Consider the following 144,179-nt stretch of genomic DNA (forward strand, 5'->3'; position numbering starts at 1 on the left):
TCTACAATCTGGATAAATAAAAGTGGGCAGAAAAGCCTTAAAACATACTTTTCTGAGAAGACTGAATCCTTATTTAGCTCTCTATCTGATGTAAATCATTACAATGTATGATTAGTAAATATGTCATCATTACATTGAAAACCAAATCAGCCAGTTGGGACTTTAGGTCTAATATGTCCAAGACTCTTAAAGTGTCAAATTAAGCTCATATCTCCTGGATATTTAGTACAAGTGACGTGTGCAGCTGTACAGACACCCGATTACTTTTATGGGACCTGCGGGTTTCCCCTTTTCCACTCCTACTAGAAGCCTGAGGCCACAAAAAAATGTCAGGATAATGAGTGGGATGTCCTCTGCAGAGTATGAACCTGGAAGCGCACAGCAGAGAGACATTGGTGGCCAAAAAGACACACCACAATGAGTATTTGTCATCTGCCCAATGCTATTACATAGGGAGCTTGTTAATGCCTTTTGATAGCAATAAAGTTAAACTAGAACTAAAGGCAAAACTTTTTTTTCATTTTAGATGTGGTAAGGGAGGGTTCTAACTCATTAGTTTTTTTTTAATGCCATGTGATTTCCGTTCACTTCCTATCCCATAGCCAAAACAGGAAGTGAGAAGAAATCCCTCAAAAGAGAGGGAATCCTGGGTTGTCACCAGAACTAGTGTCCCCATTGGAATATTTCCCCTCTATTCTTGTTTAGTTAACAGCCCAACATTTAGGATTTTCCTTCACTTTCCCTTTAAGTGAAAAACAGGGTCACAGATAGCAATGAAAACGTGGCACCTCCACCCTATTGCAAAATTAGTAAAAAAAAAATAGTTTTGCATTTAGTTATACTTTAACTGAAGACAAAAACAAAAAATGTGGTTTAAAAATGAAAATAGTAATAAAATAAATTTAAAAAATAACCTCCACCACCCTGTACACATATGAACACAAACGCGCACATAGAGCGCACACATGTATGTAAACAATAAATGATTATGTATCACCACCATCCCAAAGTCAAATAAAAATAATATAAGGTCTCTCATTTATAGTTAATTCTAAACTGATGAGCTGTAAAGGCATTTAAAGCGTTGACTACTGATAATTTTGAGCACCTCAATTTTTAGACGTTTCATGGGCACTTGTAGTTTTAAAGCTTGACATACAGTATTGGGTATCTATTTACTCAAAACAACATCATCTTTCATTTTGTACAAAAAAATGGGGGTTATATTGTGTTTGTCTGCACCAAAGGACATTTATTCATCTTTTCTTGTCAAATTTGTTTATTGATTTTGAAAATATAAACATTGGTACAATTAACAAAATATTGATTACATTAATTGGTAGCATTAGTTGAATTTACATTTCAGATCTTAGTATTTCTTGTAGTTACAAGCAATTAAAGACTTAAGTAGGCTATATGTTATTTGAAAGACTAAGGTGTTACAATCAATTTTAACAATTATATAATCAAGAGCAACAAAAAATGAAAAAGTTGTTAATCTTTTAACTTTTAGAGTAATGTGTAATGAAGAAATAATATTAATTACTACGAGATTCAGTTACTTATAATAGGACATTAGAGCTTACTAACTATTATTGTATTATAATTGAACATTATAAAAGTGAATGTTTCGCTACCATTTTGTTATGTAAAAATAAATAGGAGAAGACAGGATAGAATAAGAAGAAAAGAACAGACCAACAGGAAAGAAAAGATAAGAAGAAAAAAAAAGTCGGGATAAGTAGAGGTTTCCGGGGATTTCTTAGTAACAATATATACATAGTATCTATTCAGCAGTTATTCAAAACAAATTATATAGTTACCAAGGTCTTAGTAAAGAAGTGTCAAAATTAGGAGAAAGAAAGTGGGTCACCCAAGGATTCCATATTTTCTCAAATTTATGTATGTAGAAAGCATTAATGATGAGGACTTCCACGCTTTGGCGATGGTCTGTTTTGCGGCTGTGGTAATTTGTAGAAGGAGTTTAAATTGGGTATTGGAGATTTGGGTAGGCTTCATCATCTGGGATGATAGTTTTCTTGAATAATTTAAAGATCATTCGAAATATTTCTCTCCAATCATTTTTTGCTATATGGCAATCCCAAAAGATATGAAAATGCGTTCCTGGATCACCACAGCTGGGAAAGCAAAGTGGAGAGTATTGTGAAACATATTTCGCAATCCTAACAGGGACCAGATACCAATGCATAAGTACTTTATAGTTCGCCTCTAAGGCTACTACATTATGAGAAGATAATTTGGTATTGGCTCAGACTTTATCCCATTTGGATGAGTCCATGTGAAAACCAAGATCATTCTCCCATTTTTCCACATAGGAGGGTGTTTTTGTATCAGGCAAAGTATTCAGGTGACTATACAACATTGACACAAGCCCCTTTGAGTGGGGTCATTTTTACAAATATGTTCAAATGCGTATGTTCAAATGTCACATAGATTATCTCTACCTTGTATAAATGACATAAAAAAATTTTGATCTGTAGATAACGAAAGAGTTCTGAATCTGGAAATTGATGGGTTTCACATATTTCAGGAAATGTTTTAAGTGAAGTGGTCGTTATCAGGTCACAGAGTTGTGTTAAGTCAGCAGAAATCCATTTTTTAAAAGTTTTAGGAGATGAATGAGCCGGGTAGAAAAGTGGATTTCTAATAAATGATACAAGGTATATGCAGAGATTGTAGTCTTTTGATTACTTTGAATCTATCCCATATAGCAATTGTATGTTTGGTAATCCTATTTTTTATTATTTTATAGTCAGAAGATATAGACCATATTAGATTTGGTATGGAGATCGGATCACAGTCGACTGATTCAATCGCTACCCAGAGAGGGACCTCGCGTTTCGTGTGATATTTAGGAATATGTGCTATTTGTGCTGCATGGAAATAATCAGTAAAATTAGGGAAACCTAATCCTCCTTTAAGTTTAGAAAGATGAAGAGTGTGGGTAGATAAGCAAGATTTAAGGCAGCTCCATATGAATGCTTGTGTTTTACGTTGTAGGTTCCTAAGGAAGGTTGCTGGGATAGGAATGGGTAATATGCGAAAAAGATATAACATTTTAGGTAGTACAATCATTTTTATTACATTTATTTTACCAATCCATGATATTGGCAAAGAGGACCATTGTTTAAGAAAATTAGTAATTTTTCGTAGTAGTGGAGGATAGTTAGCAGAGAAGATATCAGATAGATTGGGGGTAAGAGTAATACCTAGATATGTGAGGTGAGATGTTGACCATGTAAAAGGGAGAGATTTTTGAGCTTGTTGTAGTGTTTGCGGGAGTAAAGAGATGTTTAAAGCTGTTGATTTTTGTGAGTTTATAATTAGTCCAGAAATTTGGGCAAAGTGATCTAGTTTGCTTATAAGATTGGGAGCAGAAATAAAAATTAATATATCATCAGCAAATAGACATAATTTATGTTGATGGCCTGCTAAATCTATGCCCTTGATTGAGGGGTCTGTACGGATAGCCTGGGCAAGAGGTTCAATGAGTAAGGCAAATAAGAGTGGGGAGAAAGGACAACCCTGATGTGTTCCTCTATTTATGTCAAACATTTCTGATTTGTAATCTGCATATTTAACATATGCCTTGGGATTATTATAAAGTGAAGTGACCCAGCTTAGAAAATGAGGGCCAAAGCCCCATTTTTGTAGAGCAAAATTTAAGTAGGGCCACGTCACTGTATCAAATGCTTTTTTGATATCTATTGACAGGAGACACAGAGGTATTCGCCTTGTTTTAGCTGCTTGAATCAATAATGATGCTCTACAGACATTATCTGCTGCTTGCCGTAAAGGGATGAAACCTACTTGATCTTTGCTTATTAATGAACCAATTATATTATTGAGATGAGACGCCATTACTTTCGCTAATAGTTTTATATCTAGGTTTAATAAGGATATAGGTCTAAAGTTAGTACAAGATGAGTTATCAGACTGAGGTTTAGGGATCATTGAAATTATTGCTGTTAAAGTTTCTGGTCGGAAGGATTATTTGTTAAGTAGGAAATTAAAAGCTTTTTTCAGCATGAGTAAGAATATGCAAAATTTTTTTATAGTAGAGGGCTGAGAATCGGTCAGGGCCTGGTCATTTATTTAACTTAAGGGATTTAATTGCTATTTTGATTTCTATAGGTTCAATAGGACTTTCAAGGTTATCGCATTGAACTTGAGAAATGGTCGGAAGTTTAGCTTGTGAAAAAAATGATTCTGCTGAGCATTGGACGAAGGATCCTTCTTTTTTGTATAAAGAAGTAAGATGTTTATGAAAGATGTGTAAGATCTTTACTGGGTTACTAGTGTATTTATCATGGGGTATTTTTAGGCAAATTGGCTTATAGGAGTTATTTAATTTTTTAAGCGCGCGTGCAAGAAGGGTGCTAGGTTTATTAGCTTTAAAGTAGAATTTATATTTAGATTTACGTATTCATTGAATTCTTTTTCTAGTTTTTGCTGTAGTTGTAGTTTTTTTCTTTTTTAAGGTATGATGCTTGTCATAAGCAGACCCCTCTAAAAAACGGAAAATTGTATCAAATACTTACCGTAATTTTCCTTTCCTGATGCCAAACCATGGCAGCATACTAGTGATAGAGCTCCGCCTCTTGACCACTCTCTTAGGACCAGTGAATAGCATAAATGAAGGCATGGTTAGCCGCCACCCCATTTTTTGTAACAAGCCACATACCGGAATGCACATGGGTGGGCTCATATGCTGCCATAGTTTGGCATCAGGAAAGGAAAATTACGGTAAGTATTTGATACAATTTTCCGTTTTCCTGACGCCAACATGGCAGCATACTAGTGATAAATAACTGGCTGATAGGGTGGGATATATTTGTCAAACCAATCTTCTAATTAGGATGAGACAGAGGACTGAATAGTCCTTCCTACAAAGTCCCCTGATGACAAGGCCCCCGCATCTATTCCGTCAAGTTTGGGTAGGAATGTTGGAGCGACCATGATACCCCTGTACAGATGCGCACCATAGATTCTCTTAAATGTGTTGCCTATCAGGCTTTAACCGCTTTGATAGAGTGCTCCACCACCACTGATGGAGGCTCGCGACCTATAGTCTTATATACACAACCCAAGCCTGCTAGGATCCAGGCAGTAACCTCTTTCCCTTGATGATTCCCAGCTGGAATGACAAAAGGGGTTTATTTAGATGACTTGAAAGGGACAATTGTGGATAGATACTCCTTTAACCACTTGACGACCGCCTCACGCCGATTTACGTCGGCAAGGTGGCACGGACAGGCAAAATCACGTACATATACGTGATTTGCCTTCCGCGGGTGGGGGGTCCGATCGGACCCCCCCCCCGGTGCCCGAGGCGGTCGTCTTTTGTCCCACGGCGATCGGAGATGAGGGGGAGGCCATCCGTTCGTGGCCCCCCCTCGCGATCGCCGCCGGCCAATCACATCATTCCTTTGCTGCTGTATGCTAAACAGCAGCAAAGGAAATGATGTCATCTCTCCTCGGCTCGGTAATTTCCGTTCCGGCCCGAGGAGAGAAGACAGGTATGTGAGTGCACAACACTACACACACACAGTAGAACATGCCAGGCACACAAAACACCCCGATCCCCCCCCGATCGCCCCCCGATCCCCCCCCAATCACCCCCCCCCTGTCACAAACTGACACCAGCAGTTTTTTTGTTTTTTTGTTTTTTTTTTCTGATTACTGCATTGGTGTCAGTTTGTGACAGTTACAGTGTTGGGACAGTGAGTACTACCCCCCTGTAGGTCTAGGATACCCCCCTAACCCCCCCTAATAAAGTTTTAACCCCTTGATCACCCCCTGTCACCAGTGTCGCTAAGCGATCATTTTTCTGATCGCTGTATTAGTGTCGCTGGTGACGCTAGTTAGGGACCTAAATATTTAGGTTCGCCGTCAGCGTTTTATAGTGACAGGGACCCCCATATACTACCGAATAAATGTTTTAACCCCTTGATGGCCCCCTAGTTAACCCTTTCACCACTGATCACCGTATAACTGTTACGGGTGACGCTGGTTAGTTTGTTTATTTTTTATAGTGTCAGGGCACCCGCCGTTTATTACCGAATAAAGGTTTAGCCCCCTGATCGCCCGGCGGTGATATGCGTCGCCCCAGGCAGCGTCAGATTAGCGCCAGTACCGCTAACACCCACGCACGCAGCATACGCCTCCCTTAGTGGTATAGTATCTGATCGGATCAATATCTGATCCGATCAGATCTATACTAGCGTCCCCAGCAGTTTAGGGTTCCCAAAAACGCAGTGTTAGCGGGATCAGCCCAGATACCTGCTAGCACCTGCGTTTTGCCCCTCCGCCCGGCCCAGCCCAAGTGCAGTATCGATCGATCACTGTCACTTACAAAACACTAAACGCATAACTGCAGCGTTCGCAGAGTCAGGCCTGATCCCTGCGATCGCTAACAGTTTTTTTGGTAGCATTTTGGTGAACTGGCAAGCACCAGCCCCAGGCAGCGTCAGGTTAGCGCCAGTAGCGCTAACACCCACGCACGCACCGTACAGCTCCCTTGGTGGTATAGTATCTGATCGGATCAATATCTGATCCGATCAGATCTATACTAGCGTCCCCAGCAGTTTAGGGTTCCCAAAAATGCAGTGTTAGCCGGATCAGCCCAGATACCTGCTAGCACCTGCGTTTTGCCCCTCCGCCCGGCCCAGCCCAGCCCACCCAAGTGAAGTATCGATCGATCACTGACACTTACAAAACACTAAATGCATAACTGCAGCGTTCGCAGAGTCAGGCCTGATCCCTGTGATCGCTAACAGTTTTTTTGGTAGTATTTTGGTGAACTGGCAAGCACCAGCCCCAAGCAGCGTCAGATTAGCGCCAGTACCGCTAACACCCAGGCACGCACCGTACACCTCCCTAAGTGGTATAGTATCTGAACGGATCAATATCTGATCCGATCAGATCTATACTGGCGTCCCCAGCAGTTTAGGGTTCCCAAAAACGCAGTGTTAGCGGGATCACCCCAGATACCTGCTAGCACCTGCATTTTGCCCCTCCGCCCGGCCCAGCCCACCCAAGTGCAGTATCGATCGATCACTGTCACTTACAAAACACTTAACGCATAACTGCAGCATTCGCAGAGTCAGGCCTGATCCCTGCGATCGCTAACAGTTTTTTTGGTAGCTTTTTATTGAACTGGCAAGCGCCAGCGGCCTAGTACACCCCGGTCGTAGTCAAACCAGCACTGCAGTAACACTTGGTGACGTGGCGAGTCCCATAAGTGCAGTTCAAGCTGGTGAGGTGGCAAGCACAAGTAGTGTCCCGCTACCACCAAGAAGACAAACACAGGCCCGTCGTGCCCATAGTGCCCTTCCTGCTGCATTCGCCAATCCTAATTGGGAACCCACCGCTTCTGCAGCGCCCGTACTTCCCCCATTCACATCCCCAACCAAATGCAGTCGGCTGCATGAGAGGCATTTTCTTTATGTCCTCCCGAGTACCCCTACCCAACGAACCCCCAAAAAAGATGTTGTGTCTGCAGCAAGCGCGGATATAGGCGTGACACCCTCTATTATTGTCCCTCCTGTCCTGACAATCCTGGTCTTTGCATTGGTGAATGTTTTGAACGCTACCATTCATTAGTTGAGTATTAGCGTAGGGTACAGCATTGCACAGACTAGGCACACTTTCACAGGGTCTCCCAGGATGCCATCGCATTTTGAGAGACCCGAACCTGGAATCGGTTACCGTTATAAAAGTTAGTTACAAAAAAAGTGTAAAAAAAAAAAAATATATATATATAAAATAAAAAAAAAAATAGTTGTCGTTTTATTGTTCTCTCTCTCTATTCTCTCTCTCTTGTTCTGCTCTTTTTTTACTGTATTCTATTCTGCAATGTTTTATTGTTATTATGTTTTATCATGTTTGCTTTTCAGGTATGCAATTTTTTATACTTTACCGTTTACTGTGCTTTATTGTTAACCATTTTTTTGTCTTCAGGTACGCCATTCACGACTTTGAATGGTTATACCAGAATGATGCCTGCAGGTTTAGGTATCATCTTGGTATCATTCTTTTCAGCCAGCGGTCGGCTTTCATGTAAAAGCAATCCTAGTGGCTAATTAGCCTCTAGACTGCTTTTACAAGCCGTGGGAGGGAATGCCCCCCCCCCCACCGTCTTCCGTGTTTTTCTCTGGCTCTCCTGTCTCAACAGGGAACCTGAGAATGCAGCCGGTGATTCAGCCAGCTGACCATAGAGCTGATCAGAGACCAGAGTGGCTCCAAACATCTCTATGGCCTAAGAAACCGGAAGCTACGAGCATTTTATGACTTAGATTTCGCCGGATGTAAATAGCGCCATTGGGAAATTGGGGAAGCATTTTATCACACCGATCTTGGTGTCATCAGATGCTTTGAGGGCAGAGGAGAGAGTCTAATAGACCCCAATTTTTTCAAAAAAGAGTACCTGTCACTACCTACTGCTATCATAGGGGATATTTACATTCCCCAAGATAACAATAAAAATGATTAAAAAAAAAAAAAAATGAAAGGAACAGTTTAAAAATAAGATAAAAAAGCAAAAAAATAATAAAGAAAAAAAAAAAAAAAGCACCCCTGTCGCCCCCTGCTCTCGTGCTAAGGCGAACGCAAGCGGCGGTCTGTCGTCAAACGTAAACAGCAATTGCACCATGCATGTGAGGTATCGCCGCGAAGGTCAGATCGAGGGCAGTAATTTTTGCAGTAGACCTCCTCTGTAAATCTAAAGTGGTAACCTGTAAAGGCTTTTAAAGGCTTTTAAAAATGTATTTATTTTGTTGCCACTGCACGTTTGTGCGCAATTTTAAAGCATGTCATGTTTGGTATCCATGTACTCGGCCTAAGATCATCTTTTTTATTTCATCAAACATTTGGGCAATATAGTGTGTTTTAGTGCATTAAAATTTAAAAAAGTGTGTTTTTTCCCCAAAAAATGCGTTTGAAAAATTGCTGCGCAAATACTGTGTGAAAAAAAAAATGAAACACCCACCATTTTAATCTGTAGGGCATTTGCTTTAAAAAAATATATAATGTTTGGGGGTTCAAAGTAATTTTTTTGCAAAAAAAAATAACTTTTTCATGTAAACAATGAGTGTCAGAAAGGGCTTTGTCTTCAAGTGGTTAGAAAAGTTGGTGATGTGTGACATAAGCTTCTAAATGTTGTGCATAAAATGCCAAGACAGTTCAAAACCCCCCCAAATGACCCCATTTTGGAAAGCAGACACCCCAAGCTATTTGCTGAGAGGCATGTCGAGTCCATGGAATATTTTATATTGCGACACAAGTTGCGGGAAAGAGACAAATTTTTTTTTTTTTTTTTGCACAAAGTTGTCACTAAATGATATATTGCTCAAACATGCCATGGGAATATGTGAAATTACACCCCAAAATACATTCTGCTGCTTCTCCTGAGTACTGGGATACCACATGTGTGAGACTTTTTGGGAGCCTAGCCGCGTACGGGACCCCGAAAACCAAGCACCGCCTTCAGGCTTTCTAAGGGCGTGAATTTTTGATTTCACTCTTCACTGCCTATCACAGTTTCGGAGGCCATGGAAAGCCCAGGTGGCACAAAACCCCCCCAAATGACCCCATTTTGGAAAGTAGACACCCAAAGCTATTTGCTGAGAGGTATAGTGAGTATTTTGCAGACCTCACTTTTTGTCACAAAGTTTTGAAAATTGAAAAAAGAAAAAAAAAAAGTTTTTTCTTGTCTTTCTTCATTTTCAAAAACAAATGAGAGCTGCAAAATACTCACCATGCCTCTCAGCAAATAGCTTGGGGTGTCTACTTTCCAAAATGGGGTCATTTGGGGGGGTTTTGTGCCACCTGGGCATTCCATGGCCTCCGAAACTGTGATAGGCAGTGAAGAGTGAAATCAAACATTTTCACCCTTAGAAATCCTGAAGGCGGTGCTTGGTTTTCGGGGCCCCGTACGCGGCTAGGCTCCCAAAAAGTCCCACACATGTGGTATCCCCATACTCAGGAGAAGCAGCTAAATGTATTTTGGGGTGCAATTCCACATATGCCCATGGCCTGTGTGAGCAATATATCATTTAGTGACAACTTTGTGCAAAAAAAAAAAAAGTGTCACTTTCCCGCAACTTGTGTCAAAATATACAATATTCCATGGACTCAATATGCCTCTCAGCAAATAGCTTGGGGTGTCTACTTTCCAAAATGGGGTCATTTGGGGGGGTTTTGTGCCACCTGGGCATTCCATGGCCTCCGAAACTGTGATAGGCAGTGAAGAGTGAAATCAAAAATTTACACCCTTAGAAATCCTGAAGGCGGTGCTTGGTTTTCGGGGCCCCGTACGCGGCTAAGCTCCCAAAAAGTCCCACACATGTGGTATCCCCATACTCAGGAGAAGCAGCTGAATGTATTTTGGGGTGCAATTCCACATAGGCCCATGGCCTGTGTGAGCAATATATCATTTAGTGACAACTTTTTGTAAATATTTTTTTTTTTTTGTCATTATTCAATCACTTGGGACAAAAAAAATAAATATTCAATGGGTTCAACATGCCTCTCAGCAATTTCCTTGGGGTGTCTACTTTCCAAAATGGGGTCATTTGGGGGGGTTTTGTACTGCCCTGCCATTTTAGCACCTCAAGAAATGACATAGGCAGTCATAAACTAAAAGCTGTGTAAATTACAGAAAATGTACCCTAGTTTGTAGACGCTATAACTTTTGCGCAAACCAATAAATATATGCTTATTGACATTTTTTTTACCAAAGACATGTGGCCAAATACATTTTGTCCTAAATGTATGACTAAAATTTAGTTTATTGGATTTTTTTTATAACAAAAAGTAGAAAATATCATTTTTTTTCAAAATTTTCGGTCTTTTTCCGTTTATAGCGCAAAAAATAAAAACTGCAGAGGTGATCAAATACCATCAAAAGAAAGCTCTATTTGCGGGAAGAAAAGGACGCAAATTTCGTTTGGGTACAGCATTGCATGACCGCGCAATTAGCAGTTAAAGTGACGCAGTGCCAAATTGGAAAAAGACCTCTGGTCCTTAGGCAGCATAATGGTCCGGGGCTCAAGTGGTTAAAGTTCTGAAGAGGAACAGTATGTGTGACTTTGTGTGATGTTCTGGAAAGTTAGGCAATGTCCAGCTGTCTGTTAAATAGCAGTCTGTTGCTACCTTTGATGCAGGATGATCTACAAGATCCAACTCTACTCTTTCTGGAAAGAATATATATATATATATATATATATATATATATATATATATATATATATATATATATATATATATATATATATATACATATATTTTTTTTTTTTACTTTGAAGCTCCAAGAGCTTTAATCTCTGATAACCTTCTGCTTAAAGTTCTTGCAATTGATACTGCCTTGTAAGTGATGTGAAAATAAAATGTAGCGCATAAAAGGTGCAAAAAGTCTTCAATCAAGAAAACAACTAAAATAAAATGAACAAATGTCCACAAATATTGAAAATAACAGTGAAAAAACTTATAAGTCTCTCAATGTAGGTGAAAAAAATCCAATGAGTGAAAATGAAAAACAAATGACATGGAGTGTCCCACTGGAAATAGTACATGGATGTAAAACGACAGATGTTATGACACGGGTAAATCATCAGATCATCCCCAAGTTGTATCTCACAACTGCATGTGACTTAGTAAAGTTGGTGTGTAAGAAACTCTTACCAGATACATTGGACTCCCTTGTCAGCGACAGGGAGTCACTCGAGCGGGTTGCCTCTCAGGGCCTGAAAGCGGACGTCACGGCTCTGCGAACCATCTGGGTCAAACTCTGCGTGGATCTCCCGGGGCCACCAGGTGGGTCCTCTCAAAGGATGGCCAAGGTGCGAATCAGAAGGAACAGTGCGTCACGTGAGAAAGCTGGAATGAAGGCTGGTTGGATCTCTCAGTGGATATGTGGAGAAAAAATAAACAGGCTCCACATAGTGTAGATGAACAAAAAGTGGGATTTTTATTGCTAAAAACGCCATAATACAATAAAATGTGATCACAGGGTGTAAAAACAAAGATGGGCAACAAGAAGGATGCTGAAAGCGTCCAATGCGTTTCGATCAAATGGATCGTCTACTGGGGCATGATGGCCTGAACTGAACACTGCTCTGTTGGAACAAACGGTTAAACTGATATGAGATCCAGCAACTACAATAGATCTTTCTTCCTTGGTGACCGACTCTTGACGACTGTCCTCAAAAGTTGTGCAAACTTAAGGATTCTTGGCCCATTCAAATGTGTTATTACCAATATAGCCCACACTCACAGCTATGTGAGGATAGGCTAAGGCCTGGAGGAAGTATAGAACAGCTGACACTGGCAGGGCAGTAGGATCAACGTCTTGCCCTACCAAGAAAACTTGTTCCAGAATTAGACCTAGATAAGTAAGTAAGTAGAATGTCTTCTCACACACAACAAAGTAGAGATCATGCTGGAGTGAAACTGGAGCAACCGGAGTTGCCCATCCTCCCCCTTTAGTGTCCCTGCTTGCAGCCCCAATCTGCGTATGTTATAGAGGGGAAATGTCTTCTATATCCTGAAATAAATGGCCAGGGAAAACCGAGGGCCTCCTGGACAATATGGAGGACTGGCTATGACAACTATGTTATCCCTTGACAGCCTCAAGGGGAATCTCATTTACGGGAAATGTTGGGGAAAAATATATAGGTTAGATTGTAGTCCCAGGGAGAGACCAGAGCATCTGCCCCTTGCGCCTTGGGGTACAGACAAAATTAGACCAAAGTCTGTGATTACTGTGGGAAACGAGGAGGTTTGTCTGTAGTAGGCCCCACCTGTGGACCAGCTCAGAGAAGACCTGGGTCGTAGACCCACTCGTTGTGCTCTGGGAAACTTGTATTTGTTCAAAAGAAACCGCTGGGAGGTAAACTGCTTCCGAAATTTTTCTGGTGATCTTCTGCCCCAGGCGTTAAGGGTTTCACCTCTCTCAATAGCATATTGCTGTGAGTTTCATCCTGGAGCTAAATATAGGTGACTGCTGCCCTGTTGTTAAACTGCAAGGAGATTGGTCCTCCTTGACTATGTGTAGTAAGGCCAAAGTGCTAAAAGGGCTGTTTGAACCCCCAGCGCTTTCAAGGTTATCCTCCTTGGCTGGGAATCTCTGCTTGCCTTGACCGAAAGTCCTTCGCAGTGCATGTTCCCGGCTGTCTTGCAGACATGATTCATAGCCATTCTCCAGTCTGACGGTCCTAACAGACCAAGACTTCCTTAAGCCTTTCCATCACCGCGGACTGCTACTCATACTAAGTAATACCTATTAACTGTGTTCTATCCTGTTTCCTCCCTTGCACTAGAAATTCTAGTTGAAATTTGTGCAGGTGTCCATGCACCCCAGGAATCAACTATTACATAATAAGGGTCCCCCATAAGAAGGTTGGGACTTTAGAGGCAACTGGGTATCATAGAAAAACAATTGATTTAAAATTAAATATATTTTATGTTAATGTTTGATCAATAATAAAAAGTCAGTGCATCAGATTATTGCAACTGACTCATTAATAACAACAATGACAAAAAAAGGGATAACAAAATATAAAGTAGCAACAATTATAGTCTCCTAAAAGAATACAAATATCAATGTACAAACACAGTTTGATCTCCTCTTGGAAGAGAGAAAGAAAGCCCGACGCATTTCAGGAAATGATCCTTTCTTCAGGGGCTTGTTATATGTAGAAACAGGTCCTTACATTGTTCAAACCTGATGATTCGTATCTAAACTGTTGTTTTTTAGTGTTGGTAATGTTGTTTCATCAATAATACTACTACTTCGTTTAGCTTATTAAAAATCGTTAACAGTGCTCATGATTAACTAATAAACACCTTTATAGCTATTGAAAATGACATGCTAAGCACTGTGAATGGCTTAGATCCTTGTGTCAATTTGTATAGCCATTAGTTGACTAAAAATTGAATTTCTAGAACTATGTGGGAGTTGCTGGCCATAAACGAGGCTTCTGGAACCTAACATTTTACCGAAGGTGATGTAGAGAACTATTTAACATTTCTTATTAAGCATGAAAGCATCTTTATACATCACCTTGAACTGCAAATCAATGAGAGGAGTGCTAGCGATTCATAAGAATAAGACATCATAAGTGTTCAATTATTGCTATGTCCATGAGAATGTATGCCCTTAGAATTAGAGTCTTCTCAGGTAATATTACAGCGTGCACTAAATGCTTCCAGGGAATGAATGGATGGACATGAAGCTAAGTATTGCAGTTTGATTTATACAGAGTCCAGGTCCAATTGCCAATGTTAAATCCATTAAAGCTCTTCTTAAATCTGCTTTAATGTACTTCTTTGCACACAACTGAGTTTAAACATATCTGTTTACATAGATTGTCATCAAAGATTGAATAGGCTTATTATTAATAACACCTTCAGGAAAAAAAATCCAACACTAGAGGCCTCACTTTTATGAAAATCAAATATTTACTGCTTGTAAAATGATTTTTAGTGGTTTAAATTAGGAGAAAATCCCGATAACTGTTATGCAAAAACACAGATTAAATACATTTTAAGGTGGACAAAAATAAAATATTCTATATTGAATATACTGTATATATATCAATCGATCTACCAATTGACTTCTATAAACCTGCACTGTCAGATTTTTGCAGCTCAATCAGCTCTGCCGACTATACCTGGCAGCAGTGGCAGCCTGCCCATTAGGGGCGCAGCCCCCCTAATCCATGCGCTCGGTTCCTAATCTACATGCAGGGCGCCGGACGCATGGATTTCAATGGGGTTTTTTTTTTTTTTTTTTGAAGCACGTGATTAGAGCCTGAGGCTCGCATTGGCTTCAAAAAAGGGTGGGCTCAGGGCATAGAGCACTGCACCCTGAGCCTGCCCAGTTGTGTGACAATAGCAAATTAATACTCACTATTGTCTTCTGATTCTCCTCCTGGCCAATCAAGAAGTGGGTCTTAAGACCCAATTGGCGGAGAGGAGAAGCAATCATATTGGCCACCGAGAGAAAGAGGAGGGAAGCCGTCGAGGAGGAATCCACTGAGTAGGAAGCCGCCGTGAAGCCGGAGACACGGGGTGAAGCCGCCGAGGTGGAAGCAGCCGTCAAGGAGGCGGAGATGGCAGGAAGGAGCCAAAGCTGCCCGTTACTTAGATGGGATAAGTTCAGGGCTTGTGGGGGGTCGAGCGAGCGATGGGGAGGTGGGGGGTTTGGCTGAGCGACCGACTGACCGGGGGGGTGGCAGCGGGTGTCTTGTTTGCCCCCCTGCCAAAATATACAGCACCAGCCACCACTGCCTGATAGCACTGATCAGAGGAAGTCTCCCCTCAGTCAAAATCAGCTCAGCGTGAGAATTCCTAAATCCACATCCAGTGTGTGAGTAGGGGGATTTGAGTCAACCTGCTGGTTAAAAAAAAAAAAGAATCATCTATGAGTCGCCTTAGTTACTGACTAGAGTAGGGGTCTCCAAACTTCCCAAACAAAGGAGCAAGTTACTGTTCTTCGGACTTTAGGGGGGCCAGACTATTACCAGTAGGTGTAGACAGAAGCCTTTACGTTTATTCCCAATTCCATCATACAGACCTGACAGTGGGGGTTTCACCCACAATCCGGTGGCCGCGGCCACGGGGATTGTGTGTGAAATTGACAGGCAGGCTCCTGTCAGTTTCACTGACAGGAGCCCCCCCCTTCATGCAGCTACTCCCGGCCATGCTCTCCTGGCTATGCTTGCCCATCTGCAGGCCCGGGAGCGACATGGTGGGTGCCGGCGGCTGGAGGGGGAAGGGGAAGGAGACGTGTGTCTGCTCTCCTCCCCTCTCCATGTCCCTGGCTAGCTTAGCCGGGAAGTAATGTTTTGCTATGCGATCTAAATTGCAAAACATTCATTGGAGTCTTTTAGACCCTGCATGTCTCATTAAAGAGAACCTGGCACCTAAAAAACATCGCATAGAGAACTTTTTTTCCCTTTGTGATGAAAAAAAAAAAAGTAAAATAAACCCCCCCCAAAAAAAATTTTGAGCCCTCCACCCCCACATTTACGTACATTTGAACGTAAAGGCATGCGTCGGGGCCACTACGCGTGAAAAAGTTGATTGCGATACACATGTTACATATCGCTGCGCACGCTGGAGTGAAAGCAAAAATTCCAACACAAGACCTTCTCCGTAACACTAAACTGATACCTAAAGGGGGCTTTTGATGCGTCACCTATAGAAAATATAGGGTACTAAAGTTTGTCGCCTTACAGAGCAGGGCTACTCGCACGGAGCTCTCCCGAGAGTGGCATCAGCGGCGCCCGTCCCAGTGAGAGAGGGAGGCGCCGACACCCGGGATTGAGCGGCGGTGCTGGAGAGTCCCTGGAAGGAGTGAGCAGCAGAGGATCCTGTTCGTAGCGCTGGAGGGGTGAGTAGGCTGCTGTCTTGCATACCCACCCACAGCGCACTATAGCACAAAGGTCCTGTAGAAAAGTCATCTATTGCTGCAGATCCGGTGGGGAATAAGAACTCACACAGACCCAGGACATAGTCTATTATTGTGTTGAGAACAGCAGCACCCTGTCGGAATGACAAGGAAGAGGGGGATGGAGGATGGGCCAGCTCAAGAAGGGACAGGGGCTCTTGGAACTCGCGGCACCAAGGAGAAGGGGAACCAAGTGGCGCCAAGTTGGAGCGCTATGCGCACACCCCAAACCAAACCCCCAAAAAGGCCAGCAGCACAGGGGGAGGTCAGCATCAAGCTGGCCACCCTGGGAGGAGAAGTCAGACCCAAGAAAACGGGACTTTGGTAGCTATGCCACCAGCGGGTCCAGCAGCAGGCTGGGCCCCGGGAAAGCAACAGGCCTAGGGCCTGGAGGGGGCGATAGGAGGAGGTCAGGGTGGCCCGGTAAATGAGAGGGAGCCATCCCTAAATGATATTTTTTTGGCTGTCAATACTTGCAAGCAATCAATCAATGACAACTTAAGGGCATTAGAGATGAATTGCTTGCCGTTAAGGGAGAAGTGCACGCAGTTTGTATCCGGACAACAGCTCTTGAGGAGAGGTTTAGCCAAATGGAAGATGACGTGCATCCATTAAAACAAGAAGTAGCACTTATGAAAATCCAATTGAAGGACTGTTTGCAGAAAATGGACAATATGGAGAACAGATTGCGCAGAGAAAATCTGAGGGTACTTGGGCTCCCAGAGGGCTGTGAGGGGAATAATCCCATCCAATTTATGGAAGACTGGTTGAAGGAGAAATTTGGCAAGGACTCATTTTCAAACACCTTTGCTATTGAGCGCGCACATAGGATAGACCCCAGGGTCCCAGCTCTAGGAGGCCACCCCAGGCCCCTTATTTTTAAACTTTTATGTTTCCGGGACAAGGTCACCATTTTACAGAAAGCAAAAGAGTTAAGGAACATCCAGCATAATGGAGCCAGGATTTCAATGTATCCAGACTTTTCCCCCGAGCTACAGAGACAGAGGTGGAGGTACACAATCAGGGAAGAATGGTAGGGAGTGTGGATACGGGTGGATGTGAGTTGGTTCAGATTGCTAGAAATTAAGGGATTGAAAAAAGGTAGGGTGATATATAGTATTCACAAAAGGGGGCAGTTTGGATTAACAGGAGACCAAAGTATTGCAAAGGCACCAGACCCAACGGCTCATGAGTATTGAAAGAAGGTGTAATAAAACCCCGGATATGAAAAAACGGGTTAATATATGCTCATGTAATGTGAGGGAGATAAAGGATAGCCTTAAAAAACAAGTAATTTTTTCAATAGCCAAGAAGGGGAATGTCAAAATACTCTGCCTGCAGGAGACCCATCTGGTAAAAGATACCATTAAAACTTTAGGTAATAAACAATTTCGGACATAGTTTCATTCTACTCACTCATCCTATTCAAGAGGAGTGAGTGTTTTGATAAGTACAGATCTGGCCTTCTCCTGCAGTCAGAGTAAAGTGGATGAACATGGAAGGTACATTTTTCTCTCTTTTTTAATAGAAAACAAAAGATATATACTGGCCAATGTCTATATCCCTCCCCCATTTAGTATGGTAATACTGGAAGATCTAGCCAGGTTCATAGTGGATTCTCCCGGGACCCCGGTAATAGTAATGGGGGATTTTAACATGACGATGAATAAGAGCATAGATAGGTTCCCACCAAAATGTAAAACTGGAGAGGTCACCAGGAGCCCCCTCTTGCAATATTGTGATGAAATAGGGCTGGTGGATATCTGGAGGAGGAGGCATCCGGGAGAGAGGCAGTATTCATGCCACTCCAGTACCCATGCCACCTTATCCAGAATCGACCTTGTTTTGGGTAACAAGGAAGCACTAAATGTAGTGGAGGAAATAGCCTACGAGCCAAGAGGTGTCTCGGATCATACGCCAGTTATTACTACTGTAAAGGTAGGGGAGCAATGCAATAGAGGTAGCTGGAAGATTAACCCCTTCTGGCTCGAACTTATAGGAGAGGAGGAGAAAATTATAGAGGGATTGTCAGAGTTCATTAATATAAACTTTGGATCGGCCCCATTGGGGGTAGTATGGGATTCTCTGAAGGCTTACCTCCGGGGAGCCCTAATTCAGAAAATTGTATATATTAAAAAAGAGTCACAAGCAGAGGAACTAGGAGCCAAAGAAAATGTAAGATTGGCGGAGGCGCAGTTCGTAGAAACACCATCCCAAGCTATCTACGAGTGTTGGGTGGGGAGACAGGAAGAGTACAGTAGAGTACTCCGGGAGAAGATGGAAAAGATTAGATCTTTTCAGAGGCGGAGCTTTTTTGGAGAAGGAGAGCGAGTCTGGAAAGCTCTGTCCCTGATAATTAAGGCAAATGGCCCCTCGAGTGCTATACCAGCAATTGAGGGGAGGGAAGGAGAAATAAAAAAACTACCCCCGAAATATTAGGCAAATTCAGGACATACTTTGATTAGCTATACAGTTCTTCCAAAACAAACGTGGAGGGGGAAATGCAGGGCTTCTTTGAGGGGCTGAGGATAACTCCAGTAACAAGTGAGGACCGGGAAATGTTGGATGCCCCATTGACTCTTAAAGAACTGCAAAGGGCAGTGGGAGACATGGCGAGCCAAAAGTCACCGGGCCCGGATGGTCTGCCCATAGAAATATTTAAAAAATATGGGGAGGTACTATTACCCTTACTCTTGGAGGTATTCAATGGAGCCAGAGAGGATAAGACTTTGCCTTCCTCTATGTCAGAAGCTATAGTAATAACTTTGCTGAAAGAACCCAATAGACATGACTTCATATAGGCCCATCTCGCTTTTATGTTCGGACGTGAAGATCTTGGCAAAAGTACTGGCCGCAAGGCTGAATAAGATAATTTCCAAACTAAAACATGTAGATCAGACCGGGTTTATCCCAGATAGATCTACAAGTACGAACATAAGACGAGTATACCTTAACATGCAAATACCTATAGAAAATAGCGGCAAGAGAGCGGTTCACTCACTAGACGCAGCCAAAGCTTTCGATTCTCTGGAATGGCACTACTTGTGGAAGGTGTTGGTGGAAAACCAGTTTGGCTCTGGGTTCGTCCAGTGGCTAAGTTTATTGTACAATAATCCAAGGGCCAAGGTTAAAATTAATGGACAGTGCTCAGAGTGGTTCCAGTTGAGCAGGGGTACGAGACAGGGGTGCCCTTTGTCCCCCCTGCTCTTTGCTCTGGCAATTAAGCCCTTGGCTGTTGCTTTGAGGATGGCACAGGGTGTACAGGGGTTTAAAAGAAAGAGAGGAGTGGACAAAGTGGCCTTGTACGCCGATGATATTCTGCTGTTTCTGGCAGACACGCAGGACTCACTGGAATCAGCAATGGGGATAGTTGAGGAGTTTGGTGTTTTCTCCGGGCTATTGGTCAACTGGGAGAAATCAGTGATCTTACCTCTAGATCCCCTGAACAAACCCCTCCCTCACTAAGCATCCCAAGTCCAAGTAGTCAGACAAATGAAATACCTGGGGATTAATATATCTAGTGATCCAGGACAGTACATATCCGGAAACCTAGTTCCACTTATGAAAAAGCTGAAGCAGAAATGCCGAGTGTGGAGACGCCTGCCCCTCTCGGTTGCCGGGCGCTGCAACCTGATCAAAATGGTCTGGTTACCCCAAATCTTATACGTTCTGCAGAACTCTCCTGTTTGGATTCCCAAGCACTGGTTTAAAAAAATAGACAGCGTGTTCAGAGAACTTAGTTGGAAAAACGGGGTGGCTAGGATCGGTTTGTGGACGTTGCGGCAATCAGAGGTGAAGGGCGGTCTGGCGGTACCAGATACATGAGGCTATTTTTTAGCAGCCCAACTGCAACAGGTGGGAGGCAGTAATAGGCTAAGGGATGAAGGAGCAGGGGTCAGTATCCTGTTGAATGACACTGGACATGATACAATTGCAGAGGGATTGGAGGCAGATTCATTTCGCACCAAATGCCCCACTACCCAGATGATGGTTAAGGTCTGGGTACAAGTCAAAAAAATTCTGGGATACACTGGCTTCGCTGAATTTTCCCCACTCTGGGATAATAACAGCCTTAACGAGCTTAAAAAGATGGGACGCTTTGAGGACTGGGACCGCCAGGGTATTCACTACTTGGCATAGGTGTACACTGCAGGGAGGTTAAAATCTTTTCGGGAGCTGGTAGAGGAGTACGCAATCTCCAACAGGTCATTTTACAGATATTTGCAAATCAGGCATGCCCTGGAGGCACAATTCGGGAAGGAAGCGCCAGTGTGGTGCGAAATGGCCTCTTTGAGAAAGCCGATTGACGCAAGCTCCTCGAGGGGACTGATCTCTGACATGTATGGATGCCTGAAGGCATCAGCTCAGGAAGGTATGGTGGAAAACAAAAATAGGATTAAATGGGAGAAAGATGTGGGAGCATTGTCTGACGATCAATGGGAGTATGTCTTGTCGCTAGGGCCCAGGGTCACTCTCTCTCCCTCACAGGTGATGTCTCACTTTTATTTATCTTATAGGGCATATTATACACCCCTGAAATTATTCGAGTAGGGTAAGAGACTTGACTCAAAGTGCCAAAGATGTGGAGGGGGGTATGGAGATTTGATCCACATGTTTTGGCGATGTCCCAAATTATATAGATATTGGAAAGGGGTGGTGGAAAAAATAAACTTAGTGTTTGGGACGTCGCTGGGCTGGAGGCGAGAGAGTGCTTGCTGGGATTGACGGAGGACAAAGTGACCTCAAAGGACATACAGACAGCAAGGGTCAGATGCCTGTTTCAGGGAAGAAGGCTTATTGCACAGCACTGGCAGAGAAGGGAGGCACCGACGGTGCCAGAATGGGAGAATGCAGTAAGGGAGGTGATCTGTAGGGAAAAGTATATATATAAGAAGAGGGGTAATTATAAGAAATTTGAAAAAATATGGAAAGTATGGCTGGACCAGGACAAGGTCAGAACAGAAGGGGAGGTGGGGTGAGGATAGTATGGGGTGGATTTCGTTCAAAGATGTATGGTATGGTGAATGGCGGGAGGTTGGTAGGGGGTGGGGTGAGGGAGTAAATGGGGGGAAAAAAGAAGAAACCCTTTTTGAAGTTTACTGCATACGGGTATTTTGAACTGGTACACATTGGAATGATAAGAATGTACGGATAAAAGGACGATATTAATGTGTCCCTGTTTGTGGTGATGTTCCTTTTCTTTTTATTCTTTTTTCTCTTTTTGTAATGTAAAATTTTTTCAAATAAAAAGATTTAAAAAAAAAAAAAAAAAGTTTGTCGCCATTTCATGGGCGCACACACACTTAAGGTTTAACATGTTGCACTGCGTAGAAGGGTGAAAATTGTGCTAGAGGCAGGAGGGTTTTAAGTAGATTTTCCGCTAATTCAGTCAGGTTTGAACCCTACAGACCCTCCACCATGCCGACAATACAGAGGTTGTTTCTCCGATTGCGATTCTCAGCATCTTCTGCTTTGTATACAAGGGCTTTAATTTTAGTGTGCAGCATTCGCAGGTCAGTAGTATGGCCCTTCACTGTGTCTTCCACATGACTTATGCGCTGTTCTGCTGTATAGATTCTGGAGCACATTTTGTCCATGTCCTGCCTGAATAACCCCACATCAAGCTGCACCGCATCTACTTTAGTGGTTAGGGAGGTTACAAAGGCATGACAGTTTGTGATGGCAGCCAGGACCTCCGCAAGACTAGTTATAGGCGGCAAGGGCTGCTCCTGGATCTCCGCCTGGGACTCCATGGTCATGGATGGGCACCTACCTGGCCCCACACGGTCCCTGCAGACCGGGACGGATTCCTCCGGCACGGGGGGGAAAGTATACTTCTTACCCCATCCTCTCGATGCCCGGGATGAGTAGCGTCTCATGGAAATGTCCACTGCCTCTGCGGGTGCACTCTGGCTGTCAGGAGGAGGGAGGAAAGCCTATGAGCCTTGGCAGAGATTGCAGGCAGTCTAGAGGCCCTTCCAGGAGGGGGTGGATTGCAACACAGACGGGGAGGCTAGGAGAACTCACCAGGGCTGCCGCTGGGTGGAGCAAGATGGCCACCGTTCCAGGAAGTAGGCCGGAGCCGCAGCCTGTCCCCAGGGAGATACAGGGCACAGATGCACAGCAATAGCGGCCTAAGGTAGTCCGGAGGTTAATCCAGCAAAGGAGCAAGCAGGGAGGCCCGAAAAACTTGCCTGGGCCACCGCCGGGTGGAGCAAGACGGCCGCCGCTTCGGAGACTAGGCTGAAGCCGGGGCCTTTCCTAGGGCCAGTGCTGATCCGGGCGGCTTCACCGTATCGGTCCCGGGCGGCGTTCTAAAGATCTGACAGGCTCCAGAGGCAGCTTGGAGAGCAGGATAAATCCCCTAATGCAGTGGATGGTATCCGATGAACAGGATGCAAGTAGGATGGCTAATCAGGAGTATTGGGCTGTGGAGCTCACACAATCTGTGACCTACTCCATTGCTCTCCAGGCCACGCCCCAAGGTTTAACATGTTGGGTATCTATTTACTCGATGCAACCTCGTCTTTTATATTTTGCCAAAAATTTGGGTAGTTTATTGCATTTGTTTGCCCTAAAATTCACTTTAGTGTGTTTCTTTACTGAAATTGTTTGTTTACTGAAATTGTCTTTTTTGTTTTGTATGTCCCGACTTTTCTATGCTGTGTTATTTAAATGTCCCCACTTTTCTGTACATTTTTCTCTACCCCCCCTCCTCTTTTAACATACCGTGCATTAATTTTATTTTTTTCGTTGATTTTGCTTCTTCCTTTTGTGCTTCCCTGCTTTTCCCCACTCCTGTTTTATCCCACTGTGTCTTGTTTTCTTGTCTTGTTTTCCTTGATAAGAGTAGATAAAATGTCCACACATTCCTATGACTGCCACCATTATCATACTCCAACCCTGACCCCACTTAACATTACCTACAATTAACGAGACCACACTTGAGTTGGAGTATAACTGGCCACAGCAGCCTTTTTTTTCACTAATATTAAATATATATAACATTTTAACCATAACAAAAACCCCCACATATCAGTTGCTCCCCCAGTGGTCTTTGATGGCACTTCCCAACATAACTCAGCATAACCCAGCTCGGAGACAAACCCATTACCTGCAGTTTCAACATTACCATCTTCCAGTCAACCGTGTTAACCAAATACACCAGGGGGACCATACCACCGATGAGTCCCCCACACTTGCATCTCATAGGTTATCTGGCCACCATCAAAGACCACCACCGCCAGTTTTCTACTGCCATGACATGTCCTGCTGCACCACACCTGAAATAAAGAAAAATTAACACACCAAAACAGGGAGGGCGGCTGGAAACTGCTCCTGCTAAACAATCCCCTGCAGTGTTGCCCTGGTCACCCCCCCTAACCCCTTAAATAAACTAAACCCCTCCTATTCATACCTTTCCTCCAATCCACTACTCCCCCCACCTCTGCACTATTTTCTTTAACCCCTTGCTGTTGCCCTTATCAATCCTGTCATGCCGGCCCTCTGCTGGCTCTTTGCAATCCCCTCGCTCCAGGCCTCTCTTTATGCTCACACTAACCAATTTTTTTTATTCTAGAAATTATGAGAATCCGTTAGGACTTCTGTCAGGCTTTTATTTCTTTCTGTCACTTCCATCCTGTAAAAGCAAGGACAGCAAGTATGAGGAGAATGTACATAGCTCGGTGTTGGTCAGACAGGAAGGAGGGACTTCTGCAAAATAGGAGAACCATAATAGCATTCTGAATGATTTCTCTGGCTAATCTACGCCCCTGAATGTGAGCAGTTGTGGGTTGTTTTGATGAGGGAAAGGATGGCCTCCCAGACCTACTGGTCCAGTCTAGACTATACTCAGGTTCCAGAGTCCATATAATTTGCCATGTCTAATAATCTAATAGGTTCCTCTCCCTGTTCTGAGCCTCATGGCAGAAGCTAGGGCTGCTATGGTTAAAATGTACGTTTTCTAGAGAAAAGCTAATCCTCTAGAAAACGTAAAATATAGAAACATTAGCTACTTAAGAATAGATTTTAAAAAATCTGTATAAATAGTTAGTGATTGTAAAGTCTTGTTTTTTTTAAGTTAAAAATAACAAACGTGTTATATTTACCTGCTCCATGCAGTGATTTTGCACAGAGCAGCCCAGATCTTCCTCTTCTCGGGTCCCTCTTCGGTGCTCCTGGCCCCTCCCTCCTGTTGAGTGCCCCCACAGCAAGCCGCTTGCTATGGGGGCACCCAAGCCGAGTCACAGCTCCCTGTGTCCATTCAGACACAGAGCCGCGGTCCGGCCCTGCCCCCTTGTTCTCCTCATTGGTTACCTGACTTTAATTGACAGCAGTGGAAGCCAACGGTGCCACGCTGCTGTCTCAGACAATAAGGAGGGTAGTCCCGGGCAGCTGAGATACTCCTGCAACATCGCTGGATAGAGATGGGGCTCAGGTAAGTATAAGGGGGGCTTAGGCACGCAGAAGGCTTTTTATCTTAATGCATAGGATACATTAAGATAAAAAACCTTCTGCCTTTACAACCACTTTAAATTATTAAAATGGCATCTATAGAGTTAAAGTACTGATATTCAGAAGTGTCTCCCGGAATCATCATCAAATCCTAAGAACAACTTTATATGAAAAATTGTATTCTCTGACTACTGACATATTAATCTGCCATTACCTGTTAAGCTGGTAAGGCTAGAAGGTCTAATTTTTCCATAGGAAAACCTACGTTATGCTTGTGACATGACAGGACAGGTAAACCTGTATTGTTCCAAGATGCCAGCATTCACAAGTGTTAGCATCCTGTTCAGACTATTTTTTAATGCTTTTTATAATTTTATTTAATAAAATTTTCATGTTTAGATGCCATTTAATACTATTTATAAACAATATGTAAACTGTAAATGCAGTTCTACTTAATATCAATTTCCATTGCTTGCAAAAATGTGGTGGCCTAATACCAGGGTCTACTGAAGCTTGATAGAATTACCTATAGGCAAGCACAGTATTCTCAAGGGTGATATTAGGATTATAAGCTATGCAAAAACTGTGCCATGCATTAAGCAATGACATATTCAAAATCACAAGAGCAGCTGAAATTCTCAAAGGAATAGCCAACAATGTTACAGCCATATTTTGTCTTTTTATTAAGTTATAATGCATACAGGAACCTTTAAGTTGAATGCACTGTAAGTACATATTTTATTCTAATGAGAAACTCAACGTTTTAGAAACTCAACCAATAATAGATCGTTAGTAGAAGGAGTGAAATAAAACTAGGCTGGAATGTTTTACAAGTGCCTCTACCAGGATTTTAAAGAACATACACAAATAAGGGAGTACAATTAATTCATATGGGTCTATTGCAGGGGTGGACAGGCCTGGGTGGTTTGATAATAAATTGGTCTGTGATGTCACCATTGGAAGGCTTAAATTAAACATGCATGTGACTACCCTGGGGAGAGATTTTTGTTCTAAGCTTAGGACTAGCGATGAGTCAGCCCTAGGTTTGTCAAATTTCAAAGCAGTTCAGATGTCGAACCCAAACCCCATCAAAATCAATGGGAGCCAAATCAAATCAAAAATGCCCATTTTCTGGTCTAATTGGCAAGGGGGTGTCAAAAATAGTATTGACAGGTACCATTGCAAAAAAAAGTTTAAAAAACTCAATTCGGTGAGTAGCAGTGATTTTTTTTTAAATGCTTATAGTGAGACTTTAAAATGCCCAAATCCTTTAAATAACATGCCTGTGGATGTCCTTATTCTGCGTGTGAAGGGGCCCAGTTCTGTAATGTACAGAAAGTGCTGCTGTAGCACTGATATTTACAAAGGAAAAAGGTGTTTTGAATTGCTGGAAAATGTCATTGACAGTTTCTTTGTTAAAAAAAAAAAAACAGCACACAGAACTCTCTGCTATGTATTTTGGAGAACAGTTGCAGGGTTGGGGGCAAAAGCCATCTCTCTCTGTGGGACAAAAGCAGTCTTTCTCTCGGTGGGATTGCAAAAACAGTCTCTCTCTCTCTCTGGGAGCAAAAGCAGTCTTTTTCTCTCTCTGTGGGGGCAAAAAAAAGTCTCTCTCTGTGGGGGCAAAATCAATCTCTCTCTTCCTCTCTCTGTGGGGGCAAAACTAGTCTCTGTCTCTCTGCAAAATCAGTCTCTCTGTGGGGGCAAAAGAAGTCTCTTTCTCTCTCTCTGTGGGGGCAAAAGAAGTCTCTCTCTCTCTCTCTCTGGGGGCAAAATCAATCTCTCTCTCTCCCTCTCTCTGTGGGGCAAAAGTAGACTCTATCTCTCTCTCTCTGGGCAAAAGCAGTCTCTTTCTTTCTCTCTGTGTGGGGACAAAAGAAGTCTCTTTCTCTCTCTCTGTTGGGGCAAAAGAAGTATCTCTCTCTCTCTCTCTCTCTCTCTCTCTCTCTGGGGGCAAAATCAATCTCTCTCTCTCTCTCCCTCTCTCTGTGGGGCAGAAGTAGACTCTATCTCTCTCTCTGGGCAAAAGCAGTCTCTTTCTCTCTCTCTCTGTGTGGGGACAAAAGAAGTCTCTTTCTCTCCCTTCTCTCTCTCTCTCTCTCCCCCCCACCCTCCCTCTCTCTCTCTCTCTCTGCAAAAGTAGTCTCTCTCTCCCTGTGGGGGCAAAAGCAGTCTCTCTCTCTCTGGGAGCAAAAGCAGTCTCTTTCTCTCTCTCTGGGGGTAAAAGAAGTCTCTCTCTCTCTCTCTCTCTCTCTCTCTCTCTCTCTCTCTCTCTCTCTCTCTCTCTCTGGGAGCAAAAGCAGTCTCTTTCTCTCTCTGTGGGGACAAAAAAGTCTCTCTCTTTGTGTGGGGGCAAAATCAGTCTCTCTCTCTCTCTCTCTCTCTCTCTCTCTCTCTCTGCAAAATCAATCTCTCTCCCCCTCTCTCTGTGGGGGCAAAAGTAGTCTCTCTCTTTGTCTCTCTGCAAAATCAGTCTCTTTTTCTCTCTCTCTGTGGGGGCAAAAGAAGTCTCTTTCTCTCTCTGTGGGGGCAAAAGAAGTCTCTCTCTCTCTCTCTCTCTGTGGGGGCAAACATAGTCTCTCTCTCTCTCTCTGGGGGCAAAATAAGTCTCTCTCTCTCCCCCCTCTCTCTCTCTCTGGGGACAAAAACAGTCTCTCTCTCTCTCTCTCTCTCTCTCTCTCTCTCTCTCTTCTCTCTCTGGGCAAAAGCAGTCTCTTTCTCTCTCTCTGTGGGGGCAAAAGAAGTCCCCCTCTCTCTCTGTGAGGGCAAAATCAGTCTCTCTCACCCTCTCTCTGTGGGGCAAAAGTAGACTCTCTCTCTCCCTCTCGCTCTCTCGGAAAAAGCAGTCTCTTTCTCTCTCTCTGTGTGGGGACAAAAGAAGCCTCTTTCTCTCCCCCCTCTCTCTCTCTCTCTCTCCCTCACCCTCCCTCTCTCTCTCTCTCTCTGCAAAAGTAGTCTCTCTCTCTCTCCCTGTGGGGGCAAAAGCAGTCTCTCTCTCTCTCTCTCACTCTCTCTCTCTCTCTTGCTCTCTCTTTCTCTATCTGAGGGCAAAAGCCTTCTCTCTCTCTCTCTCTCTCTCTCTCTCTGGGATTGCAAAAGCATTCTCTCTGTCTCTCTATGTGGGGGCAAAAGAAGTCTCTCTCTCTCTCTCTGTGAGGGCAAAAGAAGCCCCCCCTCTCTCTCTCTGCAAAAGTAGTCTCTCTTTCTCTCTGTGGGGGCAAAAGCACTCTCTCTCTCTCTCTCTCTCTCTCTCTCTCTCGCTCTTTTTCAAATTCAAATTTAAATTCAAATTCAAATAAGCTTTATTGGCAGGACTACGTACATGTTAGCATTGGAAAAGCAGTTGAGTTTCTATAAGAAAAAGAAGGGGGGAGGGGTAATATAGAGGGGAATTGGCATAAGTCCATGTAAAGGATTTTTAAATCCTCATTCTTTCATGTCCCTCTCAATCTGTGACACACTGTCACATATTGGGCAGCTATTTTTACTGTTGACTTCTGTTCTCCTAGTAGAAATTGGAGTTTTCTCTTCTCTGAGATGAGAGTGGAGAGCCTCTGGAAGTGAGTGTCCCTCACCGATGGGTACTTTGGGCAATGTAGCAGGAAGTGGTTCTCATCCTCCAGGACCCCCTGGTCACATTGCTGGCACAGTCTACTCTCCCCGGGCTTGTAGGTCTGTCTGTGCCATTTTAATTCGATTTCCAGGCTGTGGGCACTCAGTCTGTACAGGCTCAGGGTCTGTCTGTCTTTGGGGTCTTGTAGCACCTCCAGGTACGGGGACAGTTTGTAGTCTCTCTGCAATGACTGTTCAACAGTTAGTTTTTTGGAGTTTGTTAGCTCATTTCTCCATTCTCCAACATGTTTTTCCTTGGAGTCATTCATTATGTTTTTTTATTTGAGATTTTGTCAGGCCGCATTGTTGAGAGTTTGGGATAGACAAGGTGTTGATGAGTTGTTGCAGGCCACACGGCTTGGGCTGGTCCTTACTGTTCAGTAAGGCTTTATGGTGGTATGAGTTGGACTGCTGTTTTGTAGGTGGTCTCAGTATGATAGCGCCCTCTTCTGTACTGCAAGAAGTAAGGGAAATCTGCCCAACTCAGACCGGCAAGCACTGTTGGAGGTGCTCCGATGGACTTGGAGGAGGTGCTTGCAGAATTCCAGATGGAATATTTCTATCGGGCTGGGGTCCCATTTGGATTGGTCTGGGTAGGTGACAGGACCCAAAACCTCACTGCCATAAAGAAGAAACCGCTACTGCTGAGGAAGTCCCGGTGAGGACGATACGCGTGCGGGAGCATCCCAGGACGTCACTGCAGCCACCTTATTTACAGAGGTCTTATTAAGACTGTACCTTTTAAATCATTCATCCCAGCACTAGGGTTATAGTGCTTTTTATGTGAGTACCTGTTTTTACAATAAAAGGATATTGTTTTTTAGCCATACAGAGTGCACTATATATTTCTTTACTTTACATGTTACCATGGCTGAAAAATAAGAGCAACAGAGTACGCTTCTTTTAATTGATGTGGCAACCTACTTCATTGATCTACCCATTCAAGCCTCCATTCATGACCACTGTGAGTGGTGAAAGCTTTATCTGACCCTTCTGTTAGTTCAGGGGTCCATTGATTGAGGTGAGCGGTGGCTTACTGGTGGTGGAATCACGGATTTTTTGTTGCACTATATGAATATTTGAGAGCACCCTCATCACCGTAGAGGAGACTACTTTTTGTTTACTCTTCACTATCCATCTCAAAGGGACTTTCATTATATATGCCACGAGCAATGTGATAGTCTGCTGATTTTACTTGTAGCGCTGCACTGTTATTTTTATAGTATTTGTAAAAGGTTTTATATGTTTACTTTTAGTATCCAGGTAAAACAAAGTGTAGCGCTAAAGTGAAAATAAACCATAGACATACAAATTATAAAAATAAATGAAATATGTATCGGGTGTCTTGAATAAGTATTAAATGTCCATCAGCAGACTAATGGTTATAGTCCATATGTAATAAGGACCCTTGTGGTCACCAAAAAAATGTGCAAAATACCATCACCAACATAAAAATTTTGTTAGGCTGTTCTTATCCAAAAAATATAACTTAAGTCTTGTTAGATGAAACGCGTCGGGAGGACTCCACTGCCGCCTTCATTTTATGTACAAGCGCTTTTTTATCTTCTTAAATGTAAGTGTATTTCTTTTTTATTAAAAATACTGTGTTTAAGGAATCACACTATGTGGCCCCTTTTTTATTCCTTATGGGCCATATGATGGGATGCTTAACGATTTATGTGGAGAAGATACTTCCAAGAAGTCTCCTGGGATCCTTTCACCTCCAGGTTGCCAAGGTCTTCCCCCCATTGCCGGTGGGCAATACAAGCTGGTTTGACCCTTACAGTATATGCTGATTTGGGTCCAAACCCTCCGGTAAGGCTCCACCTTTACTGGCTGTGGGAATTGCACATGTATTCATGAGGACACTGTGGTGTAGTCTACTGAATTTGTTTCCTACTTGTCAACTATCAAGATTCAGTTTATATGTTTGGTGGACAAAATAGAAGCCAGCTGCGTACTGTTTATTATATTTTTTGGATAAGAACAGCCTAACAAAATTTTTATGTTGGTGATGGTATTTTGCACATTTTTTTGGTGACCACAAGGGTCCTTATTACATATGGACTATAACCATTAGTCTGCTGATGGACATTTAATACTTATTCAAGACACCCGATACATATTTCATTTATTTTTATAATTTGTATGTCTATGGTTTATTTTCACTTTAGCGCTACACTTTGTTTTACCTGTCTATTTAGCAAATATTCTATTTGTTGTGTTAGCGGCTCACACTCTAGAGCAAGCGCAATTATATCACTGGTGAGTTTTACTTTTAGTATCCAGCTGCTGCTATTTCGGGTTAGGGTATTGTTTTTGCGCTGACTGATTTTTCATTTTTCCATCAAATATTCTGAGCCAGACCCTCACTGGTGGTTTTAGGTGGTACAGCTGTCCCCTGATGGCATAGAAGGCTCTACATGCCTTGTCTTTTAGTGCCTTTATGGCTGGCTTGAAACTTCCTGATTTGTTGATTTCTAAGCCCAGGTATGTGTAGCTGTTAGTTTAATCAAGAGTGCAGTTGTTTAATGTAAAGGAAAGACTCTTTGCTTGTTTAGTATTTTTCTTTGGGAACACTATGATTTTTGTTTTATTTGAGTTGATTGGTAGTGCCCATGTGACACTGTATTTCTCCAGCACTTCCAGGCTGTCTTGTAGGCCTTTCTCTGTTGTTGACAGACGTAGGGGGTCATCCGCATACAGCAGGAACTTCACCTCAGTGTAATGTAGAGTCAGTCCTGGTGCTGGGGAGGATTCTAGAGCTGCAGCCAGTTCATTGATGTAGATGTTGAAGAGGGTTGGACTTAGGCTGCAGCCCTGTCTGACTCCTCGGGCCTGCTGGAAGTATTCCGTTCTTTTCCCATTCTCTCTCTCTCTCTGGGGGCAAAAGTAGTCTCTCTCTCTCTTCCCCCTCCCCCCTCTCTCTCTCTCTCTGTGGGGGGCAAAAGCAATCTCTCTCTCTCTCTCTCTCTCTCTCTGTAAGGGGAAAAGCAGTTTCTCTCTGTGGGATTGCAAAAGCAGTCTCCCTATGTGGGATTGCAAAAGCAGTTTCTCTCTCTCTCTGGGTGCAAAAGCAGTCTCTCTCTCTCTCTCTCTCTCTCTCTCTCTCTCTCTCGGCAAAAACAGTCTCTTTCTCTCTCAAGGGGCAAAAGAAGTCTCTCTCTCTCTGGGGGAGGGGCAAAATCAGTCTCTCTCTCTCTCTCTCTCTCTCTCTCTCTGGGTGCAAAAGTAGTCTATCTCACTCTCTCTTCCTCTCTCTCTCTCTGTGGGATTGCAAAAGCAGTCTCTCTCTCTCTCTCTCTCGGCAAAAACAGTCTCTTTCTCTCTCAAGGGGCAAAAGAAGTCTCTCTCTCTCTGGGGGGGGCAAAATCAGTGTCTCTCTCTCTCTCTGGGTGCAAAAGTAGTCTATCTCACTCTCTCTTCCTCTCTCTCTCTCTGTGGGATTGCAAAAGCAGTCTCTCTCTCTCTCTCTCTCTCTCTCGGCAAAAACAGTCTCTTTCTCTCTCAAGGGGCAAAAGAAGTCTCTCTCTCTCGGGGGGGGCAAAATCAGTCTCTCTCTCTCTCTCTCTCCCTCTCTCTCTCTCTCTGGGTGCAAAAGTAGTCTATCTCACTCTCTCTTCCTCTCTCTCTCTCTCTGTGGGATTGCAAAAGCAGTCTCTCTCTCTCTCGCTCTCTCTCTCTCTCTCTCTCGACAAAAGCAGTCTCTATCTGTGGGATTGCAAAAGCAGTCTCTTTCTCTCTCTCTGTGGGAGCAAAAGAAGTCTCTCTCTCTCTGTGGGGGTAAAATCTCTCTCTCTCTCTCTCTCTCTCTGGGCAAAAGCAGTCTTTATCTCTCTCTCTCTCTCTCTGCAAAAGCAGTCTCTCTCTGTGGGATTGCGAAAGCAGTCTCTCTCTCTCTCTGGGGGCAAAAGCAGTCTCTCTCTCTCTCTCTCTCTCTCGGCAAAAACAGTCTCTTTCTCTCTCAAGGGGCAAAAGAAGTCTCTCTCTCTCTGGGGGGGGGGCAAAATCAGTCTCTCTCTCTCTCTCTGGGTGCAAAAGTAGTCTCACTCTCTCTTCCTCTCTCTCTCTCTCTCTCTCTCTCTCTCTCTCTCTCTGGGGCAAAAGCAGTCTCTCTCTCTGTAGGGGAAAAGCAGTCTCTCTCTGTGGGATTGCAAAAGCAGTCTCTCTCTGTGAGATTGCAAAAGCAGTCTCTCTCTGTGAGATTGCAAAAGCAGTCTCTCTCTCTCTCTCTGGGGCAAAAGCAGTCTCTTTCTCTCTCTCTGTGGGGGCAAAAGAAGTCTCTCTCTCTCTGGGGGTAAAATCTCTCTCTCTCTCTCTCTCTGGGCAAAACAGTCTTTATCTCTCCTTCTCTCTCTCTCTGTGGGGGCAAAAGAAGCCTCTCTCTCTCTCTGGGTGCAAAAGTAGTCTCTCTCTCACACTCTCTGCCTCTCTCTCTCTCTGGGGCAAAAGTAATCTCTCTCTGTGGGGGCAAATGCAGTCTCTCTCTCTCTGTAAGGGGAAAAGCAGTCTCTCTCTGTGGGATTGAAAAAGCAGTCTCTCTCTCTCTCTCTCTGGACAAAAGCAGTCTCTCTCTTTCTCTCTGGACAAAAGCAGTCTCTCTCTGTGGGATTGCAAAAGCAGTCTTTCTCTCTCTGGGGGCAAAAGCAGTCTCTCTCTCTCTCTCTCTCTGGGGGCAGAAGCAGTCTCTTTCTCTCTGTGGGGGCAAAAGAAGTCTCTCTCTGTGGGGCAAAAGTAGTCTCTATCTCTCTCTCTCTCTCTCTCTCTCGGCAAAAGCAGTCTCTCTCTCTCTGAGGGGGCAAAAGAAGCCTCTCTCTCTCTCTGGGTGCAAAAGTAGTCTCTCTCACTCTCTCTTCCTCTCTCTCTCTCTCTGTGGGGGCAAATGCAGTCTCTCTCTCTCTCTCTTTCTGGGGACAAAAGCAGTCTTTCTCTCTCTCTTTCTCTGTGGGGGCAAAAGCAGTCTCTCTCTCTTTCAGGGCAAAAGCAGTCTCCCTCTCTCTCTCTGTGGGGGCAAAAGCAGTTTCTCTCTCTCTCTCTGTGGGGCAAAAGCAGTCTCTCTCTCTCTGTGGGGGCAAAATCAGTCCCTCTCTCTCTCTTTCATGAGGGTAAACGTCCCTCCTTCACATTTTCAATTCATTTTCATTCGTTCACGAAAATGAAAATGATTTTCATCATAGTTTCCGTCAGTGGGTGAAAACATGATGTACTTTTGGTTTCATTTTCATCACTGTAATAAGACCACTGACAAAAATTTTGACAAAAATGTTTTTGATGACAAAATAACACTGCTGTATGTTTCATTAAGCCTGCAACACACCCCAATAACCAAACCATATATTAATATATGACGCTGATAGGAACTGATTTCAAGAGAGAATTTTTAGTTTACAGAGAGTACTAGAGGCAACTAAAATGTTACAAAAGACTGAAGGACAACTATCACTTATTACAAACTTAACATTAGCATACAAATGAGATAGCAGTTCTTCTTTATTACAAATGAATACCAAAGATCAAATATTTTTATAATGCTTACCCAAAATAAAATAAATCAATACAGTGCACTATACAGTGGAACCTTGGATTACGAGCATAATCCATTCCAGGAGAATGCTTGTAATCCAAAGCACTCGCAAAGAGAGTTTCCCCATAGAAGTCAATGGAAACAAAGATAATTTATTCCGCATTGACTTCTATTGCATGCAATACCGCATGTGGCCAGAGATGGGGGGCACTGAAGAGCCTCTGAAATACTCGGGGACAGCTCGGCTGAACACGGAAACCTTCGGAAAGGTTTGGAAACACTAGGGAACGGAGTATTTCCGAGTGGTTCCAAGTATTTCTGAGTGGTTCCGAGTATTTCCGAACGGCTCCGAATGGCTCCGAACCATTACGAGTGTCAATGGGGCCCCCGCACCTCTCACCAAATGCGGTATTGCACACCTCATTAGCTTGAATTCTGCTCGTTTTGCAAGACAACACTCTCAAACCGAGTCAGAATTTTTAAAAAAAGTTGTTCGTCTTTCAAAATGCTCATTAACTGCGTTACTCGTTAACCAAGGTTCCACTGTAACATATATATATATTTTTTGCAATATTTTGACTACGCTTACTCTTACGCTTGACTAAGTTTACCCTTTTATTACTGTCAGAAACCATGCATGAGACCGAGACAGAGGTAAAGTTAATCACACTTGTTTAATAATAATAAAAGGGTAAACAGAGTAAGCGTAGTCAATACATAGCCAGAGTTCAGTAACCAGATCGGGTAGTCAGCCAATGCCAATGTCAGAGAGCCAGAGATCAACGTAGTAGTACAGCAAGCAGGATCGGGCGGGAGCCAGAAGGGACGTCAGCCGAGCAAGTCTTCAACAGGAACGCAGGAGAAGTCTCTGAGATGTGACCAAAGGCGAAGGCAGAGATGAAGTGAGCTGGACGGCTTTAAGTAGGCAGGACTTACGAGCAGATCATCAAGAGCTGAGTCACTGTGAAGAGAAAGGAGCTGGCAATTAGCCGACAGCTGAGCGGCCAGCTCCGAGAAGGAAGGGCTGAGCCCAGCCCTGACAGGAAATTGAAGTCACGAATTGTGAGATTTCATGGGTTTGCTTGGTGTTTTGGGGAAAAGGTTCAGTTCTTGTTCTCGTGGGCAACTACTCTATTTGCAGGATTCATTAGTCTATTCATTTGGAAGTTACAAGAAAGATTAGTTTGGCTTGGGCACTATGTGCTGTGCTCCCCTGTATTAAGAGATAGCATGAGCACAGGTGAAGACAGAACAAGATCAGAGTAGCCAAGAGCAAAGGGGTGCCAAGACCTTATAGTTAACCATAGGCATGCGCCAGGGTTTTTTCACTGTCACAATGTGTGACAACTCCAGTTTGGCACCCCTGCTAATTAATAGCGCTGCCAGTGGGACTATTTTTCAGTTGAATGCCAAATTCCTGTGAGAACTTCAGCCACTGGCTGTGGAGTAAGCAGGCAGGTAGCCACATTTTCTGATACTGTCTCTGTAGTTCCAGCTACAGTGTCCCTGACAGCTTAATATCACTTCGCCTCCCGCTGTCAGAGATTCTATAGCTGGGACTTTAGAGGCAGCATGGAATAATTCCTGCCTGCTTACTGCACAGCTGGTGGCTGTAGTCCTCACAGGAGTTAGTGGTTACCAGAGCCCACCATCCTATGCTTCGTGTTGCCACAAAAACAGCTTACAATGGGAAAACTGTGTCTCTCCTTGGGTACTCGTTGGTCTGGCTGAGTCAGGGCTTTCGCAGCTCCAGTACAGGTGGGCAGAACAGGAAGAGATGATCATAGTGCAGCCCTGATCATGCTTCCTTCCCAGCACACTCCCATACCTCCCAACTGTCCCTGATTTCGAGGGACTGCCCCTGATTTGGAGTAATGTCCCTCTTTCCTCCTCATTTGTCCCTCATTTTGGTCTGATCTATATAGTTGTATATAAATGCACTTTTTATCTTTCAAAAAGTATTTCCCAGTGCTAAACCTTTCATCCAAATTCTAAATTGCTGCATTTGTACATTTTAAAATTCAATAAAAAGAAATAGTAGTGATAAAAAAATCTCTTGTGGATTTAATTAACCTTTTTTTTGGTTAATTCTCCTTTAAGGGGGTGTGACAGGGGGTGTGTCATATGCCTACATACGTTTGGTAGTAGGTGTCCCTCATTCCCATCTCAAAATGTTGGGAGGTATGCACTCCAGAGCTCTCACTGGGGCAGACTGAAGAGCTCAGAGGACAGATAGCAGCCTGCATTTTCTCCACATATGAGTCCCAACCTCCTCTGCCTTTTACACTATGCTGAGCGGTGCTGTAAACCTGCCCTGCACCTTGCAGGGCAGGTTTACTTAAAGAAAATTGACATTCTGGAACAGGTTAGGAATTACTGGGACTTCTGTTACATAGATGTATTCAACATACACATTATATCTTATTAAAATCATTATTTTTTAATAAAATATAATGTGTATGTTGAACACATCTATGTAACAGAAGTCCCAGTAATTCTCAACCTAGCAGAAAATCTGAGCATAAACATCGAGCAATGGAATTCCATAAGACCCCTTTCACACTGGGGCGGTTTTCAGGGACTTTAGCACTAGAAATAGCCTCTGCTAAGCGCCTGAAAACCACCTCCCATTCATTCAAGTGTGACTCTTCACACTGGGGTGGTGCGCTTGTGGGACGTTCCCAAAAAGTCCTGCAAGCAACATCTTTGGGGTGAGTTGGGAGCGCTGTATTTAGCGCTCCCAAAATGCCCTGCCCATTTCAATGATTGGGCAGCGCTTCGGAAGCGCCACAACATGGGAGTTTTTAACCCCTTCTTTGGGGTTAAAAGCGGCCGAAAAGCGTTGCTAAAACGAGCTGCGCTTTACCACAAACGCGGTGAAAAGGGGTCTTATACATTCCAACTTCAGGAAAGTAAAAAAGTCCATCCTTGCAGTGTGAGAGTGTGGGGGGAAATAGCCTCTTTCACTTACCTAATTTCAAGCTCTCTTTCTTCATCCAAAGCCTTGACATCACATACCACACATTAACCCTGTATGGTATGATGTGGAGGCTGGAGAATGACCACAGCCAGTAATTTACATAGAAGCTCAGGGGGACAAGTCACAGCAGTGGAGGGAGCCTGCTGAAGCAAGGAATAAGGTAAAGCTGGGTACACACAGATTGAGATTTGTCCAGTTCAGCAGGGACTGGCTAAATTGCAATGTGTAGCTCTCCGTGTAAGACAGAAGCTGTTCATTAGATCAGCTTCTCTTGGACGGGACTGCTGGAAACATTGTTCAATCAGCAGCTTGCAGCCAATCGGCAGAAGCACTAATTAGTGTATTCTGACGGTGAAGAGTCCCCGCTGTCAGAATACGATGTCCCTGCAGGGGGGATTCCTGCATCCACATCGCTTGTTTAGATGCAAGAACCTGTCAGCTAGCGATCTGAACAAAAAAACCTGTGCATGAGTACAAACTTAAAGCGGTTGTAAACCGCAGCAGTAAAAAAATAAAAATAAACTTTCCCCTGTAAGGCAATTGCATAATGTGCTAGTATGCTTTGCATACTGGCACATTATGAAATATTTACCTTAGAATGAAACCCTCTGACAAGGCTTACATTTTCCCCTTGCCTTCCTTCCAGGTTCGCGGGCTCCGGCTGTATGAGTGGCCAGAACCGCGATGATGTCATTCCTGCACATGCGGAGAGCATTTGAGAGGTGTTGAATCGCCTCCACACAACCTGCTTTAACCCCTTGAACTCCACGTTGCAGGCTGCTTGCAGAGTACCGCCTTTCACTTGAATGGGTCACGGTCAGTGGGTGCTACACCTGCTGAAAGCAACAGGGGTATAATTGCAGCTGCGGGATGTGAACATGCCCAGTCGCTGCCTCTACAGCTAAAAGATGGTAGTAATTGAATGGCAGTAAAAGCGCGGCTCAACAGCAGGGTTTTACTGCACCTCAACCACTAGTGTGAACAGATAAATGATTTGATAAATTTAAAAAAATCAAGTTTCTTTTTTATTTTTCATTGATAAGTGTTTATTTAATTAAAACATGTTTTAATACATTTTAAAATGTTTGTTTACATTTATTTATCAAAGTGTGTGCATACATTATATATATATATATATATATATATATATATATATATATATATATATATACACACATCCATCCATATGCACGCATGCATGTGTGTGTGTTTGAGCCTTGTGGTGCACACCCCAATTCAATAGGCTGCGCACACCTATGTAGCTAACAAACCTCAAAGTTAAGTGTGGTTGAAAAATGCTTAATACTACTTAATGTCTTACAGCTATACCCAAAAGCAAATTCTATTCTTGAAAAACCTTTCTATATATCCTTTTATTACTTCTTGAAAGTCTGGTACCAACTGCATCCTGCTCTATTTGGCCTTTTAAGAGGTGCTCAGTAAAGTCATCAATAACACTTCAATTCTATGTCAATGTGACTGTTGCCTCACCATCAGTTATTGGCCCTTCAAAACAAGAACAAATCAAACTTCTTGGTGCTTTTTGCACAGCAAATGGAAACCTCACGAATCAACCCACAGCAGTATTTTATTACAAACAGACCTGCAGCTTAATTCATCCAACTTTTGCAATACCAATTAAGCAAGTAGCCTGCAAGTATCTGACGTAATACAGTACTTTAAATTCTGAAACATTTCAGTGTTAAGCCTCGTACACACGATCGGATTTTCCGACGGGAAATGTTCGATGACAGGCTGTTGGCGGAAAATGCGACCATGTGTATGCTCCATCGGACAATTGTTGTCGGATTTTCCATGGACAAATGTTGGCTAGTAGGTTTTCAAATTTTCCGCGGACAAATGTCTGTTTTCGGATTTTCGTGAGCGTGTGTACATAAGTCCGTTGGATCGTGTGTATGAGGCTTTAAACTGCTTTCTGATTCTTTAGTCTAACAAACAGCTCCCGATCTTATGCCTAAATCAAAGCTGTACATATACAGGGGTAGATAATTTGTTGATTGCAACAACAAATAGAGCAATGCCTATTCCCATAACTATCTCTGATGCCCTGTACACACGGTCGGACATTGAACGGACATTCCGACAACAAAATCCATGGATTTTTTCCGACGGATGTTGGCTCAAACTTGTCTTGCATACACACGGTCACACAAAGTTGTCAGAAAATCCGATCGTTCTGAACGCAGTGACGTAAAACACGTACGTCGGGACTATAAACGGGGCAATAGCCAATAGCTTTCATCTCTTAATTTATTCTGAGCATGCATGGCACTTTGTGCATCGGAATTGTGTACACACGATCAGAATTTCCGACAGTGGATTTTGTTGTCGGAAAATTTTATAGCAAGCTCTCAAACTTTGTGTGGCAGAAATTCCGATGGAAAATGTGTGATGGAGCCCACACACGGTCGGAATTTCCGACAACAGGGTCCTATCACACATTTTCCGTCGAAAAATCCTACCGTGTGTACGGGGCATTATGCTGCACTAGTTCCCTTTTTAAATCTTTTTCTTTTTTTATTTCTAATGCCCTGTACACACGGTCGTATTTTTCGATGGAGAAAGTGCGATCGGATTGTGTTGTCGGAAATTCCGATCGTGTGTGGGCTCCATCGGACTTTTTCCGTCGGAAGTTTGAGAGCAGGGTATAAAATTTTCCGACAACAAAACCCGATCCTTTAAATTACGATCGTGTGTAGACAAATCCGACGGACAAAGTGCCACGCATGCTCAGAATAAATTAAGAGACGAAAGCTATTGGCTATTGCCCCGTTTATAGTCCCGACGTACGTCTTTTACATCACCACGTTAGGAACGATCAGATTTTCCGACAACTTTGTGTGACCGTGTGTATGCAAGACAAGTTTGAGCCAACATCCGTCGGAAAAATCCGGAATGTCCGATCAATGTCCGATCGTGTGCACAGGGCATAAGACACTTGCCATAAACAAAAAAATGTATGCAACTGCTGACTTTAAAATTTTACTTTCCTGGCTATTACCCAGTACTTTTACTATTTTCAGCGGAACTGATCAACACAAGTATGTTGATCAGGAGTTCTGACTGAAAATGTTACAGTAGAGGGCGGCCAGGCACTTAGCCAGGAAGATGGCGAACAGTATAGGGAGTGCTATGGTAAAATTAAAAAGGATAACTTGAGCTCTTAGACCATAACTGCATATGGAAAAAGTCAGAGAAAAGTCTAAAATGTCTGGTGTGTATAGTTCATACACAGATCCTTATAGCTTGTGAGGATAAGTTTTCCCTGAATCCAGCACACCTTTATACAGCACCTCCAAGAGACTGAAGAGATCTCTATAATGGCAGATAGAATATAGCAGAGTGCACAATCTAAGTGTAGTGGGTACTGTACATTTATTAAAAAATGACAAATGGCAACTCACAAAAAATCTAAAAAATATGCTTATCATCAATCATAGCTCCAGGTCTCAGCAAAGGGAAGGCATCAGGGCATGGCACAGGCCACAGGACTGGAAAATGTAAAACGTGTAACATCTGAGAAGAACGCCAGGGGCGCAAATCTAAGTGCAGCACAATGGGTAATGTGAATATAGAACCACCAGGGGCGGACTGACCATTCGGGCACTGCCCGAGGGCCCTTTGCCACTAAGGGGCTCCATCAGGGTTTCCAGCCTCAATAAAACCAGGTACAGTATGTAAAAATCTGTGTTTTTTTTTAAATCCCAAGATTATAGCTGCCCTGCCTCTCCAGTGCCTTTTCAGTGTGTGTATGTGAATTCTGTGTGTGTATACTGTGTGTGTATTGTGTGTCTGTGTGTGTATACTGTGTGGCCCCATAATCTATTGCCCGGGGGCCCCATAATCTCCTATTGCCCGGGGACCCCATAATCTTCTCCTATTGCCCGGGGGCCCCATGAGTTGTCAATCCGCCCCTGAGAACCACAATGTGCAAAAAAAAAAATGCTAAACCACAATGTGTTCCTCTGCAGTGTTGTGATGAATAACTAATCCAAAAAACAATATGAAATGTGTCCTAATTAAAGTCCAAATTATTTACACAGCCTGTGCTTCCAAATGAGATGTGCCACACAATCCTCCACAATTCCACCAGTGTTCCAGGGATTCACCACTCCCAGTGGATGGAAAACTCACCATAAATACATGCCTCTCTTTTTATTAGACAGGCATATATCACTCTAAAATAAAGGTACTGCAGACTCCAAACTGTATATACTTCGCCTCTCCTCAATCATACTTGGTACATTGCTATTCACATATATGGAATGCAGAAAGTTATATCCTAATAGCGAAGTATGTTTTAGTTAAAAATATTTTATTTAAAAGAATCCTACAAAGCAAGATAAAATATATGGACATATCACAATGTAAAAGGTAACAGTCCCGCTAGGGGTCTCACCACACAGGTCGGAGCTCGCTTCACGTCACTTTCAGTTTGGGGCTAAGCTACGCCCCAATGCATTTCATCATATCCAACTTTCTCAAGGATATGCTTAGTGGTGAACCAGAAGTGATGTCAAACAGGCTCCATTACAGGAAACCAGTCAAAAGAGAAATATAGGGCCTGCTACTGCTCACCATCCCTATAATGGCAGATAAAATATAACAGAGTGTACAATCTAAGTGTAGTGGATATCATACATTTATTAAAAAATTACAAATGACAACTTTCATAAAATCACTAAAAATATGCTTATCACCGATTGTAGGTCCAGGTCTCAGCAAAGGCAAGGCATCGGGGTATACACACAGGATTGACAAATGTAGAATGTGTAACAGCTGAGAAGAACACCAGGGGGCACCAATCTAAGTACAGCATAATAGGTAATGCGCAATACAAATGGCAACTCACCAAATGGAAAGTGCCTGTCATGTAAGATAGTGGTGATAGTAGATCTGTTTAGCCACTGTCTAATTCCAAATCCAAAGCACACCACAGCTATTCAGGTTGTATACTGTGTTCAGAGAGCCAGGAAACAGGAAGAAGGAAGCAGAGACCTCTAAACGTGTAACCATGTCCCTTTGACATCACTTCTGGTCTGGCTGCAGCCCACTGTGCCTCTGCTTATTGCTTCCTGATTGCCTGGATACTGTATACAAACTGGATAGCAGCAGTGTGCTTTGGATTTTGACCTAGACAGTGGCTAAACCTATTATCCCCACCATCCTAGGACTAGGAGACACCTTGTATAAATGAAACTTTGGGGGACTCACAAACGAGCAAAGAGAAAAGATAGCTGTGGTTGATGTGTATATGATAGCAGCAATATAGTGCTCCTCACTGTAGAGACTACTAATAAGGAGGTCATGTAATGGAGATACTGTATTCTGCACTGTAAATACACTCTTCAGGAAGTCAGGTTTTGGACTGTAATGATATGCCAATGTTCTTCAGTAAACCATTGAAAAACATCTTGAGTGGATATTCTTTATTTCAGGTAACAGGCCTCAGGATGGGGATATGTGAGTAGGCGGGTCTCAGGACAGGATGAGTGACACAATATGGAAAAATATTTCCTAAAGACAGACAGTGTCAGTGCCCTATCCGGTAGAGAAGCAGGATGGGACCTGGGCCAGCTTGGCACAAACAGCCACCCAATCCAGGGTTCCAACAAGCAGTCTGATTTCTTACTTTGAGGAGGCTTTCTTATTTTTTCTCTCCAATTTTTAGAAATAGACATTCGGTGGTTTCAAATACTCCTTATTTTGGAACCCTTTCATCAGAGTGATATTCTTAAAGGCCAAACTGATGTCAAAGAAATAGATATGCAGTCAAATAAACAATGCACAAATAGCAGTTATGTTTGTTGTTTTATCTGCTCTTTCTCATTACAGTAGCTGTGCAGAGTGTCTAAATATGAAAGTTATGTTGGCTATACTCTAGTAGAACTTCATTCAAAATGTTTTATTTGAAGAACATATGTTTGATTTTCTATTCTACAAGATCAAAAGAGCAGGATGGAGAAGTTCTCTCAAAAAAACTAATTTCCAACCGTACATGCGGTTTTCGTTTGGTAAAGTCCAATAGTTCCAAAATTGAATGTTAAAAACAGACGAAATTTTAAACTACTTTCAAATGGCATTCATCAAGTCGGCTGAGAATTTTCATACAATTTTCATACAAATTTTCATACGAATATTTATACGTACATTTGTTCAAATTAACTAATGTATGGGGCGTGGCCGAGAGATGGCAGAGTGAGGACGCACACCTCGGAGCTCTGTGCGGGGAAGCCCTGAGAAAGATCAGCAAACCGTGACAGTGAGAGCCAGACTTCATGCCAGGGGACCGCAAACACCCGCTGGACTTGGGGGTTCAGAAAGGATTGGAAATAACACACTATTTCCTCAGGCAGCACACAGCTTCATCCCCCGCCGCGCCTGCCAAGATGGTGCCGCCGCGTGTGCCTCCGACGAGCGCCGCCGTCTCATCCAAGAAGGGCACCCAGCCAGGACTCAATGCTAGAGGAGACCGAGCCGCTTCGGATGACAGGTCAGCCTCCCCCATACTGTCCCCTGTGATCCCCATTACTGACATTCCACCCAGCTGCAGCCACACAAGGGAGCCAGGTGACGCTGTGGAGGGCTCTCTTAGAGACATTGTGTCTGGCCTACCTACAAAGCAGGACCTGCAGGAAATGGCGGCAACCGTAGTAAATGCACTTTCCAGGGAACTGCATGACTTGCGCCAACAGGTGGACACAGTGGAAGAGAGGGTCACTGTGCTGGAGTCCTCTGCATCCACCTCTGATGCCCGCATTACCGCCATAGAACAGGAGCAGCGTGGCTTTCGCCGCCATCTTGTTGACATTCAACTGAAGCTAGACGACGGCGAGAACAGGAGCAGACGCAACAATTTGCGCCTCCGTGGCATCCCTGAAGCCACCATGGGGTCAGACCTACGTGCAACTGTTGCAGCTATCCTAAATCAGGTGCTCGGAAAACCGCCTGCTGCAGAGCTAGAGCTGGACAGGGTCCACTGAATTCCAGGACCCAGGACACCCCCTGCTGACTCTCAGGATCCTGATGCCACAGACCTTCCACGAGATGTCCTTTGCAGAGTACACTTTTTTACTATAAAAGAGGAGATCATGCGCCTGGCATGGGAACGTGGCCCAATTGACTTTGATGGAGCATTGATCAGGATCTATCCGGACGTCTCCAGGCAGACAAGAGCAATGCGAGGCCTTTTGAGACCACTGCTGGAGGTAATCCGGTCGGCTGAGGCGACGTATCGCTGGGGACACCCCTTCCATCTCATCGTGCGGAGGCGAGGAGCAGAATTCTACCTACGCTCACCGGACCAACTCCCAGACTTGTTCAGCTTCCTTGCCAAGCCGGCTGTAAGTGTCCCCAACTGGTTTGACTACCTGTTATCCTTGGAGGCCCTGGGCCCACCTTTGCCCAGGCCGCAACGAGTCCGTAGACCGCGCTCGCGTGCCACTAGCCGAGAGACTGTCAGACCTCACCCGAGGTCTTCCGAAGCTTAACCTTCCATCTCATCCCAAGGACTGGTAAGACAAGATGAACGCTCACACTACATCACCTCCCCGGGTACCCTAAGAACTCTAGTTCCTCCCCTACAGGAGGCCGGGGAAACCGTTTCGATAGACAACACCCCAGGCCTGAGTTGACTGCCATACATAACACACTCTCAGGATTCGTGTCCCCAAGATGTGCCTTTGAACCCCTCTGGGGAACGACAGATTGTCGACTGACTCTTGCTAGCCTACTCGGGGAGGTGATGGGTCAATTCAGTCTACTAGTAATCCGGGCCTGCTTGCCTGCACGCCGCTGCTCCCATATGGACCCACCACTGGTGGCCGGCTGGGGGGGGGCGGATGGAGTGGGGGGGACGGTAAGCGGGCTGTTAATCCCGACACTTCAAGATGTTAATCTTTAGACAGGTGGGTTCCACAACCTTAGATGCTAGCCCTGGAGGCCCGGTCTGTCTCCCTTGGTCCCCCCCCTCCCCAATAGTTTATTGGTTAATTGGACGCGCTGTCGGCCACCCGGGGTTCCCCTAGGACCCTTTCCACCCCTTAGCTCCCTCTGGGAGGATATGCAGGTAACTACGCAGTGGGAGGGGGAGGAGGGGGTAGCTTTATGGTTTCATGGTTTAGTAATGTATAACAACCCTGGGGATGTGACAACTGCAGGCAACGTGCTCTACCTGTTATGCTCTGTTATGACTCTAACAACGGTTTATTTCATTATGTTACCATCTTATTGTTTTACATTTATAATATTGGTTTTGACTCCGCCCTTCAGGGCTCACTTCGGTACTCCTTGATACAAAGGTAAAGGACCATGCCGGCAATATCATGTGATTGCACTGGTGATGGGGTCCAGAGTGGCTTCCGCGGGCCTCCCGGAGGCGCGGTCACTAAGTGGTCGCGGCGGAGGGTGTCCGGCAGCAACGCTGTACGTGCCCTCCAGCAAAAGTTATGTTTAGCTATGTTTAGCTGTGTTAGCTCTCGTATTAGGAATAACATGACTTTTAGAGGCGCTATCCCCCCACATCTCCACATTCTATGTTCACTCAGACTTCTGCCTAAATTCTACTTATTTTCGAGTAGATCTCGACGCACCTTCCACCCCCACACTAGGGCGGACCCCTGATTGGACGCTTTTAGTGTGCAACAGGGACCCATAGTTAGTCTACGACAGGAATCACTCACCCTCCTCACCCCATCCCTTCTCCCCTCCCCCTTTTTCACCTTACTACTCTCTTCTACCTGTTCTACTTTCCTCTTTCTCTGGCCTCTGCCTGAAGGGGGTTCTCTTTGTGGGAGTTTCCCATACATATACGGCCAACCATTTCCCTGCCAGAAGACACGATGAGTCACCTTAAGATCACCTCTCTAAACGTGCGGGGCCTCAATATACCGGAAAAGCGCTTGCAGCTACTGGCTGACCTGCGTAGGGGCAAAACACATGTAGCTTTTCTGCAGGAGACGCACTTCCGTGCAGGTTCTATACCTAGGCTGACTAATGGGGCCTTTCCTGTAGCATACCATAGTGTCTCTCCAATTTCCAAGTCAAAAGGGGTCAGCATCATCCTGGCTGGGTCGGTTCCTTGGGTATTTGAGGCACAGCGGACAGACGAGCAGGGCCGCTATCTTCTTCTAAAGGGAAGGGTGTCTGATGTGCAGGTCACATTCGCAAATGTTTATTTCCCCAATGTGAATCACCCTCAGTTTCTGCGCAGGCTCCTCTCTAAGCTCTTGGAGTTCTCAGAGGGGATGCTGATCTTTGGCGGAGACCTTAATTTTGCCATGGACCCGGCATTAGACGTCTCACGAGGAGCCTCACACATGTCCTACTCTCGTCTGAGGCGTCTCAAGATGGACCTTCACACCCTACACCTAGTCGACCCGTGGCGGTTGCTTCACAACCAAGACAGAGATTATACATTCTACTCCCAAGTGCACCACACCTACTCACAGTTAGACTATCTGCTGCTGTCACATAAGGATCTTGACAAGGTGGTCTCAACGTCCATAGATGTCATATCCTTCTCTGACCATGCACCGGTTCACCTGACTCTTCAATTGGGATCAATGAATAGGTCTGCCCCATCCTGGCGATTGAATGAAGCACTGCTTCAATCAGAGGAAACCCGCGCGGAGATACTGAACGCATTGCGGGAGTACTTCGCGGTCAATGAGGGGTCGGTCCCCAACCCCCTTGTGGTCTGGGAAGCCCACAAGACGGTTGTGAGAGGTGCACTGATCAAAATAGGATCCCGCCTCAAACAAGATAGACTGAAACGTACAGAGGAACTCCTAGTATCAATTCGCAAACTAGAGAAAATACATAAAGCTAGTCTTGCCCGCGCAACCCTCCGGGATCTACAGAAGGCCCGTGAGGAACTCTGTACTCTGTTGTTCCATAAGACCAAACAGAAACTGGCGTGGGCGCGACGTACTATGTTCGAGTTCTCGAACAAACCCGGCTCACTCCTGGCCAGAGCCCTGCAGGGCCCTCACACGAAAACATATATCCCACACATACAGTCATCCTCAGGGCGGAAGCTAAATACCTCCTCAGACATAGCAGAGGAGTTCCGCTCCTTCTATACAGGCCTCTATAACTTAGAAAGAACGGAACCTAGGGACTCCCCTTTGGAGGGCAGGCAGTCCCCCCAAACGTATGTAGCTGCCTCAGGCATGCCATCATTACCAGAGGATGTGAGGGAGCAGTTGGAGGAACCCCAGACGGTTGAAGAACTGGGCGTGGCTCTGGCCTCCTCGAAACCGAAAAAGGCCCCTGGCCCTGATGGTCTAACCCCAGTGTACTACAAAACCTTCTTTGATATACTGTCGAAACCTTTGGTCTCTGCTCTTAACACCCTTACGGAAGGGAATGCCTTCCCAATAGACACCCTAAGGGCATATATCTCCCTTATTCCGAAAGAGGGTAAAGACCCATCACTTTGTGGGAGCTACCGTCCAATTGCAAATGAATTCGGACCTTAAACTCTTTGCCAAGATTTTAGCTAATAGGTTGCTTCCCCACATACCGAATCTGATTCACAGAGACCAGGCAGGCTTTGTGCCGTTACGTGAACCCAGAGACAACACAATTCGAGTCATCAATCTGATACATGCGGCAAAGACCACCAAAAAGGCCCTTCTGCTGCTGTCAACCGACGCGGAGAAGGCCTTCGATCGCGTCAACTGGTCCTTTATCCGGGCAACTCTAGAGCACATAGGTCTTCGCTCATCCATGTTACAATGGATACTCTCCTTGTATACCCACCCCACTGCGTCGGTTAGGGTGAACGAGACGAGATCGAACTTCTTTGATATCCGAAATGGTACCCTACAGGGTTGCCCCCTCCTCCCTCTGATCTTTATCCTGTCCCTGAAACCCTTGTTGTGCACAATAAGGGCGAACTCTGACATTGTAGGCTACCCGAAACCCTCAGGTTCCCATAAGGTGGCCGCCTTTGCGGATGACCTCATCTTCTTTCTAACGGAACCACTTTCTTCTCTCCCCAATCTGCTACAATCCCTTCAAGAATACGGTACTCTCTCCTCGTTTCAGATCAATTTAACCAAATCCTCCATCCTCAACATAACGGTAGACACAGGAATTGCCCAACGTATACGCTCGACCTTTCAACTGAAATGGGCAACCAAGCTAAACGTTACTTGGGAGTTGACATCACGTCCGACCCAGCAGAATTGTACTCGGCCAATTTTGACCCATTACTTTTACGCCTTAAAACTGACCTACTACACTGGCACTCCCTGACGTGGTTCGGCAGATGCAGTGCCCTGAAGATGACTCTGCTGCCAAGGGTGCTACACCTGCTTCAGGCACTCCCCATCCGACTGCCTCCAGCGTTCTTCAAACGAATTGACTCCATGTTCCGGGCATTTGTCTGGTCCCACCGCAAACCACGAGTCCCACTCCAACTTCTTCATCTGGCGAAAAGTAGGGGTGGGGTGGGCTTGCCGGACATTAAGGCCTACTACAGAGCAGTCCACCTAACTAGGCTGGTGGATTGGCACTGCCATGCAGAGGCGAAACTCTGGGTTGCAATGGAGGAGGAGGACTCCGGGGGATTGGCCAGGAGTTGGCCCTGGATTACAACACCACTACCCAAGGGTATCATTGAACATCCCACTCTTGGCAGTACCTTAACGGTGGCCAGAGATGCTTTTCGGCGCTCATCTGTATCCCCGCAGCCGTCCCCCATGGTGCCGATTCTGGGTAATCCGGAGTTCCTACCTGGATTGCAGAGCCCTCAATTTAAGCGACTCGCAACGAGCACCAGGCTGTGCTTACATGATTTCATGGAACCCAATGGCCAACTTTCCCTAAATGTTGGGACATTGGTGACAGACCCCCCCCTAGATTTCTGGAGCAGCTTACAGCTGCGGAATTTTCTACGCAGCTATCTACGGAAACCAGGCATTACCCGCAAACTAACTGAACTGGAGCTCATTTGCCATTGTGGGGAACCGATACGACACTGCCTTTCACTGATATACTCATCCCTAACCCAACCAGAGGAAGGATACGTACCCCCGTTTCTCACTAAATGGGAGGAGGAACTGGGAATCCAATTCACCGATGTACAGAGACAAAAAATTCTCTATTTTGCCCAGAAATCCTCCATTGCGACTAGGGTGCAAGAAACTTGTTACAAAATCATGACACGCTGGTACAGGGTCCCTGCCATTCTACATCGCTTCTTCCCTCAGGTGCCCAGCCTCTGCTGGCGCTGTGGTGCTGAGGAGGGAACGATGTTGCACATCTTCTGGTCATGTTCCAAACTTGCCCCTTTCTGGCTAGGGGTGGCCCGCACAATCGGACACCTCACAGGTGTCTCCCTGGAGGGGAACCCTGCAGCCTGTCTGCTCCATCTGTCAGAACGACCCATTCAAAAATATAAGACCTCTCTCACCATCCAACTTCTGAATGCCGCAAAGGCATGCATTCCCTTGTGCTGGAAATCGGAGAGACCACCGGCGAAATCCCTGTGGTTTACTAAAGTAAATGAATTAAGGGACATGGAAGATCTTACAGCTACCCTACACAATAGGGAGGAGACCTTCAGGGAAACCTGGAGACCCTGGCAGCACTTTATATACACGGAAGCATATCTACAGGAAATGGCGCAATCCAGCTAACTGAATGAACCGTTCTACACCTCAGGCAGGGGTCAATACACCTCATATCTCATATTTCATATTCTCATATCTCCTACATTCTTTCTCTCTAATATCTTAACCTCCCGCTTCGACTCCCCTTCCTGTTCCCTCTCCCCTCCTTGCCTTCCCCCTCCCCCTTATCCTGGTCACATTCCTCATTTCCCCCCGGGGGTATTAGTCTCTATATAACGCATTCTCATACATGGGTTTCTCTATGGCCAGATACAAAAAAAATCCTAAAATCATCTACCTTCTCATGTGGTCCCATGTCTGGGCTTCATAGCCATTCAGCTCCCTACCCTATTATTTTTATTATCTTTAAGAGAAAACATTATCTATCACTGAGTGACGCAATCTAACACTTAAGGGAGTCAGTATCGAATCAAGCAACGAAGATCCTAGAGCACCTCCGAGGTCCCATACTTTGGCAGTAGTGATATACCGGGGTATAATCCCCACAAACTATGACTGTGGTGCAAATGTCAGTTATCATATATTTTGACCCTATTGTTTCTGATATCTTTGGGTATAAAGTTACTCTTGTATTTTGTACGCTTGGTTCTGACACTGTAATATAAATGAATATGTAACTGGTTGTACCCACTCAGTGTGAAAATAAAGGAATTAAAAAAAAAAAAAAAAAATTAACTAATGTATGACCAGCTTTAGACTTCAGCACTTCAGTGACAGATCTGGTCTGACATGACCCTTTCTTTGCTATCTCATAATACAATTGAGTACTGTCTGCGATACTTTTTTTATTTGCACTAACATAGACTTTTTCAGAACAAGCTTTTGGGGTATGTCCCCTTCTTAAAGGTCCAAGCAGTACTGATTCACAAATTTTTAAGCAGAATGTTAAAAAAAAAAAAAAAACATCTCTGAGAGAAAGGAGAGAGAAAAAAATGAGAAAAACAAACACATACAAATCAATGGTAATAAAGATAGCAGCAGAGTTAGTGAGGTAAGACAGAGGGAGAGCTATAGAATGGAGGGGGGATGATAGTCACAGAAGGGGTTGTAAAACTTTAGTATAATGGGTAAGGAAACCAATATCTAAATTCAGGCCATTATTTTTTGTGTCAAAAAGAAGTATCATTCTTAGTTCAAACGTTTTCCTTTCCTGGATAGTTCTGAAGTTCCCTTTAAGAACTAAAACATTGAGGTCTTCTATAGTCTGAGAAGTGATGTCCCACAGGTGTGCCATAAACCGTCTTCTTTATGTTCCTTGATGGTATGTCTGTGCAGTACACATCATGGATGACAAGCTTCACACGTCGATATACAGAAAACCTACTGACCGATGCAGCTATCTTCACAGTTTTCACCCCCAACACACTAAACGGGCCATCATACACAGCCAGGCCATCAGATACCACCGAATTTGTTCAGACCCAGAAGACAGAGATAAACATCAGAATCAGTACTGCTTGGACCTTGAAGAAGGGGACATACCCCGAAAGCTTGTCCTGAAAAATTGTATGTTAGTGCAAATAAAAAATTATCACGAACAGTACTCAATTTTCTCTGTCACAATTGCACTAATACGGCTACAATCACATCAAGTCATAATACAATGTAATGTAACACAAGTCTATGTGAGGACACGTGTGATGAGGAGAGTGACTGTTACTCAGCTCTGCAGACAAAGGGTGCAGCATTTATAATAATATCTGTATAAATGATATAGGGTCTGGGATTAAAAGTACCATTTTAATCTTTACAGATGACACTAAGTTATGCAGTGGAATACCATCCTTACAGGATGTCTCCAACTTACAAGCCAACCTCAATGCACTGTTTTATTGGGCAACTATGTGGCAAATGAGGTTTAATGTTGATAAATGTAAAGTTTTGCACTTGGAGACTAAGAACATGAATGCATCATACATACTAGGGGGAGTACAACTGGAGGAATCCATAGTGGAGAAGGATCTGGGGGTTTTGGTAGATCATAAGCTTAATAAAAGCATGCTGCGGTTTCCAAAGCGAGCAAAGTCCTTTCTTGTATTAAGAGAGGTATGGACTCCAGAAAGAGAGATATAATTTTGCCCCTGTACAAATCATCAGTAATATGCAGTTCAGTTTTGGGCAACAGCTCTCAAAAAAGATATCGGGGAACTGGAGAAAGTGCAGAGCAGGGCAACCAAACTGATAAGAGGCATGAAGGAGCTCAGCTATGAGGAAAGGTTAGAGGAACTGAATTTATTCTCCCTAGAGAAGAGGAGATTAGGGGGGATATGATCAACATGTAAAAATACATAAGGGGTCCATATAGTGAACCTTGTGTTGAATTATTCACTTTAAGGTCATCACAGAGGACTAGGGGGCACTCTTTACGTGTAGAGGAAAAGAGATTTCATCTGTGAATATGGAAAGGTTTCTTCACAGTAAGAGCTGTGAAAATGTGGAATAGACTTCCTCCAGAGTTGGTTCTGGCCAGAACTACCTCTGGATTCTTTCCTAAATTTACATAATATAACTGGTTACTAGCATTTATAGGTAAAGTTGATCCAGGGAAAATCCGATTGCCTCTCGGGGGATCAGGAAGGAATTTCTTCCCCTGCGGTAGCAAATTGGATCATGCTTTGCTGGGGTTTTTCGTCTTCCTCTGGATAAACTGTGGGTATGGGATTGTGTATACAAGATTGTAATTTTTTTTTCTTTTTTGGTTGAACTAGATGGATTTGTGTCTTTTTTCAACCTGACTAACTATGTAACTATAACATTTTCACAGAAATAAAGGTTATTTAAGGTATTTGCAAGCAAAATCAGTCACATATGTATAACATGCTGGGATACAAAACTATAAAGAGATAAAAAAGGTGCGAGACCTAAATTGATCTGTTGAAGCACTTGGGAAATTCAAACAACAGATTCCCAGTATAACATACAGCCCCATATCTAATGCCCAATCTAACCACTACGTATATTTCTTTCACCTGGAAAGTAAACAAGCCCTACAAAGAAAATACATCGTAGTCACTTGATAGCCCCATGAGTTTACAAACAATATAAAATAAGGCATTGAAATGGCTTTTTCTCTTTATAATGGCTCCTTAAAACCATTTAAGCTAAAATATTTAGGAATATTTCTTGTAAAAGCCATTAAATATCAAGAAAAAGCACAGAATGGGAATGAGCTGTTTACTTCCTCAACATGAATTTTCCATTCACAGTACATGCTCTTCTAAGACACTAGTGCCAAGTCAATTTAGCGTATTTTTCTGTGTCAATTACTCTTACACACTGCTGATTTCACCTCGTGACTTTGGCTTTGCATCTTTAGAGCCCCCTTTTTTTTGTTCCTTTTACATAATCTAAGAGGTTTAATTTGTACTATTTGTAGCAATGTGTGTAAACAAATATAAAAATGTATTTAGACATCTAACACAATGATTTCTTTAGAATTCATCATGTGTACAAACCACAGGATTAATGTATTTTGTGCAGACTGAATAAAAATGAAATCATTAAGTAAGACTCATGACATTTGTGAGTACTTTAGCAAAGATCTGAGGTTGTAAAGCTAGAGTTCATGCAATTAATCTAATATTCATATGTGACCTTCTTTCCTCCAATAAATGTGTTCCTTTACAGAGGTAACTGACAAGGAAATGATAATGGCTCCGTTAGCAGCAATGTACTATATACAGTATTTGTTCATACAGTTCAAACAAAACGTATGACATCTATTGTGTTTTTATTTTTAGATACTGTATATGCAGGACAAATGTGCAGACAGGAGGGCTCATGATTGCCAGAACTTAGTATTTACACAGCAATTTCACAGAGCTGTGAACAACCTTTGTATTTAGCTTATTTTACAGAGTGTAGGCTGCCAGCAATGTGATGCTTAAAGCTGAACTCCAGGCACAAAAACCTTCATTTAATAAATTCCTCAATAGTCAATTGTCATAAAGGTTATAAATTTGTTTTGTGTGCCCCAAATACCTTATAGGAAAAAAACAGATATTACCATGTAAAAGCAGGAGTGACATCATCGCTGTGCTCCTATTACAGCCCATTACAAGCAGCTTGCAGAAAACTACAGAAATAACAAAGCTCACCAAGATTTAAGTAGGAATACACATACTAATTGCATTTAGACAATATTTGCTTATCCAAGAGTTTCATTTTAACAGGTTTTCTGAGTGAATAAAAGAGAACTCAATCAGTTTTAGTTGTCACAATTACATAGATAGTTACATAGTAGGTGAGGTTGAAAAAAGACACAAGTCCATCAAGTCCAACCTATGTGTGTGTGATTAAATGACAGTATTACATTGCATATCCCTGTACGTTGCGGTCGTTCAGGTGCTTATCTAATATAGTTACATATTAGGTGAGGTTCAAAAAAAGACACAAGTCCAGCTTGTAGATTTTTAAAGTATAACAATAAATATGTTTTGGATGGAATGTTGTAAGGCTGAGCTTCCATACCTGTAGTTGGAATAAGTAAGCTTTGTGACAGTATTTAAATCAGAATTAAAGTGTTACTAAACGCAAAACAGTAAAATCAGTCTGTACTGTATATGCAGTAAAGCATGCTTGCAATACTCACTGTGAAACCTGAGGAGTTAATCCTCTGCATTGTGTAAAAAGGCTGTGTAGCACCCTGGTATTAGGCAGGTTGCTTACAAATTTAGTTATGCTAGGTGGTAACTAGCCTGGCTAATTGGTAGTTGTGTCCACTGACCTATTTTGCCCTAAGCCTGAATCTGGTGCATTTTTCTCTTCTGTCAAAAGGTGACACTGCTGCCTTTCGCATTAGAATGACAAGACCACAGTGAGTTCAGATTATGAATAGACATCATTTCTCAGCCAATCAGAGTAGTTACTTTGCATACTGGGATCGTCTATTTAAGGGGAATGAGTTCAGGTGATCAGTGTTCTTTTAGCCCCAGGCTGAGGCCTGGGAGTTGTGTGTAAAGCAGCAGCTGAAGGTTAGGCCTGAAGCCTGAGGCCTAGCCACGTGTGTAGAGGCCCAGCCCGAGGGGAGCCTGATCATTGCAGAGATTCTGCTGGAGGGGGAACCGAGTGTTGCTAGAGGTGAAGGAGAAGCAGTTGCCACATGAGACGACCACTCCTGTTACCAGAGGCAAGTGAGAACCAGAGGTCAAAAATAAAGGGAACACAGTCGCTAGTAAGGGACAACTACTCCTGTTATTAGAGGCCAGGTTTGTGAAATCTGAAGAAGTACTAGAGCAGCCGTTTTCACTAGCCGGGGACGGTGAACAGTTGGGAAAGCTTCAGTATTCAAGTCAGGGACCCAGCGGGTGAGCGTGGGTGACACTTGAAAAGAATTCAGCGGCTTAGCTGAGAGCCAAGCCAGAGACCCAGCAGGTAGCGTGGGTGACACTTGGAGTGTACAGCAGGTTAGCTGTGGAAGAGCTCAGGGGATCCAGCGGGTGGCTGGAATCTGAAGGTCTGGTGAGAAGGCTGGGAGCTCAGTGAGAAAATGTACAGTAAGTGTCTGTGAGATATGAGTGAAGATCTGCAACTGAGGACACTGTGAATTAAGTGTACGGATCTGCATTAAAGTTGGAGAGTTCAGTTGCCATAGAAGACAGCAGTTCTAGAAATACAGTGTTGCAACCAGCTTAAAGTGGTTGTAAACCCTTACAATCCACTTTTTACTACAGGTAAGCCTATAATAAGGCTTACCTGTAGCTACTCCAGATATCCCCTAAACCTGCATGGTTTAGGAGATATCCCCTGTAATTGGCATGTGCGTCATCAGCACATGTGCACTGAAGCAATGGCTCGTTTGTGCCGTTGCTTTAGCTAGTGTACCATTACCGTTTACCTCATTGCGGCTTCGGCCAATCACAGCGCCGGAGCCAGTGATACCCAGAAGTAACTCCAGGAGCGATGTCGCCGGTCAGAGTTGTGTACTGGGACCACTACGAGGGCTTCGATCTAAGGTGAGTATTTCATAATGAACTAGTATGCTATACATACTAGCTCATTATGCCTTTGTCTTGCAGGGGTTTTTTTTTGTTTTGTTTTTTTGTGGGTTTACAACCACTTTAAAGGCCCTCAACCTATATAGCTGTCTTCCTATTTTGTCTTGGACACTGACAGTTGCTATTGCATCTGCCTAATCCTCTCTCCCCCAGTTCTTGTTAAGAGACAATAAATCTCTTTTGTTCGCATTCAAAAAGTGACTGGCGCCCAATTATTCTATTTTGCATTACACCCACTATGCCAAGTAATCCACTCTACAAAGAATAATGTCAGTTCTCCCTGACTCAGGAGGTCACCATTAGGCCTCTAGGGGTTGGGGCCATTGCTACAGCTGTTTAACCACCTCAATACAGGGCATTTTCGCCCCCTTCCTGCCCAAGCCATTTTTCAGCTTTCAGCGCTGTCGCACTTTGAATGACAATTGCGCGGTCATACAACACTGTACCCAAATGAAATTGTTATTGTTTTTTCCCCACAAATAGAGCTTTCTTTTAGTAGTATTTCATCACCTCTGCGTTTTTTATTTTTTGCGCTATAAACAAAAGAAGAGTGACAAGTTTAAAAAAAAACACAATAATTTTGACCTTTTGCGATAATAAATATCCAATTTTTTTTTCTTTAAAACAAATTTTTTCTCAGTTTAGGCCGATATGTATTCTTGTACATATTTTTGGTAAAAAAAAATCGCAATAAGCATATATAGATTGGTTTGCGCAAAAGTTATAGCGTCTACAAAATAGGGGATAGTTTTATAACATTTTTATTTTTTTTTTATTTTTTTACTGGTAATGGCGGCGATCTGCGATTTTTATCGTGACTGCGATATTGCGGCGGACACATCGGACACTTTTGACACATACTTGGGACCATTCACATTTATACAGCGATCTGTGCTATAAAAATGCATTGATTACTGTATAAATGTGACAGGCAGTAAAGGGGTTAACACTAGGTGGTGATCGAGGGGTTAACTGTGTTGCTAGGGGAGTGATTCTAACTGTAGGGGGCGGGGACTCACTAGGGGAGGAGACAGATCGGTGTTCCGCTGTACTGGGAACACATCATCGGTCTCCTCTCCTCTGACAGGACCGTGGATCTGTGTGTTTACACACACAGATCCATGGTCCTGCTGTGTTACCGGTAATCGCGGGTGCCCGGCGGACATCGCGGCCGCCGGGCACGCGCACCGGGTGCCTAGTGACACGGCGGGCGCGCGCGATCGCCGGCGGCGGCGCGCGCGCGCCCCCTGGTGGCCTAGAAAAGCGAGGACGTCATATGACGTCCGCCCGCAACGAGAGCTGCGGTCGGGAAGCAGTTAAACCCTTCTTCTCTGATTTTCCCCTTCTTCCACAGTCCCCAATTCATCTGCTAAGACAGAGCCTTTGGAGTCACTCTGCACATGCTCACTTCGGTGTGTATTGTTAGAGAGTTTATGTTTTTCTTGGGAGGGTGCATGTGAACAGCATGGGGCCAATCAGCACTGTCCAGATAGAGGGTCAATGGTCCTGCAGTCTCATAGGGCAGTCAGAGGAGAATGAAAACTCCTCCTTCCAAGCTTTAACCAGACACTGTTAGAAGTCACAAGACTGTTATATACTGCTGATGAGAAAAAGTATTTAGCAACTTATATTTGCTAAAATAATTGCATATCCATGTTCTGTGTACTGTGGGAGACCAGAAGTAGTGAACGCAGGGTCCTGGGTTTAGTAACACTTTAAACTGCTACAAAAAATAACAAAAAAAAAAAAAAAAAACATACTAGCACATTATAACAGACTTACCTCTCAAAGGAAGACCTCCGGAAAATGAGTAATGAGTAAATGAGTAAATGGAGGAGAGCAAAAAGAGGGGAGAAGAGGGGAGTCCATAAGTCAACAAGAGCAGAAAAGCAGGAAGGAAAACTACGGTATCTCTCTAGAAAATCCCTATAGTATAAATCCAAAACTTACAGACAACAACAATGACCTGGTTGTATGGCACTGACAGGAAAGGCAGCAGAATAAATCCTTTACTGTACACGAGAATGTGTTGCTGGTACATTATGCGCAGGTGGCTCCTTGAAGCCTCACCGCACTTGACCATGTTGAGCTATATTGGTTATTTAGAAGTCTGGCTTCGGCAGTATTCTGCCAGAATAGATTCACTTACTGGTAGCACTGGATAACTGTAGCAAGTGTAGCACCCTCACTGTTGCTAAAGTAGGTAAATTTAGTTTGGCTCCTCTGTGGGCAGAAGAGCATGGGTTAATTTTGTTTAGGAGGCTGTGCGGTGCTTCGAAGGCTGTGGCTCTTTTACCTCCCTCTGTCTACTGGAACTCACTGGATAGTTCTAGAACTTAGTGGATGGATGGACAGAGGCTGGAGCCTGATAATCTATGAAGTTTCCACTAATCCTTGGGGAGGCAGGGGGACCAGGAGGTTGGGAAAACAATCCATAAATACTCAGGAGCTCAGCAGTCTGGGAGCAGAGCCTGGGGACCAGTCATCTGGAGGAGACGACCCCCCTTGTGCTGGGGGCTTTGCCCCTGGAGCAGAAGAAAGAGCAAGAGACAGAGATAAGTGGAAAGCTTCAAATCTTCAAGTCAGCCCAATCTCAGCTAGGCTTAGCTACAGACAACAAGCCAAGCCAGGAACAGCCTGTCCAGCAGAGATGCCAGTGCAGCAGCTTTCTGGATTTGAGTGACCACTTAAAGGGGACTGAGTGAGTACAAACTACACCCAAAGCTACAGAGAGAACAGTGAAGTGCAATGCCTCACATGTTTGGGAAGAGGGGGAAGCTTAGGTGCAGAGCAAGTCAGCCCGGAGCACCCCATTATATCTCTACTTTGGGCCTAGAGCAGCCAGGTGCCATGCAATACAGCCAGGGGCTGTCTCTTCAATGTACATATGTTTTTGGTACTTTGCTGCTTTACTATTGCTGCATTATCACTTCTACTGTTGCAGCTCAGTTCTACTGTACCAATTAGAGTAGCCAGAGACATTAGCAAGCTGTTTGGAGTTTAGCAGTTTCTCAAGTTCTGGGTATCCCATATACCCCAATGCCTTTTCAAAGTTCATCCTTCTCAAATAAACACTAAACAAACCCAGAACCCCATAGACTGTTTCTAGAGCCATTTGGAGAGTGTGTAAAATTCCTGCTGCCTGGCTGTGGGTGCTGTGTGGCGGAAAAGGCCCAAAATCCAGCGACTCTTTCTGGTATCACAGTGTTAACTGTCAAATGTAATATGGACATTGGAGGTCACTGAGACGTTCTATACACACATTCACTTTTGTTGATGTTGCAAAGAATATGTCACCAGCACACCAAGGATCTCCAAAAAGGGTTCAACCTTTTTGACAAGGCATGAATTCATTGGTGGGAGTAGCAGCCACAACAGATAGGGAGACACTAGAGAGGTTTTAATTTAGAAATCAAAAACTGAGTATATTAAATCACTGAAAAAAAATTTAAAAAGCTGTTTAGTCCATACACACTTTGGAATGTGTTTTGGTAAGCTGTAGTTTCACATGAAGACAGCAGGCACATTGATATATTTTTTAAAAATGTAATTGTTTTATTTCATAGTAAAAATGCAAAAATATTGTACTGACTCCATGCACTAGGCCACATTTTGAACAGGAACCATACCACCCAGCTTAAAAAAAAGAAAAAAAACTAGCAGAGTGTATTCAGTTTGTGGAAAAAAAACTCCCTAATATTATAGCAAGTTTGTGCACAGTCTTTAAACTCTCCCAATAAGGTGCTTTGTAAACATGACCCAAACCAGATCACTTTTTATTTTGAAGTGGGACCCGAGAGGAGGTAAGTATAACATGTTTGTTATTTTTAACTAAAAAAAACCCCAAGACTTTAGTACCACTTTAGGCTGCGTTGGTTTTTCACTGTTGGGGCAGTAAGGATGTGGAACTCTCTTTCACAATCAGTGGTGTCAGCAGGAAGAATGAATAGCTTTAAAAGACTCTTGGACATGCATCTTAGCGAAAAAAAACAATATATGGTGATATGGGAAATGATTTTCTACGCGCACACACCAACACAGGTTGAACTGGATGGACTGTCATCTTTATTTAACCTTACCAACAATGTAACTATTTCAAAGAATAAGCCTCCAAAAATTGTTGTACTTATGGTCACAATATTTAAACACTTTCTCTGGGCTGCTTTGTCAACAGGACCCACACCAGGCATTTTTAAATAAAAAATCCACACTCGGATATATTTCACTGTACAAATCCCCCAAATTATTGTAGTAAGTATATGTACAGTATTAAGACACTTTGACCATGCCACTTTTTTAACAGAACCCATGCCAGCCATTTTTAATTCAAGAAATCAACATTAGAGAATACAGTCAGGTCCATAAATATTGGGACAGCAACACAATTCTAATCTTCTTGGCTCTATACACCACCACAATGGATTTGAAATGAAACAAACAAGATGTGCTTTAACTACAGACTTTCAGCTTTAATTTGAGGGTATTTACATCCAAATCAAGTGAACGGTGTAGGAATTACAACAGTTTGTATATGTGCCTCCCACTTTTTAAGGGACCAAAAGTAATGGGACAGAATAACAATCATCCATCAAACTTTCACTTTTTAATACTTGGTTGCAAATCCTTTGCAGTCAATTACAGCCTGAAGTCTGCTTGGACCTTGAAGAAGGGGACATACCCCGAAAGCTTGTCCTGAAAAATTGTATGTTAGTGCAAATAAAAAAAGTATCACGGACAGTACTCAATTTTCTCAGCCTGAAGTCTGGAACGCAGAGACATCACCAGACGCTGGGTTTCATCCCTGGTGATGCTCTGCCAGGCCTCTACTGCAACTGTCTTCAGTTCCTGCTTGTTCTTGGGGCATTTTCCCTTCCGTTTTGTCTTCAGCAAGTGAAATGCATGCTCAGTCGGATTCAGGTCAGGTGATTGACTTGGCCATTGCATAACATTCCACTTCTTGCCCTTAAAAAACTCCTTGGTTTCGCATTATGCTTCAGGTCATTGTTCATCTGCACTGTGAAGTGCCGTCCAATGAGTTCTGAAGCATTTTGCTGAATATGAGCAGATAATATTGCCAGAAACACTTCAGAATTCATCCTGCTGCTTTTGACAGCAGTCACATCATCAATAAATACAAGAGAACCAGTTCCATTAGCAGCCATACATGCCCACGCCATGACACTACCACCACCATGCTTCACTGATGAGGTGGTATGCTTTGGATCATGAGCAGTTCCTTTCCTTCTCCATACTCTTCTCTTCCCATCACTCTGGTACAAGTTGATCTTGGTCTCATCTGTCCATGGGATGTTGTTCCAGAACTGTGAAGGCTTTTTTAGATGTTTACCAAAATAAAGAAAAGTATGTGGCGCTAATCAATCCTTATTTACCAATATCCAAATACAGAGAAAATCACAGACTACTGCAACAAAAAATATATAAAAGCTTCCTCTTACACGTGAAATGTGCATATATGATGATAGTATCTATAAAAATGTAAAAAAAAACTGTATATATAAAGTGCTTTTTTACAAAGGTGTATCTCCTGTTGCAATTTTTTCAAAACTAACATATAAAATGACACAATGTGCAAAAAATACAAACTGCATGTATGCGACAGAAGATGTGACTAAAACCCCACATCCACCTAAAGGCAAAACGTGACCTCTAAAGTGACAGTTTGTGCAATAATGTCCAGATATGCATTACTCCATGCAATAAATCTTAGTGTCCGCACAACAAAACAGTCTATGGAAGAGTGCAAGGAATAGAGTGACTTGTGATAGATTCTTCCACTTCAGTCCCGATATACGAACAGTTGTTTCCCCCAGCTTCTCATCTTAAGTAGCGGCCCCCAGCGGGCCGAGTCAGGCAGCAATGCACAAATAGATGGTACACTTGCGGGGAGTATGGATCTCCTCAAACGATCCCACTTCCCGGAACAATATCCGTGGAGCTGGTTCTCTGCACCCGATCACCGCCGCTCACCATAGTCCCACGATGGTAGTGGGGAAGAGAAGAATAGGCTCCATAGTGTAGTATTTCCAATAATTTTATTTAAAAAATTATAGCAACTTACATATAAGCACACAGCAAGCAGTGGAAACATAAGGCTTCCGGGTTCGGCCGTACCCAGGAAGCGTCGGCACCTGGCTCCTCCTACTCTGACGCGTTGCGTCACACCACGTGACTTTCTCAAAGGGAAAGGATTCCTTAGTGGGATCGTTTAAGGAGTGGGATCGTTTGAGGAGAAGTGGGATCGTTTGAGGAGATCCATACTCCCCGCAAGTGTACCATCTATTTGTGCATTGCTGCCTGACTCGGCCCGCTGGGGGCCGCTACTTAAGGTGAGAGGCTGGGGGAAACAATTGTTCGTATATCGGGACTGAAGTAGAAGAATCTATCACAAGTCACTCTATTCCTTGCACTCTTCAATAGACTGTTTTGTTGTGCGGACACTAAGATTTATTGCACGGAGTAGTGCATATCTGGACATTATTGCACAAACTGTCACTTTAGAGGTCACGTTTTGCCTTTAGGTGGATGTGGGGTTTTAGTCACATCTTCTGTCGCATACATGCAGTTTGTATTTTTTGCACATTGTGTCATTTTTTATGTTAGTTTTGAAAAAATTGCAACAGGAGATACACCTTTGTTAAAAAGCACTTTATATATAATTTTAAGCATGAGGAATTTTATTTGAATTATATTTTGGGTATATGATCGTTTCATTGGATGTAAGGCCAAGGAGTGAATTATATTCTCAGCTGCACATTTTGAATTTAGAGTGTTGCACAAAGTGTCATTTGTATTATTGCAACAGGAGTTGCATTTTTGCACAAAGCACTTTTATTTTATTTTATTTTATTTGGATGTACATCAACACGAGGAATCACATCACAACAATTATGATGCACTGGTTGCCATAGGGTATTGTGGTTTTATATGCACACTCGCACTTTAAAGAAGAAGTCACTATTTATTTATTTATAGTATTGCAGTACTTTGTGTTTTTTTTCACAGTTGGAATTGAATATAAGATACTATCATCATATATGCACATTTCACGTGTAAGAGGAAGCTTTTATATATTTTTTGTTGCAGTAGTCTGTGATTTTCTCTGTATTTGGATATTGGTAAATAAGGATTGATTAGCGTCACATACTTTTCTTTATTTTGGTATACACTTTTCAGGGTGTGTGAGTACACTCATCTATATTGGCAGCTTGTCAAACGTTACCACTTGTATTTGAACTTTCATTTAAGTATATTGTGGTTTTGCGCACTAGTTCCTATTATATTTCTTTTTTAGATGTTGTTTGGCAAACTCTAATCTGGCCTTCCTGTTTTTGAGGCTCACCAATGGTTTACATCTTGTGGTGAACCCTCTGTATTCACTCTGGTGAAGTCTTCTCTTGATTGTTGACTTTGACACACATACACCTACCTCCTGGAGAGTGTTCTTGATCTGGCCAACTGTTGTGAAGGGTGTTTTCTTCACCAGGGAAAGAATTCTTCGGTCATCCACCACAGTTGTTTTCCGTGGTCTTCTGGGTCTTTTGGTGTTGCTGAGCTCACCGGTGCATTCTTTCTTTTTATAGTGACAGTTCTTTGGATCTCATATTGAGAGTTGTCAGCAACAGATTCCAAATGCAAATAGCACACTTGAAATGAACTCTGGACCTTTTATCTGCTCCTTGTAAATGGGATAATGAGAGAATAACACACACCTGGCCAACAACAACTGTTGTAATTCCTACACCGTTCACCTGATTTGGATGTAAATACCCTCAAATTAAAGCTCAAAGTCTACAGTTAAGGGACATCTTGTTTGTTTCATTTCAAATCCATTGTGGTGGTGTATAGAGCCAAAAAGATTAGAATTGTGTTGATGTCCCAATATTTATGGACCTGACTGTATTTATTTCATAACAAAACTTCCAAAAAAATCATTTCTTGTGCACTCATAACAGACCATACAACAAAATACTATTAACCAGAAAAATATGTACATATAACAAAAAAAAACCTGGAGTATAACCCTAGAAAAAGGTTGCTTATTAATGCACATATTATAACTGCATACCATAGTATTACTCAAATAAAAACAAATAAAAAATATCTCAAGTAAAAATAATATGGCTGGTTAGATATCTAGTACATGAAATTGAAATCAAATATAATATCCTCTCTCTACTTGTAGAAATATTGTTTAATTGTTTGCCCAGTTGCACTTAAATCCACCCATTGATTAGATGACATAGGGTGTGCATGTTAATATAGTGTGACCATAGATCAGATCAGACAAACTCTACCCAGACATTGGAGGAATTCTTTTGTAAACACATAAAATCCTCCCGTATTTAAATCCTTCACATAAACTTGATATATAGTACAATCTTCTTGAAGTGGAACTTTACCCCTACCAACTTGATAAAAAAACATGTTCTTTAGCAAGGAACATACATTCCACATTAATAATTATGTTACCAAAATTAGTGTGTGCTGTAAATTGCCTTCAGCATTGCTCCTGTTTCTTTTTGCCATAGGCTATCATTTTGCTGAAGCCCAGAGCCCTTGAGCAGCAGTAAATCTAATGGCTGTCAGCAAATCAGCCTCTTGTGGCTTTGATTTTCGGCACAATGCCAGAAATAGAGAGCAACTGAGCATGTGCAGAGCAGGGGAGACAGCGTATTATTGAATTTTAAACAATATACTCACTTATAATTAATGTTTTACAAGCTATACCTGCAAAAGGGACAAGCCTGAAGTGATCTAGCAGGACTTCATTTTCTCTCTAAAGTTCCACTTTAAGAAAATCATAAATAAATCCTCTCCCTTCTGCGTATTGCTTGTAGAAAATGCCCTGTCAAAGAATATGAGGTGGTAGGTTTCAAGGCTCCTCACGTATACAAATATAGGACCTAATTTAAATGTATTAGTTTGACTGTTCAACAGTCATTCCATGTCCCCAAATCTGGGATCCTTATCCACTATGTGGAAACTGGTAAGTAGTATTTAAAATATCTATGTCCATGGCCCAGATATATGCAAATCCTCTGACCTCATATGTTGCTCAAGAGAGTGTCAAATAGTAGTATGTTCTACAAATTTGTCACATAAGCAGATACCAAATATCACAAAGCCATACTGACTTAGCAATTGGACACTGCTTCCCCAAGACAGGGGATCCTCATCCACTATGTGGAAATGAATCAATATTTTTTGGGATGTCCAAATCTATAATTCACTAATTAGTTAAAAAATGAAGCAACCCTTGTAAACTGCATTAACCTCCAGACTAATATTGAGATACATGTTGCAAATGATCATGAGCTCCAAAGTTCCGATTTAAAAGCACATATGGTCTATTACAGTCAGGCACACACATTAAAGTCAGAGGTGCAACCAAATCAAACCCTGAATTGCATGTACAGTATATGCAATTCAGTATATGTTCCAATCAGGATCACATATTAAAGGTACAGCCTTTGTTGGAAGTTCCAGAAAACAGTATCTGAAAAAAGGTAAGCTTTTTTCAAGTTATGTTTTTTTAAGTTTTGTTATGTCAATGGGGACATGTAATAAATATAAAGTGGGTATTATGCCAATTTTGGTGCAAACACCCTTTTTTCAGAAATGCCAGACGTCTAACAAATAAAATGGAAGAGCTGGAATTTCTTTTAACTACGGAGAATTTAGATTTTGCTAATGGGTTTCTGGCAGAGTTGCCAACTGTTAGTAAATCCACGGACAGTTTGTGAAATCTGTGATTTTTACATCTGTACGTAAATGTCCATTACGGACATGCAGATTGCATATCCATAATGGACATTCACAGACAGATGTAAAAATCATGGATTTTAAAAACTGTCCCTGAATTTACTTACAATTAGCAACCCTGGTTTCTGGGAGTATCAGAAACTTGGTTGGATAGCTCACAAGACTGGACTTCCAATATCCAGGGCTACACTTTATTTTAGAGGGACAGGATCGGTAGAAGAGATAAAGGGGAATACCTGTATGTCAAAAGAGATCTGTCCATGAGAATATGAGAGCTGATATCACTAATGCAAGTTGTGATGTTACAGAGGCATTGTGGCTGAATCTTTAAATCAGTGCATTAAATACTAAATAAATTGTGGAAGTATATTATAGGTTGCCTAACAAAGGATGATGAAGAGATTCAGCTCCTCTCACATGTTGAAAAGGCTGGGAAAAGGGCAATGTTATTATTATGGGTTACTTCACTTATCCTGATATTGATTTGGACATTGAAACTGCATACTCAACAAAGGCCTGCTATTTCTTGAACTTGCTAAATGGCAATTTCCTGGCTCAGATGATGAAAGCCCCTACAAAATATAATGTTCTTTTGGATCTATACATTAAAAAAAAAACTATTATAGATGTGCAAATTAGGGACACATTGGGGGGAGATTTACTAATACTGGTCCACACAGAAGCTGTACATAGTAACCAATCAGCTTCTAACTTCAGCTTGTTCAATCAAGCTTTGACAATAGAAACTAGAAGCAGATTGGGTACTATGCACAGTTGCACCAGATTCTGTGTTCACCACTTTTAGTAACCCCCCCCCATTGGGTAATAGTGATTATAGTGTAATTATTTTGCAAAGTTACAAAAAAAATGGCATATTGGCATGACAAGAACACTAAATTGTAAAAAGGGTAACTTCAATAAGCTGAGCACCTTACTGCATGACAATTTGTGGGACCAAATATTCCTAACAAATAACACAGAGAACAAGTGGACGGAGTTATTTTTACATTGAAAGAGGGGTCTGGCACATAAAAAAAAACAGGATTGGCCCCTTTAAGCCTGCTGGCCACAGTTTAGAGACAAGAAAGTGCATTTCTGGTAACTAGTTGGTATGAGTGCAATGGCCAGAAAAGCTTACCTCTTTCTTAAAACGTGAATGAGTTAGATTCAGGTTGAACTCGTGAATGACCCAAACCCAAAGCTCATCCCTAGTCTTCAACCATGCCTCTAATATGTCCATAGTTGCTGACTATGTCCTGTAGCATACCCTCTGTCTCTGACCATCTCCTGTAGTATCTCCACAGTCTCTGACCATTTTCTGTAGCATTCCAAACACTAAACAGGTATGTGTGGTTCTTTAATCATTTAATTGGCTTCACTTGAGGACCCCTATATCAAGTAACTTGACCAGTAAGTTGCTCAGACTGAACCACACTTTGCATAAATAAGATAAATAAATGTTGCAAACGTAACAAATGGTGCCACTCACAGTTTACCACATAGCAAACAAAGAACTACACTAACCTAAAGCACATGTGTAGATTAGGAGTACTCACTTTATCCTTAGTTAGGTTCTGAAAGCATTATAATTTGTAGGATTGTAACAGAAGGTACAATCATAACAAACATGAACAATTTGTATTAAAACCCACTCAGGGGCAGAAGCTGCCAGTTGGACAGCTCATATTTCTTATTTACTTAGTTATTTTGGAACTGGGGTTCCACTAGCTAAATGCCTTTAGCTACCTGTATCCTTTCCGTTTTAATGCGGGACATAAAATCTGAGGGTGTGAAAATGCCAGTCTGTGTGGTCTCTAGTTCCAAGCACCACTCTCTCTCTAAACCCCTGCACACTTACTTATGCAGATTAGATGAGAAGGTCCCCATGCTCCAGCTGCATCAGATGCTCATTCTTTGGTCAGTTATCTGCTGGTTGCTAATCTGTGGACTGCTTAATTGCTATAGACAATCATCGCTGCAACAGAGATAATCAAGTATGAATTGTTGCCGGACGATTAAAGTTTCTATGTCACTACGAATTGACTCATTCATTCACTAGCTGATCTTTAAAATAATGGCTGAAGTTCCCTATTAAATAATTAAGTAAAATATATTGAATGCGTAATCAAAGAGGTATATAAAAAGCCTACCAAAGGTCAGAAAATATACAATATGCGTTCAAAGTACACCATGACTTACAGAGTTAAATAAGCTTAGCTCCAATTTAGAAATGAAATGCTTTTGTGGTGTTACATTTCATCCTGTAATTGGATTTCCATGCATCTGTGAGCTTGATTCATTTATTTTCCTACAATTAAAATATAAAAAATAATATTAAGTTCTTGTGAAACAGCATGGTAGTCAATTGGTAAATGGTTGAATTGACTAATAGCCTGCATTTCACTGTTAAACTTAAAAACAGTTTAGTTCAAAAAGAATTTACCTTTCACGCTCGGCTAAGCCAATTAATATTCCATGTGTGTCCACTTTCCAATAATAAGGGAAAATTAATCTTCAGACTTCAAAGGGATCAACCCTCAAAGATTTTAGTGACATATCTCTGCACACTTGATTAACATTACTAGTTGAAAAAAGTCCCAGTGAGCTTGATCATTTGTAACACACGTGTGTGACATAAAGATATTACTGCAGCGATAGAGCCTTCATGATTTGCTGTGTGTAAACACTACACTGCTGCACCACCTAGTGGAATAACCTTGATTCTTTAGCAGCAACTACCCTGATTTCCCATTTAAAAGTCATTTTTCCAGAAAAAATATCGCCTCCAAGTGCACTCTCTGCATTGCCAAGCTTTGAGAAAACTTTAGTGCAAGGTCTTACTTCTCTCAATTCCTAAGAAAGTGACATAAGCTGCATCATGTCCATTTTCCAACTGAGTTCTAGGGGGGATATTTTCCATCATTATCCCCAATTGAGCAGGGGCATTGCTATAATAAGAAAATGAACTGCCCTGGCATCCTTATCAGTGTGCATCACTCTTTTCCAGTCTATCAAAAAATATAAAAACTCCTATCATATGGGGATGCCTAAAACTGAATTGCAAACTGCGTGAAGGCTTTCTGTGACTGTTTGATCCATAAATCCTGTGTACCTATAAGTTATTAACAGAAATGCATGCATTATATTTCCTTATTTACTGTAGTAAATATTGTTCTGTCCACCAGATGTCTTGCTGATTATTTGTATCTTATTTGTACCTGTGTTGTTAAATTTACATGCAAAATATGTAATTTACTTAAGACAATCATATGTGGTGTGCAGGCTCCATCTAGCGTTCCTTTTTGGTATTGCTGCAGTTCTGTTTAATTGTTTATTGTATGTGTAAATAAGGAAGTTGTCAGCAAGCAGGGAATTCTGGGTAGAATCTTGGCAGGAAGTGAACCATCCACCATTCTTTTCAACACATTGCAGGAAGCAAGTCATGTCTTTTGCAATCTATCGCCATCGCCCCTTAGAGAACTTAAAAAGTAAGTTTTTACTATCACATCTTGTATTGTACACCGTTGTTTCTGCAATGTATGCTGTATTGTATGCAATATTATACTTATTGAAGTCTATTTCTATTATTTGTAGTTTCACCTGGCTTGTTCTAATAAAATTGTCCTTTTAAAACACTAAATATTATCACAATACTAAGATGTAGCACAGACTCATTTCCCAATGCCTTGGCCATGCACAGATTCTGCTCTGGGCTACAGTACTGAATGGAAGAGGTGCCATCTAATTGCCATATTGTAGCGAATATTTTGAATTGTCTCAGTGAGGATGATTTATTAAAACTGAAGCGTGCAAAATATGGTACAGCTCTGAATAGAAAACAGCTTCCAGGTTTTGTTGGTCAAAGCTTAATTGAACAAGCTGAAGTTAAAAGCTGATTGGCTACCATGCATAGCTGCACCGGATTCTGAATGCATCAGTTTTAGTAAATCTCCATTATTATCTCAACTTAACCCAGCCAGAATTTTTTATTTTACTTTGGATAGAGCAGGCAATATTTGAGCTTCTGTAAGATTTTTATTCCAGTCTATGTCCTCATTAGAGAGATTTTCCTTCCCTTCCTGTTAGGACAAGAAGTGAAGAAATCTCTCTATTAGAGACACAAAACAATAGTCCGTTTTCAGTAGAGTGGGGGAGCATTAAAACTTCCTACAATGTTTTTATTGCTGTCCACACCTTCCTGCTCTGGTGACAACCGCGTTATCCATTTTTGTTACAGGCTTCACAGAAAGAGGAAGTGAGGAAAACCCTACCTAATGGGGTCACATACAAACCTAAAAAAGTGAATTTGGATCTCTTTTCCACATTATCAAAAACTCAACGGTGGCTGTCTGACCTACTGCATAGTGATCAAGCCAAGTTTGCGTGGAGGTGTCTCTGGAATCAATTTGCTCTGCAAGCATTTGTTCAGAGATAATTCCGAGCTGACATTCTGAATTTGTGTTTCATTTGATAAACTGTTCTCCATGTATGCACTATAGGGGTCTGAGTAGCCATTGCACCATGGTGTACCAGCCTGTAAGCCAGATTATTATTTCCTTGTAGGTTTGTTACCATACTGTAGGACCACAGTATTTCATGGGATATTTATTTTAATATAGTTTATATATATATTTTACATAAGAAAGGAAAAAAACACAGTTAACATACAAATGTATGATCAAGCCCATTAGTGCCCTAAGTATATTTAGAGATCTACCCATGTAAACTAACGTGGGTTACCGTGAAAAATCTTAAGAGTATTAGGAAAGAGAGAATAAAAAAAAAAAGGGGCGACTTGTGCCTGTCGACAGAACTTCCAATAATATGTTAGGAAAAATGTTTTTTTTTGTCACATTGGAGAGTTTTAAAATAATAAGGTTGCAAAATCAAGTTTTTCCATAAAAAATATCTAGGGAAACCATACGTCTTGAAAATCAGAAAATCGGTCCTGCAGCTACGTCGATCTAATTCAGTTATCCAATCTATTATTGAAGGAGTGTCTTGAGATTTCCAATGTCTCGGAATTATCGCTCTGGCAGCCACTAAAAAGAAACAGAAAATCTCCTTCTTAATTTTTGAGGCAGATTCTAGGAACATAGATAGCATTGCTATTTGGGGAGCTTGGGGTACTGTCTCTGAGGCAAAAGCGCTGTATATTTTAAAAAGGCTGTCCCAAAAAGGGCGCAAGGTGGGGCAACTCCAAGAGATATGTTGCATGGTGCCTACATGAGATAGGCATATCCAACATTGGTCTGATGTAATTGGGAATATTTTATGTAATATTCAAGGACAGCGATACCATCTCGTGATAACTTTGTAATTCCATTCCTGTATTTTACTCGCAACCTGAAGATTTATGGGTCCACGTACAGGATTTATGAACTTCTTCCTCCGTAAAAGTGACTTCTAGCTCTCTCTCCCATTCCACAAAGTAGGAAGGTTTGTCAGGAAAAATCTCAGATAGAAAATAGTTATAAAGGAGAGAAACTGTATGTGTAGGGGGATCAGGTTGTGTACATAGAGAATCAAAAACAATAAGGGGACGATGGAAGTGGCCTCTTGTTTTTAATGTGTTATAAAAAATTACGAAGTTGGAAGTACAATAGCCACCTACTTGAGTGACAGGGCAAAAAATCGTTCAATTGCGTCAGAGGTTTCAGGCCAGTTGAATCAATAACATCAATCATTAGGAAGTGGGTTTTGGAAGAAGCCAAAGAGGGAGGAGGCTTTGATCGCAACCCTGGGGGGAATTCTGGGTTGCCTGTAAGTGGCGTTAATGGATAAAAGAAGATAAAGGAATGTTGAGTAGGTGGTCCCAAATTTGAAGGGTTGCTAGAACACATGAAGGTATAGAGTTTACCTGAGGACGTAAAGATGGCAATATCCATGGCAAAGACACAAGAGGGTAAGGAGACAGTGATTCCTCAGTTTGTACCCATAATTTTCTCGAAGAGTTATGGAACCAGTCTAATACTCGAGCTATGTAAACAACTTCGTAATAATGGCCCATATGGGGCAGGCTCACTCCTCCCAGATGTTTGGGCTGGTTAAGATGTCATAACTGTTTCTGGCATGAGAATCAGCCTAAATATAATGCATAAATAAAGATTTTAGAGAACTAAAGAAGGAACGTGGGGGGTTTATTGGTACAGTTTGAAAAATATATAGAATAGGGGGCGAAATATCAATTTTCAGGAGAGCCATCCTTCCAAACCATGAATGATTGAAAACCCGTCAGTCCTTCACCTGGCTATTTACAAATGACAGTAAAGGTTTATACTTTAAATCATAGAGAGATTCAAGGTTAGATGGAATTTGAATACCTAAGTATATAATAGCTTTAGTTTTCCAAATAAAAGGGAGAGTCCAGCAGCATTGAATGTATATCATTGTCTTTGTGAATATTTTGTAAAGTTTCCCCCTGTTGCTGATGACACTAATCCTCTGCCTCTCACCTTGCAGCAACAGTCAGCCTGACGTGCACATTTCTTCGTTTGACCACTGGACTGTATGCCAGGTCTGCAAGAGGCAGCTCAGCAGCTAACTGGGTGGGCTAACAACACTGCTGTGAATTACAAGGCAATAGTTTAGCATGGTTAGCCTAAAACTGGGAGTTCTGCTACTGGCAAGATCTCCAGGTAAGAAACTTTAGAACAGACTCACAAAAAAATATTTGCTACAGAAACATGTATACAGTGAGGCATGATGGCAAACATATTGAAAAATAGTTTTTACCATTTTAACCATAATAGGTAGTTTGCTGGAGCTTGCATGCTTTGATATTTGCAAAGGGGTGTACAGGCACATCTTTTCAAGTTTTAACAAACGATAACGAACGTGCAGAATCTGAAAACCAAAAGATCCGATATAAACAAATGCTTTATTTTCGTTTTCGTTGCAACAACAGTTCGATATGGATAGGAGATTTGACATGACGCTGACAATAGTGATCTGTGTCCATTGAACCTGTGGTCGAATGTGCCTAACCTTAGCTCTATTCGTCCAAGATTATTCTACATAGAGAGAAAAGATTCAACATAGAGAGAAAAGATTCGACATTATAGAGACAATAGCAAAAAAGGTCTATTGTGCCTTACCTAACTCTATTAGTCCAAGATTACTCGACATAGAGAGAAAAGATTCGACATGAAGATTCGACGAAGCAGTCGCCGCGAGCAGACATTTATGGTCAAATGCTCCGCCCATAGGCTATAGAAGATTTCTATTGTTGGTTGACTAGTATTAATAATTAATAAATACAATTATTACTAGTGTCATACAACATTAGAATTCTACTATAGCTTGTAAGCAGAACATTCGACCGGAAATGTACAATTGCGGCGTCGTACAGTTTAGCTGCTCCGTCGAATCTTCTTAGAACATTCGACAGACACCATAATCCTTCAATGACAGATTTGACCTTAATTATTTCGGATTTTCAGACGAATGCATTTTTTAATGAAACAAAATAAATAAAAACGAATTTCGGGAGTAACTAAATAAATTTATTTTTTCGGACGAAAACAAAATTCCGAAACAAAATATTTCAGTGTGCACATGTCTAGTATTTACTAAAGGCAAATCCACTTTGCACTCCAAGTGCACTTGGAGTGCAAAGTGGATTTGCCTTTAGTAAATAACCCCCACAGTGCTCTAAAATTTGCCCCAATCAGGCCATTTTAGGGACTCAAAGCAATTAACTCATGGATCTGAAAAGGATGCTTATTTTTTGCATGAATGCATTACATACATTAACAACAAAAACATTGTGTGTGTCTAGCAGACCCATACCACAACATAATAGTTAGCTGAAGAAGAGATTGTCACCTCATGTATCAAATAAGTTACGTTTGCATTATTGAAGAAAATGGCCAAAAAAAAGGCCATTGAGAATCTAGGAGACAGCTAAAAGAAACATGAGCAGTAAATTAAATGAAATATGAGTTCAGTTTATAATAAAAAAAAATATTTAAAACATGTTTAGACATTCTTTGGCATATCAATGGCCCCCCTACCCGCAAAGTACTCTAGATACTTTTGGCGTACTTCGCGGGCGCTTTGGGGGGGCAAGCCAGGATGGCCAGGTTCAAGAGTCATTAGAGTTGTTGGATCTGGTAAGCCGGCCTCAGTCCCAACTGAGGCCACATAGCTTGCTGCATTTTTGTGCAAAAAGTTATGTAAAATGCAGCAGCATAGAATTATGTGATTGAGTTTATATTCCGCCATATTTATAGCTGTGAGGAATAGGCTGAACCGGCTGGCCATTATTCCAAAGGCATTCTCCACCACTCTTCTGGCTCTGGCCAGCTGGATCTGGTAAGCCAGCCTCAGTCCCAACTGAGGCCACATAGCTTGCTGCATTTTTGTGCAAAAAGTTATGTAAAATGCAGCAGCATAGAATTATGTGTTTGAGTTTATATTCCGCCATATTTATAGCTGTGAGGAATAGGCGGAACCGGCTGGCCATTATTCCAAAGGCATTCTCCACCACTCTTGTGGCTCTGGCCAGCCGGTAATTAAAAACCCTCTGGTCCGGGGTGAGGGTGCTCATCGGGAATGGCCACAGAATATGGTCCCCCAGCGCAAATGCTTCATCCACTATGAAAAAAAAATGGGAGTCCCGCCACATTATCTTCCGGAGATGGCAACTCCAAGCTGCCATTCTGGAGCCGTCTGTAAAACTCTGTCTGGGAGATGACTCCACTATCCGACATCCAGCCATTTTTCCCTATGTCCACATACAAAAACTTGTATGTCGCCGACACCACCGCCAACAACACTATACTACTATACCCCTTATAATTATAATAGTATGACTCCGAGTTGGGGGGTGGGACTATGCGGACGTGTTTCTCATCTATTACCCCACCGCAGTTGGGGAAGTCCCACTGCTGGGCAAACTGGGAGGCCACAGTCTGCCATTCCTTTGGGTCTGAAGGAAACTGTGGAGTCAAACAAGAAAAAAAAAATTGTACTTTTGCACATAACAGTGCAAGCAGATTAGACACAAACATTCTTGGCCAACATAAGTATAACATTTATTGAAATGAGTATTTAAAGAAAAAAGTATATTAAGGTCCACTTATCAGATTCCTCACCCCCTCTGATGACCCATTGTAAACATTTTGGGGGGGAGAGATGTTTTGGACAGGTCTCCACTTCATTGAGAGATGAATGCATAAAAAATGTGTATTACTTTGGCCAGCCCCTCCTTACTTACACTATTGGCAGCCCAAGAAGTGTCATAATACAAAATTATGAATACACACTGTGCAAATTGAAGCATATTTTTACATTCTGCAATTACCTATCAAGATAATAGGAGAACAAAACTTTATACAGTACCATTTGAAAGTATTCAGGCAGGCCCTTGCACTACATGCTTTGGTGAATTCATCTATAAATATTACCACAAAAGAGGTAGGTATAGTGTGTATGGGTTTGGCAAAGTCAGCAGATAGAGTATTGTTATCGGCTAACTTAGCGGTTGGGGGGGAGGGAGGGTTACAAATGAGTTTGGGCCCCCCCAAAAAAGCCTGCCTGAATTTAGGGCCAACAATAACATTTGGACACATTTTAGGGGGTGTTTAGGGTAAGCACTAAAATGTAGCTGACAAAATACATTGTTAAGTGACTAGGCTAGGTGTGTATGGGCCCAGGATAGCATGCTGGGGAGGTTAGTGAAGGCAAATATGCATAAAGGACAAAAAAAGGAGCATCAAAAGCTTACTGCATGCACGAGGACATTCACAACATATTACAATCATGGTAATTAGGGAATGATGAAATAAATACAATACATTAGCAAACATTAAATACATAGAATGTGATGTTAAAGGATAAAACTTACCTTAATATAGTCCTTCTGCAGGACCTGAATAATGGCAGAACAGGTCTCTGGAATAATGATTCCCAGAGCCTGGGGAAAGATTCTAGTTGTGAACTTAATATCCTGGAGACTTCCCCAACGCCAAGTACCGCAAGGTGGCGACATGCTTCTGCTCGGGAGTGATGTCTTGCCGCATGCAGGTGTCCTGCTTCATAACATAAGAGGACAAAGCCAACAGACGGTGAAAAACAGGGTCCTTCATCTGGAGATAATTCCTGAAATCCTGGATCTCCCGCAACAAAGGCATGTGAGAGAATTGGTCACGCTGGAGCAACCAATTCTTCATCTATTGAACTCTTCCTCGCCCTGTTCATGGACTGGACTTGGGTCAAAGCAAGAACTCCAACACCAAGCCCAAGCACAGCAGCACAAACTCTACGACAAGTACGTACCTGCAACATGGCTTGAAAACAGTCGGCTGCTCAGAACGAACTGACAGAACGCACTGAAAATCAGAAAGGACCTGAGAAGAAAGATCTGAAAATCAGAAATGAGCGGACCAGAATGCACTGAAAAACAGAAGCAAACTATTAAATAGAACGCACTGAAAGACAGGAACGAACTGATAACATGCACTGAAGAACAGATACGAACCCACAAGCACAAACTGAAAAGCAGAAACGAACTGAACAGCACAAGGCTGAAAAGCGCAAATTGTCTCTCACCAAACTTCTACTAACACAAGATAAACACGAGATTAGCAGAAGGAGCCCAAAGGGTGGCGCGCTGGCTATTGAACTTCCTTTTTATAGTCCCGTCATACGTGTTGTACGTCACCGCGTGCTTGTTGTTCGGAATTTCCGAAAACATTTGTGTGACCGTGTGTATGCAAAACAAGTTTGAGCCAACATCCTTCGGAAAAAAATCCACGGTTTTGTTGTCGGAAAATCCGATAGTGTTTACTGTCATAAGAAATAGCATACGGTAAGCATTGTGATATGCTTTAAAGCCTGTGACAGGTACATGAGAGTAGTACAAAGCAAAGAGGACTTTGGGTCTACTAGACAACTGGGAATAAGGGTGCAAATAATTTTCAGTCAATTATACTGCTGATCACCAGGGAAAAATTGGGAAAATTACATTATTATCAGTTAACACATCTTGACCTACTGTATCTTATTTTAACCCACTCGACACTGAATATTAATAGGCAAATAATTTATCACTGCACTACTAGAGTGCCATTGAGCATATGGATATTTATAGTGGCACTAGGGCCAAGGGTGTGTGTACACAAGACTCACATACTGACCATATTATGGTGCAAACAACCTAATTTGTATTCTTCAAAGTAAATGATGTCTGTGTTCAAATTAAATCATGTTGTTAGCAACATCCTATTAATTTCTAAGGTCAGATTTTTGAAAAATTAAGTTGTATCTAGCAGTTGTGTGACATTCATTTTCAGTTGTGTAGTCATTTTTTTAAATTTATAATGTAAGAAATATAGTTTATTTTGTGTTCTTTATATTAACCTTTTTAGACTGTAAACTCTTATGAGCAGGGCCCTCCTAATCCCTCTTGTATTTTATTGTATTGTAACTGTACTGTCTCCATTTATATTGTTAAGTGCTGTGCAAACTGATGGCTCTATTTAATCCTGTATAATAATATAATAATAATAATTATTATTATTAGTAATAATTAGTTAAATGGGCGATGTTGGATGTGGAGGAAGATGATCACAGAGGAAAGGAGAATGGGCTTGGATAAAAACTGAGGAATTGATGAATAACATTTACTACTTATCTTGGGGCAAAGTTATTGCAGCTTGATTGGTGACCATCCTGAGAGCTCCTGTTGTGCACCAGAAACATTAGAAGTTCACCACAAATGGCTGGACTAAGATCCTAATTGGTTTATGTCTATGAGTTGCTTAAAGCACACCTATAAGTTTCAACATCACCTACCGTATAAAAGCACGCTGACTTTTCTCTTGTATACTGTAAAGTGCTTTTAGATTCTGCAAGCAAGTACTGCTGTGTCAATGTATTTGGAGTGGCACAGTAATGTGAATATGTCTGAGGAGCAGATTTTCAATATACTGTGTCATCCTGCTTACAACCATTAATGATAACAAAAAATCAATACAATGGGGTGGTGATCAACAACTACTATGAGCTTAGAGAGTGCACAGCCTGGATCACTGCCAGGTGCAAGAAGAGGCACCAGTGGAGAATTTTAACAGTGATTACAACAGTGCACAGCGTACAGCACAGAGCCATGTAGAGAAGGAGTCACAATAGAAACATAGTTACATAGTGGGTAAGGTTGAATAAAGACATCTGTCCATCCAGTTCAATCTGTGTGGGTGTGTGTATGCATTTATGTCTGTAACACTTCCCATATCCCTCTATATTGATTATGCTAAGATGCCTTTCTAAAAGTTTTTTGAAATTGTCAACACTTCCCGCTGACACCACCAATTGTGAAAGGGAGTTTCACATCCTTATCGATCTAATGTTCCTTAGGCAGTTTAAGGTACAACCCCTTCTCATCCAACTTCATTAAGTGACCACATGTCCTCTTGAGCAATCTGAGACTGAACAGTTTTCTCCCTATGCTAGAATCACCATTTAGATATTAGATATTACCACAGGGGGGATTTGCAGCACTGGGGGCTATATGGCTATTCCGAAGGCATCTCTGCTGGGGGGTTTAAACGTTTAGTCTCTTAGAGGGATAATAATCAGGAGACAAGGTGGAGGAGAAGGGTGGAGAAGTCCAAGTTATGGTGAGTCCATGTATCCTGGGTGGTAACCACAGGAAAGAGGGACAGAGGGACAGGGGTCCTTGTGTAAACTTGAAATGCATCCAGCAGTAGAGCAGTAGAAATCTCTGTAGGTAAACACAAGAAGAGAGGAGAGAAGCACCAATCTGAGTGTAGTAATATGACAAAGATAGGTTTACTTAAGGTAATGCACTCACTAGACAGAAGATGATTCTAGGCACATAAGTAGTGTGTCCTCCAGATCATGGCAGAGATCCATGGCAGCAGCTGAAGAGCATGGTCCTTTCATACTCGGTGGCGCCTGTGGTGTCTGGTGTCCCGTGCTGGATGGAGAGGGAGCAGGAGGAAGTTGTAGAAGAAGTCTCTGTGTGGGAGGCTGGATCCGTGCACGCGTTCAGAGCATGCATGCTCCTTCATCGGGCAGTGCTGTGGGCCATCTTGGATGTTGTTAGAGCTGGCAGGGCGGGCCAATAGGATCGGCAGACCGCCCCCCACCTCTCCCTGCAATAGAAATACCATGGGCAGCCGGACAGGGGAGCAAATGCCATACATAATAAGCGGGTCATAGTGTAAGGGTCAACAATGGGGCAATAAAATTATGAATATTAAAACAGAATGGATAAGTAAAGAAAAAACATTTAGATCACTTAAATGCAGGTAAATGGGAATGAGTTGTAAAAATAAATAAATAAATAAATATATATATATATATAGATATATATATATATATCTATATATATATATATATATATATATAGATATATATATATATATATATATATTCATATATATATGTGTATATATATCTATATATATATATATATATAGATATATTTATATATCTATATATATTTATATAGATATACATATACATATATGTCGCACACTACATTGGAGATACTTACTTAAAAGCGGTTCTATGTGAGGGATAGAGCCATTGGAAAAATATGTAAAACAGAGAAAGAATGCATGCTATTATTATGTGGAAAACCGAATGTTAAAATAATGTTAAAAATAATAATAATAATGATGATCATCAGAGTGTGAGGTAATGGGTGAAGTAAGAGGACATGTATACACATGCATACCTACACATGCGCATGCACACACATGCACACATGTACATATTCATATACAGTATATACACACCCTTCTATGCTTTCAAAGCACGTATGTGGTAATGCAGATATAGGGGACACTATCAACCTCCCCGCATACACATATTGATATATGCAAGCGGGCAAATAGCAGGAGGTGATGTTGATTAACCACTTCAATACCAGGCACTTAGACACCTTCCCACCCAGGCCAATTTTCACCTTTCAGTGTTGTCGCAATTTGAATGACAATTGCGCGGTCATGCTATACTGTACCCAAACAAATTTTTTATCATTTTGTTCCCACAAATAGAGCTTTCTTTTGGTGGTATTTGATCACCTCTGCGGTTTTTATTTTTTGCGCAACAAATAAAAAAAGACCGAAAATTTCGAAAAAAACAAGTTTTTCTTTGTTTCTGTTAAAACTTTTTTGTAAATAAGTACGTTTTCTCCTTCAATGATGGGCACTGATATGGCTGCACTGATACGGCGGCACTGATGGGCACCGATGAGGTGGCACCAATGAGGTGGCACTGATGAGGTGGCACTAACGGGCACTGATGATGGGCACTGATAGGCGGCACTGATGGGCACTGATAGGTGGCACTGATGGGCACTGATAGGTGGCACTGGTATGCGGCACTGATGGGCACTCATAGGTGGCACCGATGGGCACTCACAGGCGGCACTGATGGGCACTTGTAGGTGACATTGATTGGTACATATAGGTGGCACTGATGGGTACTTATGGGTGGCACTGATGTGTGGCACTTATGGGCACTGATAGCTGGGCACTGATGGGCACAGATGGGCACTGACAGGTGGCACCAATGGGCAATGACAGGTGGCACCGATGGGCAATGACAGGTGGCACTGATAAAACATTGCTGGGCAACTGCCTGTCTCTCCCCCTGGATGGCCTTTACAATTGATGACCCAGACACAGCTTTATTCACCGTTCTTTTATTCAGTTGTTTTTTGGATTCTAAGGTTTTTACGTTTTCTTTTCTTCTCACACTGCCATACCGGGCTCTTTGCCCCCCCGGAGCAATGTGACAGGACTATTCACCCTTTTTCCCAACCACTATGCTCATGGGTTGCTACCACATAATGTCCTCATTCTCACCACGGAGGTCAGAAGCAGACTTGACTTACTACAATTACCATACTGCACCGCGATAGCAAAAGCCTTCTAGTACCTGGGCGTGACCTTCCGGGTAGCACACTAGTTTCCGGCACCTCATACACCTGTCATCATCGCCGCGCCGGATGCTGAGGTTTGCTGACGACCCGCTTTCAACACCGGACACGGGTCACTACCTACCAGACACCATCGGCCTTCACGCCCGGCTCATCGCAAGACTCCTACAGATCTGCAGCCACTCCTCTGCTCCGGACTTCCGACGGCAGGGATTAATGCGACTCGAACAGACGCTCCTCGGCTTGACAACACCCTGCTGATCACCAGTGGAACTCTTACATCGCATACTGCACGCCCTTTTGCACAAGAACGGAACTCAGATGACGATACCGGCGCACAATCTTACAAGAACACACCAGGCTCGCTGATGCAATTGAACCCTCCGGGCTGGAAACACCTACCGTCCAAGCCAGACAACCTACCCCGACGGGAGATATGGAGGTCTGACTTTCCCACACCACTCAGGTGCTCTGCTCTGACGCCCGCAGCCCCTTTCCGAGACTCTGCTGATGGCTCTGCAGGACACCGAAACTCTTTTGCATGCACCCCCTGCACGTTACTTAATGTGCATTTTACCTCTACATTAACTTTTCTTTTTCTTTTTAAGAATTAAGTTTTTGTTATGTTTTGCTCATGGGTAAGTTAATACCTCAGGTTATCTATTACAAACTGTTTGTAATGTTATTACACAGCCTACAGCAATACAGGGTACTTGGCATTGACTACAGTACATTCGGGTCTGTCTGACTTCTACCCCACCATGCACCACAAATGGCCCACTCAGGTGGCCTTGCACCCAGGCTCTCCTATTACACCCCTGAAGGAACATTGAGATAGGCCCTACTATCTACGGTCACCTATATAGGAGACCGAACTGGAAGACAGGACTTAAGTGTCCTACCGATGGAAGCACTATTACTAAAGTGGTTGTCACGATTCCCAGACGTGCGTTCTCGGTACCAATATATATACATGGACGCACTCCTCGCTCATAGACCCCTGCCTTGACCCTACTCTACCTCCTAACTGGACCTTACACGCTCCGCCGAGATCTTGACATACATCAATCACCACCTTACTTAAACTCCACTGGTCACAGGATGGCAGGCTACACCTGTCTCCATACCTTAACAACCCGTTAACCCATTTGTGCCAGATCTTCACCAACCCCCACACAGTTGCGGTGAGGTTCGCCAATCCGGACTCCACGGATTGGAGACCATCAGTGCTCTGTACCTGTCCGAATACATTATCCCTACGAGACAGCAGACTCTACCGATCCCTCTGCTGCCTCTTCGGTTTCTCCCCTGTGCCACATTTGAAACGATTTAAGCTACTGTTGAAACTCTGAATAGCGCACCACCTCACCATTTAATTCCTCAGTGTATACCCACCCCTACCCTGACGGAGGCCATGGATCACACTGCCAGGCACAAGCTCCTCTACACTCCACACTCACATTGCACTCTGTGAACATAAGGGGCCTTAACACACCCGAAAAACGGTCTCTCCTACTCACCTCTTTGCAAAAATCCAACACCCACATCGCGCTCATCCAAGAAACACACTTTAGATCCGATGCAGTCCCCAAACTGCAAAACAAACACTTCCCAACTGTATATCACGCAACCAATAATGAAGCCAAATCGAAAGGAGTATGCATCCTCATATCAAAAAACTGTCCATTCGTTGTCACTGATGTGCATCGAGACCCTTTGGGGAGATTCTTGTTCCTCAGGGGCTCTCTGCACAACAAGACCTTAACCATTGCTAACCTATACGCTCCAAACTCCCGACAAGTACCGTTCTTCCGCCGTACACTACAACTCCTCACGACTTTTAGCACAGGCAGCTTTATAGTAGGGGGCGATTTCAACGTCCCTCTCGATCCCTCTCTCGACACATCCAACGGCACCTCATCCTCTACCTATAGGGCTTTACGTGCGATCAAAGCACAATTCAGAGACCTATTACTACACGATGCCTAGCGCACACTTCATCCCACAGTTAAGGACTTTACCTTCTTCTCCCCACCACACTCCAAATATTCCAGAATAGATTATTTCTTCATCTCTCAATCCGATCTTCCTGTACTTCACAAGTCCTCAATTGAACCGATGATACTTGCAGATCATAACCCGATCTCTATAACCCTACACGTTCCTAATAAAACTGCCCGCTCTCCCATATGGCGCCTAGACAACTCCCTACTCACAGACACTGAAATTTCCCACAAGATTTCCGAACATTTAAATAACTATTTCTCAGAAAACGGTCGGGACGACACTGCTCCAGAAATAGTCTGGGCTGCACACAAATGTGTTATAAGAGGCACATTCTTGTCACAGGCCGCGCACAGAAACAGACTAAGGAAAGCAAAACTGGAGAACCTAACCACACGTATTTCCGCTTTAGAACGTAAACACAAGGCATCTCTAGCTCTAGAAGCGCTGTCTGAACTGACACAACTACGAACCGAACTCCTAGACGAATTACACAACAACATCAAGAGGAAATACATGCTTACACAAAAATGCTTTTACGAATACAGCAACAAATCAGGGAAGATGCTGGCTAGAGCAATACAAGCGAAAAAAGCAGCCCACACCATACACTCCATCGTAGACCCCTCGGGTAAAACTATGGTAAAATCTGATGACATAGCGGAGCAATTCGTGCGCTACTACACCAATCTGTACAACATTCGCACCCCCCAATCATCCTTCACTCTGACAGACCGGAACGAGGCAATACATAACTTCTTATCACAATGCGCACCCTCGCCCATCCGGACCGAAGACTCCACATCTCTTGACGTCCCCTTAACGGCGGAAGAGATAACTCTTGCACTAAAACAGATGAAACCGGGCAAAAGCCCCGGTCCAGATGGGCTGACGGTCGGGTATTACAAATCATTCCCTGATATACTATTGCCTCACCTGGTCACGGCCTTTAACAACCTCTCCCCTACCAATACGGCCCCCACAGATCTCTTAGAGGCTCACATCACCCTTATCCCCAAACCAGGGAAAGATGACAAATTGGTCTCTAATTACCGCCCCATTTCTCTACTTAACGTAGACGTTAAGCTATACGCCAAAGCCATAGCAAATCGCCTTCTACCCCGATCCCAAATTTAATCACCACAGACCAAGTCGGTTTTGTCCCCGGCAGAGAAGCTAAAGACAATACTACCAAAGCTTTAAACATACACCATTGGCTGACTTCCACTAGTACTAAGGGCTTCTTTCTATCGTTGGATGCGGAGAAGGAGTTCGACAGGGTGGCATAGGATTTTATGGAGGCTACCCTACATTTCGTAGGCCTCCCGGCGAGACTCATCAATATGATTATGGTCCTCTACGCATCTCCCACAGCCAAAGTCCGAGTGAACGGCGGACTGTCGGGCGCCTTCTCCGTGTCCAACGGTACTAGACAGGGATGCCCATTATCCCCCTTGATCTTTGTACTAACAATGGAACCCATGCTGCGCAAAATCAGAGAAAACCCTGACATCAAAGGCGTCCAAATCAATCAAACACACTACAAAGTAGCCGCCTACGCGGATGATATTCTCCTCTTCCTTACAGAACCGACCACTACCATCCCGAATCTACTCAAAGATTTTGCCCTCTTTAAATTCTTATCAAACCTACAAATAAACTTCTCCAAATCCAAGGCACTCAACATCTCACTAACACAAGAGACGGTCACACAATGCAAACATAATTTTCCTTTTGGATGGGAAACGCAAGCCATAAAATACCTTGGCATTAACATACCCACAGCTTTATCAGATTTATTTAGGCTTAACTTTCTGCCGATCCTACAAACCATCGAGGGTGACCTCCAGAGATGGCAGGCTGGACCATTCTCATGGTTTGGAAGGATTGCCATCTTAAAAATGAACGTTCTACCTAGATTGCTCTACCTTCTGCAAACCATACCAATATTACTCCCGCACTCCTTCTTTGCCTCGTACAAAAAGATTTGTAGAAAATTCATCTGGCTATCCAAACAGCCTAGATTGAATTGGCACAAACTGACAACCTCCAAATTACAAGGAGGATTGCAAGTTCCTGACCTACAAACCTACTATCGGGTCTGCCATCTAGTTAGAATTGTAGATTGGCACGTACACGGCAAAGAAAAAGACTGGGTGCAGTTGGAAAATGCTTTTACCAAAACCCCTTTGAAACTCCTCCCCTGGATCAACCCAAAATTCGTCCTGCAAACCGCCACTGCGAATCCCCTAATCAACTCCACCCTAATCAACTTCACGAAATCATGCAAAATTCTCAAGTTCCAACCCACGTCGGGACCAATGACACCTATCGAAGATAACCCGGAATTTACACCGGGAGTCCACATAATCCACTCAACCAAGGAACCACATAGACCCCGGCTTCTAGCGCAACAGCTATGCCACCAAGGAACCCTATTACCATACTCAGAGCTGATCACTAAATTTCCAGAATATCACATCCCCTTCTACAACTATCTACAAATCCGTCACTTCCTGCACAGCCTCCAACACAAAGACAACATTCATAGGGAACTTACACCCTTCGAACAGCTCTGCTCCGGAAACGAACCTCAAAGACACCTCATCTCGACCATTCACACACTTTTCTCCACCCATCCAAACATCACAAATGTTACACTGCTAAGTCAATGGGAAACTGACCTGAACACAACCTTAACCACAGACGATTGGAGAAATGTGCTCTACCATATTCACAAAGGTTCTGGCAACGTAGCGACACAAGAATGCAGGTTCAAAATCTACTCAAAATGGTACAGAACTCCCGATAAAATTAACAAATTTCTACCTACAATATCCCCAAATTGCTGGAGATGTAACACAGCCCGAGGTTCCCTTCTTCACATATGGTGGGAATGCCCACTCATTCAATCCTATTGGGCTGCGATTCACAGCCTAATCACTCAGATCACAACATACACCCCTGACTACACCCCAGCGCAATACTTACTCCATCATACTTCGATCCCCCAACATGTATACAAGAAGTCACTAATTCTCCATCTTATTAATGCAGCAAACCTATGCATCCCTGTACATTGGAGAAGCACATCACCCCCCTCGATCCCAGAGTGGATCTGGAGAGTGGACAAGATAGCTGACATAGAGAATCTCATACACCAAACCTCCGACTCACCATCCAAATACACTGATACATGGGCATGTTGGACCCATTTCAGGAAATCACATCCCACAGGCACGCAAACTAACCCACCTACCATTACCTCAGGAGATGACACCAGCCAGATAGCCCGCTAATACACTAACCAATAATTATATCGTCCTGATCCTCCGTCCTACCACCCCCCTTTCTCTGCCTCACGTCAGCTCAGGCATACGGCATAGCCTATTCCCTTTTATACGCCACCCATATTGACATTTTGGTAACTCGCACTCTACACGATGCACATTACCGACATGCCCCAATATTAAGAAAATTTCTGTACCTACACTGGGCACAGTTAGTACCCTATAGGGGTGCCCAGGATTGTGGGTAGCACTATTACCGTCGGTCCAGATCTGCTACAATAACAATACCTTATACCACGCTAGTAACTGAAAACTACCTTACAACCTCTTGCGATTACTATAGAATCCACCTCACACCTGGTATACTCACTACACGTAACCAGAGAATCCCATGTAAAACAATGGAAATGTTCTTGCTCTCTCTCATTTGTACCCTTATAACATGCAATATACTTGCCAACACACTATTACTGTAGACCTCTGTAAATCTGTTTGGAAAATTTTCATTCACTTGGTACTGTATAGTTTACCCTTGTTATGAAACTTTATGTAGATCGTGGAATACTCCTTCTGTGTAAATCCACCAATGTACTGCCTTTGTACTTTATGAAAATCCAATAAAGTGTTTAAAAAAAAAAAAAAAAAAAAAACATTGCTGGGCAGATCTGGGCATTGCTGGGCAGATCAGTGACATAATGGTGCCAATCAGTTCCCATTTGTGGGCACTGATTGGCACAGATTGGGCACATGTGGGGTACATACCTGGCCATCCATGTTGCCCCTTCCCTGGTGGTCCTAGTGGCGATCCCTGGTGGTCCAGTGTGGTGATCTGAGGGGGGCTGCGCTGATAAACAATCAGCTCAGACCACCCCCTGCCAGGAGAGCCGCCGATCGGCTCTCCTCTATTCGCGTCTGTCAGACGCGAGTGAGGAAGAGCCGATCAACGGCTCTTCCCATTGACAGCGTGATCATCCGTGATTGGACACGGCTGATCACGTGGTAAAGAGCCTCCGCCAGAGGCTCTTTACCAAGATCGGTGGAGCGGTGTGTCAGGCTGACACACCGCTCCACCGATCGCCGCGATGCGCGCCCCCGGGGGGGCGCTGCGGCATGTTATCCTGCTGGACATCATATGACGTCCAGTCAGGATAACAGAACCACTTCCCGGACGTCAATCCGCTATAGGGTGGGCGGGAAGTGGTTAAATAAGGACAGATTGAGTGTGTGTATATAAACATAATGTGGGTAAGCCTTGGATGGGCATATATATAGTTGTGTTCATAGGTTTACAGACCCTGGCAGTATTTATGATTTCTTGCCCATTTTTCAGAGAATATGAATGATAACACATTCAAGCTGCCATTGATGTTAAAGGGGGCAATACACGGTATTAAGAAATGGGGTATGTAAACTTTTGATCAGGGTCATTTGGGTACTTTCTGTTGTCATTATGATTTAACAAGAGAAACACAGTTGATTGATAATAAATGGCTTCAGCCAAACACTAACCATGAGTGAAAGAAAAGTTTTTCAGTTATCATTCATATTCTCTAAAAAATGGCCAAGAAATCATAGATTCTGCCAGGGTATGTAAACTTATGAGCACAACTGTATACATGTCCATCCAAGGCTTACATGTAAATAGAAAGAGATAGTATAATAGAGGGGTGGCATATAGTACAAAATGCATCTCTAGATCTTCGTTCATACCACCCGACGTGAGTATGTCCAGGGTGTAGATCCAAAATGTTTCCCTTTCACAGAGATGCTTAAAGCGCTCAGCCAAATACAGAGTCTTGGGTACCAATTCAATGACCCAGATTCGAAGTCCAGCAGTGGAAATCTGGTGAAATTCCTTAAAATGTTTTGGGATAGTAAGGTGACTTTCTTTCTCAACTGATCGTCTGTGTTCTCCAAACCTTTTGTGCAAGGTCTGGATGGTGTGTCCTATATACAATAAGCCGCAGGGACAGGATACACAGTATATCACAAATTCAGAGGAGCAATTAAGAAACTCACTGAGGGGGTACGTTTTTCCTTTTGGGGTAAAGGATTTTTGGCCGCGTGTTACAAACTTGCAAGTTAGGCATTTTAAATGCCTACACTGGTTGGTACATGCCTTTAATAGATAGGAAGGTGAGGGTCGGTGTAGGTTTGGTTTTGGTAGGTTTGAGTTTGCTCGGTGCGATACGGCTTTTTATATTTCTGGTTTTTTTATATGTGATTGTGAGTACATTGGAGAGAGATGGCTGCAGGAAGAGGTCCTCCAACAGTATTCCCCAATGTTTGTGGAAGATTCTTTCCATTGTTTTATGCTGAGCGTGGAATTTGGTGATGAACCTAGTAGTTAGAGGTTGGGTAGGAGCAGTGGATTGGAAATGAGAGGGCTTGTCCCGGCTAGTGGTGGGAGAATCATCTAGAACAGTGTTTCTCAACTCCAGTCCTCAAGGCGCACCAACAGGTCATGTTTTCAGGCCCTCCATTATTTTGCACAGGTGATTTGATCAGTTTCATTGCCTTGGCAATTACCACAGCCCTTTCATCAGAGGGAAATCCTGAAAACATGACCTGTTGGGGCGCCTTGAGGACTGGAGTTGAGAAACACTGATCTAGAAAACCCATGAAGGCCTTTTCTACTATGGGTAACGGATATTCTTTATCATGGAATTTGGATTTAAGGAGGTTTCCTTGGATGGTATAATCTGTATTGCGGGTGCAATTGCATTTGAGGCGACTGAACTGTTTGATATCCACCTCGGGTGGTGACAACTACGGAAATGAAGGTAAGAATTTCCTGCAGTGGGTTTAACATAGTTTTTAGCATAGATGGTGCTATCAGTATGACAAAGTTCTAGGTCAAGGAAGGCCAGATTATCGAGGCTACAGACGGAAGTGAAGGAGAACCCCAGGTCATTGGCATTGCAGTGGGACACAAATTGTTCTACCAAAGACTTAGGTCCATCCCAGATAACAATTATGTTGTCCATGTAGCGACTAAAGAAAATAATGTGTTTGGAATAGGGATTGTTGTTCCAAATTAAAAGGTCTTCCCTCAGTCCCATAGCCAGGTTGGCGTAACTGGGTGCAAAAATGGTGCCCAGAGCCATATCCTGGGTCTGTAGGTTTAATTTGGTGTCAAAGGAAAAAAGTTATGGGTCAAACAGAAAAGTGTGGAATCCAAAATAAATTTAGCCTGTTTGAGATTGATGAGTGGATCCTGTGTTAAGAAGTGTTATACTGCCCTTAGACCAACATCATGGGGAATGGATGTGTAAAGGGAATTTATGTCTAGGGAGACTCAAAGATAGGTGGGTTCCCAACTATAGGTGTGGAGGGTGTTCAATAGGCGGATGCCGTCATGTATGTAGGTAGGTAGATTTTGAGCAAGGGGCTGTAGGAAGTGGTCAATATAAATGGAAAAATAACTGGCGACACTCTCCATGGCGGCCACAATTGGGCGTCCGGGGGGTTCTAAAGGTCTTTGTGTGGTGGAAATATGGGGTGTTCTCAAGGTCGGGGTGTGGTAATATTCTGTGGACAAAAAGGATGCCTCAGCTTTGTTAATACCTTCACTGAGAGCCTGTTTGACTAGTATTGGGCTTCTGCACTAAACTGGGAAAGTGGGTCACTGGGGAGGCGGATATAGGTATTGTGGTAAGATAAGAGTCTGTAGGCTTCACTAAGATAAGTGTCCCTATTTTGTATAATGATTCCGCCTGCCTTGTCCGCTGGTTTGATGATGATGCGGAGTGAGGTTATGGGTATGCGGATGAAGGGTAGTAGATTTGCACATGCGTTTTATATCAAAATATACTACTTGGTAGAAGCTTTGTATGAAGGGACTCTAGGATTAAATATAGATTTGGGCCGCAATGTAGTGTGTTGTGCCGGGGGGGGGGGGGGGGGGAGTGGGAAGATGCTGTGTAAGGAAAGTGACATATGTGTCCTCATCATGATTGTAAAGATCTTCCAATATGGCTAGGCAGGACTTTTCAATGGCGATGTTTAATATGGAATTATCTGTATTTGTGTCCTCCTCAGGATCATTTGCGACGTTGTTTTTAGCGGACTGGATGTTATAGAAGAGTTTGACTGTTACATTTCTGACAAATTTATTTAAATCCACAAATAAAGTGAAGGGATAGGTAGTGGGGGAAAAATGAAGGCCATTGTTGAGTAAGGAAGTTTCTTCTGGAGTTAGGAGATGGGAGGAGAGGTTTAAAATCTTAAAAGTTTGGCCACTTTGTCTTCGGGTTTTGTGTCTTCTTCTTCCCCCTCATCTGCCTCTTCTTGTTTTCTTTTTAGGAACGGTTGGGGGGTTAGGACTAAAAAAGAATGGTTAGGGCTAGTGATTGTGTTGGGTTCTGTGCTCAGTGGTAGGTGGTGGTAGGTAATAGGTGGCCTGTTAGTGGATATGCAGCCCATGTCAGAATTGGGGGCTGCAAGATTAATGATGCATGTCTGCAGGCACCGCAGTGGAGGTATGGGTAGAAGGCAGATTGGGCTCTGGATCTGGGGGGCTTGTTTGCATTTCCTATGCCTCTTGGGTTTAGGGGGTAGGGGGTTAGTTGTGTTCTCGATAAGTTGGTCTAAATTTGGATTGGTAGATGATCATCCATCTGATTTATGTGTGTGAGATGGCTTGGATACAATCTGTGAAGTGTGGTTGGGACGGGATCTGGTATGGTGGTATGGTATACTGTGGGGTAAGTAGTGGATAGGGTGGGGGAGGGGCAATGTAGATGGGAAATGGGAATTGGGTAGGGACAAGCATTGGAGATATGGGTTTGGGGTTGCTGGGATTCCATTGAAAGACTTTTTGATTGGTGTAGTCATCTACATCTTTTCTAGTTTTGTTAAGTTTAAATCTTATGAGTTCATCTTATCTTTTTTGGTTTTCTTTTTGAGCATATGTAGCCACTTGATATATGTTTTTATATACAGTATCTCACAAAAGTGAGTACACCCCTCACATTTTTGTAAATATTTTATTATATCTTTTCATGTGACAACACTGAAGAAATGACACTTTGCTACAATGTAAAGTAGTGAGTGTACAGCTTGTATTACAGTGTAAATTTGCTGTCCCCTCAAAATAACTCAACACACAGCCATTAATGTCGAAACTGCTGGCAACAAAAGTGAGTATTCCCCTAAGTGAAAATGTCCAAATTGGGCCCAAAGTGTCAATATTTTGTGTGGCCACCATTATTTTCCAGCACTGCCTTAACCCTCTTGGGTATGGAGTTCACCGATCACAGGTTGCCACTGGAGTCCTCTTCCACTCCTCCATGATGACATCACGGAGCTGATGGATGTTAGAGACCTTGCGCTCCTCCACCTTGCATTTGAGGATGCCCCACAGATGCTCAATAGGGTTTAGTCTGGAGACATGCTTGGCCAGTCCATCACCTTTACCCTCAGCTTCTTTAGCAAAGCAGTGGTCGTCTTAGAGGTGTTTGGGGTCGTTATCATGTTGGAATACTGCCCTGCGGCCCAGTCTCTGAAGGGAGGGATAATGCTCTGCTTCAGTATGTCACAGTATATGTTAGCATTCATGGTTCCCTCAATGAACTGTAGCTCCCCAGTGTTGGCAGCACTCATGCAGCCCCAGACCATGACACTCCCACCACTATGCTTGACTGTAGGCAAGACACACTTGTTTTTGTACTCCTCACCTGGTTTCCGCCACACACGCTTGACACCATCTGAACCAAATAAGTTTATCTTGGTCTCATTAGACCACAGGACATGGGTGCAGTAATCCATGTCCTTAGTCTGCTTGTCTTCAGCAAACTGTTTGCAGGCTTTCTTGTGTATCTTTAGAAGAGGCTTCCTTCTGGGACGGCAACCTTGCAGACCAATTTGATGCAGTGTGCGGCTTATGGTCTGAGCACTGACAGGCTGACCCCCCCACCCCTTCAACCTCTGCAGCAATGCTGGCAGCGTTCATACTTCTATTTCCCAAAGGCAACCTCTGGATTTGACGCTGAGCACGTGCACTCAACCTCTTTGTTCAACCATGGCAAGGCCTGTTCTTAAGGGAAACCTGTCCTGTTAAACCGCCATATGGTCTTAGCCACCATGCTGCAGCTCAGTTTCAGGGTCTTGGCAATCATCTTATAGCCTAGGCCATCTTTATGTAGAGCAACAATTCTTTTTTTCAGACCCTCAGAGAGTTCATTGCCACGAGGTGCCATGTTGAACTTCCAGTGACCAGTATGAGAGAGTGAGAGCGATAACACCAAATTTAACACACCTGCTCACCATTCATACCTGAGACCTTGTAACACTAAGGAGTCACATGACACTGGGAAGGGAAAATGGTTAATTGGACCCAATTTGGACATTTTCACTTAGGGGTGTACTCACTTTTTTTTGCCAGCAGTTTAGACATTAATGGCTGTGTGTTGAGTTATTTTGAGGGGACAGCAAATTTACACTGTTATACAAGCTGTACACTCACTACTTTACATTGTAGCATTTGTCATTTCTTCAGGTATGTCACATGAAAAGATATAATAAAATATTTACAAAAATGTGAAGGGTGTACTCACTTTTGTGAGATACTGTATATATATTTTTCAATTTTTTACAACTCATTCCCATTTACCTGCATTTAAGTGATCTGATTGCTTTTTCTTTATTAAACTATTCTGTTTTAATATTCATAATTTTTTTTGCCCCATTGTTGATTCTTACACTATGACCCGCTTATTATGTATGGCACTTGCTCCCCTGTCCGTCCGGCTACCCATGGTATGTCTATTGTGGGGAGAGAGGGGGGCGGTCTGCCGATCCTATTGGCCCACCCGCCCTGCCAGCTCTACTTAACAACATCCAAGATGGCCGACGGCACTGCCTGATAAAGGAGCACGCATGCTCCAAACGCGTGCATGGATCCAGTCTCCCACACAGAGACTTCCTGCCTACAGATTCCTCCTGTGCCCTCTCCATCCCACCCAGGACACCAGAAACCACTGGCGCCGCCAGGTACGATAGGACCGCGCTCTTCAGCTGCCACCACGGATCTCTAACATGATCTGGAGAACACACTACTTATGTGCCTGGAATAATCTTCTGTCTAGTGAGTGGATTACCTTAAATAAACATGTCTTTGTCATATTACTACACTCGGATCAGCTTTGCTTTCCTCTCTTCTTATATTTATATATTGCGAACATCTCTCCTCTTAAGTGTCTCTTCTACATGGAAAACATGCCTAATGTGTGTAACCTTTGCTCATAACTGAGGTGATCCAGCCTCCTTATTAGTTTAGTTGCCCTTCTCTGGACTCCCTTCCGATTCTAGCACATCCTTCCTGAGGACTGGTGACCAGAACTGGATAGCATACCCAAGATGCATCCGGGTTTTGTAAAGGGTGTAGAATTATAGATTTGCCTCTTGAGTATATCCCTTATTCAATGAATACTAATAGTCTGCTGTGTGTGTCATCAACTAGGACCCCAGATCCTTTTCTATCCTCGATTCCCCCAGGGGTTCTCCTCCTAGTGTGTAGCCTGCAATCATATTTTTACCCCCAAATGCATCACTTTACATTGTCCTACATTAAGCCTCATTTGCCATTTAGTTGCCCACCCCATATAACATAGAACAATGCAGTTGACAGCGCATATCCAGCAGCACAGAACCAGGGAGAGACTAAGCTAACGTAAAGTGTGAGGTAGTGCAATTGTTAGTGTTTATCTTGCAGCACAGAACCAGAAAATAAAGGAGCAATATGGAAGCAAAACTCTGCAGATGAGAGCACAAAACCACCTGCAACACAGAGCCAAGGCAAAAAGGGAGGGAGTGAAACAGTGCAGACCATAGCTTATAACCTGCAGCACATAGCTAATGGAGAAAAAGCCTCAGTGAAAACATCCCTCAACTGCAGCACAAAGTCAAGGAGGGAAAGAGCCACAATGAAGGCTTGGAAGAGTGTAAATCACAGTACGTGACCTGCAGAATACAGCTAGAGTGAGAAGGAGCCACAGTGAAGGAATGGAACTGTATAGGTGACAGCTTATAGCCCGCAGAACAGAGCCAGAGGGAGAAGGAGCCACAGTAAAGTAGTGGAACAGTGCAGATGACAGTCCCACATCCAAAAGCATTAGGAGTGATGGTGAAGAGACAGAACAATCCAGATGACAGCTCACAGCTGCAAATACAGAGCATGTTACTCTCTGTGTCTGGGCCCTGAGCTGTAGGTGGTAGCCATTTATATTTAATGGCCGTCTGTGATGGCTATCCTTTTACACTGGCTAAGATTATCATGCAATGGTGGAACTGCTCACCTTTTGCTCCTTACAATTCATTTACTCCGTTTTGACTACATTAAGTTACAATTAGATGCGCTATGCCATTCGATTTAATAGACCGCCTTTTTTCCCATATCAACTCTGTGTTTTATTGTCTGCAAGGTCAAGTCCTTTCTTAGAATGGGGAATTCATAAAGCATTTAGCACATTTCTCCAAGTACATTGTTTAGTTGAGCTTATTAAACAGCAATCCTGCACCTCCCAGAACAGAGTATGATGTAAGAGATGAATATCCAACATAAAGCTATACAGGTGAGGTATTGTGACATTCAGTACAGCAAGGACATTCCCATAAAGCCATATCATAAAATGGTGTAGCTTGCTAATAACGAATAGTAAGAAATTCCTCAAACGCTGAATTTACTTTTATTGACATACATGCATCTCTACGTTTGTCATTCTTTTGATCACTGAAGTTGAAAGTCAATTTGGTCTATTTCCTTAACCAAGTAAATGAAACACTATTTCTTTGTTCTAAGCATTCATATTCTTTTATCCTCTTCTTATCTGCAGATTATTTTTTTATGTTTTTAACATTGTTCCATATTCACAGCAGCCTTTCAAGGGCAGAATCACTGTCAGATGAAGCTATTTCCATTGCAGCAAAATAATAGAAAACTCTGTTTTGCTACACATTAAAAATTATCTATCTCCCTTTCAAAATCAAACAATCTATATTTCAACTGATTTGTTTTATTTTTATCGCTTTTGCATATGCAGCACTTTGTTCCCCTTCGAGGTTCTTTCTGCTTTAATGAGCCATTATCACCGTAGCTAAAACATGTCTGAAAAATCTCGGTATTTCTCCATTAAAATTGGTTTGGAGAAGAAAACCTAAGGGGAACAGCAAACTGCAAAGATAAAAAAAGAAGAAAAAAGAAAATCTCTTCTAATAAAAAAAAGATTGGTTTGCGGCATGTTCAATATTTTGTCTGGTATACACATAGTCTAGGCAGTACGGAAGAGAAAAAAAAACCCTACAATGTAATACTAGGAAATGAGTGTTAAACTGAGTTTCTTTTTAATTTGAGTTTTCTTGGTATCACACATATTATTCAACACAGCAAAGAACAACTGGGAACCGAACAGGGATAAATAATACGACAGATGAGTGAAATATACATGAGATTCTATGCATGAAACAAATTGAGGTTTAGAACTGTGACCTAATTTCATTGAACAAAAATTTGTGAAGCAGAGAGCATGTCATGATGTGCTGCTAAGCAGGAGTTATTGGGATGATTAGCAGAAATATACAACGAGGGTGGGCAAATGTGTAAAAAAAGAGGCCTAACTAGCTTACATTACTGAGCAAATTTAATTAGTCTGATGGAAATAAGACATCTATTACAGATAAGCTGGAGAGATTCCAGAACTGACAGTAAAGTGAGTTTAAAATGGCTCATTTCTTTCCATAATAAAAATCATCAGTCATTCTTTATTTAACCCATGCAGATCATTGATTTTCACACTTTTTTAGCTCATGGTTAAGATGAGCTCTCATCATTGAAGGCTTATTATTTTAATGGCTACATATTTAATCATTGATGTGGTGTTTACTAGAAAAGGTGTGCCCATTCATTAGATAGATAGATAGATAGATAGATAGATAGATAGATAGATAGATAGATAGATAGATAGATAGATAGATAGATAGATAGATAGATAGATAGATAGATAGATAGATAGACAGATAGCAGTGGCGGCAGGTGGTGTTTTTTTTTATTTTGGGGGGGTGGGTTGAATGGTTGCCACCCGAGCGGCACCCTCCTCCCCCCCCCCCCCGCTGTTTTCCGGTCGGTCCGGCACTTACCCCATGGGCACTTACCCCTGCTGGTGGGTAGCAAGCAGCCTGGTGCAGCTGCTTCGTGTCCTCTTCTCCATAGCGGCTTCCAGCTCCCCCCCCCCCTCCTCCTAGGCATCCAATAGGATTAAACAAACCAAAAAGTAAAGTTGCGCTACTAAAAATAACAAAAAACAAAAATAATAGCAGCCAGCATCAACAGTGTAGCGAACTGTGCAATGAAATACAAATAAATGTATGAATGCAGCGCTGATAAGTGATATATGAAACAAAATAACAGCATGTCACCCAAATGTGGTGTGAAACTGGTAATGGTTTGATGGTAAAACACAAGCAAGTGCGTACCAAAAATAACCTGTTGTATGGAAAATCAATCTATAATATTTGTAAAAAAAAGTAGTGTCAATAGTGAAAAAATGTTCCTTAATAAATGGAGAAAAAATTCCATGGCAGAAAGGGATGTGTGTGAATGATGCCTTTTCAACCAATGGGTGCAGCGAAACAATTTTCTTCATGCGGTCTAGGCCCACATACAGCTGTAATAGTAAAATAAATGGGTACGCTTACCAGAAAAGGTGGACACACTCACCTTATGGCGGTGTGTCAATCAGGCATTTGGATCAATCGATCCTATGGGTGCTTGATAGGAGACACTGATGGTATGGAGATGCACTTCAATGGCCTCATCTGAAGCAACAATGGATGGATGGTGATGCTCAGGTCTCCAGCAGATTTATATGCTTGCATTGACATAAAGTGGTCGGCTGGATGGAGTCTGCAAACTCCACAGTGCAGGATATCAAATCATAAAGGAGAGAAGAAAAAGTCTGAAAAGGTGGGAAAAGGTTTATTAGAAAACGCCAGGAAAAAAAGAAATATACAATCACCTGAACAGGTGAGTACAGATAGTGATCACATATATTGTATAAAACTCGTATGGCGACAAGGCACAAAGGGTTGCTGAGCCTTTGTGCCTTGTCACCACACGATATATACACAAATATTCATTTGTGTTGTCACACACCAGGGTAGAATTGGCGCGCACTCTCTGCGAACCGAGCCCAACCTATATTGAAGCCTATTAGAGCCTCAGGTGTCCTGAAAGGGCCGGACGCATGGATGGGGGGACGGTGATGGACAGGGAGGGTTGCACCCGTGCGGCTTAACCGACGGGCTGCCCCAGATAGATAGATAGATAGCTGACTGGTTTTCTATCAGATTTTGCACTCTCCAGTTTCAATAAATAACCCCCTCTGTGTTCATGTAGAAAATGAATCTAATATATAATTATTATCAGCTTCTGCACTTGCAGCGTTCTAATCAGAAAAGTGGCAGGGTCGGCATCCTTTTAGACATCATTTCCCTTTGAGAGTATCTCACCAAAAATGAAATTTTTGTTGCTCAAAACCTGACTTGAATCTTAGTGCAGGTTAAAGTTAAAATGGCTGGGGCCCCCTTAGTCTGCTTGTAAAGTGGCACTTCTGTCCCATGTATAGAACATGCTACAGCAAAAATGTAATTTCTAAAGAAAAAAATCCGAATCAAATCACATTTAAATTGACACGCGGTTGTAATTAACGGCACCCAACTATTAAAAAAAAAAAAAAAGAAAAGTTTGGAGTCACACACCCCGCGCCAAAGATTTTAAAAAAATAGCGTGGGAGGGATGAGTGAGCGCCCCCCGTCCTGAACCATACCCCCACCCCAAAGCACCTTGTCCTCATGTTGATGGGGACAAGGGTCTCTTCCCCACAACCCTGGGCTGTGGTCGTGGGGGTCTGTTGGCAGGGGGCTTATCAAAATCTGGAAGTCCCCTTTAAGAAGGGGGACCCCAGATCCCGGCCCCCCCATGTGAATGAGTACCCATTCACCCAAAAAGTGATAAAAACACAGGGAGCGTTTTTGACAATTCCTTTACTAAAAAACAAAAAATAAAAAAACAGTGTCCCCCGATGTAAATACATCGGCAATCACACCGCCCTCCGCACCCAAAAAGAAAATGAAAAAATGCTCTGCCTTCATTGACGGCTGACTGCCGAATGCTTCCTCCCCTGTTTGACAGTTCTTATATAGGTAAGGGCAGGGCCACTTGGCGATATCTCAGGGTGGCACCTCCCCCCTTGTGATGTCATGGACCAGTGCATGCTAGTTCATTGATGTCACAAAGCACCCCCCCATGTTGAGGGCATGTGGCCTGGTATGGTTCAGGAGGGGGACACTCACTCTTCCCCCTTTTCCTGCTCAGATAAGGGTCTGGTATGGATTTGGGGGGGCCCACAGTGTTTTCTTCTGGCCTGGGGTTCCCCTTTAAATCCATACCTGACCCGAATGTATTTTTTTACCGGCAAATTTTTTTTTTTAATTCAGCTGTCAATGGGCTTCCCTGATGACTCATCGGTTGTTAAGGATGCTGCAGCCAGCTTCCCGGCTCCGCTCCTTAACAACCAGCTTTTACTGCACCCTGATTGGGCAAAGCTTTGCCCAATCAGGGCGCAGAATGCACTGTGTAGCGCGCAGTGCATTGCAGGGCGTTCGGCAGGGCGAACACCCTGCAAATTCAGGTGTTCTCTGAATAGGGAGAAAAGCCAAGCATTAATTCGGGCCGAACCGTTCTCCCAACACTAACCAGGACACCTTACTTAGATTAAAGAGTCCCTACCTTCTTTGAATTTGACACTTCCAGGAGTGTTGAATGACTGTGTCCCCAGCTACATGCTGGTACCTTCCCATTACTGCTTAAGAGGATGTATGAGACATGAACCACAGGAGTGGTTAATATACTTACTTCTTCTCTTGCAGGGAACCGGTCTTTTGATTTGTTAACACGCCCGACAGGGTATATTTAAAGTTATATCAATCGCAAAGCAGATCTTTAGAAACTCTCTTTTCATGTACAACTTCATCCAGTAATAATTTTTTTAGTAAGTGTTTGCCGATGTAAAGTATTACTAAAATTATATGTAAAGACTTTATAAACAGGATAGATTGATTTTTCTGGATTTTTTTTTACTTCAAAGTGAGTATGTTTAACCACTTCAGCCCTGGAAGAATTTACCCCCTTCCTGACCAAAGGACTTTTTGCGATTCGGCACTGCGTCGCTTTAACTGACAATTGCACGGTCGTGCAACGTTGTACCCAAACAAAATTGATGTCCTTTTTTTCCCACAAATAGAGCTTTCTTTTGGTGGTATTTGATCGCCTCTGCGGTTTTTATTTTTTGCGCTATAAACAAAAAGGAAAAAAACGCATTATTTTTTACTTTTTGCTATAATAAATACCCCTCAAAAATATATTAAAAAACTATTTTTTTCCTCAGTTTAGGCTGATATGTTTTCTTCTACATATTTTTGGTTAAAAAAATTGCAATAAGCGTATATTGATTGGTCTGCGCAAAAATTATAGCGTCTACAAAATAGAGGATAGATTTATAGCATTTTTTAAAATGTATTTATTTATTTTTTACTAGTAATGGCAGCGATCTGCAATTTTTATCATGACTGCGACATTATGGCGGACACATCGGACAATTTTGACACATTTTTGGAACCATTGGCATTAATACAGTGATCAGTGCGATTAAAAATGCATTGATTACTGTAAAAATGTCACTGGCAGTGAAGGGGTTAACACTAGGGGAGCGGTGAAGGGGTTAACTATGTTCCCTGGGAGGTGATTCTAACTGAAGGGGGAGGGACTAACTACAGGAAGTGATAGATTGTTGTTCCTAGTTAATAGGAACACACGATCTGTCACTCCTGTCAGAACAGAACAGGGAAGTGTATGTTTACACACACTCGTCCCTGTTCTGTGTCTCCAGCTCACAATTGCTCGTGACCGGCGGTCATCGCGACCGTCAGCCAGGAGCATCGGCACCCCTGCTGTCCAGCGAGCTCGCGCCTGCTATCCGGACCCTGCGAGCCCACATATAGTTACGTGGTTTTGCTTAGGGGAGCCAACCTGCCGCAGTAAAACTGCGGCGGCTGGTCCGGAAGCGGTTAAAAATTGCCTGGGTCAACTTTAAAAAACTAGGTAAAATCGCATCTTATTCAGAATCAGTATTTAACATAAGCATCAAACTTAGGGGCATTTCTCCCCTTTTGGGTGGAGCTCCGCTTTAAGTTGTTAATTCTCTTTATCAGATACACACAGAGCACATTATTGAAATCAGAATATACTTTTTAGGCTGCTTCAAATACGTGATTTTTTGCATATATGACAAATAACGCACATGTATTACTGTTAATCTTGCACATATTTCATTTTATTCTCAACCCTCATTATAGTTGATGTACAATATTAACCATTTTTTAAACAAGAAATTCATTGTTCAAAAACAGTTTAAATAAGTAAGAGAAGATCTCCAAGCTTTAAAAAAATATACTCCAGTATCTCTAGATTAAAAAGAACTCAATTTTTCATGGGTCATGCCTGGAATGTTATTATTTTATCTAAATTACTAGGCCGAAGGGGCATCAGTGTTCCAGAAGCTTGCATTGCAATTTCTTCCAGTTAGCCATTAAAATGTATCACTTTGATAATGATATTCCTTTTTTAAACAACAATCTCCTCTCTTTTGGGTTTGCCTAGTGGATATTATATCAAAAATGATATACATATTCTGCTATCAGCTGATCTAATGAAACATGTTAATAAAATTATAGTTACAGTATAACAAGTGAGAAATAAATAGAAAAACAACACGTAAAACAGCAAATAAAATGGTGAAAGATGACCTCTTGCATGACCTCAAGCATGACCTCTTCAGTAATTGTTTGACCATACTTGAGAATAGGTCACTTCTTTTTATTTGTGGTTAAAGGTGCACTACAGTCAAAACCCAAAAATCTTGAAGCATGTTTCCACTGGTCCTGTTAGGTAATCTAGGTAATGTTGGATACAATGGTAAACTCAGACCAAACTCAGCCATACATGGATCGTAATTCGGCCGGTTCAGCAGAGAATGGACGAATTTTGATTATTGTATTGGCACCGAGGTTGTACAAAAGTCTATTTGCCAATTGACTTTTGAACATCCGCCCTTGCAGATCTTACCCACTCGATCAGTGCTGCAGGTTAGGGATGAGCCGAACACCCCCCTGTTCGGTTTGCACCAGAACATGTGAACAGGAAAAAAGTTCACTCGAACACGCGAACACCGTTAAAGTCTATGGGACACGAACATGAATAATCAAAAGTGCTAATTTTAAAGGCTTATATGCAAGTTATTGTCATAAAAAGTGGTTGGGGACCCGGGTCCTGCCCCAGGGGACATGGATCAATGCAAAAAAAAGTTTTAAAAACGGCCGTTTTTTCAGGAGCAGTGATTTTAATAATGCTTAAAGTCAAACAATAAAAGTGTTACATCCCTTTAAATTTTGTACCTGGGGGGTGTCTATAGTATGCCTGTAAAGGGGCGCATGTTTCCCGTGTTTAGAACAGTCTGACAGCAAAATTACATTTCGAAGGAAAAAACCCATTTAAAATTACCCGCGGCTATTGCATTGCCGACAATACACATAGAAGTTCATTGATAAAAACGGCATGGGAATTCCCCACAGGGAAACCCCAAACCAAAATTTAAAAAAAAATGACGTGGGAGTCCCCCTAAATTCGATACCAGGCCCTTCAGGTCTGGTATGGATATTAAGGGGAACCCCGGCCAAAATCAAAAAAAAAAAAAATGACGTGGGGTTCCCCCTAAATTCCATACCAGACCCTTCAGGTCTGGTATGGATTTTAAGGGGAACCCCGCGCCAAAAAAAAAAACGTTGTGGGGTCCCCCCAAAAATCCATACCAGACCCTTATCCGAGCACGCAACCTGGCAGGCCGCAGGAAAAGAGGGGGGGACGAGAGTGCGCCCCCCCCTCCTGAACCGTACCAGGCCACATGCCCTCAACATTGGGAGGGTGCTTTGGGGTAGCCCCCAAAACACCTTGTCCCCATGTTGATGAGGACAAGGGCCTCATCCCCACAACCCTGGCCGGTGGTTGTGGGGGTCTGCGGGCGGGGGGCTTATCGGAATCTGGAAGCCCCCTTTAACAAGGGGACCCCCAGATCCCGGCCCCCCCCCCGTGTGAAATGGTAAGGGGGTACTTACCCCTACCATTTCACTAAAAAACTGTCAAAAATGTTAAAAATGACAAGAGACAGTTTTTGACAATTCCTTTATTTAAATGCTTCTTCTTTCTTCTATCTTCCTTCATCTTCTTCTTCTTCTGGTTCTTCTGGCTCTTCTGGTTCTTCCTCCGGCGTTCTCATCCAGCATCTCCTCCGCGGCGTCTTCTATCTTCTTCTCCTCGGGCCGCTCCGCACCCATGGCATGGGGGGAGGCTCCCGCTTTCTCTTCATCTTCTTCTTCATCCTCTTCTCTTCTTCCTTCTTCTCTTCTTCTCTTCTTCATTTTCTTCTCCGGGCCGCTCCGCACCCATGCTGGCATGGAGGGAGGCTCCCGCTGTGTGACGGCATCTCCTCGTCTGACGGTTCTTAAATAACGGGGGTGGGGCCACCCGGTGACCCCGCCCCCTCTGACGCACGGTGACTTGACGGGACTTCCCTGTGACGTCACGGGGAATGCCACAGGGAAGTCCCGTCATGTCCCGTGCGTCAGAGGGGGCGGGGTCACCGCCTCTTTTCCTGCGGCCTGCCAGGTTGCGTGCTCGAATAAGGGTCTGGTATGGATTTTTGGGGGGACCCCACGCCGTTTTTTTTTTTTTTTGGCGCGGGGTTCCCCTTAAAACCCATACCAGACCTGAAGGGTCTGGTATGGAATTTAGGGGGAACCCCACGTCATTTTTTTTTTTTAATTTTGGCCGGGGTTCCCCTTAATATCCATACCAGACCTGAAGGGCCTGGTATCGAATTTAGGGGGACTCCCACGTCATTTTTTTTTTTTAATTTTGGTTTGGGGTTTCCTTGTGGGGAATTCCCATGTCGTTTTTATCAATGAACTTCTATGTGTATTGTCGGCAATGCAATAGCCGCGGGTAGTTTTAAATGGGTTTTTTCCTTCGAAATGTCATTTTGCTGTCAGACTGTTCTAAACACGGGAAACATGCGCCCCTTTACAGGCATACTATAGACACCCCCCAGGTACGAAATTTAAAGGGATATTACACTTTTATTGTTTGACTTTAAGCATTATTAAAATCACTGCTCCTGAAAAAACGGCCGTTTTTAAAACTTTTTTTTGCATTGATCCATGTCCCCTGGGGCAGGACCCGGGTCCCCAAACACTTTTTATGACAATAACTTGCATATAAGCCTTTAAAATTAGCACTTTTGATTTCTCCCATAGACTTTTAAAGGGTGTTCTTCGGCATTCGAATTTGCTGCGAACACCCCAAATTGTTCGCTGTTCGGCGAACTTGCGAACAGCCAGTGTTCGAGTCGAACATGAGTTTGACTCGAACTCGAAGCTCATCCCTACTGCAGGCTATAGCCAAGCCATCAGAATACAATAGCTCCCTGGGGAGGATTCCTCCAGTGTGTGAATGGGGGAATAGCGTCAGTTTTTTTTTTTTTGTACAACCCGCTGGTTGAATTTAAAAAATTGACCCATCTACAGTCAGGTCCATAAATATTGGGACATCGACATAATTCCAATCTTTTTGGTTCTATACACCACCACAATGGATTTGAAATGAAACGAACAAGATGTGCTTTAACTGCAGAGTTTCATCTTTAATTTGAGGGTATATACATCCAAATCAGGTGAACGGTGTAGGAATTACAACAGTTTGTATATGTGCCTCCCACTTTTTAAGGGACCAAAAGAAATGGGACAATTGGCTGCTCAGCTGTTCCATGGTCAGGTGTGTGTTATTCCCTTATTATCCCATTTACAAGGAGCAGTTAAAAGGTCCAGAGTTCATTTCAAGTGTGCTATTTGCATTTGGAATCTGTTGCTGTCAACTCTCAATATGAGATCCAAAGAGCTGTCACTATCAGTGATGCAAGCCATCATTAGGCTGAAAAAACAAAACAAACCCATCAGAGAGATAGCAAAAACATTAGGTGTGGCCAAATCAACTGTTTGGAACATCCTTAAAAAGAAAGAACGCACTGGTGAGCTCAGCAATACCAAAAGACCTGGAAGACCACGGAAAACAACTGTGGTGGATGACCGAAGAATTCTTTACCTGATGAAGAAAACACCCTTCACAACAGTTGGCCAGATCAAGAACACTCTCCAGGAAGTAGGTGTATGTGTGTCAAAGTCAACAATCAAGAGAATACTTCACCAGAGTGAATACAGAGGGTTCACCACAAGATGTAAACCATTGGTGAGCTTTAAAAACAGGAAGTCCAGATTAGAGTTTGCCGAACAACATCTAAAAAAGCCTTCACAGTTCTGGAACAACATCATATGGACAGATGAGACCAAGATCAACTTGTACCAGAGTGATGGGAAGAGAAGAGTATGGAGAAGGAAAGGAACTGCTCATGATCCAAAGCATACCACCTCATCAGTGAAGCATGGTGGTGGTAGTGTCATGGCGTGGGCATGTATGGCTGCCAATGGAACTGGTTCTCTTGTATTTATTGATTATGTGACTGCTGACAAAAGCAGCAGGATGAATTCTGAAGTGTTTCGGGCAATATTATCAGCTCATATTAAGCAAAATGTTTCAGAACTCATTGGATGGCGCTTCACAGTGCAGATGGACAATGACCCGAAGCATACTGCAAAAGCAACCAAAGAGTTTTTTAAGAGAAAGAAGTGGAATGTTATGCAATGGCCAAGTCAATCACCTGACCTGAATCCGATTGAGCATGCATTTCACTTGCTGAAGACAAAACTGAAGGGAAAATGGCCCAAAAACAAGCAGGAACCGAAGACAGTTGCAGTAGAGGCCTGGCAGAGCATCACCAGGGATGAAACCCAGTGTCTGGTGATGTCTATGCGTTCCAGACTTCAGGCTGTAATTGACTGCAAAGGATTTGCAACCAAGTATTAAAAAGTGAAAGTTTGATGGATGATTGTTAATCTGTCCCATTACTTTTGGTCCCTTAAAAAGTGGGAGGCACATATACAAACTGTTGTAATTCCTACACCGTTCACCTGATATGGATGTAAATACCCTCAAATTAAAGCTGAAAACCTGTAGTTAAACCACATCTCGTTTGTTTCATTTCAAATCCATTGTGGTGGTGTATAGAGCCAAAAAGATTAGAATTGTGTCGATGTCCCAATATTTATGGACCTGACTGTTTGTGCTGCTTACGGTAATATGAGTAAACTTTATGACTTGAATATTGCACATTCTACTAACACAGTAAAAAGCATGGGGGAAACTAACTCCCCAGGGATAAAGAGCACAAGTTTTTCTCCCTGACTGCCTGAGCACCCCTGTGGGATCTGCGGTGTATGCCAACGTCCAAGAAAAACGGCTACCACAGCTTTTGATTCACATATAATTCTAGCAAGTTTTCGACCAAATGGGCCAGATGAGCTGATTGAATGTTGGCTCATATCTACTCCAATCCTCAACAAATTTATTCACACTTATAAGCTTTTCGAGATATTTCAATTAAAATTGGTTTACGAATAATATCTCATAACGTGAGAGGCTTTAACTCGCCACAGAAATGGAGGAAGGCCTTTAAATACTATAAGAACCTAGGTGCAGATATTATCCTGATGCAAGAGACCCACTTTTCTTCTACCAACCACCCAAATTACTTTGACAAATCATATAAACAGCACTTTTTCACCACCTTTGAGTCCAAGGCTAGGGGAGTTGCGATCTTTATTAAGAATTCTATACTTTTCGATATTAAACATATGTAAGAGGATCCTGCCAGCAGGTTCCAGATCCTTCAGGGCAAGCTACAAGGGTGAACACCAACTATAGCAACTGTCTACTCCCCTAATGACTTACAAAGCTCCTTTTTTCGATCTTTCTTTTAGGTGCTGGACAGGTAAAACTTGTTGCATGTGTTGATTGGAGGGGACTTTAACTTAGTAGCATACTCCAGCCTGGACAGAAGTAAAGCGGTGAGCACAGCTAATGCATTTCCCAAGTCCTTATTGAGATCACTAGGGACACTGCAACTAATTGATACATGTAGAGCACTGAATGTGGCAGCGAGAAAATGTACCCATTACTCGCACCCGGAAGCTACTCCAGACTAGATTATATCTTTAGCTCCTCCATTTTACTCGCTAATTCATCCTCAGCCACTATCCACACCTGTCCTTGGTCTGATTACCAGGCAGTGTCCTTTAATACATCTTATACAGGGCTCTCCACCACGACGCCCGCCTGGAGCCTGAATGATTCCCTTCTTGCGGACCCAGAAATAGTCTCACAAGTGGCAGATCAGCTAGTAATACTTCAGGCTAAATTAGGTGGATGAAATCTTACCTTCTATATTAGGGGCTGCCCATGAGACAGTCCTCTGAGGCCGTCTGATTGCTGGCATTCTTTCCCTTAAACTATCCAGGCTTTCAAGCATATCCTTCAAGGTAACAAGCTCCCAGATGAAATGCTTTATGCTAATATGACACTTATTCCCAAACCAAATAAGGACCATACCCTCCCACAAAACCATAGACCGATATCAGTGCTCAATAATGATCTTAAAATACTTGGCCGAGTATTAACAGATCGTCTAGCACAATGTTTCTCAACTCCAGTCCTCAAGGCGCCCCAACAGGTCATGTTTTCAGGCTTTCCATTATTTTGCACAGGTGATTTGATCAGTTTCACTACCTTAGTAATTACCACAGCTGTTTCATCTGAGGGAAATCCTGAAAACATGACCTGTTGGGGCGCCTTGAGGACTGGAGTTGAGAAACCTTAGTCTAGCACCTATCAACTCCATCTTAATAGGCCCGAAACAAACCGGTTTTATCCCCAGAAGACAAATTACCGATAATATGCTCCTAGCTGCCAATGTAATTCAAGATGCAGACTTTTTCTCCTGCAAGGTGCTGATTTTAGGCCTAGACATACATAAGGCTTTCGACTGTGTCCTCTGGTCTTATATGGACACTATTCTAGCCAAATTTGGGTTTTGCAGTGAATTTGTTCATGGATTTAAAGCCCTTTATCATAATCCCCACACCCATATCAAGCTGCCTGGCTGTTCCTCCGATTATTTCCCCCTTGGCAGGGGTACAAGACAAGGCTGCCCTCTGTCGCTTTTGATTTTTGCCCTGGCGATAGAACCCTTGGCAATGGCAATTATCTCAAATCCAAATATAAAAGGTTACCAGAAGGGGGAGGGAGTATTTAAACTGAGTATTTACACAGATGATGTGTTTATGTTTTTACCAGATCCAGTGGTGTCTCTCCCACACCTAATATCTATTCTACAGAGATTCCATACCCTTTCTGGGCTGGGGGTCAATCTGACTAAATGTTCCGCACTTCCAATTAACTTCTCATACTGTATAATAGCTAATCTTAGAGAATCATTTGGCCTGGCTCCTTCACTAGGAGTACGCTTGGCTCCTTCACTACGTGCCATGTATAATGCCAATTACCCACAGGTCTTCTCCAGGGTTAAACAATGGCTACAGTTATGGTCAACCTTTTGTATTTCCCTTAAGGGAAGAGTCACTGCCAATAAAATGCCCATCCTCCCAAAACTATTGTATTTCTTTAGGGCCCTGGCCATTTATGTATCCCATCAGACTAACGCGCTGATCAAACAAGCCATTAGTAGATTTATATGGAGGAACAAAACGCCCAGATATGGTAAATTACTAACCCACAGGCCCTTGGCACAGGGTGGCTTGGGGTTACCCAATATATGGCTTTATTATTTAGCAGCTAGATTGGCTCAATAGCACGACCCCCCCCCCTTCACAGATTCCCTGGCTCCACTTTCAATACATCACAATCTGCCCATTATATTTACCAGGCCTACTTTGGAAATATAAGGTACGGCCTAGGGTGGTTAGCTCTCTGAATTGTATAGTAAGCCAAACAATTCAAACAATTCATATATGGACCCTGTACCAGCAGAAATTTAAACTGAGGTCTTGCAGACCCCCCTTATCCTCATTCATGGGAGATGTGAGATTCCCCCCAGCTTATATCCACCAACAAATTTCTCTGGTGGGAAATAGATGGTCTAAATACACTTAACACCTTAACCCATAGAGAACAATTTTGCTCTTTTTCCCACCTTCAAGACCGCTATGACATACCAAAAGCTGAATTTTACAAATTTTTTTGAATCACTATACTCATTGAATGCCAAACCTAGATTTTCTACATTTGAGTCAATCTGCTGTAACTCATCTAGGGAGAGAGGAACCATTTCAATGATCCACAGGTACCTTAATGAGTTGCACTTGCCTGAGAAATCGGCAGCTATGACAAGTTGGGAGTCAGATATAGGGCAAGAATTTTCTATTGAGGAATGGTCATACATGATTTTAAGTATGCACCTAACTCCTGCCAAAGTACATAGATTTTACCCAGAAGTTACAGAAACCTGCTTTAGGGGCTGCACAGACACAGGTACTTTGCTCCATACATTTTAGAGCTATCCTCATCTTAAGCATATCTGGAGTTCGGCAGCTTCGAAAGTTGCTCAAGTGACTGGGTCACTAATCACCTTAACATTACCAATGTGCCTACTTTTTGCCCCTATTTCTGATATCGCTGCTCCAAACCAAAAATTAGCACATAAGCTTTTCAGTACTATACTATGGGCCATTGCCTTGAATTGGCACACACCTACAGTACCCTGGGCTCAGGTACTCCAAAGAATAGAAACCATTAAGCTGATGGAGCATATCCACCATACCATATGTGACACAATGCTCAGGTACTCCAAAGAATAGAAACCATTAAGCTGATGGAGCATATCCACCATACCATATGTGACACAATGCATGTGTTCAACAACAAATGGACCTGTTGGTCTTCTTACATGATGTCAGACGAAGGCAGGCTCGTCTGTTTACGTCACAGAGTGACCCCGCCCTCAGCTATATAAGAACTGTCATCGAGAAGAAGCGTCAGTCGGTAGGAGCCTCCCATTGAGGCGGAACTGTTGCAGCTTTTTTATTTCTTTTTTTGGCTCATCGGGCGGCGTGAGATGGATCTACATCACAGGACATTTTTATTTTTTTATTTTTGAGTAAAGAACTTGTCCCAAAGTGTCTCCTGTCTTTTTTACTATTTTTGACACTTTTTTGTGAAATGGTAGGGCTACAATGTACCCGTTACCAATTCATATAGGGGGGGGAGGCCGGGATCTGGCAGTCTCCTTGTTAAAGGGGGCTTCCAGATTCCAATAAGCCCCCCGCCCGCAGACCCACACAACCACCTGGCAAGGGTTGTGGGGATGAGGCCCTTGTACCCATCAACATGGGGACAAGATGTTTTTGGGGGGAACCCCAAAGCATCCTCCCCATGTTGAGGGCATGTGGCCTGGTATGGTTCAGGAGGGGGGCCATCTTGCCCCCCCGCTTTTCCTGTGGCCTGCCAGGTTGCATGCTCAGATAAAGGTCTGGTATGGATTTTGGGGGGGAACCCTATGCCATTTTTTTTATTTCGGCACAGGGTTCCCCTTAAAATCCATGCCAGACCTGAAGGGCCGGGTATGGATTTTGGGGAGACCCCCACGCAATTTTTTTTTTATTTTTGGTTCGGGGTTCCCCTTAATATTCATACCAGACCCAAAGGGCCTGGTAATGGACTGGGGGGTAACCCATGCATTTTTTTGCAATGAGTTTTATCCATATTGCCGACAATTCATTACAGCCGCAATCAGTTTTAAATGACTTTTTTCCTTTAGAAATGTCATTTTGCTGTGGTACTGTTCTAAACACGGGAAAACTGCGCAACTTTACAGGCATACTATAGACACTTCCCAAGCACGATATTTAACCGATTGCCGCCCGCCGGCTGTCATATGACGGCCAGTCGGCGCGGCTCTTGTTCTGGGAGGGCGTCATATGACGCCCTCGCCTTCCCAGCCCACCAGGGGGCCCGCCGTGTCACTCGGCCGCGATGTCCGCCGGGCACCCACAATTGCCCAGTAACACAGCAGGACCGTCTGTGTAAATACACAAATCCACATCCTGTCAGAGGAGAGGAGACCGATGGTGTGTTCCCAGTACAGAGGAACACCGATCGGTCTCCTGCCCTTGTGAGTCCCCTCCCCTACAGTTAGAAACACTCCCTAGGAAACACAATTAACCCCTTGATCACCCCCTAGTGTTAACCCCTTCCCTGCCAGTCACATATATACTGTAATCAGTGCATTTTTATAGCACGGATCGCTTTATAAATGTGAATGGTTCCAAAAATGTGTCAAAAGTGTGCGATATGTCCACCGCAATATTGCAGTTTACGATAAAAATCGCCACCAATCAATATACGCTTATTGTGATTTTTTTTACCAAAAATATGTATAACAATACATATCAGCCTAAACTGAGGAAAAAATTAATTTAAAAAAAAAATTATATATTTATTATAGCAAAAAGTAAAAAATAATGCGTTTTTTTGAAACTTGTCACTCTTCTTTTGTTTATAGCACAAAAAATAAAAAACGCAGAGGTTTTGGGTTTGTTTTGGTACATTTGGGTACAGTATTGCATGACCGCACAATTGTCATTCAAAGTGTGACAGCACTGAAAGCTTAAAAATGGCTTGGGCAGGAAGGGGGTGAAAGCGGACTGTATTGAGGTGGTTAAAGGAATATTTCACTTTTTATTGTTTCACTTTAAGCATTATTAAAATCACAGCCGTTTTTAAAACTTTTTTTGCATTGATACATGTCCCCTGAGGCAGGACCCGGGTCCCAAAACTTTAAAGGCAATAACTTGCATATAAGCCTTTAAAATTAGCACTTTTGGTCTTTCATGTTAATGTCCCATAGACTTTAACGGGGTTCCGCGGCTTTCGAATTTGCCGCAAACACAGCATAATATTTGTTGTTCATCGAATGTCCAAACAACCAACGTACGGCCCAAACTTATGCTCGGGCCAAGCCATTTGCCATCCCTACTCTCAATACACTTAATGCTAGCCATAGGTTTGTTAAGGTACTTTATAATCTATTTTCTCTCATTCTCTCTAATCTAGTCAAACAGGATGCACCACAGTTTGGTACCAATGCTCTATGATCTGGTTAAGGTTTTGATAATGTCATACTCTGAAGATGTTGTACCCTTTCCCTTTATAACCCGAATTAGCCATATCTACACATGCTATAGTCTATATGTATTGGGTTCCGTAGAGGATAAGACTAACATGTTTGCCGTGTATCCTATTCTAGATGGGTTGCATCCCGACTACTGTTTGTATTCTTTGTTTTTGTAATGTCTGTGGTCATAAATAACTGCATTGACACACTGCACATCAGCAAAGTCTCAAATCCAGATATTTTGGAATAAACTGTCATTTTAAATTGTACTATTAGGTTACCTACTTGCAGACCGACCACTGTATTTTAACGTCCAATCTGCTACCCTATTGAGCCATGATGATGTATCAGTATGTCCTCCCAAATCTGCGCTTGTGCACAAATGCCTATGTGTGCATAGTTCTGTGATTGCACTTGGATTGGTAACAGCAGATCACAAGTGACGGCTACAGAGTCAACCAGAGTGGCTCTTTACCACATGAATGCTGTGACTAATCACAATGCATTGCATTTGTAAACAACGGTTGTGGTTTGCAGCCAATTTTCCTCTCCCTCTCGCATCAGCTGTACACAGTTTGTACCATTAGCACATGTTCAGTGTTTTATAACAGAGTCAGCCATCAACAGTGCCGTGATCACCAGCCAACACCAGTGCAGGTGTCATCTAGTACCAGTGAGAACCAGTAACAGAGCCCTGATTGCCAGCCAACCCAAGTGCAGTGCCATCTAGAACCAGCAAGAGTCGCCATGAAACCAAGAAGGATAGCAGGAGAAGGGGAAGACGTTGCAAGTCAGGAAGCGCTGCCCGCCATAGAGGGGAAGGAGAAGCTGCAGGGATGCCGAGGAGGAGAGCAGGGGAAGGGGAAGCCATTGCCCGTCGGGAAGCGCTGCGCGCCATAGATGAGGTAAGTCCCGGGCTCCTAACAGACCGATCATACCGGGGGGTGTGCGGGTTACCAGATCAAGGCCCCCCCCCCCTAAAAAAAAGTACCACCAACCGCCATTGGGTGTCAGTCAGTACCAATGTCCTGATGTCAGCTAGAACCATTGTTTTGACTGGCAGCTAGCACCAGTACCACTGTCATCAGGTACCTTTGACAGTCAAAATCTATGTTCTAATTTCCAGCCAGCCCAGCACCAGTGTCATCAGTGCAGCCATGAATAGAAGTGGCCAAAAAATGTACATTAGTACAGAGGAATTTCAAATTCTCAGTATGACTGATGAGAGCAGCAGAGAAGAGGAGACCACACAACTATGTGAGAGGGCCACAGATTATACATTTGATTTCTGTGTTTACAAAGGTAGAGATAGACAGCTGGAGCCCCTTCGGATACCCATCATCAATTGGTAGCAGCTGAAGGATAGTGTGGGACCTTCTATCATTTCTATTCTGTTAGTACCACCACTGTAACACCTCTGTCTGCGGATGGAGAGTGGGGAGAGCTGTCCAGCATCTGTCAGGATTCCCCAATGGCGTGCAGGGGCGAGGAGACTTTCGAAGGAGCAGTGCATGCTCCAAAACGCATTACCGCCCACCGCCCTTTACTTACGCATCGATCTTGTGTGTTCCAGCGTGAATCTGGAACCCAGGCCTCTTCACTGCCTTCTCGCTCCTGCACGCCATTGGAGAATTCTGACCCGCTGCTGGACGGCTCTCCCCACTCTCCACCCTCAGACAAAGGAAGGACTAGTAACTCATTTGAGGACTCTACATTAAATGCTTTATTATTTCAATGATCCTGTAAGTGTTTTTAACCCCTTGTGCGCGACATTAAATCTTTTAATATTGCACTTAGAGGTGCCTTTCTTTCTTCTATATACTTCCAGAGTTGCTTCTCCTCCACAAATCGCTGCCTATAGTGCCATCTCTCCACCATCACCTAAGACCAGCCATCCACCTCCACCAGAGTACCCTCACCTGTCTCTCTTTCAGAGTTTTCCATTGTATGCACTGCACCAACAAATGGCAGTAGCTTTTTATCTCAGCTTTCATGCATGGCATTTAACCCTTTTGCTGCCACCACCATAAGTCTTATAGGCAGTAGAGGGTTTTACACACAAAATGTACACTCCACAAGCTGACTGTCTTTCTAATGAAAATTATCTGTCAGCTGTATAGCCGCCCAATCACTTTCTGTGACCCACTGGGGTGTGCCCCCCATGCTTCTCAGAGCTCCGTTGTGCCATCTGCAGGCCCATTACTGCATCAAGGTCAACTTCTACCACAGTCTACAGCTGGTCTCCCTCCCCTCCCAACATCCATTTCCTGATCTCCCCTAGCTAGAATGAACCTGGAAGTGATGTGTAAAATGTCACTTCTAGTGTCCCTTTCCCTGGCATTGTGGTCAGGGAAGAAGTTAATGCTGCATAATCTGCACTCTCTCTTAGCTTCAATGGAAGGCAGGGGTAACATCAGGAGTCTAAAAGACCCCTGATGTCTTATTAAAGCAGAACTTTACTCTTAATTACTTGATAGAAAATACTGTTCTTTAGCAAGGAACATCATTCTATATTAATAAATATGCTACCAAAATTAGTGTGTGCTGTAAATTGCGTTCAGCATTGCTCCTGTTTCTTCTTGCTGAAGTTGCTGAAGCCCAGAGCCACTGAGCAGCAGTATATCTTAGATTGTCAGCAGATCTGCTTCTAATGGCTCTGATTTTCGGCACAGTGCCAAAAAAATAGCACGCAACCGAGCATGTGCAGAGTGGGGTGAGACACTGTATTACTGAATTTTAAACAGTACAGGCGTACCCCACTTTTAAGTACACAATGGGGTTTATTTACTAAAGCTCGAAAATCAGGCTCACTTCTGCATAGAAACCAATCAGCTCCCAGGTTTTATTACAAAAGCTTAATTGAACACGCCGAGGTTAGAAGCTCATTGGTTTCTATGAAGAAGTGAGCCTGATTTTGCACTTTCCAGCTTTAGTAAATAAACCCTATTGTGTACTTAAAAGTGGGGTATGCCTCTATAGGCACATATTTTTTATGTTTTACAAAGCTATACCTACCAGCATTAAGTGATCTAGTAAGACTTAATTTTCTGACTAAAGTTCCACTTTAAAAGAACCTTAAAAATGTTTTATCACATATGGGCCTTTTTTATATGTGATATAAATAGAGTTTTAATGAAAGTAAAGTCAAAAAATAAAGTTACACCAAAGCACTTAAAACCCCCCAAAAAATGTTAGGCCACCCTGCCCCCACATACGTGAACATAGACTCACCCATCAGGGGCACCAGAGTACGAAATCGTTGCTTGCAATACATATGTTACATATCACCGCACACCACAGTGAGAACAATAATTCTACGCCCATTTTTCATAGTGAACTCTAAACTGATTATCTGTAGGGGCTTTTAAAGTGTTTCCTATGAAAAATATAGGGTACTGTACACACAAATTTAAAGCTTGACATGTTGGGTATTTATTTATTTGTTTATTTGGTGTAATCTCCCCATTTTTTTTTATCAAACAGTGGGTAATATATTGCATTTGTGTGCCCAAAAATTAACTTTGTGTAACTTTTACTGAAATTTTGCGCATGAGAAACCCAAATGTCACGCAACATAAATTAAATTTAACTTTCACCATTTTATTTTACAGGGTGTCTGCTTTCAGAAAATATATAATTTTTGGGGGATTTTATTTCTTCCTGTATCAGTTTTTGACACTTCATAGACCCTTTAGATTGGTGGATGTGGTCTGACAACTTTGAATTATTTTTCTCTCCCCCATTCCTTAAGAGATCACTGAAGGGTCATGCCATGTTGGTGAAGCTCTCTACAAACCTCCAATATGATCAGGTGGTGAAGGCTTCTAAAATCATGGGGTCTATGGCTACACCTTCATCGGAGACTACATGCCCCAGGGAGGTGAAAGAAGGCCAACATTACTGGCACTTCAAAGAAAGTTTAAGCCCCTCTTGATGACGTTGTCTCAACACTTTCTCTAAAAGTGCTCATGCTCCTCAAGCATTCTTTCATAGACTATCAGGTCATCCAAATACACTAGCACTTCCATCAAGTTTATGACAGCCACCGTTCACTCCATCAGTGGCTCAAAAATTGCCTCTTGGACATATAAATGCAGTCTTCAATCTGTCTTCAGGGTGCATAGGTATCTGATAGTATCCACTCCTCAAATCCATAACACTAAACCTCTGGACCCCAAACCAAGCAATGAGGTGCATCGTCTATTTGTAGTTTATTGGTTCAGTATGGACCTTCTATTTGAATTGAACTATCATTCCCTTTATGTCCCTTCCTCTGTTCTTGCCTTCAATATATTATTTTTATGCTGGCGCTGCCATCTCTTCTAGGTGAGAGTGACGTGCCCTGCTTCTGCAGCCTTCTATGATAGCCTTGTCACACATCCCAGGAAGCTGCAGGAGCGCATACACAAAGTGGATGGAGGGTAGAGCTTGAGGAACATCTTCGCGAGCTAGCTTCTGGAACCCAAAAGAGACATCCAGCTCCTGATCACTGAAGAAGCATGGCATTCGGGATACAGGCTGTGGCAGCAGGACAATGCTGGATTCACTAGGCAGGTGCATATGTTTTCTAGAAAGAACACAGCATAACAGGTAAAGAAGATGAGCAGAAAAAAGCAGGGGGAGTGAAGTTCCCCTTTAAGGTATGAAAGTCAATAGACATTCTGATATTTCGAAGAAGAACATCTCTATGGGAGATGTTTATGGGCTCCAAAATTCTCAAATAAGCCTAGTCTTCTTTAGCTCAGCAATTTGTGCTCCTAATTTTTTATGATTTTATGTACAATTTCGAATTATATATGTATGTGGGAGCAACCATATTTGCTTATTACTTATGCAGGCTGTTCCTTCTATTAACACACAAATACCGTACGAAAATGAATCTACCACAAGGCACAGACTGTGCTGCACTTCAAAAAAGTGCAGGTTTCTTCTTTCATGTGTTAAGGCTTGTTAATTGTTAATTTAAGTGAATTATATTCCTTAATACAATCTGCTCCATATAAGGAACAGGAGTCAACACGTGCGGTAATGCACATGGATAGGTGTCAATAGGCTCTAAATATTTTCTCAATTAATACACTTTTATCAACCTAGTTGTGGCAATAAATAGCAACATATTCTGTTAAGACAAGACTTTTAACTTTAATCACTGAACAAGCTACATTTTTTTTTAAGGTTTTTTTTTTTTTTTTAAAGTAAAGGCAAAAAACCTTTTTTTCTCTGTTTGGGTAGATTAAGGGAGGGTCATAACTCCTTTCAATGACCTATTCTGGAGATTTCCCTTCTCTTCCTGTTACATAGTCAAAACTGGAAGCGAGAGGAAAACCTTCCAAAAAGAAGCAATTCTGTTTGTCACCAGGGTCTCCAGAAGTAGTGTCCCCACTGGAGGATTTCCTCCCTGGTCCTGTTCTGGTTAAAACCCCAAATTTGTGATTTTTTTTTTCACCAAACATCACAAATAGAGTCACTGAATCTTCTTAATGGGGGCTAAGACAACAATAAAAACCCGAAAGGTGTTCCAATCCCTTTCCACTCTATCCAAAACTAAAAAAAAAAAAAGTTTTAGTTAAGTTATACTTTATGCAGTTCCTAGTACACAAACTGTGGATGTAGATAACAAGGTCTTGGGATTAAAACATCTCACGTGTAACTATGCCCAATTTTGTCTACAAATAATACAGCTTTTAAAGCTATGTAAGAAATCATGAGCTCCTGTGACTAAAACAGCAACGGCCATTTTCTTCTGAATACAGCAGTTGGTTGGAAGCAGCTTTTCATCTTGTGACCCAAAACTGCAAGCTACAGTGCCTTGCAAAAGTATTCTCCCCCTTTGGCTTTTTACCTATTTTGTAATATTAGACCCTTTAGTTCAATGTTTTTTTAATCTGAATTATATGTGATGGATCAGAACATAATAGTCTAAGTTGGTAAAGTAAAATTAGAAAAATATATACATAAAACTATTTTTCAGAAATAAAAAACTGATAATTGACATGTACGTATGTATTCACCCCCTTTTGTTATGAAGCCCATAAAAAGCTCTGGTGCAACCAATTACCTTCAGAAATCACATAATTAGTGAAATGATATCCACCTGTGTGCAATCTAAGTGTCACATGATCTGTCATTACATATACACACCTTTTTGAAAGGCCCCAGAGGCTGCAACACCTAAGCAAGAGGCACCACTAACCAAACACTGCCATGAAGACCAAGGAGCTCTCCAAACAAGTAAGGGACAATGTTGTTGAGAAATACAAGTCAGGGTTAGGTTATAAAAAAAATCCAAATCTTTAATGATCCCTAGGAGCACCATGAAATCTATCATAACCAAATGAAAAGAACATGGCACAACAGCAAACCTGCCAAGAGACGACCACACACCAAAACTCACGGATCGGGCAAGGAGGGTATTAATCAGAGAGGCAGCACAGAAACCTAATGTAACCTTGGAGGAGCTGCAGAGTTCCACAGCAGAGACTGGAGTATCTGTACATAGGATGACAATAAGCCTAATGCCCTGTACACACGGTCGGATTTTCCGATGGAAAATGTCCGATCGGAGCGTGTTGTCGGAAATTCCGACCGTGTGTGGGCTCCATCGAACATTTTCCATCGGATTTTCCGACACACAAAGTTTGAGAGCAGGATATAAAATTTTCTGACAACAAAATCCGTTGTCGGAAATTCCGATCGTGTGTACACAAATCCGACGGACAAAGTGCCACGCATGCTCAGAATAAATAAAGGGATGAAAGCTATTGGCCACTGCCCCGTTTATAGTCCCGACGGACGTGTTTTACGTCACCGCGTTCAGAATGATCGGATTTTCCGACAACTTTGTGTGACCGTGTGTATGCAAGACAAGTTTGAGCCAACATCCGTCTGAAAAAATCCTAGGATTTTGTTGTCGGAATGTCCGAACAAAGTCCGACCGTGTGTACGGGGCATAATGCTCCATAAAGTTGGGCTTTATGGCAGAGTGGCCAGAAGAAAGCCATTACTTTCATCAAAAAACAAAATGGCACGTTTTGAGCTTGCGAAAAGGCATGTGGGAGACTCTCAAAATGTATGGAGGCAGGTGCTCTGGTCTGATGAGACTAAAATTTAACTTTTTGGCCATCAAAGAAATCGCTACGTCTGGTGCAAACCCAGCACCATCCCCACAGTGAAACATGGTGGTGGCAGCATCATGCTGTGGGGATGTTTTTCAGCAGTCGGGACTGGGAAACTGGTCAGAGTTGAGGGAAAGATGGATGGTGCTAAATACAGGGATATTCGTGAGCAAAACCTGTACCACTCTGTGTGTGATTTGAGGCTAGGACGGAGGTTCACCATCCAGCAGGACAATGACCAAACACACTGCTAAAGCAAACTTGAGTGGTTTAAGGTAAAACACGTAAAGGTGTTGGAATGGCGTAGTCAAAGCCCAGACCTCAATCCAATAGAAAATTTGTGGTCAGACTTAAAGATTGCTATTCACAAGCGCAAATCATCCAACTTGAAGGAGCTGGAGCAGTTTTGCAAGGAGGAATGGGCAGAAATCCCAGTGGTAAGATGTGGCAAGCTCATAGAGACTCATCCAAAGCTGCAAAAGGTGGCTCTACAAAGTATTGACTTTAGGGGGTGAATAGTTATGCACATTGACTTTTTCTGTTATTTTGTCCTATTTGTTGTTTGCTTCACAATAAAAAAAAATCTTCAAAGTTGTGGGCATGTTCTTTAAATTAAATGATGCAAATCCTCAAACAACTCACACAATCCATGTTAATTCCAGGTTGTAAGGCAACAAAACACGAAAAACACCAAGGGGCGTGAATACTTTTGCAAGGCTCTGTATTTTGTGAAAAATACACTTCTACTAGCAATTAAGCAATCTTCAAATCATAAAAAGTTTGCTTATAACTTGCTTGAAAAGTCACAATCCAATCAAAGGGTAAAAGTTGACTTAACTTATTAGACTTTTTAAAGATGTTAATATTCTATTTTGGTAAAAAATAGAATGAGTAATCAGCCATTCAGAGCATTTCTATAAGCCTGTTGGGGTAATGGCATTTAATCTTCAAGAGCCAGTCTAGGGACTATTGCGTAGAAAAGTGCACATCAACTACATTTCACTTGTTGTTGACACCATAAGGTTACTTTAAATTTAAATAGATATTATCTAGGTCGCCTGGACTTAGGGACTACATTAAAACACTATAGCAAAATTTTTTTTAGCCTTTTATGAATGATAACTTGGAGAAATATGCTGTGGCTGTATAGCAAATGTAAGGAACTGCCTAACTCCTTACACTGTCAGCTGTTGAGACACTTTATGATTCACTGTGACTTTTTTAAGGAGCCCCACCATTGGCAAACTTTGTAGCTTTATGGACTGATCAGTGGTTAGCTAGGGTCCATAAATTATAATTATGACCCAGTAGGTAGCCTTATTCCTTTAGGGCCCAGTAGGTAAACTTATTGTTCTCACTTTGATTTGGAGGATATTTGTTGTATTGTTTGTCCTTGCTTAAATATATGCCTAAGTATATGAAAAAAATGTGATAGCACTGCCAAAATAAATCTAAGATGTATAACACATAAATGGTATACTGATAAGCATTAAGGTGCAAGTGCCACAATACATACAGTGGGGCAAAAATGTATTTAGTCAGCCACCAATTGTACAAGTTCTCCCACTTAAAAAGATGAGAGAAGCCTGTAATTGTCATTATAGGTATACCTCAACTATGAGAGACAAAATGTGGAAACAAATCCAGACAATCACATTGTCTGATTTTTTAAAGAATTTATTTGCAAATTATGGTGGAAAATAAGTATTTGATCAATATCAAAAGTTCATCTCAATACTTTGTTATATATCCTTTGTTGGCAATGACAGAGGTCAAACGTTTTCTGTAAGTCTTCACAAGGTTGTCACACACTGTTGCTGGTATGTTGGCCCATTCCTCCATGTAGATCTCCTCTAGAGCAGTGATGTTTTGGGCTGTCGCTGGGCAACACAGACTTTCAACTCCCTCCAAAGGTTTTCTATGGGGTTGAGATCTGGAGACTGACTAGGCCACTCCAGGACCTTGAAATGCTTCTTACGAAGCCACTCCTTCGTTGCCTGGACGGTGTGTTTCAGATCATTGTCATGCTGAAACACCCAGCCACGTTTCACCTTCAATGCCCTTGCTGATGGGAGGAGGTTTGCACTCAAAATCTCACAATACATGGGCCCATTCATTCTTTCATGTACGTGGATCAGTCGTCCTGTTCCCTTTGCAGAGAAACAGCCCCAAAGCATGATGTTGCCACCCCCATGCTTCACAGCAGGTATGGTGTTCTTTGGTTGCAGCTCAGCATTCTCTCTCCTCCAAACACGACGAGTTGTGTTTCTACCAAACAGTTCTACTTTGTTTTCATCTGACCATATGACATTCTCCCAGTCTTCTTCTGGATCATCCAAATGCTCTCTAGCAAACCTCAGACAGGCCCGGACATGTACTGGCTTAAGCAGGGGGACACATCTGGCACTGCAGGATCTGAGTCCCTGGCGGCGTAGTGTGTTACTGATGGTAGCCTTTGTTACGTTGGTCCCAGCTCTCTGCAGGTCATTCACTAGGTCCCCCTGTGTGGTTCTGGGATTTTTGCTCACCGTTCTTGTGATCATTTTGACCCCACAGGGTGAGATCGAGGGAGATTATCAGTGGTCTTGTATGTCTTCTATTTTCTAATTATTGCTCCCACAGTTGATTTTTTCACACCAAGCTGCTTGCCTATTGCAGATTCAATCTTCCCAGCCTGGTGCAGGTCTACAATTTTGTTTCTGGTGTCCTTCGACTGCTCTTTGGTCTTCACCATAGTGGAGTTTGGAGTGTCACTGTTTGAGGTTGTGGACAGGTGTCTTTTATACTGATAACAAGTTCAAACAGGTGCCATTAATACAGGTAAATGAGTGGAGGACAGAGGAGCCTCTTAAAGAAGAAGATACAGGTCTGTGAGAGACAGAAATCTTGCTTGTTTGTAGGTGACCAAATACTTATTTTCCACCATAATTTGCAAATAAATTCTTTCAAAAATCAGACAATGCGATTGTCTGGATTTATTTCCACATTTTGTCTCTCATAGTTGAGGTATACCTATGATGACAATTATAGGCCTCTCTCATCTTTTTAGGTGGGAGAACTTGCACAATTGGTGGCTGACTAAATACTTTTTTGCCCCACTGTATGAAATATCACATAGATAATGAAAAAACTGATGCGCATTAAAGTGCAATTGCCGATAATCAAGAAAATGTGCAACGTTACCATCCGATGAATAAATAAATACTATGTCCACTAAAATTAATCCAGCAGTAATTCTTCTTGGAAAAAAGATTAAATCGCGATACCCTTGAAAGTATTATATAGTGAGCAAAACACACATATATGTAAAAAACTACGTGATAAGTATGGCATGTGTCTATAAACCAAAACCAATAAATAGCAAACAGAGAAATTGATATATCATGCAGGTTATATTGGACAATGGTGAAAATATGGTGATATAATGGTGAAAGAAAAGTAATGCACTTACAAGAAAGTAGATGTAAAAAGTCAGAGCGTCTGTTGCGACGGTGCAACAGACGTTCAGACTTTTTACATCTACTTTCTTGTAAGTGCATTATTTTTCTTTTAACAATAAACAATCATTGGTTTTACACTATTGGAGCATGTATTTCCTCCTATGTACCACGACTGTTTATTGTTAAAAGAAAAATAATGCACTTACAAGAAAGTAGATGTAAAAAGTCCGAACGTCTGTTGCGACGGTGCAACAGACGTGCAGACTTTTTACATCTACTTTCTTGTAAGTGCATTATTTTTCTTTTAACAATAAATAATCGTTGGTTTTACACTATTGGAGCATTTATTTCCTCCTATGTACCACGACTTTTCCAAGCTGATCCGAGCCGCTGTAAGTGACTTCCTACCATCTGGTGTCTGCTCGCTATTCTATGGAGCCGGTATGTAGCACAACATATGCCTTCCCTGATCCTCTGTAATGGGGGATCATAGTATTCTGGTAGGGGTGCATTCTTGTTGACTTGTGGTTCACATACTATTTGAAGACAACAACCGATTCACCAACTTTTCATACCATTTTTCAAATTTTGATGGACTTTAATTCACTTCAATTCATAATTCACTGGTGTATATTATAGTATTTTGTTTACCGATCACTGACCATTTGATATTGGAAGCCTATTGGTCACTGGTCATTTGTTATTGCATACGTCAAACATTATTTTCACCATTGTCCAATATTACCTGCATGATATATCAATTTCTCTGTTTGCTATTTATTGGTTTTGGTTTATATACACATGCCATACTTATCACGTAGTTTTTTATATATAAATGTGTGTTTTGCTCACTATATAATACTTTCAAGGGTAGCACGATTTAATCTTTTTTCCATTTTGTGTGTGTATTGATGTTGTACATATTAATTGCTGCTCCCTTAGTGTTGGTTGGGTGTTAATCATCTTGCCACCACCTTTTTTATTTAGTTTTTGGTGCTTATTATAGCGTGTTTTTTTACACCATTTTTTTAGTAATTCTTCTTAATAAATAGTGCACACAAACAGTCTCTTAAAGTAAATCGTACTCCACCAATAGATATACGGTGTATCTTCACTTCATAACACGTGTTCCATACACCAGGTGCAGTACATGCTCACTTCCATCTTAGACCCACCAGGGGTCAAATGTGCATACATTGGAGAATTATTGCTGTTCAGGTTCCTATAAACACAGTACAATTCCTCTTTAAGGATGATTCCACATTGGTTGCAGGTAATTCCAAGGTAACATAAGAAGAAAAAAACACTTCCGGTGCAATACCTGTGTTAGCAACCGAATGAACCACACAACCCCAACTTCATAAAATGCACACACATTTATTGAATAAAATCATAGCATATAATAACATCCAGTAAATCTCACGTTTTTCCTTTGCAAGAGTTCCCACCGCCAGGCTCCACCTCGATGCGTTACACCACCATCCACATGGCTTCATCTGGAGGATGCTTGCTGCTTACAGCATTGTTCTGCACTCATTCAGTGCAATTCAGGCTTGGCAGTAAACGGAACAAACACCAACCCTATTCATTTTGCTTTGTTACTAAGTTGTATCACAGACACTAAACCAGTAGTACACTCCATTAAAAATATCTAAAGTATGAACCAGGTAAAGTATGCAAATCTCCACCCAATAGATTTCAAATCCAGTATGGTTCGAAGTACATGCTCTTACATTAGTTTAAGACACAGGGGATCAAGCTATCTAACCCGAAAGTCTTAGATCTGCATTGGTAGGGGGCCTCAATCCAAATATCCCACACTTTGTGAAATGTTTTAGGGCTTCCCCTTGATAGATATGTGGCTTCGTACAAGGGTAGCTGAGAGTTAATTAATTGTGTCCATTGTGTTAAAGTGGAGACAGATGAAGACTTCCATGGAGCATAATAAGCTTCCTTGCATAAATAGAAGCAGCCCAACGAGGGCTCTTGGGGTTCTGCGGTGAGATAGGGGCTCCACCAGACCCAATAGACAGGCCTCTACCGTCTGAGGAATCTGTATAGTGGTTACTGAGTAGATAAATGCTATGACACCCGCCCAAAACGCTTGAACATGAGGACAATGCCAAAAAATAGGGATGCAATCCGCTGAATCTGTGGAGCACTGCCAGCACACCACAGAGATGGAGGGATATATTCTGTGTAGTCATGCGGGAGTGAAATACTGTATTTATTGGCGTATAACACTCACTTTGTCACCCTAAAACTCGGGTGCAAATAGCACGTGCGTGTTATACGCCAATACTTCAATTTTAGCTGCCTTGGAGGGGACAAGGAGGGTGTGGGGCGAGCGCTGTCAGATTACATGCAGTGAGAATCTCCTGTTAACTTGGCGGCCTCTGTAATAGGAAGTCCCGTCTCCTTGGCCGCCATTGGACCACTGTTCTGTCTATAATAGGAGATTCTCGCTGTATATAATCTGTCTGCGCTCATCCCGCCCCCCTCCCTGTCCCCTCTAGGCTGCAGATGGGCATGATCAGGCTGCAATGATGGCAATGGTGAGGCTGCTGCACTGATGTGGAATTATGAAGTTGCATTGATGGCACTTGTGAGGCTGCAGATGGGCATTGATCATGCTGTATTGATGGCAATGGTGAGACTACAGATGGGCACTGACCCTTATTTCGTTTCAAAGTTCCTTATTTAAAATTTAAGTTTTTTTCCTGAAACTTCCCTCTTAAAATTAATGTGCGTGTTATACACCTGTGCGTGTTATACGCCGATAAATACGGTAAATTCAGTGTATAATTTTAATTTGCACAAGTCTATCCCTAGCTGAAACCAGTTGCAGAAAGTAACATTCCCATAGCTTCTCCCAGTTCTCATCATCTAACCCAGGAAAATCTAACATCCATCTAAGAATTTTAAGTCCCGAGTGGACAGAGGGGAGCATAGCCCTAAAGATATTCGAGAGAGGTTTAGTTAGGGAATCATCTCTAAGTACCAATTGAAGGATAGAGGTATAAAAGGCTACCGACGACCTTTTGAAATGACATGCATGCCTGAGTTGCAAATATTTAAAAAAATATATATTGGGGACATCAAACTGTGCTTTCAGGGTATCAGAGGTCCTCAATTCCCCTCCTGAACAATTTTGATCCAGGTATTTAATGCATTTTACTGCCCAGATCTGGGGGGCGGGTATTGAGGCAAATTCTGGTAAGGAGGGGTTGTGCCACAGCGGAGTATATGGGAAGACATGCCCAGGGGGGATGGGATGCTCTGTCCAAGCCACGCCCGCATGACAGCTTTCATTGCCACTGTCAAAGGAAGAGAGTTGTACCCATATATATAGGATTTTTAAGGGCCTCATAGAAGCCCACATAGGATGCTTCCAAAACTACCGCAGCATTGGAGTCATCCGCTATCAGCCAGTTGTAGGCATGCATTAGCATAGCGTCCAAAAAATATTTGTAGAGATCAGGACATGCTAATCCCCCCTGTAACCAGGGTCTTTGTAACATCGTTATTTTAAACCTTGGTTGCTGGGAGCCCCAAAGGAAAGAACTTAAACTGGAGTTGATCCTCTCAAAATATTTCTTGGGAACCCATACAGGGGATTATTGTAAAACCCAGGGAGCAGTTTCATCTGAAATAAATGAATATGTCTTTATATCACTTCACGGTATGATTCTCTTTATGGAGTTATTTTTAAGCCTCTATGCGCTAATTAGATCTCTATTAGCTAAATGGAAACATCACTCTCCTGGCTAGGCTGTATAGAATCAGTTAAAAAAAAAAGATGATTTTGCCTAAGATCCTGTACTACTTCACGGCCCTATCGATCCCTGTCCCTGCAGCGCACCTCCAAAGTCTTCAGGTGGATATTTTGCACTTCATTTGGAACTACAAGAAACACAGAACACCTCATTTGGTTCTCTTTGCCTTGAAGAATACTGGGGGACTGGCCTTCCCCAATCATTTACGTTATTATCACACATCTCAATTGAAAGCTATTGCCTCATGAGTTACCCTGCCGGCCTTCACTGGACTGAGATAGATAAGTTATGGTTGGCCCTGGTTCATCCGAACAATTTTCTTTGGAATGCTGATGCAGACATGCCTTCTGCCTCTCTTTTGCACAGCATGGTGTTACTACATAACCTTTGGAGACAGCTGAAACATAAACACACCCTCCTTTCTGAGGCCTCTCTGTTTTTATAAAACCCCAAAATGCCGGATAGTCTTACTTCCCAAATGATCTCTCCCTGGTTGCCAAGAAAGTTATTTCACTTTGATCATTTAGTAAAGCACATAATGCTGTCATTGTTATGTTTTCAGGAACTTCAAAAAAACACGACTTGCCTCATAGAGATTTTTTTTGGCTGTCTTCAGATACTCCATTAATCTCTTTTGCCCCAACCGTCAATTCTCTAAACTGACTCGGTTTGAGCAAATAGTCCTTGCCGGCTCATCACAAAAAGGCTTAATCTCTGATATTTACAAATTACTGAACCAGTATTCTATGGATACTCAGGGCAAGCATCGGTATATGCTCAAGTGGGAACAGGCTATTGGGGAAGAGCTACCCATAGAAAAGTGGCAGATCATACAGTCTTAAGCAGCTAAAATTCAATCTGTACCCTTTATAAGAAGAAAACATATAAGGTGATATTCTTTTGGTACATGACCCCTACCCACCTCCAAGCCATATATCCCTGGGCTTCAGATCATTTGCTACATATTGGTGGTCGGTTAGAGACATCTTTTACTTCCGCCCAGGTTGCCTAAGCCTAAACTTGCCAAGAAATTGGCGTGCCATATTCTCTGCTAGGTGTCTAGTAGCCCTTCACTGGAAGTGGTAATCTCTGCCTACCTCCATCGAGCTGTATTCTAGAATTAAGGATGTGGAGACTATGGAGTCCCTTACAGCACGCCTTGCTGACAAGCTAGAAAGTCAGAGAGCGGTATGGGAGCCCTGGTACTTGCTAGAGAATTCCCTATTAGATCTCTGTATTCCTACTTATGTTACCATACCAGCGTTCTCTTCTCCAAGGAGTGACCAGCTCAGGACTCTACCCTTTCTTGTTCTTTTTTCTTTTACCCTCCTTTCTTTCTGTTATTATTTAGACGTCTTACAAGGGCATTTGGCTGTGTGTTGGGCTCCACCCCTGGGTCCTGTCTTGCAGGGGCGGATCCGGGGGGGGCAACGGGGCAATTGCCACCCCCGAGAAATTTGTTGCAGGCCGGGCGGGCAGGTGAGAGAGCGGGCAGATGAGGGATTGGGCAGCTCCCAGAGCAGGTGCGGGAGCGGGCGGCTCCCCGAGCGGATGAGGGAGCAGGCGGCTCCCCGAGCGGGTGCGGGAGCGGGCGGCTCCCCGAGAGGATGCGGGAGCGGGCGGCTCTGCAGGAGGACCGGGCGGCTTGGGCGGGTGAGAGCAGGCTAGGTGGTGTGAGTGGGGGCAGCTGGCCAATCAGCGAGCCGGCTTGCAGGGGAGCAGAGAGATGACATCATCTCTCACTGCCCCGCATCCCTGCAGTAACTTCTGCCTTCAATGTACAGGCAGTGTGGGCAGCAGAGAGATTACATTATCTCTCTGCTGCCTGATCTGAAAGGAGGCAAGCAAAACACCACCTTAGCAGCTATGTGACAATCCGCAAGGTGTCAGGTGACGTGGCAAGTGACGATCCTCAATGTGTGGCAAGTGACAAACTGCATCTGGTGGCAGGTGATGTGACAATCTGCAATGTGTGGCAGGTGACGTGGCAAGTGACAATGTGCAAGGTGTGGCAGGTGACGTGGCAAGTGACAACCCACATCTGGTGGCAGGTGACGTGGCAAGTGACAATCCGCAACATGTGGCAGGTGACAATCTGCATCTGGTGGCAGGCAAGTGACAATTCGCAATGTGTGGCATGCGACGTGGCAAGTGACAATCCACATCTGGTGGCAGGTGACGTGGCAAGTGACAATCCGCAATGTGTGGCCGGTGACGTGGAAAGTGACAATCTGCATCTGGTGGCAGGTGACGTGGCAAGTGACAATCCGCAATGTGTGGCCAGTAACGTGGCAAGTGACAATCTGCAACGTGTGGCAGGTGACGTGGCAAGTGACAATCCGCAACATGTGGCAGGTGACAATCCGCATCTGGTGGCAGGCAAGTGACAATCTGCAACATGTGGCAGGTGACGTGGCAAGTGATAATCCGCAATGTGTGCCAGGTGACGGTGGCAAGTGACACACTCAGGGCTCCCACTGATTCTGCATTATGGTGAGTTGAACCATTAAATTTTATATTACAATATAATAATAGAAATAACAACCATGGTGCTGGGATAATTGAAGAGCCACACCAGCCATTTCCTCGATAAATTGCCCACAAAAAAAAGGAATTTTCTGGCAGTGCCCCTCCCGAGATTAGACTCTGAATCCGCCCCTGCTGTCTTGTTGGTAGTGGTCCCCTTGGGTTGGGCTCGGTTCTTGCTGCTCATAAAACTTGTTTACTCAGCGTATGGTTTCTATGATATCATTGTGCACATTATTTGAAGTGTCTGTGCTGTTGTACCTATTCAATCCACCTTGATTTATGCTTTTCTCTCTGTATATTGGCCTGCTGTTGGCCCTATGTGATATCCATTGTATGTATTTGTATCTTTTTACTTTTCTGATTTGAAAAGGAAAAAAAAAACTATAAAAATTGTTTTAATTATAAAAAAAGAAAAGTATGCTATGTCTGGCAGTCTTTCCCCTTGTATGTTCCTGGGTGTGCTGAGGTACTCACACTGTCCTTTGCTCCCCGCTGCACTGGGCAAGACTCCTGTTCAGGCCTCCAACTGATCAGATCTTCCCATGCCAGCCTAGATGTCCAAAGGTAATGGAGATTTATCTCTTAGGCTTCCTCCCCTACCTTTCTTAGCCCCCATCCCTGGGTCCCCTCCCAGGCTACACGACAGCAACCTCAGCACTCTATCTTCGGCCTGACTCCACTGCTGGCCAGGCTCCACCATATTAAGGGGCTGACCCAGCCACCCTACCAGGCCCTTTGCCTTGGGATTGGCCAGATTCCCTTAAGTATGAAGATCAAGATCCAAGTTTCCCTCCTGGTCTCTACTCACTAACTTCCAGATGCTTCTCCAAGCTTCTAGATCCAGGGGGAGGTACCAGAGACCTATGCTGTAGAGCCATCCAACCTGACCTGCAGTAACCTGACCTAATTACAGACTCACATGGCTACCAGGAGTCATACCAAATACATTTACCTACATTAATTGCACACTAGAGGATGCTACAAAGATATATAGATCTATATAGATAAATATAGATATATATATTGTAATGAGCCCCTTGTTCGCTCGGTTCCACTCTCCCGACACTCCTCTGCTGCTATAGAATCAGATTGCAGATCGCAACATCTGATGGTTCGGTTATCTGATGCTCTGGGATTAGAACTACAGCTATGTGCCGTTCTAACCCAGTTGTGATAGCTCAGAACAAACACCAGGCAGGCTGTATGTAAGTTCAACCAGGAATCTCTTTTATTGCAAAATACAGGCTCTTTTATACACTAAAAGTGGAGGTGCATACCTCCGGCTCATATTACTCTGAACATACACCTGTGACCAGAAACCTAATTAACATGGGCTAATTAACTAATCCCTTTAGACAGCCTAGATGACTCAAACATGACCTTTAGGCCAGACTGTCCGTCTTGTAGCTCAGAAAACACAATCAACATAGACTCTTCTTCACACAATAGCAGAGTTAATTAGCACAAACAACAATGGGGATCTAATGACTCTTAGATCCCATAGTAGACTTATTTACAATACACATTCTAGCAGGCAACAGACAGGTGGCTGGAATTGACATCAGCGTCTCCTAACAGTATTTGTCCCAGCATTATGAATCAGCCACTATTCCAAGCTTCATGACATATATATATCTATATACACATATATACAGTACTGAGCAAATATTTTAGGCAGGTGTCTAACCACAGATCTTCTGTGGATGTAGTCTGCCTCAAATCCTTCTGTCTCTTCATGTAATCTCAGACAGATTCAATGATGTTGAGATCAAGGCTCTGTGGAGGCCAAACCATCACTTCCAGGATTCCTTGTTCTTTATTATGCTGAATATACTGTAGTTCTTAATGGCATTGGCTCTAGGTTTGCAGTCAATGTCCTGCTGCAGAATAAATTTGTGTCCATTCACAAGCCTCCCTGATGGTATAGCATGAAGGATACCATCTGCCTGTGTTTCTCAGCATTGAGGACACCATTGATTTTGACCAAATCTCCAACTGCATTTGAAGAAATGCAGCCCCAAACTTGCAAAGAACATCTACCATGCTTCACTGTTGCCTACAGACACTCATTATTGTACCACTCTCCATCAGAGATATGCATTTTTGTCCTTAATTCTTCCATGCAGACTTCCACTTCTGGCAAGACTTCTCCTGACAGTAGATGGGTGTACCTAGGTCCCACTGATTTCTGCCAGTTCTGTGCTGATGGCACTGCTGGACATCTTCGGATATTGAAGGGAAGTAAACATGATAGGATTGATTTACTAAAACTGGAGAGTGCATAATCTGGTGCAGCGCTGCATTGAAACCAGTCAGCTTCCAGTTTTGTTTTCCTTTTTGTGGAAGCCTAATTGAACATGCTGAAGTTAAAAGCCGATTGGCTACCATGGACAGCTGCACCATTTTAATAAATCAACCCTGATGTGTCTTTGATCTGCTGAATTAGGTTTCCTTGGCTGACCACTGCGTTTACAGTCCTCAATGTTGCCCGATCAATGGTGTGCTTAATGCTGAAAAATACAGGCAGATACTTATCCATCATGCCATACCATCAGGAAGGCATGTTATTGGCCCCAAATGTATTCTGCAGCAGGACTCCAAACATGCAGTCAATGTCATTAAAGAGCCTAAAGAACAACAAGGAGTCCTGTAAATGATGGTTTGGACCCCACAGAGCCCTGATCTCAACATCATTAAATCTGTCTAGGATTACATGAAGAGATAGAAGGATTTGAGCTAGCCTACATCCACAGAACATCTGTGGTTAGCTCTCCAAGATGTTTGGAACAACCTACCTGCCGAGTCCCTTTGAAGCCTGTAGTAACAGCAAATATTGATCTGATTTAGATTTTTCGTCATATTTCATTTAGTAAATTAATTTAACCACTTGCCAACCGCCTACTGCATATGTACTGCGGCAGGTTGGCTCCAATACGTACCTGTACTTCATTTTGTGCAATAGTCACTGGGGGCACGTGTGTGCTGCGGGAGGTGCGACTGGACACAGGGGATGCCAGTCAGTGGGTCCGGCGGACCCGATGTCCGTCGTCCACCCGCAATTGTTCCCAGGAGAGGCAGAACGTCGATCTGCCTATGTAAACAAGGCAGACCACATTCTGACACAGTTGGCAAGCACCCCCAGGGGCCACACTTAACCCTTTGATCGCCCCTGATGTTAACCTCTTCCTTGCCAGTGTCATTAGTACAGTAACAGTGCATATTTTTAGCACTGATCACTGTACTAGTGTCACTGGTCCCCAAAAAAGTGTCAGTTAGGTGTCCGATTTGTCCACCGCAATGTCGCAGTCCCACTAAAATTTTGCGTAAACCAATCAATATACGCTTATAGGGATTTTTTTTACCAAAAATATGTATCTGAATACATATTGGCCTAAATTGATGAAGAAATTTGATTTTTTTCCATTTTTTTAATTGGATATGTATTATAGCATAAAGTAAAAAATATTGTTATTTTTTTCAAAATTCTCAGTATTTTTTTGTTTATAGCGCAAAAAAACCCCCAAAACTCAGAGGTGATCAAATACCACCAAAAGAAAGCTCTATTTGTGGGTAAGGAGATCAATTTTATTTGGTTACAGCGTTGCACGACCACGCAATTGTCAGTTAATCTAACGCAGTGCCGTATCTCATGGCCTGGTCATCAAGGGGGTAAAACACTCTGGGGCTGAAGTTGTTAAAATAAAAAAAATGTACATATATATTTTTGAAACATTCTTACTTTACAGAATTTATTCACACCTGTCTAGAACTTTTGCACTATAATATGAATGTGTGTGTGTGTGTATATATATATATATATATATATATATATATATATATATATATATATATTGGCATATAACACGCACTTTTTCACCCTGAAAATCGGGTGCAAATAGCTTGTGCGTGTTATACGCCAATACTTCAATTTTAGCTGCCTCGGAGGGGACAGGGAGGGGGGTGGGAAGAGCTCCGTCAGATTACATACAGTGAGACTCTCCTGTTTACTTGGCGGCCTCTGTAATAGTAAGTTCCATCTCCTGGGCCAACATTGGACCACTGTTCTCTCTATCATAAGAGATTCTCACTGTATATAATCTGTCGGCGCTCGTCCTGTCCCCCTCCCTATCCCCTCTAGGCTGCAGATGGGCATCGATCAGACTGCACTGATGGCAGTGGTGAGGCTGCTGTATTGATGGTAATGGTGAAGTTGCTGCATTGATGGCAATGGTGAGGCTGCTGCATTGATGGCAATGGTGAGGCTTCTGCATTGATGGCAATGGTGAGGTTGCTGCATTCATGGCAATGGTGAGGCTGCTGCATTGATGGCACTTGTGAGGCTGCATTGATGTGGACTGATGTGGCTGCATTGAGGGCACTTGTGAGGCTGCAGATGGGCGTTGATCAGGCTGCATTGATAGCAATGGTGAAGCTGCAGATGGGCACTGACCCTTATATTGCTTCAAAGTTCCTTATTTAAGATTTTATTTTTTTCCCTGAAACTTCCCTCTTATGCCCCATACACACGGTCGGATTGTCCGACGGAAAATGTGCGATCGGAGCGTGTTGTCAGAAATTCCGACCGTGTGTGGGCTCCATCGGACTTTTTCCATCAGATTTTCCGACACACAAAGTTTGGGAGCAGGCTATAAAATTTTCCGACAACAAAATCCGTTGTCGGAAATTCCGATCATGTGTACACAAATCCGACGCACAAAGTGCCACACATGCTCAGAATAAATAAAGAGATGAAAGCTATTGGCTACTTCCGCGTTTATAGTCCCGACGTACGTGTTTTACGTCACCGCGTTCAGAATGATCGGATTTTCCGACAACTTTGTGTGACCATGTGTATGCAAGACAAGTTTGAGCCAACATCCGTCGGAAAAAATCCTAGGATTTTGTTGTCAGAATGTCCGATCAATGTCCGACCGTGTGTATGGGGCAATAAAATGAATGTGCGTGTTATATACCTGTGCGTGTTATACGCCGATAAATACGGTATATATATATATATATATATTGCTTTATAAGCAATTGTATACTGTGAACACTCTAATAGGGCGTACACACGGTCGGACTTTGTTCGGACATTCCGACAACAAAATCCTAGGATTTTTTCCGACGGATGTTGGCTCAAACTTGTTTTGTCTACACACGGTCGCACAAAGTTGTCGGAATTTCCGATCGCCAACCACGCGGTCACGTACACCACGTACGACGAGACTAGAAAAGGCCGGTTCAGAACCAAGCGCGGCACCCTTTGGGCTCCTTTTGCTAATCTCGTGTTAGTAAAAGTTTGGTGAGAGACGATTCGCGCTTTTTCAGACTCGTGGCTTTCAGATCGTTTTCTGCCGTTCAGTTTGTGCTTGTGGGTTTGTATCTGCTCTTCAGTGCGTGCAGCAAGTTCCGCGTGACTTTAGTCATTGTATTCTTGTTCGTTCGTTACTGTTTTTCAGGCCGCTCTTCACAGGCCTTGCTGTTCTTCAGTGCGTTCTGTTACTTCGTTCTGAGCAGCCGACCGTTTTCTAGCCATGTTGCGTATACGTACTCCTCGTAGTGCGGGGGCTTGGTGTTGGGGTCCTGACCTTGACACAAGTCCAGTCCATGAACAGGGTGGGGAGGAGTTCATGGACCAAGAATTGGTTGCTTCAGCGTGACCAGTTCTCTCATATGCCTTTGCTCCGTGAGATCCGTGAGAATAATCCTGATGATTTCAGGAACTCTCTCAGGATGACGTACCCCGTGTTTTACCGTCTGTTGGCTTCACTGACCCCTTATATTAGCAGGCAGGATACCTGCATGAGGCAAGCCATCACTCCAGAGCAGAGATTGGTCGCTACCCTGCGGTATTTGGCCACAGGGAGAAGCCTGCAGGACCTCAAGTTCTCGACAGGCATCTCCCCCCAGGCTCTGGGGATCATTATCCCAGAGACCTGTTCTGCCATCATACAGGTCCTACAGAAGGAGTATATGAAGGTAAGATTTTTATCCTTTTATATCACATTTTATTGTATTGAATGTTTGATAATATATTGTATTTCTTTCCTCGTTCCCTAATTACCATGATTGGAATATGCTGTGAATGTCCCCTTTGTCCTCATGCATGCTGGATTTGTATGTAATTATTATTTTAGGTCCTTCATACATATTTTCCCTTCAATAACTTCCCCAGCATGGTGTCTCCTGGCCCTATATTCACCTCATGTAGTCACTTAACAATGTATTTTTTCTGCTCCATAGTAGTGCTTTACCCCAAACACCCCCTAAAATGTTTTGAAATGTTATTTTTGCTTTAAATTCAGGCAGAGTGCCAGAGGCTTTTTTTTGGTGGTGTCCCCAAATAATTTTTAGTAACTCTCCCTCCCCCAACTGCTAAGTCAGCTGATCCCAATTCTCTATCCTCAATCATCTATCTGCTGACTTTGCCAAACCCATACACACTATACCCATCTCTTTTGTGCTCTGATTTATGGATGAATTCCCCAAAGCATGTAGTGCAAGGGCCTGCCTGTATACTTTCAAATGGTACTGTTTAAAGTTTTTGGATCCTATTATTATCTTGATAGGTAATAGCAGAATGTCCAAATGTCCTCAAATGTGTACAGTGTGTATTTATATCTTTGTATTATGACACTTCTTACCTGTCCAGTGGGCTGCCAATAGTGTAACTAAGGAGGGGCTGTTCCAAGTAATACCCATTATTTAGGCATTCATCTCTCAATGAAGTGAAGAGGGTTACCTGTCCAAGATTTCCACACACCCCCTATAATGTTAGAAATGGCCCATGAGAGGGGGGGGGGGAATATGATAGGTGTACCTTATACTTTGGCGTTGTTAAATTCCCCTTAATAAATGCTATCTGGAGGTTGCCCCATAATGTTTGTGTCTAATCTGCTTGCCATGTTTCTGAGAAAAAATAGTAATGTTTATTGTTTTTTCCTCAACAGTTTCCTTCCACGCCACAGGAATGGCAGACTGTGGCCTCCCACTTTGCCGAGCGGTGGGACTTTCCTAACTGCGGAGGGGCAATTGATGGGAAACACGTCCACATCGTCCCACCACCCAACTCGGGGTCGTACTATTTCAACTATAAGGGGTTCAATAGTATAGTGATGTTGGCGGTGGTGTCGGCTAATTACGACTTCCTGTATGTGGACGTGGGGAAGAATGGCCGGATGTCCGATGGTGGAGTCATCGCCCAGACTGAGTTTTACAGGCTTCTCCAGAATGGCAGCTTGGACTTGCCAGCTCCAGAGGACATTGTTGAAGGACTCTCATTTGTGTTCGTTGCTGATGAAGCGTTTGCGCTGGGGGACCACCTGATGCGGCCATTCCCGATGAGGACCCTCACCCCGGAACAGAGGGTTTCTTAATTACCGGCTGGCCAGAGCCCAAAGAGTGGTGGAGAACACATTTGGAATCCTGGCCAGCCGGTTCCGCCTATTTCTGACACCCATCCATATGGCGGAGTATAAACTGAACCATATTATACTTGCGTGCTGTGTTCTCCATAACTTTTTAAGGAAACATTCGGCCAACTATGCTGGCTCAGTTGGGCCTGAGGCCGGAATGATAAATCAAACCTCACTGACGCGCTTGAAAGCGGCCGTCCTGGCTTGCCCTCCCTGAGTGCCCGTGATGTCCGGTTACGCTACCTGGAGTTCTTTGCGGGTAGGGGGGCTATCAATATGCCAGCAAATCTGTGAAGCCTTTTTATAATAAAACAAAAAAAGAAATTCTTTGTGGACATTTACTGCTTGTGTTTGTTTTAGCTGACACTGACAGAAATGTCTTGAGTCCAGAAAATGTGGTGATTGTGTAACCTTATTATACAAAGCACTGTTATTTACTAAAATGCAAAAACACATTTCACTACAAGTGCAGTTGCAACTGGAGGATTTGCCCTTAGTAAATAACCCCCATTTTCTCAGAAAACAACAATGACATCACCCCAAAAGTGTTGTAGCGTTGAGACAATAATCCACACATTCTTGATTAACAATCTTTTTAATACCTGCACAATCACATGTGCATTTACCAAAGGTTTTTCAAACAAACCAACATGTTTGTTGTATAACAATTTTTGGGGTAGCATTATCAAAACTCAAAATGTCCATTTTAGATAAAACAGGCCTGTGTAAAACCAACAAGAAAAACACAAATCTTGAACTTACAAACGTCACATTTGGTAGAATTTGAAGGCAATATCAGACATGAGTATTTAGGAACTGTGTTTGATATTACGTTCAGATGGGGTGAAGTCACCCCAGGAAAAGCCAAATTTGGAAGATGCACACCAATTTAACAATGTCAACATGTGCGAACTGCCATCACGGGGGATCAAGGGATGTGTTTTGGGGGAGCAAGCCCTTCCTCACCGCTACTTTATTATTGAGGAAGGGGTTGCACCCCCAAAACGCGTCCATTGATCTCCCGTGATGGCAGATAGCACATGTTGACACACTGTGTGCATCCTCCAAATTTGGCTTTTGGAAAAATCACAAAAACATTTAGCACATTGTAGCACACAAAAGAAGAAAGTGATTTGGAGGGGCTTTAAACTCGCCCCAAAACATTAATGATGTTTTTATTTTTTGGAATAACATCATTGATGTTTTTCTTAATGATTTCCAATTGTAAATTACACCCCATGATCTCCCCGATCAGGATCTGGGCACTTTCAGATGTGAAAGGATCTGGATCCACAACATCCCGATCACCTAAAAAGAGAGGAACCCCAAAATAAATTAGGTCTAAAAAAAATGCCGCCATCCATCTCTTATCTGAGCCTGTGGTTGCAGACACTCACCTGTTGTGGTGACTAGTTCCACCACGTCTTCTTCCTCCTGCTCAGATTGTGTTGGGGGGATTTCCCCTTCTTCCAGAGGGGGGGGGCTCTGGTCTCCTCGGATGAGGGGTGTCCTCCGAGTCTTTTATCCCCTATGTAAAACAAAAATGGTATAATTAGCACACAGATATTTGATGGCAGAACTAGAAATAGGAAACATTGCTTGGAAGTGGGGTACAATTATCAATTTTAGCAGAGTTCCAAGATGTCGCTTTTTTAGTGTCCTTTGTCAGCCTGCAATACTTTACCTGTTTAGTACAAGCTTCACAGATGGAGACCCCCCTATAGTATACACTGGAGCACCTGTGTGGCCCCCTAATAAAAATGATGTTCTTGTGTCACACACTAGTGTTCCAGTGTCCAGATGTGAAAACAGCTGCTCAGTGTCCTCTCCTTACACAGAATCTAGTTTGCATTTCATTCTAGTAACAAAGCCATCTACACAACACAATTCTTTTAAGACAAGTATAGGGCGTCAAAATGGTGGCCAAATGCATATGGCCTAAACAATGGTATTTTATAGTCCGAAAGAAAAATGTTTGATCTGAACGAATAATGTGCCCATGAACATGAAAGTTGCCATTTTAAACTGTACAACAGTTCCTAAAAGCACATGGAGCAGCACGGACGTAATAAACATAAAGAATAGGAACACAGCACAACTACTTACTTTTTTGCAGCACTCTCCGGATCTTTCTGTACTGCTCATGTTCTCGTAATTTGAGGTCCGACCACCGCTTCCTGAGCTGATCTTTCGATCGTCGTACCCCGAAATTCCGGTGCAGACTCCTGACCACTTTCGCCATGATCTTGGCCTTTCTGATATTGGGGTTGGGGTAAGGCCCATACTTCCCATCATAGTCAGCCTTCTTCAGGATGTCCACCATCTCCAATATCTCCCCAAAGGACATATTTGAGTCCTTAAATCTCCTTCTGGATCGGGACGTGTCCGGATCCTGCCTTTCCTCCTCCTCCTCCTCGTTGCTACAATTAGCACGATCCTGCTGTGTCTCTGCCATGTGCTCTTCCCCCACTGCGCCGAATGAAAGGGGGCGGGGAATAGACTAGAAAGAACGTCAGGGGTGGGCGGAGTTACACGCATGCGCAGTGTGTATAAAGCGTAACACGCGTGCGTCTTATGTACGATCTGTGAGCGGAGGAAGAAGCATCGGAGGCGCCGATCGTGATAACTAAGGTAGGATCTAAATTTGGGCCTATACTGCTTCGAAATGGAAGCCTATATTGTAGCAAGATTAGGGGAGTTTTGCCTGACCTTAGGGTTTGTCTTGTGTTGTGTCTTGCAGAGAAAATGGATGGGTTCAACGACCACAATTTCCTCCCCCTGTTCATTGACAAATACAGGGAGCTGCCCTGTCTGTGGCAGGTCAGACACCCCCACTATAACCATAAACAGAAGAGGCAGGCAGCGCTGGAGAAACTGCTGGAGTTGGTGAAGCCGGTGGTCCCCACAGCAACCATCCCCTATTTAAAAACCAAAATTGGTGGCCTGAGGAGCACTTATCTTAGGGAGCGCAAGAGGGTCACGGATTCCCAGCAGATGACGTTTATGTCCCCAGGCTGTGGTACTATGAGAGACTGCGATTTCTGTCAGACCACACTGAAGTCAGGGAATCCCTCTCCACTCTTCCTTCCACTCTTTCTTCCACCCCAGCTGAGGCTTCCGATGTCCAACCTGGGCCTTCCAGCCAGGAAGAAGTGGAGGAGCCCAGCTGGAGTCAGGTATAGCATTCTTCTACAGATTTCTGGGCAATAAAGAAATGATGTTTACTAGATGTTATTATTGATCACTAATTGCTGATTGAAAGTGTTTTACATATCAATAGACAGTAGTGGGCACCCAAAATTGGGACAAGAATGAAAACTGCTGGGCTCAGAAGGATAGTCAGTTATATTTGTTAACATTCAATTTGCAGCAGTCAGGAGGTGAAAATTGTGTGTGATTGATGAAAAAAATACTAAAACTATGTCCCTTTTTCATACACAGGAAGACCTCAGCCAGGAGGAGGTTGTGGAATGTGGCAGTCAGGAAGAGGGGGGGATTAGTGGCAGCCAGGAGGAGGCGGGGCTAAGTGTCAGCCAGGAGAAGCCAAGGACCAGTCCCAGCCTGACTGAGTCTCAGGTTCCTCCCCTCCGCCTTCCATATAAAAGAGCCAGGAAGACGACTCCGAGTCCCGTGCAGGATTCAGCATTCAGGCTGATCCAGGAGGCTTCAGTGTCCCTACGAGCCTTACCCACTCCTGAAGAGGCCTTTGCCTGCATGGCTGCCACAAAACTGCAGGGCATGCAGGAGGGATAACGCAGGCTCTGTGAGGACCTGCTTTATAAAGTCCTATGTAAGGGGGTGAGTGGGGAACTAACACCCAAGACCGACGTGGTTGAGTTGGACCATCCTCCTCCTCCTCCTCCTGCTGCCACAACTCCACCACCACAGCCACCGCGTGGAAGGAAGCGTGGAAGGAAGACCTGAGAGTGATGACCCTGGGTTCAGTCTGGTCTGACAGAAGATGCAGTCTCTTGTATGACCACAGCCTGGGGACACAGATGTCATCTGCTGCTTTCCGGATCTCTGGGACTTCTGGACCAGACTGCACTCCCTTAGATAAGGACTCCTCAGGCCACCAATTTTGCTTAAAAATTATTGATGTGTGCCCTGGGGGTCCAAGGCTTCACCCACTTCTGCAGTTTCTCCAGCGTTGCCTCCCTCTTTGTTTAGTTGTGACCCCTTAATAAAATTTTTTGGGGGAAATTATACTCTCCTGTGTGTGTTTTCATCCAAAAAGGACAGTTTGTTGATGACGATTCAGGTACATTTCTAAAATACAATGTGAAATTAACAAGGGACACCAACACCAAACAATCTCCTACAGATTAAATAGAACAACATATCAATGGTGTTGTGGGAACTTGTCACAAAAAACACACACAAACATTTTCGGGAGTACAAATCAAAATCCCCAAAAAAAACCCTTCAAAAAAATACAAACAAAAAAAAAATCTACATTAAAGCCAAAAAAAATAAAAAAAATAAAAATATGTTGTCAGATGTGAGAAATCAAAATATATTGAGGGAATCCAGATAAATAGTAACGAAATAAGTTTGTGAGAAGTGTGTGTGAATATGAGCAGCAAAACTACTATATTCTTGTCACATTATAAAGAAGAAGAGAGTGCGCTGTATTAAACCATTTTTAACATTGCAGCGTGACGAAAGTGCAGTATCCATTGCGAACGCTAAGTTTACCAGAACGAGCTGTTCCGTGCCGGAATTTCTTCTGAGCATGCGTGGCACTTTGTGCGTCGGAACAGGCCACACACGGTCGGAATCGACGTGATTGGATTTTGTTGTCGGCAAATTTTATCTCCTGCTCTCCAACTTTGTGTGTTGGAAAATCCGAGGGAAAATGTCCGATGGAGCCCACACACGGTCGGAATTTCCGACAACACGCTCCGATCGGACATTTTCCATCGGAAAATCCAACCGTGTGTACGGGGCATAATACCGCGTACAGACGATCGGAATTTCCAACAACCAAACCGTGGATTTTTTTTCCGACGGATGTTGGCTGAAACTTGTCTTGCATACACATGGTCGCACAAATGTTGTCGGAAATTCCGATCGGCAAGAACGCGTACAACACGTATGATGGCACTAGAAAAAGGAAGTTCAATAGCCAGTGCGCCGCCCTTTGGGCTCCTTCTGCTAATCTCGTGTTAGTAGAAGTTTGGTGAGATACGATTCGCGCTTTTCAGCCTCTTCAATTCGTTACTGCTCTTCAGTTTGTGTTTGTGGGTTTGTATCTGTTTTTTAGTGTGTGTAGTCAGTTTGTATCTGTTTTTTAGTGCGTTCTTGTCCGCTCGTTTCCGATTTTTAGCTCGCTCTTCTCGGGCCTTTCTGACTTTCAGTGCAATCTGTAAGTTCATTCTGACCAGCTGACCGTTTTGAAGCCATGTTGTTCTTACGTACTCATCATAAAGTTTGTGGTATGCAGGGGCTGGGTGTTGGGGTTCTTACTTTGATCCAAGCCCAGTCCATAAACAGGGCGAGGAGGAGTTCATGGACAAAAAAATTGGTTGCTCCAGCGTGACCAATTCTTGCACATGCCTTTGTTGCGGCAGATCCAGGAGAATAATCCTGATGATTTCAGGAATTATCTCTGGATGACGGACTCCATTTTTCACCATCTGTTGGCTTTGCTGTCCCCCTATATTATGAAGCAGGACACCTGCATGCGACAAGCCATCACTCCGGAACAAAGGCTCGTCGCCACCTTGCGGTACTTGGCGATGGGGAGAAGTCTGCAGGACATCAGGTTCTCGACAGGCATCTTCCCCCAGGCTCTGAGGATCATTATTCCAGAGACCTGTTCTGCCAACATACAGGTCCTGCAGGAGGACTATATTAAGGTAAGTTTTCTCATTTAACATTACATTCTATGTATTAAATGTTTGCTAATATATTGTATTTATTTCATCATTCCCTAATTACCATGATTGTAATATGCTGTGAATGTCCTCTTTGTCCTCATGCATGCTGGAAGGTTTTAAAGTTCCTTTTTTGTCCGTCATGCATAATTGCCCTCACTAACCTCCCCAGCATGCTATCCTGGGCCCATACACACCTAGCCTAGTCACTTAACAATGTATTTTGTCAGCTCCATTGTAGTGCTTTACCCTAAACACCCCCTAAAATGTGTCCAAATGTTATTTTTGTCCTTAAATTCAAGCATAGTGCAAGAGGCTTTTTTGGGGGGTCTAAACTCATTTGGAACCATCCCTCCCCCCCCCCCCAACTGCTAAGTCAACCAATACCAATCCTCTATCTGCTGACTTTGCCAAACCCATACACACAATACCTACCTCTTTTGTGGTCATATTTATGGATGAATTCACCAAAGTATGTAGTGCAAGGGCCTGCCTGAATACTTTCAAATGGTACAGTTTAAAGTTTTGTTCTCCTATTATCTCGATAGGTAATTGCAGAATGTAAAAATGTGCTTCAATGTGGACAGTGTGTATTCATATTTTTGGATTATGACACTTCTTACCTGTCCAGTGGGCTGCCAATAGTGTAAGTAAGGAGGGGCTGGCCAAAGTAGCACACATTATTTATGAATTCAGCTTTCAATGAAGTGGAGGGGGTTACCTGTCCAAAACATCCCCCCCCACCATAAAATGTTTACAATGGACCATCAGAGGGTGTGAGGAATCTGATAAGTGGACCTTATACTTTTGTCTTTAAATACTCCTTAAAATAAATGTTATACAGATGTTGGCCAATAATGTTTGTGTCTAATCTGCTTACAACGTTTATGTGCAAAAGTACTAATTTTTTTTTCTTGTTTGACTCCACAGTTTCCTACCCCACAGGAATGGCAGACTATGGCATCCAATTTTGCCAAGCGATGGGACTTTCCCAACTGCAGTGGGGCAATCGATGGGAAACACGTCCACATCGTCCCACCCACCAACTTGGGGTCTTACTATTATAATTACAAGGGGTTTAATAGTATAGTGATGTTGGCGGTGGTGTCGGTGACATACGAGTTCCTGTATGTGGATGTGGGGAAGAATGGCCAGATGTTGGATGGTGGAGTCATCGCCGGAGTTTTACAGACGGCTCCAGAATAGTGGCTTGGGCTTGCCACCTGCGGAAGACAACGTGGCTGGTCTTCCATTTGTGTTCGTTGCTGATGAAGCGTTTGGGTTGGGAGACCATCTGATGAGGCCATTCCCGATGAGGACCCTCATCCCGGAGCAGAGGGTTTTTAACTACTGGCTGGCCAGAGCCAGAAGAGTGGTGGAGAATGCTTTTGACATAATGGCCAGCCGGTTGCACCTATTTCTAACACTCATACATATGGCGAAATATAAACTCTATAAACTATAAATATATATAATTTATAGTCTATAACTTTTATAGTGCTTGCCTGCTACATTTTGCACAATTTCCTACATAAAAATGCTAGAACTATGTGGCCTGAGGCCGGATTTCCAGATCAAGCAACCCTGCCGGCATTTGCCCCCCCAAAGCGCCCGCAAAGTCAGACAAAAATATCTGGAGTACTTTGCGGGTAGTTGGGCCATTGACATGCCAGCATATGTATAAAACATTTTTTAAATAATTTTTTTTTTTTAAATGAACTAATATTTCATTTTATTTACTGCTTGTGTTTCTTTTAGCTGTCTATTAGGTTGTCCAATGGGCTTTTCTTTTTTGACATTTTCTTCAATAGTGCAAATGTAATTTATTTGATTACATGAGGTGACAATCTCTTCTTCAGCTAACTATTATGTTGTGGGTCTGCTACACATTGTTTCTGTTGTTAATGTATGTAATGCATTAATGATAAAAAATAATCATCCTTTTCAGCACCATGAATTAATTGTTTGGAGTCCCTAAAATGGTCTGATTGGGGGCAATTTTAGAGCACTGTGTGGGTTATTTACTAAAGGCAAATCCACTTTGCACTGCAAATGCACTTGAAAGTGCACTGAAAGTGCACTTTTAGTGCAAAGTGGATTTGCCTTTAGTAAATAACCCCCATTGCCACTGTAAACACAAACTTACTCCAAAAACTGGTATTGAGCATTGAAAGAAGAAGCCACACATTGTTAAGTATTAAAACATTTTACTCTATGCACATTCATGTGTGCATTAGAAAAGGGTATTTGAACAAACCAACATCTTTGGTGTATAAAATTTTTATGTTTGACATTATAAATATCCTTTTTTTTTGGTTAAACAGGCATGTTTAAAACCATAACATACACAACTCAGGAACTTACAAAGTTCAACTTTGAAAAAGTGAAGGCAATATCAGACATTAGTATGTTAAAACCGTGTTGATCTTGCCTTCATCAGATGGGGTGATGTTACCCCTGTAAAAGCCAAATTTTGAAGATGCACACAAATTGGGAGTCAAAATATGGATTTCCCTCCTGATCCCATGCCTAATGTCAACATGTGCTAGCTCCCATCATGGGGATCAATGGACATGTTTCGGGGGTGCAACCCCTTCCTTTCACCTACTTGAGCTGCGAGGAAGGGGTTGCACCCCCAAAACGCGTACCTTGATATCCCGTGATGGCAGATAGCACATGTTGACACAGTGTGTGCATCTTCAAAATCTGGCTTTTAAAATACTTTAAAAATTGATTGATTGACAAAATGGTACAATTTTTGTGTGTTTTAGATTCTGCCTAAAACATGCATGATGTTCTTCATTTTTTGTTGAACTTCATTGATGTTTTCCTTTATCTTTTCTAAATCATGATTGCACACCATGATCTCCCCAATGAGGACTTGCACTGGTGAAATGAGTTTCTTCTTCCACAACATCCACATCACCTAAAATAAAAAAACACACCGTGTATTATAAATATGCAGGCATACATCTATTACCTGAAGCTGTGGTCTCAGACACTCACCTGTTGTGTTTACTATTTCAACCATGTCATGAACCTCTCCTCTCTCCACATCCTCAGGTTGTGGTGTGGTGACTTCCCC

The sequence above is a fragment of the Aquarana catesbeiana genome, linkage group LG01 (assembly GCF_042186555.1).
Source record: "Aquarana catesbeiana isolate 2022-GZ linkage group LG01, ASM4218655v1, whole genome shotgun sequence".
NCBI classification, from domain to species: domain Eukaryota; kingdom Metazoa; phylum Chordata; class Amphibia; order Anura; family Ranidae; genus Aquarana; species Aquarana catesbeiana.